The following is a 125,006-nucleotide window of genomic DNA, read 5'->3' on the forward strand; positions in this document are numbered from 1 at the left end:
GACTCGGATAATACCGCTGCTCTTATCAGTGGGCCAAGGGCTCCAAGGGGTATATCTGAGAATCAAGGGCAGGTTCAGCAGAAGTGGGGAGGGAGCACAGAGGCAAGGTGAGCGCAGCTCAGCTGAAGCTTTTAGTCTGGAAGGAAAGAATCTCTGAGGGTGGGTCTAAGGCTTAGGGGATGGGTGTGGGCGGAGTCACAGGAAGGGGCAAGCTAGGTCCACTTACCCTTTGAGGAGCAGAGGAACCTGATCCAAAGGGCTTTCTAAAGAAATCCTAAAAACCTCAGTTTGGGATGGATGAGAAAGACCCAAAATCTATGCCCCAGAGCAGAGGAGTCATGGCTGCCTTTGAGAACCTAAGAAAAGTTATGCCCTTGCCTAATGGGGAAACTGAGGCCCAGGCTTTTGGGGAGATGACTCACACCTAGCTTAAGACTTGGAAGGCTCTGGGGCGCCTGGGTGGCTCAGTTGGTTAAGCATCCAACTTCAGCTCAGGTCATGATCTTACAGCCTATGAATTCGGGCCCTGCATCTGGCTCTGGGCTGACAGCTCAGAGCCTGAAGCCTGCTTCAGATTCTGTGTCCTTCTCTCTCTCTGTCCCTCCCCAACTCATGCTCTGTCTCTCTCTGTCTCTCTCTAAAATAAACATTTAAAAAATTCTTATAAAGACTTGGAAAGCCCTGTTGGAGAGGGAGTGAGTCCCCTGTACAGCTGGGCGCAGTGACCCAGGAGGTTCAGTCCTAATGACCAGTTGCCAGGCTCTGAACCAGGCAGGGCAGCAGAGAAACAGGCCATGTGGCAGAGCAGGACTAGGCCTTCCAGACCCTGGGGCCTGGCTTTCTCAGGCCCCGGCAGAGCTGGGGCTCCAGGCAGGCACCACCTGGGTACTCAGCCAGTTCCCTGAATATCCAGGCCTTGGCTCAGGATTCCTGGGCTCTCTTCTTCTCTGGCTCAGGCTCAGAGGACTCCAATCTGGGAGCAGGCCTGCAACTCTCCTCACTGCTGGGCAGCCAGGGCTGAGCTGTGCCCTCTGAAACCACCCAGACAGGTGATGAACACATACACCACATACACCCCTGGGGTTGGGGGCTCAAAAGGCCTCATGCCCTCTTCCCCTTCCCAGGCACCCCTGGACTACAGGCTTCCCAGACAGATATGACTGCTTCACCTTTATTTGTAAATGCTGGCCCTAAGACTTTTAATTGTGGCCACCGAAGCCATTTGCAACAAGGCCAAAACTAGGCTGCCTTTCTGTATGCCAGTGAGTACCCTGCACCCCTCCCAGAACCCAAGGTTAACTCTGAGTTAAGCAGGGGTGAGAGCTGAGAAAAGGCTTGAACACCGAGAGCGCTTGGCATGGGGAGTCCATGAGACCAGGGCAAAGGGGGCAAGAAAGAGCTGTAGTCCTTGGGGTTGAGCAAGACTGTTCAGGGGCCCAGAGAGCCAGAGCCAGAGCCAGAGCCAAGGGTAAAGCTGGGGCTGGACAGGGAAGGGCCCAAAGCCGCCATGGACATTCCAGGGAGGAGGAAGAAGGAAGGGCAGCAGCGAGAGGCACTCAGCATATAGAGAACTGAAGTTACGTCCTGCATTGTGGGTCACCCACCTCTCCAGGCTGGGCTGGCACCCCCAAAGGATGAGCTCCTGCCACCCCCACAATACACATACAGGCACACAAACCTCCATGGGACCCTGAGGTGTTCACCTGGTCCTCTGCTGACATGCCTTCCTCTCACCTTCACCACATCCTGAGCTCGCCTGGCAACGAGGGTGGCAGGAAGCAGCGTGGTTAGTGCCCATCATCACCTCCTAATGTAGCAGTTCTGAACCTTCAGGGTGGCAGGAGCACATGGGGCACTTGACAAAAATTCAGATTCAGATTCCTGCCCTCCCTTCTCCTCAAGATTCTGAATCAGTGGTCTGAGGACCCAGGTAATTCTGAGAGGGTGGTCCTTGGAGAAATGCTGGGTGGTCTGCTAGGTGTTCGGTGGAGAAAACAACCATAAATATAACTGCTGCATTCATCGTGTGCCTACTGTGCGCCTGACGTTTGGCATGAACCACCTTATTCTGTCCTTTGACACCCTTCCGGGAAAGGTGCCACCATTTCTATTCCCAAGGTCACACACTGCCCACTAGAGAAACCGCAATTTGAGGTAGTTCCCTCTCTCCCCACCCCCTTCCCGTCCCCCAGGGGCCTGCAGACTCTCACAGGGTCTGGGACCCACCCCAGGGACAGGACCAGAACCAGCATGTGACTCCCCAACAGGAAGGAGTGACCAAGGTGACACCAGTTAGTAAGAAAGATGTAGAATTGTACTGTAATGGAGAATACCCCCACCCCTCCACTTCCCAGGGATGAGGCCGCAAAAGGGCCCACTCCCAGCCTGAGGGCCGCCAAGTCACCAGGGAGGCTCCAGAGTGGCAAGGCTGGACCTGGCTGGCTTGGCCAATTCCCAGGCGGCGGGCGCCCCCTGCAGCCAGACAGGGGAGTGGCAGGCAGAGGCCTGGACGTTCCCAGGGCTGACCTCCCTGGGACGGCTAGGTTTTCTCTGGCGGCTAGGTTTTCTCTGACATCGTCTCCGGGCCTCACTGTGGTCCTTATGGTTGCCCCATTTTAAGGATGAGAGAAGTGTTGAGTGTCTTGCCCAAAATCGCAGAGCCAGCCAATATGGGACCCTGGCTCCTCCCTCCCGGAGTCTTTGTCCCAGCCCCCCAGAGCCCCCCTCACCTCCAAGCTCCCTCGCCCATAGGACAGACAGGACCTTGTAGGAGGCAGGCAGTGGGTATTTAATAGGCTTTGGTGGAGGATCTTGACACTCCCACCAGGGAAGTGGGCAAGGGTGGGGCACAGACAGGCCTCCACACAGGGCTCAGGAGATGAGGTTCAGATGCAGGGGCTCCTGGCATCGCCGGGTGTGAAGGGGCGAGAGGTGGGCAGAGCCTCGTCTGGGGCACTCCTGCAGCAGGGGAAAAAACACTGGGCCTGCGTGGAGCTAAACACAGAGTGGAGGGATGGGGGCTCTCCCCAAGCCCCTGCCCCACAGCTCATGACCCTCCAGTCGGGGAGCAAGAAACTGTCCAAGCCACCAGCCCCACAGAGAGAGCAAAGGGAGTGGGCTGGTCCCACAGAATGTCACTGCAGGGGCCCTGGGGGAGGAGGAGGCTGTGGATTACACACCCCCACTTCATTCCTAATGGTCCACTTCCAGGCATTTCATATGTTGGGCTTCAGAGTAAAAGTTGCCTTTAAATAAAGGGCTCCAATCTCAGAATTATGAACCACTGGCCTAGTCTCAGTCACTAATAGCTGAGGAAACAGACACCCAGAAAGGGTAAGTGGCCTCAGGCCAACCAGCAAGTGGTCTTTTCTCTTTATGTCTCCAGGGACCCCTGCTGTATTCTGAGGACTGTGACTTTACTTCCAGCACTCCTCAGGTCTATGATCCCCCTCCCTCAAGCTCTGAGTGCTCCAGTCTCAGGGTCAGCCAAACATGGGGTGAGGGGGTTCCCCCCGACACTTGTAATATCCACAGAATCCCTCTCCCAACACACACAAGTTCTCTCTCTCTCTCTCTCTCTCTCTCTCTCTCTCTCTCTCTCTCTTCTTACCTCCTGGAAAACTAGAGCCTCTCCCTGAGGGACCCTTCCCTGGTTTGTGGAGACTCAGAGGTTGGGGCTGGGGGCCAGAGCCAGGGTCTGAGAGGGCTGGGGGACTGAGCACCGAGGGGCACACTGGGAAGTGCAGGTTCTGGATGGGCACCCAGTCAGACCCCGCCACTCTCTGCAGCCAGACAGCTTCAGCCATGTACCTGGGGAGCAATAAGCCAGATGGAAGGGGTCATGGCCCTCCTGCCCTGCTCCCCCTCAGCTTGGGGAGCACACAGCCCAAGGCTTGGCCCTGCAGAGAGCTGCGGCCAGTCTCATTCAGGCTCTAGTGCCCCTCTACCACATTCTTAGGGTAAGAATCCACAAAGGCAAGGAAGTGAGGGTTCCAGAGGCTCTCACAATGCCCTGAAGGAAACCCCGAAAGAAGAACAGTGAGTATAAAGGCCTGGGAGCTGGGGCTAAGAGGTCAGGGGCGCCGACCCGGCTTTATCCCAACTCCCCCTCCCCCCCACCACACCCCATCACTGGGTCCTCTGATCTGCAAACTCACTTGGGTCCCAGCGGTGCACAAATTGTTAAATACCAGTTGCTGGCACAGCCGTGGTCGAAGGGGTTGTATCCCTGCAGGTATCGGCACTGGAGGGAGGTGAGGGCCAAAAGAGGAACTCAGGTTCAGCATGACCGGGCAGCCTACCCTCTGATGGTCCTCCCTGAACCATCAGCTCAACACAGGCCCATGGCAAGACTCCAAGGGCAGAGAAGCAGGGCCAGTGAGCCAAGGCCTCCCCTGACTCACCTCTGAGTAGCTCTCTCCAGGCAACCCCTGGCCCTGCCCCCACCTCTCCTGCCTTCTCAGGGATCCTCCCCCATCACCCGTACTCTCTTTTGCAGCATCCTCTCCTTCTCTGTTTCTTTTGGCCACACCACATCCTCCTGCTACCTCCTTCTAGATACACTTTCAGATCTTTTTGTGGCTAAACTGGTCCAAATACAGTTCCATACCCCTCCCCCAATTTCCCTACCTTCCCAGTTCTCATTTTTTCCAAACTTGTGCTTTCACTGAATTTCACTATCTAGAAGGCCAATTGCATGGGGCCCAACCATATTTCCCTAGCAAAATATCTTGGCCCTGGAAATCTGGACTGAAGTTCCTGAACACCCATGCAGTGAAGGTCAAGCCCAAAGGTGAAGTCCTCCCGTGAATACTCTTAACCAAGTTCTTCCCCTCCCCTCCCTCCCATCAGCCCCGCCCTCCTCCCCTTCCCCAGCACGAGCAGATTCTCACCCTGACGTCAAGAGCCTTAGCTACAAAATGTCTGTAATGATCAAAAGTGGCCCAAGGGCACCTCTGCCCACCACGGGGAGCTCCCCTGTGTCCCATGCCCCTGTCACAAAGATTTTGACCTTCAACACTATTCTCCATCACAAGGTCTCAGGACTCCATGCAGGGCAGCTGACACCTAGGGGAGAAAAAGTCAAGACGGCTCCACAATGTCCCATTGTTGACAAAAAGTGACATCGACCATCAAGACACTTTGAGTTCTAACGTTTAAAGCATTAAGGGAAACTGCCATTCTATTTGAAATTTTAATTAAATGGTTAGAAGAGTTTGATTATATTTACAATTAGAATTTTAAATTTAGAGAAATAAATTTTGATTGATTAGATGTATATGAAGTATACAAAAACAACTGTCCAACACTTAAAGGCATGATAATTGTCTGATGAACTCATTAGAACTCACTAGTAAACGACAGCACCTTCCTCTCCCCACGTGAGAGCTTCTCGGATGTGAATGGAATCCAACAGCTCCAATTCCGTGTCTCAAATGCTCCCACACTCCACAGGACAAAAATCAAAGCGGGCATCTTCTCTTCCCAACTCCTCCTTCCCAGGCTCTCTGCTGCCTCTGCTCTCTGCCCTTTTCCCCCAGGGATCAGGGCATCAGGCATTTTTCTCTCTCTTTCTCTCCCTCCTTCTCTCCCCAGGCATTATCAATTCCTTTGTGTAAAGACTCACTCATTCGCTCGGAAATATCTGGGGGCCTCAACAATGTCCTAGGCACAGCACTGGGGGCTGAGGACACAACCACCACCACCAAAGCCTGCCTTAACTTTCAGGCAGCTGGGGAGTGGGCAGGGCAGTGCACAGAAGAGCAGGCAGCCAGGGCCAAGACTCCAAGGTGCAGCAGCCCTGGAAAGCAGACAGTGGGGCCCTGAGTGGCCACGGCAGGGGCATTCAGCTTCCCTGATACTGTGTGCAGCCTGGAAAGATTAAGTCTTAGTGCTGCCTACTGGCCCCTTGGAGAGCACAGCGCCAATGTGACAGTGAGGAGAGGCCGGGCTGGAAGCTGGCTGAGGAAGGCAAAGAATGATACCGGCGAGCATAGCCAGCTCGTTCAAGAAATATGGCCCTGCTGGAGGGGAGAAGGCAACAGGTGGAGAAGAGGCTTGTGTTGTTAGGAGTGTTCTCTTTGTTCCTAAGATGGGAGAGACGCGAACACGTGTAAATGATGATGGGAAGGAACGGTAATAAGAGCAACAACAATATATAGGGCTTCTGCTCATACTGGCTGCTGCTCTCCATGTCTTCCACATATTAAGCCGTGCGGCCCCGTTTCACAGATGGGGAAACCAAAGCACCAGGTAGCTAAGTAACAAATCCAGTATCTCCCTGCTGATATGAAGCTGCGGTTGGAATTTATGTAGACTGGCTCCAGTGCCCTTGGTATCAACCACTGGGGTAAGTGGCCCCAAAAGACGTGGTTCGGGGATGGAGGTAGGAAGGGAATGAAGTTGAAGTGTGTAAAGAATGACTGAAATGGGGGGCGTCTGGGTGGCTCAGTTGGTTAAGTGTCCAACTTCGGCTCAGGTCATGATCTCATGGTTTGTGGGTTCCAGACCCACATCGGGCTCTGTGCTGACAGCTCGGAGCCTGGAGCCTGCCCTGGATTCTGTGTCTCCCTCTATCTCTGACCCTCCCCCACTCACGCTCTGTCTCCATCTCTAACAAATAAACATTAAAAAAGAAAAAAAAAGAATGCCTGAAACAGGTTCTGCTGGTGAGGGGACAGAGCCCTGAAAGAATGAGTCACACTCATCACAGAGTGCAGCAAATCACAGAGTGCAAACCCCATTTAGATTTCTGAAGACTGGAGATCACAGACTGGGAGAGCCCCATTCTGAGCAGTGGAGCAAGGGCAGGCCAAGGGCCTGACGTGGGGCTAGAAGAACCATGGGATGTGGGAAGGGGAATGCTACCCAAGGGAGGCTGAAATGATGGACTGAGGCTGGAGACAGAAGACACGCAGACCACAGAAGGTAATGAGTAAGGGATAATGGGTACTGAGCAAGAGGAGCTACCGGTGGGCTCGAGTGGTTGAGTAGTGACTGTAAGGACAGCAAGTGGTGGGCAAATAGGGTTCCTCTGTCCTGTCAGTTGTCTCAGCATCTCCAGCTCTCCCTCATCAATGTAGGCAACTACAATCTTCCTAAAACAACCTTCAGTTGGGGTGCCTGGCTGGCTCAGTCTGGGTAGAGCATGTGGCTTTTGATTTCAGCAGCTCCTAATCTCAGGGTATTGAGTGCAAGCCCCACATTGGTCATAGAGCTGACTTAAAAATAATAATAACAACAATCTTTAGCCAAGTCATCGTCCTGCTAAAGGAATCCCACGGCAAGGATGTTCACTTTAATCACTTCTACTCAACATTGCACTGGAGATCCAAGACGGTCAGTACAGTAAGAAAAGAAAAAGAAATAAAGCCATACATGTTAGGAAGGAAGAAATGAAACTGTCCTTATTCCCAGATGACATGATTTTCTATGTAGAATCAACAAAAAAAACTATTAGAATAAGTGAGTCTAGCAAAATTGCAAGATTCAAGACCGATAAGCAAAAAATCCATTGTATTTCCTTATAATAATAATCGAACAGAAATGAAATTTAAAAACACATTTATGGGGAGTCTGGGTGGCTGAGTCACTTGAACATCTGACTCTTGATTTCAGCTCAGGTTATGATCCCAGGTGTAAGGGTTAAATTGTAGTGTAGGGCTAATGCTCAGCTTGAAAAATAACAGCTTTGTGTTGACATTGTAGGTTAAGAGATAACAGCCTTGCTTTACTCTTATGAATTACGCCTCATACTCTTGTAAATTAGGCTTCACCAATTAAGGAAGCAAAAGTTCAAAGAAAAGAGCATCAGAGGCAGGGTCAAGGAGATCCACTGGTTGCAACTTAGAGGCAGAAAGTCTAAAGTAAACACCTCATTAGGCAACTGTTTCTAACTCATCTGGAAATTGTTTCTTTGTTCTGTTCCCAGGTGATGATAAAACGATGTGATCGGTTATAAAAACTCTGTACCCCGGCTGTTCGGGGCCGCACTCTTATCAAGAGTGTTGGTCCCGATCGGTCGGCCTTGCCTCTCATTGTAATAAACTTTGTTGTGACTGTCACTGGTGCCCGTAGCATTCTGTTTCAGGAGTCGTGTGGATGCAACACAGGGTTGTGGGATTGAGCCCTGCATCAGGATCCATGCTGAGCAGGGAGCCTCCTTAAGACTCTGTCTGTCTGTCTGTCTCACTCTCTCTCTTTCTCTCCCCCTCTGCCACTCTCTCCCTCTTTAAAAATAAAAAAAATAAAGGAAGCAAAAATAAAATAAAAACAGGAGGGGGACAAAACACAAGAGACTCTTAAATATAGAGAACAAACAGAGGGCTACTGGAGGGGTTGTGGGAGGGGGATGGGCTAAATGGGTAAGGGGCATTAAGGAATCTGCTCCTGAAATTATTGTTGCACTATATGCCAACTAACTTGGACGTAAATTCAAAAATAAACTATTTAATTAATTTAAAAAATATTTAAAAATTAAAAAATAAAATAAATAAAAGTAGCACATTTATAATAACACGAAAAGCAAAATACTTAGAAAAGATCAGGGAGCCTGGGTGGCTCAGTCAGTTAAGTGGCTGACTTCAGCTCAGGTCATGATCTCACAATCATGAGTTCAAGCCCCGTGTCGGGCTCTGTGCTGACAGCTCAGAGCCTGGAGACTGCTTCGGATTCTATGTCTCCCTCTCTCTCTGTCCCTCCCTGCTTGCCCTCTGTCTCTCTCTCAAAAATAAATAGACATTAAAAAAAAAATACTTAGAAAAGATTTAACACAATGTAGGCAAGATCTATATACTGAAAACTACAAAACACTAATGAAAGAAATTGAAGAAGTACATGGAAAGAGGTTTGTGGCTTCAAAAGCTCAATATTGGTAAAACGTCAATTTTCCAAATTGACCTATAGGTTCAATGTAATCCACATAAAAATCTCAGCAAACGTTTTTGTGGAAATTAAGCTGATTCTAAAAGTTATGTGGAAAATCAAAGGAACTAGGATAACCAAAAAAACTCCCCAAAAGAACAAAGTTGGAGAACTTACATTGTGCAATTTCAAGACGTAATGTAAACCTACTAATCCAGACAGTGTGGTATTGGCAAAAGAACAGAGTCCAGAAATACACCCACAACTACATAGTTAACTGATTCTTGACACATGTGCAAAGGTAACTCAATGCAAGAGGACAGTCTTTTCAACAAATGGTGCTGGAACAGCCCATTTGCAAAAATAATACATCTTGACCCTACCTTGCATCATATACAAAATTTAATGCAAAATGAGTCATAGTCCTAAATATAAAATCCAAAACTTATAAAACTTCCAGAAGAAAATATAAGAAAATCTTTGTGACCTTGAGTTAGGCAAAATTTTCTTAATTACAACACCAAAAACACGGTCTATAAAAGGGAAAAACCAATAGTGTACCTCAGCAGAATTTAAAACTTCTGATCTTTGGAAGGCGCTGTTAAAAAAAAAATTGAGATGACATACAGACTGGGAGAAAATATTTACAAAACACATATCTGAATCCAGAGTACATAAAGAAGTCTTAGGACTCAATAACTTCACAAAGAAAAAAATGGGGAGGGGGGGGCGGCGCCTGGGTGGCTCAGTCGGTTAAGCATCGGACTTCAACTCAGGTCATGATCTCACTGTTCGTGGGTTCAAGCCCTGCATCGGGCTCTGTGCTGACAGCTCAGAGCCTGCAGCCTGTTTCAGATCCTGTGTCTCCTTTGCTCTCTGCCCCTCCCCCACTTGCACTCTGTGTCTCTCTCTCTCTCTGTCTCAAAAATAAATAAACATTAAAAAATATTAAAAACGAAAAAACTGACAATACCAAATGTTAGTGAAGATGTAGAGCAACTGAAATTCTCACACATTGACTGTGGAAATGCACAGTGGGAATGCAGCCATTTGGGGAAACAATTTGACGGACTCATAAAGTTAAATGTACAGTTACCATATGACCCAGCAATACCACGCCTAAGCATTTACCCAAAAAGAAATGAAAATGTATGTTCACGTGCCTGTACACCAATGTTTATAATCGCCGAAAACCGGAAACAACCCGGATACGCTTCCATCAGCGAATGGATAAACAAGTGGTGGTATATCCACAAGTTGCAATACTGCGTGGCAATAAAAAGGAAGAAACTACTGATATGGGCAGCAACACAGATGCATTTCAAATGCAGTATGCTAAGTGGAAGAAGCCAGACTCAAAAGGCTATGATTCCATTTATATGAGCCACTGGAAGAGGGAAAACTATAGGGATAGAAAGCAGAACAGTGGCTGCGAGAGGCTGTGGACAGGGAAACTGGCTACAGAAGGCCGTGAGGGAGTTTTCTGTGGGGTGATGGAGCTGTTGTAACTCTTGATTATGGTGGTGGTTACAGGACAGGACTGCACGTCAAAACTCATATAACTGTGCACCGAAACAAGGTGAAGTCTAACGTTAAAAAAAAAAAAAAAAATCCTATCGTGGCTGCCAGGTTTCCACTGGACCAAGACCAAATTCTCTACCTGACTTTCTGAGCCCTTTCATTCCGGCCAATCCCGAGCAGTCCACTTGATTTCCCATGCCATCTTCTGCTCCAATTACCACCGTTTCCTCACCATCCTACCCACATTCCACAGACTGGCAGGTTTCCCTGCCTTTCTGCAGGCTGCGCCCCTCACATTTGCTCTCTCCGTTTTCTGATGGTCCCAAACCACTAAGCGGCACGCCCCACGCCACACAGCGGTCCTCCCAGAACTCAAGTTCCTCTCTGAGTCTGCGCTACTCAAAGTGGGAGAGGCCCTTTCTCGTAGCGTTCACCGGCGTCCGGCGGGTGTTATTCTGATTTCAGTTACCCTATCAACACAAGCGCAGGATGAAGCCTTACTCATCTCTCCGCCCAACGCTCAAAATTAAGCACACATGGCCTAGCACACAGTAGGCCCTCGATGCAGTGCACCCAGGAAGGAGAGTGACCACCGAACTCTAGGAGCAGGTGGATTTGAGGTGCGTCTAGGTCCAGAAGGGCTAATGAGGCGCCTTCGAGGCGGATCAGGCCGTCAGGCACCAGGGCGGTGCACAAAGCGAAAAGGGCAGAGGTCCCGGAGGCGCAAGGTGACCACCCACAGCCCGGTATCCCCGCGTCCCGCTCGGCCTCGCGTACCTTACCCTCGCAGGAGCGCTGGGCCGCGCTCACAGACATGGCCTGGATCAGCAGCAGCAGGAAGAGTGGCACCAGGAAGCCGGCGGCGGGTACGCTCACCAGGATGCTGCGCACCAGCTAAGGAGCAGAGCCTCGGGACCTTCCTCCCTGGCCCCGCCCCTCGTCCGACTCCGCCCCAACAGCCCCGCCCCCAACCGGGACCTTCCATCCGCTCCCCGCGCTCCGCCCGGTACACCTCACCCCACTACCGTCCCCAGGCCCCGTGCCACCTTTAGCATTCCCCATCATGACCCTGGTAGATTCTCAACTCTTCCCCGTCCCTTCTAGCCCCGCCCATCTCCCTGGTCCTGCCCACCCCCACCTAGTCCCTGGGGGTTCTCCCCGTACACCATTGGGGGGCGGAAGGAGGACGACCCCGCCTCCCCCCCCACCCCACCCCCGCTAATCCTGCCCCTCATCCCCACCCCGCGCTCTCCCCAGTGCTCCCTACGTGGGTCCCACGGCGGATACGCCATGGCCTTGTCCATGGAGAAGGGCAGGTGGGTTGTGCGCACCAGGAAGATCAGGCAGGTCACCAGCAGGGCACCCGAGTAGAGGCACAAGGACAGGACGAGCAGCATGAAGAAGCGGAAGTTGCGGTGACCGATGCAGTTATTAACCCATTTGCAGTGGTGGTCAAAGTCCTGGGCAAGAGGGAGGGGGCAGGCTTGGAGCACCCCTAATCAGAGGTTTTACCCCCTTTCCCAAAGGCCGCCTACCCTTGGCCCCTCAAACTGGCTCCCATCCCTAGGGAGAAACCCAGCCACAAAGTCCTTAATGCTGGCATTTCTATGGCTAGAGCACTGTTAAGTCTCCATGGCTCACAAGGTCATATATCAAGAGGCCTTTAGAGACAAGGCCTTCCTGGTCTTCTGTGGGACACATCCTGGTTTAACTTTGGGCAGGACACAGAATATTTCTGGGACTCTGTTTTCTCATCCATTGAATAAGGATAATAATACCCTTACTCAGGCGGCCTCCCGAGATTGTAAGGACCAGATAAGACAGCACATTTGTAAACCTGTGTAGCCTGTGCACATGAGACAGCTCAGCACTTGGACCCCAGGAGACCCTCTGACCTGGACATGCGAAGAAGACAGGCGAAGCTTCCCTGGCCAGGCCTACAGCCAGCCTGAGGGCCTTGGGCACCTAGTGTCAGCAAGCCTGGGGGAAGACACGAGTGTCTTTCTCCCCCTGGCCTGACCAGGTCCAGCATAGGTGTGGATGCCTCTGCGTGTCAGCACCTGCACAGGCAAGGGCCAACCTCCCAGGACAGGTGACAGGTAGTGACCTGCATGAGTGACCAAGAGTGGCTGGGAGTTACTGCCACCCTTGGCCTTTAGCGATCCCGGAAGTGGTTTCACACCTGCTACAGGAGCTGGTGTGGGTGGGCCTCCTGGGCAGGGGCAGGGTGGGGGCAGGTGGGCAGTCAAGAAGGGCACTCACTTCCACACAGATGTTGCACCAGGGACAGTGGTAGGTCCGGGGTGGGCGGTGGAAGCAGCACTTTTGGCACCATTGCAGACGGAAGGCCCTCTGGTTCACCCACACCACATGCACCATCATGGGGCCCTGTTCATTGGAGCCTGTCACAGGAAGAGGATTGGGCAGCAGTAAGAGGCAGTAAGAGGGCCTTCCATCAGTCTGCTGCTCTGGGGGTAGGGAGGCCAGCTCCCTATCATTACTGGGCTCCAGGAAGTGTGGGGAAGAGTTGGGCAGGGGCATCCCTAGTCCCCACTGAGCAATCTGCCCAAGCACAGAGAGACTGGCATTCAAAGGGAAGGTAAGTTTCCAGCCAGAAGTGTTCTGTGAGGACTCAGCCCTTTGAAACTGTGACTGATGCTTTAAGGAGTTTGTGCAGTGGGAAGGATGAAGGGAGAACTGAGTGGTTTCAAAGGACTGGCTTCTCCCCCCACCCAAAGCAACTGGAAAACTCCAGAAATCTGGTTTTCCACATCTCCATGGCTTAGATGATGAAGTGCCAGAGGCAGGGCCTAGGAAAATGAGGATGTGCATTGAAAGGGTCCTGAGGCCCGAGGAGGGGAGATGGAAGGAGCCCTTCAGGAGAGGTTACATCCTTCTCCCAGGGACCAATGCCTCACCTTGATGCAAGATGCCCGGGTCTGAAAAATTGAGTGAAACGAGACTGAAGAAGGTGAGGACACAGAGGAGGCCTGTGACAAGAGGAAAAGCCCACTCCCCATTCTGGGCCAGCCACCTGCAACTGAGACCAGAGCAGGGCTCAGCCCTGATCTGGGGTAGGGGTGGGGAGGTGAAGTTCTCCCTGAACCTGGTCCACTTGGTCAGAACCCACATACCTTGAAGTCTGCTCTAAATATCCAGGCTGGTGACAGATCCATAGAGACTCCACCAAATGTCACCCAGTGTTACGGGCCACCTGCAGCTCCCAGAGGCACCAAGCACTATATACCCGTGCCTTTGCACATTCGATTCCCTCTGCCTAGAGTACCCTCCCTTCTCTTGCCCCTCTTCCACACTTCCCCTTCCTCTGCACTGTCATTGTCTGTCTTCCTTTCTGTCTCTGTAGGAAACCTGTAGCTTGTGTGGGAGGGAGACTCACGGGAACGCAAAGAAAAGGCCACTGAAAACTACCAGCAGCACCACATTGAAGGCAGCAAACAGGCTTGGGAGGATCCAGGGAAGCGGGGCCTGAGGCAGGGGATGGGGCTCCTTCATGAGGGGCATGGCGTCCTTCAAGACTGGCATGGCTGGACCTCCTGCACCCCCAGGGGAGATCAGAGTCACCAGGCTCCCTCGCTCCAGCTGGCTCCAGGAGCCCCATGGCCACAGCAGCCTCGGAAGCCACAGCCCAGGGTGGAAGGAAAGAAGCTCCAATGTGACATCATAGAGGTTGAGGAGAATGGAGGCTAGGGGCTCTTCAGCAGAACTGTCTGCAGCCAGTGACCAGAACTTCCAACAGCAACCCCCTCCCCATCCCCCCCCCCACACTTGTGCCAGGGACTGAGCGGTCCTGCCCTATGAGGTTGGTTTTGAGACTACATGAGATTAGAGAGACACATGGGGAGAAGGTGGGCAATTCTAGTCATCTTTTCAGGCTCAGTGCTAATCGAAGCAAACAGTGCTTGTTGTTCACTCTATTTTTTTCCCCTCTTTTATTATTACAAAATTCCACTTTGGGGAGTGGAGGGGCAGCTAGATAATTTTCTAACTTCCCTCATTTCCAGGGCTGGCTTCATGACACAAGTCTGGTCAATGAGACAAAGGGGATGTCTGCTGAGGATTCTCAGAAAAGATTTGCCTTGTCCTCTTCTTCTGGTCTTGAACCTAGATGTGCTGGCTGAAGGTACCACCTTGGACCCATTAGGCAGTATGTCAACAGGCTACAAAGAATGACATTGTTGAGTCACTGCCCCAGACTTAAACTGCCTCCCTCTAAGCTGCTTATTATATGAGAAGATAGCTGGATTTTCTGTTACATGTGGCTGACATTGGTCATTTGTTTTGGCCATTAAGCATCTGAACCCCTCTGTTTTTGGAGGATTCCCTGCACTGTACCTTATCACGAAGGGCAAAGACTGGTCCCCATACCAGTTGGAGCTAAAACTGCCAGATAATCGCATTCAAAGCCTCTCCTGCAGCTAGCGCATAGCCCTGTGACCCAGCCACCACCAATTAGCTTCAGAACTGCTACCACCAACCGAGTGTGGGAGTCTTCTGAGATACAGGAGCTGCACATATTTTCAGAGCTCCCGCATGTAGAAGTGTGATAGCCATTTTGAATGTCATCTTAATTTCAACAGTGATTGTGCTGTTCTTCAACATGGATAAAATATGTAATTCTAAGAGTCCTACTTTGTTTTGTTTTGTTTTTTTTCTTAATGTTTATTTTGAGAGAGAGAAAGAGCGAGCGCACTGGTGTGCTAGACAGAGAGAGTGGGGGAGGGGCAGAGAGCGAGAGAATCCCAAGCAGGCTGCATGCTCAGCATGGACGCTTAACCATTTAACCAGCTGAGCCACTCAGGTGCCGCTTGATGTTGCTATTTGCTGAAGCTGGGGCCCAAATTCAGAAGAATAAAATTGACTTTGTGTCTTTTTGACTGGTAGGTGACACCAAAGACCTGCTCTGCCCCCTCATGACCTGTGACATGGCACTACCACGCGTAGAAGAACGTTAACGCACAGATATAATTAACATGCTCCGTATTTTCTTATGTGCTCAACAATATTGTAAGAGCTGCCCTATTTATTGGGCCCACATTGTGGGGTAAGCTGATAAATAAAAAAGAGGATTAAATCTAATACCCGTATAGGTACAAGGTTATCAATATGAATAAATTTTTCAGTACTTTGGATACTCTTGCAGAGTGGGTAAAAATACATTTGAATTCCAGGGCAAAGCCCAATACATACTGTCAACAAATTGGCTTCTAAGAATATTTAATTCCTTAGTTTAAAACACATATGTCAATTGGCAGCAATTTTGGCACACACTTTAGGTAACAGATTCGTCAGTGTTTTTCCACTGTCCATTAATTCATTTTTCCTCCTCAGGTTAATTACCAGTCAAGTCTTCATGGAATAATTATGGGGACCCATCACTTATATACCTCACCCCAGTAGAGATTCCATTCTCCTCCATTCTGATAACGTTAGCTCCTGGAACAAGTTAATGTGCCTTGTCATCAACATATGGTTTCTCTGCTCCTTTCCGTTTTGTGTGAAGCTGCAGACCAGAGATGGGGTCTTCTGGAAGAAACATCGAAGGACATAAAGGGATACAGGGAATAGACACACGATTACAGACTTCCGTAGAATAAGCTGATGTGACCACGGAGCAGACACCTCACTGTCGGTCAATCCCTGGATTCCATCCTCCAAAAACCTCCTTCTCCCCCAGTGCTGTTCATCCCAGTCATCAGGACCATCATTCACCCTGTTGTTCAGATCAAACCCGTGGAGTCGCCTGACTCCTGTCCTTATCTCATCCAATCCACCAGCTCTGCCATCAAAATAGAATCTCTCAAGTCCAAGCCATCACCCTCTCTTGCCTGGATATTCCGATAACCTTGTAACTGCCCCGTGCCTCTTCTGTCCTTGGCCTTTAATGGACTCTGTTCCAAATAGCAGCCAGTGCTCCTTTTAGAACTTAGCTCATGGCCTCTGGTTGGAACCTTCCAACTGCTTCATAGGTCACTCAGAGGAAAATCCAAAGTCCTTACCGTGGCCTTCAAGGCCCTCCCTGACCTGGCTCCTCTAACTTTCTGTCCTCATTTCCTAACACTCAGCCCCTTGCTCACTCCACATCAGCCAGGCACACTAGCCTCCTTGCTGTTCCTCAAACACACCCGGCATTCTCCAGTCCTGGGTCCTTTGCACTTGCTCTCCCGTTTCCCTGGAATTCTTTGCCACAAACGTGATAAGTGAAGATCTCGCTTCCTCTGTTCTTTTGCTCAAGTGGTGACTCTGCCTGCATCTCCGGCTGTTTCCTCAGTGTACACCCCTCACAGGTGCACTTTGGGTCAACAAATATGAATATTTAAAACACCTTTGGCATAATTTGCAAGATACTTGCCAGAAGGTTTGTGCATGTTCACACTGCTGTTATGAGCATAAGCATATGATAATACTAACACTATAATCAAATATCAACATAAAATAATTTCTCAAATTTTATAGATGACAAATGTTACCTTGATCATTTCATTTATATCTCCTTAAGCTGCTTATGAAGTTAAGTATTCTTATACACCCAGAGGTCATCTTATTGTAGTCGTCTTGTGAATTGCCCTTTTCCATCTTTTGCTTTATCTCAGTGTAGAAATGTTGGGCTATTTTTCTCTTTTTTCATGGGTGATAAATGTACATAACATAAAATTGATCATTTTAACCACTTTCTAGTATCCAGTTAAGTATATTCACAATGTTGTACAGCCTTCACCATCACCCATTTCAGTCCTCTTCCATCATCCCGAACAGAAACTCCGTACCCACTACGCAGTGACTCCTCAATCGCCCCTGCCCCATCCGGTAACCACTGCTCTGCTTTCTGTCTCTGTATTTGACTATTGTTGGTCCCTCATATAAGTGGAATCACACAATACCTGTCCTCTTATGTCTTGCTTTTTCCACTCAGCATCGTGTCCTCAAGGTTCATCATTGGCCTTTAGCCGTCCTGAAAGTTGGTATGTTGCAGCAGGTGTCAGAATTCCCTTCCTTTTCCAGGCTGAATAATATCTCATTGTATGTATTTGCCACATTTGGTTTGTCTTGTTCACCTGTTGATGGCATTTAGGTTGTTTCCACCTCTGAGCTGTTGTGAATAATGCTGCTATGAACGTGGGGGTGCAAATATCTACTCAAGTCCCTGTTTCCCATCCTTTTGAGTACATATCCAGAAGCAGAATTTCTGGATCATATGTAGTCGTATGTTTCATATTGTGAGGGGCTGCCAGAGGATTTTCCACAGCAGCTGTACCATTTTACATTCTCACCAACAATGCACAAGGTTCCAATTTCTCCACGTCCTTGCTAACATTTTTTTGTTTTTTGTTTTTTTTAAATAATATCCATCCTAACAGGTGTTCATTTTGTCTTTGGTGGAAGCATTGGCTTTTTCTTCCTGATTTACAGGAGCTCTTCCACATAAAAAAAAATTTGACTGTATTTATTGCAAATATATTCCCAGTTTGTTGTTTGCCTTTTAATTGTGTGTGTAATTTTTCACATAAAGTTTTTGTGGTTTCTCTCTCTCTCTTTTTTTTTAGGTAGGCTTCATGCCTAGCGTGGAGCCCAATGCAGGGCTTGAACTCACGACCCTGAGATCAAGACCTGAGCTGAGATCAAGAGTCTGACTGAGCCACCCACGTACCCCCTTGTGTTGTTTTTATGTAATCAAATCTATTTATCATTTCCTTAGCATTATTTTACCTTACTTTTCCCCTCTCCTGTCTGATGAATATTTAGCTGTATTTCTTGTGTTCTCTTCCATTTAATTCTTTAATCTGAAACTAATGTAAGGATAAAATAGAAGGTAAAGGCCTGAAGTGTATTTTTCTCATATCATTATAATCGATTATTCCAGCAGTAGTTTTGAGTAAGCTTTCTTTTCTCTCTTACATCAGATTCTAAATTTTTCATATATACTATGATCTGTGGGCAGCACTGGGAGGTGCCTTCCAGACACCCTCAGGAATGAAGAACTTATCCCCCAGCTGCTAGAAGACAGACTCAGCTTTGGGGAGTGCCTCCCCTAGAGAAAGTGACCTCACCCAAGGTTCCGCCTCCTTCCATAGCAGTTTGCATCCAAGGAGTGAGCAATATACAGTATAAAGGCCCACACACTTTTCTCAGTGCACAACTACTCTCCGTGCACAACCATTCTGAAGGGCCATCCAGCCCCTGTGTGACCTATACCTTGGCTAAGGATATTGTTGGGCTCTTAACACAGGCTGACTTCTCCTCTGCTCAGTCCTGTTTCCTTTCCTTTGTTTTTACAGGCATTGATCCTAAAATTATTCCCTAATGAACATCGTGCATGCTAATCTCTAAAGTCCATTTGCAAATTTTTTGTTTTATCTATTTATTGAATTTAGCACCATATATTTTGATGTTTGTAGTTTTAGAATCCAGGGTTTGGGGGGGTTTTTTTGCATTTTTTAAAAATTTATTTATTTTGAGAGAGAGAGTTCGAACAGGGAGGGACAGAGAAGGAGGGAGAGAGAGAATCCCAAGCAGGTGCCCAGCATGGAGCCTGACGCAGGGCTCAAGCTCAGGAACCCTGAGATCATGACCTGAGCTGAAACCAAGAGTCAGTCGCTTAACCAACTGAGTCACCCAGGTGCCCCTGCTTCTTGCATACTTAGTTGTCATTATCTGAATCCCTAAATTTATGATGCTATGTAGTAAACAACAAATAAATGCAAAAGTATTAAATGATGAATAAGAAATGAGGCCTCCCTCAAACATCACCTTTCATTAAAACTAGCATCTTCTGGGGTGCCTGCGTGGCTCAGTTGGTTAAGCGTCCAGCTCTTGACTTCAGCTCAGGTTGTGATCTCACAGTTCATGGATTCTAACCCCATGTCGGGCTCTATACTGGCAGTGCAGAGCCTGCTTGGGATTCTCTCTCTCCCTTTCTCTCTGCCCCTTCCTTTGCTTTGTCTCTCTCTCAAAATAAATAAACTTAAAAAACTAGCATCTTCCTTTTCCGTTTCAACTGTAATGCAAAACAATGCAAGTACAATGACAATTTACTACCAAGTAACACTTAAAATCTTGCAAAAAAAAAAAGCAGAGTTTTATACTGATATAAGTGATATTGGAACATCATTTAAATCACCCAAAAGGTCATCAATCAATAAGGAGCTAGTCTAAAATAGCTAAAAGTTCAGAAAGGGAAAATCAACAAGGTTGACAGCCTAGTAGGCTCTTCAAAAAAAAGAATGGCTGATAGCTTCACTAGTAAATTCTATATGACATTAAAAAATGAACACCAATCCTCCTCAAACTCTTCCAAGAAACAGAAGAGAAAGGAACACCTTCCTACCTCATTCTGTGATGTCAATATTACCATGACACCAAAGCCAGCTGAAGACATCACAAAAAATCCCCTACAGACTAATATCCTTTATCAATATGGATGCAAAAATATTTGGTGAAATACTAGCAAACTGAATCCAGAAGCATATTAAAAGATTATACACCATGACCAAGTGGGATTTATTCCAGGAACCCAAGAGCGGTCCAACACACATAAATCAGCGTACTACACCACATTAACAGAATGAAGGAAAAAATATATATGGTCATCTTAATGAAGAAAAGGCATTTGGCAAAATCCAATACCATTCCATGATTAAAACACTCCACAGCCTAGGAATAGAAAGGATGTTTCTCAAATAAAGGGCATTTATGAAAAACCCACAGCTAACATTACACTTAATGATGAAAGACTGAAAGCTTTCCTTATAAGATCAGGAACAAGACAGGGATGCTTGTTTTTGCCACTTTTATTTAACATTGTACTGGAATTTGTAGTTAGAGCAACTAGGGAGGGAAGGAAGGAAGGAAGGAAGGAAGGAAGGAAGAGAGGGAGAGAGGGAGGGAAAGAAAGAAAGAAAGAAAGGGCATCTACACTGCAAATCTCCAAAATCTCTATTTGCAAACACAATTTTGTATATAGGAAACCTTAAAGAACACACACACACACACACACATGCACGCACACACATACACAATATCAGAGCTAATAAATGAGTTCAGGAAAGTAGCAGCATTATTCATAGCCAAAAAATGGAAATAACCCAAATGCCCATTCACTGATGAATGGGTAAACTAAATAAGGTATGTCCACCCAATGGAATATTATTCAACCATAAGAAGGAGCAGAGAACTGGTACCTGCTGCAACATGGATGAACCTTGAAAACATGTCCCATGAAAAAAGTCAGGCATAAAACGCCAAATTGTATGATTATATCTTTTATTTTTAGAGAGACAGAGCATGAGTGGGAGAAAGGGGCAGAGAGAAGAGAGAGAGAGAGAGAGAGAGAGAGAGAGAGTCTCAAGCAGGCTCCATGCTCAGTGTCCAACATGGGGTTCGATCCCACAACCCTGGAATTGACTCAAGCCAAAATCAAGAGTCAGACGCTCAACCAACTGAGCCACCCAGGAGCCCCCATATGATTCTATTTAGTAGAATCATTTGCCAGAATTGCCTATTTGCCAGAATAGGCAAATCCATAGAGAGAGGAAGTAGATTAGTGGTTGCCAGGGGATGGGAAGAAGGAAGAATTGGGAAGTAGGAGGTTTCTTTTTGGGCTGATGGAAATTTTCTGCAATTAGAGTAATGGTGATAGTTGCACAACATTATAAATACACTAAAAAACCACTGAATTAGGGGCACCTGGGTGGGTCAGTTGGTTAAGCATCTGACTTCAGCTCAGGTCATGATCTCGTGTTCATGAGTTCAAGCCTCAAGTCAGGCTCTGTGCTGAACACTTGCTCAGAGCCTGGAGCCTGCTTCAGATTCTGTGTTTCCGTCTCTCTGCCCCTCCCCTGCTCACACTCTGTCTCTCAAAAATATATAAATGTTAAAAATTCTTTTAAAAAACACTGAATTTTATACTTTATAATGACTAAACTGGTGAATTTTATGTTATGTGAATTTTACCTCAAGAAATTTTTTTTTAAAAAGAGACAATGGCCTTTAAATATCAAATGATTGAGGACCCCTGAGGAAAACTGATGAAATTTATGGGGTTTTTATACTATGATTTTTCAAAAATGATCCTTACACCAAGAGAACCAACATTGAAGTGATAGGTGTGTCCCATCATATAATCATGCAATTTTGTGAGACTATTTAAGCAAAAAAAAAAAAAAAAAAAAAAAAAAAAAAAAAAGAAGAAGAAGAAGAAGAGTGAGTCATTCTTCTTGGGTCTAAAATTCAGGGTGTGACAGCCAGCAGTCCGAAATTAGCAAGGGAAGAACGTGACTGGCAGGTCCAGCTCTCCTCTTGCCATATCTTAGCTAGGGGTGGGCTGGCCTTGAGTCAGGACGTCATTGCCCTGGACTATCCGTGGGTCACACTGCATAGACAGCCACCTAGGGATTCTGGGTGGGGCAGAAGTACCCACTCAGAGTGAAAGCCCTCCCTCTCACCAACACCCTGCCATTCCTCCCTCCCTCGTCATCGGACCTAAGAATTAACCAGTCTCCCCTGAGCCTCCCAGTCCCTGCTGCTTAGCTGCATAAACGCGGTGTCAGTCTTGGCTGCCATCCCTTCCTGACCCCCTCTGGTTCTTCGTCCCCCTCCCCCTGCCTCCTCCTTCCACCATTCTGTCCTGAAGGAATTTCAGAGAACATCTTCAACACCCTGCTATCTGCTCTAAGGAAGTCTAAAGTTCAGGGCTTTGGGCAATTAAGCTCAAGGCCTCTCACCAGGCTAGAGAGGAATGACCCAGGGAGCATTCCTGTGGCAACTGCTGAGGAAGCTGAGTCAGCCCTGTCTCTTGGCTTTGTCAGGGTGGAACCAAGGCAAGTGACCCTCTCCAGGTCAATGCCTTTGTTTTCCTTGCTGTGCCCTTGCCTCCACCTCAGAAGGCAACCGAGTCCCTGAGACTACACTGTCCTGTCCCAAGAGTTGTACTTTAGGAGGAGAGCGAAAGAGGGAGAGAACTGCGCTTGACCCTTGGGGGATATTTTTAGGTGTGTGGGGACAGGAGTGGGTGTCCTCTTCACACCACATCACTGACTGCTTCCTCTGATTGTATCTCCTCCCCATCCCGGAATCAACTCTCTTGACCCTCTCATGGGCCCTTTTCTTACCTGAACCTCAATGGAGCTCCTAGTCTAGGTCCCTTCTGCCTCTCTCTACACTCCCATGGCTCTCCATCCAACCTGATGTCATAACTTCTCTGAGCCTCCGTTTCTTCACCTGTAAAATGTGAATAAAGACAGTACTTACTTTACACGACTGGTTGCAAAGTTGCAGTGAGATAAGGAACATACTGCATTTTCTACAGCACCTGGTGCACCCCAAATTCTCAGTAAACGTTTGCTGCTGCTGTTGTTGTGCTTTTATTATTTCATCAGTCATGTAAGCGGTTCTTTTTTTTTTTAATGTTTATTTATTTTTGAGGGACAGCAAGCAGGGGAGGGGCAGAGAGAGAGACACACACACAGGCTCCAGGCTCAGAGCTGTCAGCACAGAGCCCGACGCGGGGCTCGAACTCACAAACCATGAGATCATGACCTGAGCTGAAGTCAGACGCTTAACCACTGAGCCACCCAGGCTCCCCAGTCATGTAAGCAGCTCTAAAGAGCACTTAGGATGTATTAGACCCTATTCCGGGAACCTAAGGGTACTATGCTTGGATTCAAATACTTTTAAATCTACTTGGAGAGGGAAGAGAACATAGTTCTCTAATCAACACAATAGTTCAGAAAACATATCATTTGGCACAGCTTTTCAGAATCTATAAAATTTCTCAGAAATCTAACTCAGCAACTCTGCCTCTGTACCTTTGCTGCATCTTGGGCTGCTGTTTGGCCGAATACACCCATCATCAACATGAGCTGGGCTGAGCTTTGGGAAACCCACATGGGCCTCGCCTGGCTTTTCCAGCTCGTCCTTCCTTCTGCCTGCCAGGCCAACAGTGCCAGCACAGCACAGTCCCGGAATTGGCCCTGACTCTCCCATCTCTAGGGGACCAGAGACTGAGTTCCAGACAGGTCCTGGGAGAAAGGGGGCTGTTGACCAGTAGTATTGCAGGGAGGATACAGAACTTTACTCCTATCATCACCCTAGAAGACTCCTTAGAGGAGGTGTAGGATGAGGGTTGGTAGCAGCAAAGGGTGGCTAAAGGGATCTGTGGGAGGGAGGAAGGAAGGACCACACCTAGAGAGAGGGAGGAGTCAGCAAGGGGGGGGGCGGGGGAATTAGCCAGTCAAAAGGATCAAATTCCTCCAGGGTGAACTCTGAGATAGGTTCTAGGGATTTGCGGCACAGAAAGCCCGAGAAAAGGGAGTCAGAGACGAAGACTCTGTCACTCCACCTACACGTGGCCCAGGTCCTCTGAGAGAGTCCAGCAGGCAGCAGAACCAGCGGGAGCCGCCTCCTTCAGGGCCCCCACCTTCCTGCCCCTTCTTGCCCCTCAGTGCCTGCTGGAAAGCCAGACAGGGGGAGAAGACGATGGAGCCAGACAGGACTCAGATAAAACTTGACCCCAGGTGAGTGAGGGTAGCAGGCCCAGAGCCAGGAGCCAGTTGCTAAGCCGTGGAGGCCCCTATCTCATTGGACTGTCCCTCCCTCCCTCTTAGGTCCTTTGGCTCCCAGGACACAGAATGAGGCAGACTAATAATGGTTTGGCTGTCCCCAAGGTCCTGTGGGTTTGGGCCAGTGTGTGATCTTTCAGAGCCTTGGTTTTGTCCCTCAACTGGGAAGAGAAAAGTCTCAGAGGTAGGGGCTGTGAAGGGCATGCACAGAGCCCCATCCAGCTGTGGACTCACCCCTGGTGCTAAGGGTCCACTCTTTCTGTGAGGCTCTGCTCTTTCTCTATTGTCAGCCACTGGACTGCTGCCCCAGTGGAAGTGGAGAGAGTGAACTGTGGGCCCTTTGAGCACCTAGGCCAATCCTGCCCCCGGCCTAGGCGGCACCTGCCTTACACACTAGCCTGGGCCAATTTCCTTTAAGAATCAGGCGCCAAGGGAAATGTACAAGCAGCCCAAACTCAGGAGTGTTTGCGGGAGTGTCAAATAACTGATGTTCCTTCTGGTCCCTCCCCGCCTCCCCAATCCTCATATTCTGAATGTAGGTTGGTGTCTCTACAGGTACACGGCAGATCTTCTGGAGGTGCTGAAAACTAATTTCAGCATCCCCTCTGCCTGCTTCTCTCTCGCTCCCACTGCTGCCCAACTTCTGAGAGGTAAGTCAAGGCCCCTCCCCAGAGAGAACCAAAAGGAGGACATGAGCACCCCGGCAGGAAGCTGGGACAGCTGAGGGAAGCTGAAGACAGGTGGTCCTGAGCTGGCCAGCCTGGAGAGTATCTACATATCATGGTTAAGGCCTTGGGGAAGAACAACCCCTTAAGGAGCCAATAGGCCAAAAGAAGGGCATGACCACCTAGCCAGGGAGACACAGCTGCATGTTGGGCCTCCCACAAACCCCAACCTCAAAGCTCATTCAAGTTGGGGACGCTGGCTTGGAGCATTTTTCAAATCCCAGAGCCATCCAGGGAATCGCGATGGTGCCGAAATGATGCAAGACCCAACAAATCCCCTAGGGGACTGTTTAAGAGCCGCTTTGGGAAAGGGTCTGCATCATTCTAGAGGGGTGGTTATTATGAATAATGTTCTTAACACTTAGGGGAAACTGTACAAATACTCTGACAGTGTTGGACAACTAGATCTTATACTGAATCGCTTTTGAACGTGAAAAGCCATTTATTTCCTGGCCACCTAAAATATGACAACCAGATGACCCCAGCACCGTTATAGCAAATGTGGCTCCCTTCCATATTTTATTTTGTCTTCCTACGGCATGATTAACCACCTCTCAGACTTTCATGAATAGGAGTCTGTGTCTCTATGGAATCCTTACTGTTTTTTCCCCAGCCTCCTTCTTGATGTCGTCAGCTCAGTGCACAGACTTTCCGAACAACAGGATGTGGTCAGTGTGGATTAGAAGGCAGACACGGGCATGTGCTTGGACAAAGCTCAGCCTTGTTTCAGAGCAAATGACAACTGCCGGGGTGTCCAGAGAGGCTTTGCAGCTGCTGTGGGGTTTGTGCCAGTACGTAGCTGCCGCGTCCGTCTCCAGGAACCTCTTGCTCAGAGTGCGGCTCTTCCCTTAGATGAGCAGTTGTCAACCAGAGGCAATTTTGTCCCCCAGGGAACTTCTGGCAATGTCTAGAGACAGTTCATTTGCCACAGCTAGAGGGTGCTATTGGCACCTGGTGGGGAGAGGCCAAGGATGCTGCCCCGAATACAAAGGAAAGCCCCTCACAGCAAGGAGTTGTCTTGGCCAAAGTGTCAATAGCGCTGAGGTTGAGAAACCCTGCCTCACACAGTAAAAATCGATCTCACATGGCTTTGCCGCGGAATGTGCGAATGGGAGCACCAAGGATGTTCAAAGTAGGGAGACCATACTGGGTCCGGTAGTCTTGCGAGCTGCCTGTTTGCGGGGGGAGGGCGTGGAATGTTGGAACGGGTAAGCAAACTGGAGAGTGGAGAGCAGGCAGTGGGCACTGCGGAGGTGGTGGTGGAGGCAGAATGAGCAGGCAGATTCTCCACACACTGAGGAGCTTGATCTGGCAGGATTCCAGGTCGCTGGTGAGGAGGCAGAGGACAACTGAGAGGGCTGGACAGGTGAGGTGGGGCCTGATGAGCGGCAGGCAGAGAAGTTGTACTTTATCCTGTGGAGAGAAGGAGCCAGCGAGGGCTCTAGACTGGGAGGGGCTAGAGAGTGCTTCAAGGTAATTAATCAGTAATCAGGATGGACTTCAGGGAAGAAGAGCCTTGAGAAGCAGGGGCGTAAATTGGAGGTTATTGCCCCAGCCCAGCATGAGGAATGAGAGTCTGAGCCAGAACGGTGTCAGGGAAAGGAAGGGAAGTTTGGAAGACAAAGGTTATCTAAAGAAAGAGCAGGCAATCTGGTCAATACCGATACAAGGTGAGCGAAGGAAAAAAGAGACCGTGACGGAAGCGAAGGAAAAAAAGACCTGGGGAGCTGGGCAGGGTGATGACATGACACTAAGAGTCAGGAAGCCAGGAAGAGGCACCCACTGAGGATGTGGCAAGAACCCTTCCTCCTCTGTTAGTAAACCGTTGCTCCTTAAATTCGATGCCATTTAAGAGAAAGCTATTTTGGAAGAACTGTGGAACCTTTCAGTAATCTGGTTTTTTTTAATGTTTATTCATTTATTTTTGAGAGAGAGAGAGAGAGAGAACACAAGCAGGTGAGGAGGCAGGGGACCCGGAATCTGAAGCAGGCTCCAGGCTCCCAGCTGTCAGCACAGAGCCTGATGGGGGGCACAAACTCATGAGCTGTAAGATCATGACCTGAGACAAAGTTGGACGCTTAACCCAATGAGCCACCCAGGTGCCCCCAATAATCTGTTTTTGAAATGCCTGTGATATGATTGCAATTGTAATCCCTACAGGATTTTTTTTTTTAATGGGCTGATCCAAACATTTATGTGAAAGAGTGAAGGGCCAAGAAAAGCAAGACAATTTTGAAAAAATGCAAGGAGCGTACCTGCCCTCCCAGGGATTAAGGCTTACAAGAAGACTAAGCCATGAGGCAGTAAGTGCAAGGGTCCAAACAAGTGGAAAATGGAACCGAACAGAATGCCCAGAAAGAGAGCCCACTGGGGAATGTGCTCTATGACAGGACATTACACACCTCAGCGGACAGAATGGACTCTTCAAGAAGTCACCTGGACTATGTATCTGTCCCTATTGCAATATAGCTCCAAAGTATCTTCAATCCACACAGCTTAAATACCTAAATGTAAAATGCAAACTTTTTTACAAAAGAAAATACAGAAAGGTATCTTTATGATTGGAAGTAGAGAATTTCTTAAATAAAACACAAAAAAGCACAAATGATCATGGAGATTGGCTACATAAACAAACAAACAAACTTCTATATAACTATAAACACTATAAACAATGCTAAAAGCCAAACCATAGACTGGGAGAAGATATTTTCAAGCCCTAACCAACAAGGGATAAGTAGTCAGTATAAGAAAAATTACCCAATAAAAGTTGTGTAAAATATGTGAACGGATAGCTCATAGCAGAAGAAACACTAATGACCAATAAATATACAAAAAGATATTCTATTTTGTTAGGATTTAAGGAGCCCTGAATTAAACAATAGCACGTCATTTGACTACAATGAATTTGAGGTAACAGTGAGCACTTGTGGGCTGCTGGTGGGAGTATAATGGGGACAACCACTGTGGAGACTGATTAGCTCTCTACAGCACTGAAGATGCTCATCTTCTCCAGCCCAGAAATTCTGATTTTAGGTGTATGCATAAAGGAACTGTCCTAGGGGCACCTGCATAGCTCAGTCTGTTGAGCATTCCACTCTTGATTTCAGCTCAGGTCATGATCCCAGGGTCTTGGGATCAAGCCCTGCATTGGGCTCTGCCTTGAGTATGGAGCCTGTTTGGAATTCTATCTCCCTTTGCCCCTCTCCCTGGCTCACTCTCTCTCTCTCTCTCTCAAAATGAATAAATAAATAAATAAATAAATAAATAAATAAATAAAATAAGGGAACTCTCCTATATGTGCTAAGGAGACATGTCCAAGAGTACATATTGAAGCATTTGTTTATCATATGAGAATAATATCATGAAAATAATGTTGTGTGGAAAAAAGCATTTTGCAGGATGATGCCATTTATATAGATTTTTTATTAATTAATTAATTTATTTATTTATTTATTAAGTGGGTTTCACACCCAGTGTGGAGCCCAACACAGAGCTTGAACTCACAACTCTGAGATCAAGACCTGAGCTGAGATCAAGAGTGGGAAGCTTAACCAACTGAACCACGCAGGCACCGCCATACAGATTTTTTTAAATACAAAGCAATATAGTATGTTGAATGTGCACATACGTTGTGAAAAACTAAAACGTAAATGAAAAAGATATACACTAATTTCAGAACAGTAGTTAGCTCTGAGAGGTGAGGTGCAGAAGGGAAAATGATCCAGGGGGTGTGTACAGGGGCCTTCAGATACATCTGTAATGTTTTTTTTTTTTTTCTAAAAATAACTTTTGAGGCAAAATTGGCAATATTGTAACACTCTTTAAAATGGGTTATGGGTATATTCATGTTTGCTCTATTCTCTTTATTTTTGAAATTTTTGTAATTTAATAAATTATTTTAATTTATAAAAAATCATTTTTGACAGGCTGTGATGAGATGTTCGTTTTAAAAGTATAAAACTTTATTATACTATAAAATTATACTATTGTAGTAATATAATATGTATGCACTTTAACCAGGGTGTTTTTTAAAGCTACTTTTTATTGAACAAATACTACATGCCAGGTGCTGTGCTAAGAGGTTAATGAGAGAATGAATAACCTGTCCAAGGTCAAGAGCAAGTAGTAAGTGGAATTTTTCTCTGGACTCTGATTCCAGAGACTGTGTTCTTAACTTCCATGAAAACAAAATGCAAAAATGAAAATAACTTTTGGTTAGGAACTAGCTGGAATTATGGATCATACTCTTCCAAAATTTTAATGTCCTTATATTGTTTTCATTATTAAAAAAAAAAAAAAGTAATCTTCACTATTTCAGAGACAGTGGGACATTTGCTAGTTGCTAAAGGTATAATTGTATTCAAAATGGCCAGTTAGACAAGCATTTCCCACAGTGTGTCCCTTGGAGTACTAATCTCAAGTAGTGCTTCATGAACACAGAATCTACAAAAATAAGTTTTGTAAAATCTGTATTCTATAACCTCCAGTAGGAAATTAACAGTGTAAATCAGATTAAAAAGTTGAGTATGGGAAGAAACAGGTTTAATTTTGTTTAAGGCATTTCCACAAATCCTTTGGCCATAGAACACTTTTGTCCCATAATATCTGTTAAGATGCGAAAAAATAAGATCGGGGACGATCTTCAAAGAAGATATATGAGTTTCATGGAGAGCAGGAGCTCTCTTTCTTAGCTTTTGTGCTGCGGCAGTGGATACAAGAGCCTGCAGATGGCACAAGTATGAGAAAGAATATAAAGTGCCGAAGCCAGCAGTTAGAAGAGATTGCAAAAGCATTTGGGTACTGAACAGTCAGAATATGCCCCCAACCCACCTTCATAAACTGAAACAACTTTTTAGGGTTGCATTGGATCATTTATAGCACTCCACATTCCTTTCCATAGTCATGTGAACACACACCAAGAGTCAATGTGGGCCTAGCCAGAAACCCCTGGATTGAAATCCCAGCCCCATAACTTCCAGGTTGTGTGACCATGGCCAAGGTGCTTGACTCTCTAAGCCTGGTTTCCTGGAAAAGGCTATAAAAAGGGGATGATCCATAGGAATTCTCACGGGGTTATTTCTTTCATTCAACAAATAACCACAGTTGCTTTTCCAGGCACTTAGAGATGAAACAGAGAACAAACAAGCTTGACAAAGTCCCTGCCTTCTTGGAGTTTACACAGTTGGGGGAGGGGCGCAGGAGAAGGCAGCAGAAAATAGGCAAGTAAATAAATATGTAAATAACTTCACCGTGAGAGGCAAATGGGGACAATAGCACACTCAGAGAGAAGGGGCATTTGAGCGGAGAGCTCATGGAGGAGAAGCCAGCCACTGGCAATACAGGGAGAAAAGCTGAATGGGCAGAAACCAAGTGCTACCAAGTTCTGGAGGTGGGCACAGCTTCTATGGCTATTGGGAGGCTGAAGGAGGGGTAGGGAAATCCCAAACCTCAATAAACAGAGAAGAGTTGAGCTGATGTTTGAGATTGGAAAACACAGGGTGTGGGAGAGGATGAGGGATCAGTGCCCGAGACCTAGGGACAGAGGTCAGGAAGGGGACCGTGGTTCTGGGCGTCAAGGTGGGGCAGATTTTCAAGGAGGAGGGAGCAGTCAAGACAGTTAAGACTGGGAAAATTAAAAAAAAAAAAAGTGGTGGGGGGGCGGGCGGTGCATCAGGGTGGCTCAAGTGGTTAAGGGCTGACTTCGGCTCAGGTCATGGTCTCATTTATGACCATGGTTCGTGACCAGATTCCTGAGTTTGAGCTCTGCTTCAGGGTCTGTGCTGACAGTTCAGAGCCTGGAGCCTGCTTTGGAATTTGTGTCTCCCCTTCTCTATGCACCTCCCTAGTTTATTATCTGTCTCTGTCTCTGTCTGTCTCTCAAAAATAAATAAACAAAAAAAAAAAAAGAAGAAGAAGAAGAAGAAGAAGAAGAAGAAGAAGACAGTGAAGACTGGGAAGGGCTTTGGCCTTGAATGGCTTTTGAAAGGGCTCTCCCTGAGCTGGTGAGGACAAGGTCAAGGAGGGGTGGGGAAGTCAGGCCCTGAGCGACCTCCAGAAGTGACTTACCTTTCCAACAACGGACCTGAGTTTTTAGAAATCTACTGAATTAATTTTGGTATCTGCCTATCTGGACTTTATCTTTTGTGAGTATTTTTTTTTTTAACATAAATATTTCCGTTGTAAAAAATAATTCAGATTCAGTAAATCTGAAAATCCAGAAAAGTAGAAGGAGGAAGAGCCATCTATACTCCCGCCACTCAAGAGACAGGCACTGCAAATACCTTGGTGTTAGTTCCCCCCCCCCTTTTTTTTTTAATGTTTTATTTATTTTTGTGAAAGAGATAGAGAGAGAGATCACAAGCGGGGGAAGGAAAGAGAGAGAGGGAGACACAGAATCCAAAGCAGGCTCCAGGCTCTGTTGGAGCTGTCAGCACGGAGCCCCACATGGGGCTGGAGGAACAGTGAGGTCATGACCTGAGCCAAGGTTGGCCGCTTAACCAGCTGCACCACCCAGGCCCCCCCAGTGTTAGTTCCTTTTTCCATGCTTTTATTTAGCATTAGTTGAAATCATGCCATACCTCCAATCTTATGTCCTGTTTTTAGAAGCATGACATCATATGAGTTTTTTCACATTATTATATATTTGACAAAATGTGCCGTTTTAAAAAAACATAGTTTTGTTATAAAATACAGATTTGTTATTGAATAATTGAAAACGATAGAAAAGAAGGGAAAATTCACCTATTCTTGTCACCCAAAGACAGCATATTTAATATTTTCTTTTAATATTTCTAGGCATTTTTCTGTGAAATGATTTTTTAATATTTTTATTTTATCAATGTAGTATGTGAACATGGTTAAAATTTCTAATAATACACAAGCGCTACTAATGCAAATCAATCAGTCCTCTGCTCTATCCATTCTCATTTCTAGTCTTCCTCCTTTTTCAGCTAACGGTTCTTCTGATAGTTACCTTCCGATCACCCATATGTGCACACCATTGTTTCCCGGAGGATCAATTTTGGGCATCAACTGTGGCTGCCTCTACGATACATAAGGCTTTAGCACACACAGCACGGACCTTCTCCCGTTCTCTCCATACAATTATCTTAATATTTTTGGTTGGTTATCTTTCTAGATTTACTATCCATTTAGTTTATTTCTTATTCTGCCAACCAGGGCAGTATTTCTTGATTTTCCATTTTGTGAGATAAAGATATAGTGCCCCACTCTTTCTTCCAACTCTTTTCTACCTTTCTCTCCCCAAACATGGTTATAATTTTACTGGGCTAATTTTGCAATCTTCTTTGCTGACATAAGATTTTTTTAGGTATAAGTTACATATAGTAAAGGATAATGATCTCAAGTATGTAATATGATGCATTTTTACTTATGTGTAAATCTGTGAAACCAGCATCTTGGTCAAGAAAATGGAACCTTCCAGCATCCAGTAGGGTCTTTCGTGCTCCCTCCTTAGTTCATATGCCTTCTAATACCACTATTCTTTTTTTTTTTTTTTAATTTTTTAAAAATGTTTTTATCTTTGAGAGAGAGAGACAGAGCACTAGTTGGGGAGGGGCAGAGAGAGAGGGAGACACAGAATCCAAAGTAGGCTCAGGGTCTGAGCTGTCAGCACAGAGCCCAATGCAGGGTTAGAACTCAGGAACGGCGAGATCATGACCTGAGCTGAAGTTGGACACAACCGACTGAGCCACCCAGGCGCCCGCCTGAGACCACTATTCTAAACTCTACCTCCTCTATGGATCATTTTTCCCTATTCCTCAATTTATATAAACAGACAGTTTACCAAACAGTATGTACTCTTGTGTCTGGCTTCCTTCCCTCACCATTATGTTTTTAAGATTGATCCATTCTGGGGGCGCCTGGGTGGCTCAGTCGTTTGGGCGGCAGACTTCGTCTCAGGTCATGATCTCACGGTCCGTGAGTTCGAGCCCCCCGTCGGGCTCTGTGCTGACAGCTCGGAGCCTGGAGCCTGGAACCTGTTTCGGATTCTGTGTCTCCCTCTCTCTGACCCTCCCCCATTCATGCTCTGTCTCTCTCTGTCTCAAAACTAAATAAACGTTAAAAAAAAAAAATAAGATTGATCCATTCTGTTGCCTGTATCAGTTTATTCTTTTTAATTGCTGTGTGATATTCTATTATGGGAATGTATCACAATTTGCAATTGACCTTTGAACAACATGAGTTTGAACTGCATGGGTGCACTTAACACAAGGATTTTTTTTTTCAGTTTATTTATTTTGAGAGAGAGAGAGAGAGAGAGAGAGAGAGAGAGCCAGGGAGGGGTAAAGAGGGAGGGAGGGAGAGAGAGAAAGAGAGAGAGAGAATCCCAAGCAGGCCCTGCACTGTCAGCACAGAGCCCGATGTGGGGCTCAAACTTAAGAACCATGAGATCATGACCTGAGCCGAAACCAAGAGTAGGATGCTTAACCAACTGAGCCACCCGGGCGCCCTTATGAGGATTTTTTTCAATAAATATATGTATAGTAGTGCATATATATTTTTTCTTCCTTATGATTTTCTTCATAACATTTTCTTTTCTCTAGGTTACTTTATTGTAAGAATACAGAATATAATACACATAACATACAAAATAAGTGTTAATTAACTATGTTATCAGTAAGGCTTCTGGTCAACTGTAGGCTATTAGTAGTTAAGTTTTGGGGAAGACAAAAATTATACGCAGATTTTCAACTGTGCATTGTTCAAGGATCAACTGTATTTATTTGTATTCTTGTTGAATCAATATGAGCTATTTCCAGTTTGGGCCATTATGAATAATGCTGCTCTGAGCATTCTTCTGGTGATTTTAAGCACTCATTTCTATTGAATAGGTGTCCAGAAGTGGAATTTCTGTGTCATAGGGTAGGTTTAGCTTAAAGGCATACTACCAACTGCTTTCCAAAGTCATTGTGCCACTCCCAGCTGAAATATATGAGAGTTCCATTTTTTCCTTATCCTCATCAGCACTTGGAATCATGAGTCCTTTTAATTTTAGCCCTGTTGGTGGGTATATAATGGCATCTCGCATTTGTATTACCCTGATGACTGTTGACATTTAGCGCCTTTTATGCTTCTCAAACGTTGAGGTACTTTTTTTTCGTGAAGTAACTGTTTAGGTCTTTTTTCTTTTCTTCATTTAAAAACATTGTGTTGTCTTGTTCTTACTGATAGGAATTCTTTATATATTATAGATACAAGTCTTTTGTTGGATATCTGTATTGCAAGTACCTTCTCTCAGTCTGAGATTGTCTTTTCATTCTCTTAATGGTTTCTTTAGACAAATGAAAATTTTTAATTTTAAGAAAGTCCAATTTATCAATTTTTAAACTTATGGGTAGTGCTTTTGTGTCCTATTTTAAAAGATCTTTGCCTAGCTCAAAGTCATGAAGATATACGTCTCTGTTTTCCTCTAAAAAATTTATTGTTTTAACTATCACATTTAGGTGTTTTTGTATGATATGAGGGAGCAGCCAATGTTCTTTTTTATCCCCCAAAGGATATCCAGATAACCCAGAACTCTTTCTCAAAAAAAAAACCACTCTTTTCCCCATGAATTGTAGTGGAAATTTTGTCGTAAATCAGATAACCATATATGTGGGGTCTGTTAATGCATTTTTTTTTGTTTTTTTGAGTGTTAGTAAGTTATTACTCTTCTCAAGAATTATTACATATTCTTTACAAAGATTTTTTTTTATGGCACAAATTTTTCAGATCTCGATAATTAATATTCATTTAGGTACTTTATTTAATAATTCCAATATTGTTGGGCACTTGAGTTGTTTATAACTTGGGGCTATTAGTCAATATATTATAAACATTATCTTTTAATGGAACAAAAATAATATGTCACAGTTATTTTGCTCTTATCTGACGACTAAGCAGATTGACTATTTTCCCACATGCCCTGAACTGTGTTGATATCTTTTTCCATTTATTTGCAAGTGTCCTGTTTTTGTTATCAGTTCTCTTTATCTAATAAAGATCTTAAACTTGAGTACACATTTATTAAAAAGCTTTTTCCCTCAGTCCGTTTGCTGTCTATTTCTTTTAAACACTTAGAAGTTTACACACTTTATATTAAATTTGACCATCATTCTCTTTGTGATTTCTCAGATTACTCCTAAGCTTAAGAAGGTTTTTCCTCTCCAAAATCTTCATGAAAATACAATTCTCTCTCTTTTTTTCTCTCAATTTTTCCAGTTTGATTTTTTTTCTTTCTTTCTTTTTTTTTTTAACTTACATTCAAATTAGTTAGCATATAGTGCAACAATGATTTCAGGAGTAGATTCCTTAGTGCCCCTTACCCATTTAGCCCATCTCCCCTCCCACTACCCCTCCAGTAACCCTCAGTTTATTCTCCATATTTAAGAGTCTCTTATGTTTTGTCCCCTTCCCTGTTTTTATACTATTTTTGTTTCCCTTCCCTTATGTTCATCTGTTTTGTCTCTTAAAGTCCTTATATGAGTGAAGTTATATGATTTTTGTCTTTCTCTGACTCATTTCACTTAGCATAATACCCTTCAGTTCCACTCACGTTGTTGCAAATGGCAAGATTTCATTCTTTTTGATTGCCGAGTAATACTCCATTGTATGTATATATAGCACATCTTCTTTATCCATTCATCCATCGATGGACACTTGGGCTCTTTCCATACTTTGACTATTGTTGATAGTGTTGCTATAAATATGGGGGTGCATGTGTCCCTTCGAAACAGCACACCTGTATCCCGTGGATAAATGCCTAGTAGTGCAATTGCTGGGTCATAGGGTATTTCCATTTTTAGTTTTTTGAGGAACCTCCATACTGTTTTCCAGAGTGGTTGCACCAGCTTGCATTCCCAATCCTGTTTGATTTTTAAAGACATCCCTTTAATCTATCTAGAATTATCATGATATATGACAGACTTAATGGGTATCTCCATGAGTGTTTGAAGTACTCGTTTTTGTTGTAAAGGGTAAAATCATATTTAAAAATCCTCTGATGTTTATATTTTACAAGTTTTGAAGAGGAGAAGGTAAAGTCTTTTTAGTAAAGGACTGCAACGAGTTTTTTAATGTCCAAACCTTGCAGGGCCTTCTGGAACAGTATCCAGAGAGATAACTGAGGAAGAGGCAGCAGAGCTAAACAGTAACAGCAAAGTCAAGCCAGTAGTTGAGTCACTTAGTATCCTGACTAAGCGGAGGTGGGTGGAGGAAGGGCTGGGTAGGAGGACAGAAAAATAGCAAAACCCTGTCTTTTATGGCCTGTGATAGAAAAAGTTTACTACTGACTTTACAAGTCCAGCTTGGGAGCTAGAGTCTAAGGGCCACCTCCCCCATGCAGGTCCTCTGGATTGGTCATTCGACCTAACTGTGGTCAGAGGTGAAGGGCCTCTTCTGGATAAAGCAACAGAGAGAAAAATGTGTGCCCTAAAATAAGAGCAACCAGGATCGGCGTGGTATTTTTTGACAGATTCATCCTTGTCCTCGTTGCTCCTTGTGGTGGCACCAGGCATGGCTGATCCAGATGACGACTCAAGCTTTTACTGTGGTGTGGCCTCCTTCCTCCCTGCTTTGGTTTCATCTCTCTGAGCTGACCTCAGTCATCAAAACGTAGGGTGGACCAGCCAATGTCTTCCTCCTACTTTACTCCCAATGCACTGGGACAACAGACTGGGCTCTGGCAGTCTTCTTTTCCCCCTTCTTCCTCTCATCAAGACAGGTGGTGGGAAAGAGGGTCAACCAACTAGGGAAGAGACTTAAGATAAATGAGGGTCAAGGCTTAGTCACCAAAACACAGAACCCTTTTTTTAAAACTAATTGTTGCACAGATGAATCACGTAGTCAGAAGCACGTATCGTGCTGATAATGGTTTTTCCTGTTAGCAAAAGTGAAGCCGGAGGAGTTTCACCAGTGTTTGTCAAAATGTTTGTTATCCTCTGACCATTACCAGGTGAGCTTGTTGAAAATGCAGATTTCTGGGTCCATCCCAGATCTATTAAAGCAGCATCTCTGAGGGTGGGACCCAGACATCTAATTTTTAACAACGCCTCAAATGACTGCAAGAAACATTAAAGAGAGCTACTGGACCACATTGAAGACTAATTATGAGGCCAACACGAGCCAAATGTCCTTGGAGTCTTTACTTGTATCCGTTTCTCTTTTGTTAAATTCCCATCCTAACGTCCCAGTTTCGTGACATAATTTTGAAGTCAAATTTAAACGGCTCTAAAGTATATACCATTCATTACACTCTGCTTTAATTATAATGTTAATTGGTCCATGTTTGCTAACATGACACCGTTTACTGGAAGTAGTAAAGTTGAATAGGCCCTGCCAACCTCCTAATTCAAAATTTTTGCTCGTTATGTAAAAACTCGTTTGGTGTCTATATCCTGGTTGAGGTAAGCCTTACCATACCTAGAATCATCTGGTCTGGTCTCCCATCCATTCAGAAGAATGACTACTTTTTAGCTACATGCTCAGGTCTAAGAAAATGCCATTCTTCTGCATGGGCGGAAGCCTAGACTAGATAATTCCAGATATGGTAAAGCAATTTAGATCCAAGTGAGAAAGCCCACACCTTCTGCCCCTCATCCCTGGTCTTTAGTTAACAAGAGTCTGCCTTCTCTTTCTACTTTAGCCTTGGGCCCTGCAGAAATTGCCCTCACAGTCATTATGACTCTGCTTGCCCTGGGCTCGGTCACCATCTTCGTGGAGGATGCTGTCTACCTGTACAAGAACACCCGTTGCCCCATCAAGAGGAGGACTTTGCTCTGGAGCAGCTCTGCACCCACGGTGAGGGCCTTGTAGCTGCCCTTTGGGAGGGACTAAACAAGAGACAGGAACCGTTCTGGGAATTCCTCTAAACTCAGCATTTCAAGCCAGCAAAGAGTTGCCTGCCTCTACCCACTTAGGATGGGGGTTTGTAATGCGATCTCCATTTGCAGTCAGGACACCCCGCCTGGGTCAACAGGCAGTGGGACACAGCTTGAATTCTTGAGTTCTTTGAATTCTCAGAGACAGCTAGAGAAACTGCTCACCCCACCAGCAGCCCCACTCACTACCTCCCCACCACAGTATCATTGTTAAAAGCAAGCTTCCTTCCTACACAGGCAAGCAGTGGTTCCTCAGACGGGAGGGAGGCAAAGAATTTTCTTTCCCATGGGGACAACTCAACTCTATCCTTGCATTATAGACCTTTATAACCCACTCTGATAGCCATTGTGTAGGTCTCTGACTTGTTCCTAGGCCATAAGATTAGACTTCCGTTTCCTTGTGGTAAGGTCTGTGTGTGTGTCTGGAGCGGAGAATGGAGCCCTTGAGGTCCTTTTCTAGCAGATGACACCTGCCTGGGCCATCTCAAGTCATCAGAGATGCTCTAGTAACATGTGGCATTGAACAGGAAGGGCTGGATCTTGATCCAGTTCCTCCCAAGGATGAACTCGCCTACTCCTACTCCGGGGATATGGGATGAGATAGTCTTCAAAATGACATTTTGACTTACAGTGACCAGCTGTTTCTAACCCTAGATACAGAAGGAACTGACTACTAAATTAAAAAGAAAAATTAGTTGATTTGATTGTTCTTCCAGATGGCCACTTTTAAGTAATGCTGCCTCATGTGTTCGGGTTTTGCTTCCTTGAGCTTTTGCCACAAAAATTTGAGAGGGTGAGCACAAAGACTCCCTTCTTGCCCCAACCAGCTTCTTGCTTGTCTTCAAGCAGGTCGTGTCTGTGTTCTGCTGTTTTGGTCTCTGGATCCCTCGTTCCCTCATGCTTGTAGAAATGGCCATAACTTCGTGAGTGTCCTGCCCCACCCCCAGCTCTGAGGTGGGTACCCTTTTGCTCCCCACTCACCCAGGACTCCAGAGTCTGCATCTTCTTTTATCCCCTATCCCTTCCATAAATCCCTGCAAATCAATTGATCATGAGTCTAGCCTCTTTCAACTTGTGCTAATCCGGGTCTCTTGAACTTCTGGTTCTCTTCATCTTCAGTCACCATTTTGTTCACATAGGCTCAAATTCCCCTCTTCCTCAGCCCCTGGACCCTGTCCTCTTCCTCTTGCTGGCTCACACATTCCAAATGCCTGGTCCCTACTGGAGCCCCTCAGTGAGCCCCACCTCTCCTTCACCCTTTGCAGTCTATATGTCTTTGGCAACAAAGGGGTATCCCCTTACCTGGCCACCTCCCCCTCTGTGAAGCTCACCTCTACTCCCACTCCAGGTTTTACTCAGTATGCTTTTACCTGCTGATGCTGGTCATGGTGGAAGGCTTTGGTGGGAAGGAGGCAGTAATAAGGACATTGAAGGACACTCCGATGATGGTCCACACTGGCCCCTGCTGCTGCTGCTGCCCCTGCTGCCCCCCACTCATGCTCACCAGGTAAGGTGGGAGGGAGAGGCAGAACTGAGGAACAGGTTAGCCTCTCTCTTCACTCTCACAAGAGTCTCTGTGCTCCCTCAGCCCTGCTTCAAGCCTCTTGGAATCAGGTTTGTATGGGACAGAGCCAGTGGCGAAAGGGCGGGCATCCCGCAGCCAGCACCCACACATTAGGCACCCACCCAGGGGTGAGGGAAGCAGAGGAAGGAGAACTCCAATTTCCATCACTTAGGCTCACTGCTGCCCACACACTTTACCACACTGGACTTTGGGCTACTTACTTGTCTCTTATGCCCATTTTGGTTAAAGAGGTTGGGGTCAACTTTCTGATAGTCCTTGCTCAAAGGGCAGCATTCTGGTCAGATGAGTGGGAGGCAAGAAGGTTCCCAATGCTCTCGACATTCTGGCTTCTTCCTACGTCCCCATCCATTTAGCCATTTTGGTGTCTATTATGACAGACAAGCTTCAGCCCAGGATCCCAGTGAGGGAGCTGGAAGGTCTTCTTGAGGTGGACACTTTATGGGTTCATGTTCCCAACCCTCTTCTTCCTTTAGGAAGAAGCTTCAGCTGCTGATGTTGGGCCCATTCCAGTATGCCTTCTTCAAGATATCACTGAGCCTGGCGGGCCTGTTTCTCATCCCTGATGGCATCTATGACCCAGCAGATGTAAGCCAGGAGTAAGGGGCAGCAAACTCTAAGACTCAGTTCCTCTGAGCTCTAAAAGGAATAGTTGGAGCCAACATCCCCTGATCCAGGGCTCCACAGACAGGGTAGTCCCGGCAACAGTGTGGCCACAGAAAAGGTAGAGGCTTGGACTCTGGTGGGGAGAGGAGAGTGGAATAGGCCAAGGCTTTGGGGCTTTTTATTTATTTTTTATTACCTTTCCCACCATGGAAGAGGAGAAATAGAAGGAGAAAAGGACTTGCCTTCCTCACTGACTACTTTCTGATCTGCCACCAGATTTCTGAGGAGAGCATAGCTCTGTGGATCAACACTCTCCTCGGTGTGTCCACCCTGCTGGCCCTCTGGTCCCTGGCCATCCTTTTCCGTCAAGCCAAGCTGCACTTGGGCGAGCAGAATATAGGAGGCAAATTTGTTCTGTTCCAGGTAACTAGAATTGGGGTTAGGAGGTGAGACTAATAAAGGCAAAGAGCGGGTCCGGGAATCTTGTTAAGCCTAGGTTTCCGGTGAGACCTGGAAAAGGATCCCTGCCCCTTCGCAGTTTTTGCTTTTCCTGTGCTGTAATAGTTTCCTAGCGCTGCCCTAACAAAATATCACAAACTGAGTGGCTTAAAACAACAGAAATGTATTGTCTCATAGTTCTGGATGCTAGAAGTCCAAAATCAAGGTGTCAGCCAGGCCACGTTCCCTCTGAAATCTACAAGGGAGAATTCTTCCTTGACGCCTCCTAACTTCTGGTGCTTTGCCAGCAATCCCCGGCTTGCAGCTGCATCACTGATTTTGCCTCTGTTATGACATGGCATGTGTCAGGGTCTTGTGTCTCTTTTCCTCTTCTTCGAAAGACAACAGTATATTGGAATAAGGACCCACCCTACTCCAGCACGTCCTCATCTTAACTGATTACATCTAACTACACCAGAACAATGATGCTCTTTCCAAATAAGATCATATTCTGAGGCCCTGGGGGTTAGGACTTCAACATATCATTTTAGGGGACCCATTTCAACTTGTAACAGATGTATTACCAACCTTGAATTCTTCTTTTTTTTTCTTTTCTTTTCTACCCAATACTTCCTAAAACTCTGTATCCCACCACCACCACTAGCTTCAGCATTATCATAGTTATGAACTACCTACACCACATGCTAGGCACTTTTCATACGTTACATTTGAATTTGCACAACAATCTTTGGAGTCATTATTATTTCTATTTTACAAAGGAGGAAACTGCGACCCAGAGATATTATTGGGCTTCCTCCAAGGCACATATGTATGGGGCTAAAATTTAAACTTAGATCTGACTCCCAAATCTACCCTCCTTCTCATTACATTGTCTCTTCACCTTCACACCTCTTCTGAAAATTCTCTGCAAAGCACATTTGTTCACTTTTTACACTTTCCATTCTCTTAAGCCCAGATAACTTCCACCAAATACAATGACTTTAAATTTTTTTAATGTTTTTTTTTTTTTTTTTTTTTGAGAGAGACAGAGTACAAGCGGGGGAGGGGGCAGAGAGAGAAGGAAACACAGAATCTGTAGCAGGCTCAGGCTCTGAGCTGTCAGGATAGAGCCAGACGAGGGGCTCAAACTCACAAACTGTGAGATCATGACCTGAGCCAAAGTCGGACACTTAACTGACTGAGCCACCCAGGCGCCCATAAATACAATGACTTTTAATTCAATCTTGTTTTCCTTCTCTCCCCATTCTTTCTGTCTCCTTGCTAGGCCCTTCTTCTACTCCCAAGGCATAGTGACTGCTTTGTAGTCAACAGAGTGATTTCACATAAATTCTCATTTGATCTAAGCAGATGCCTCCAAAATGTGAATTTCCAGGCACATAAGAGGTAGAATTGAAGGACAGGCCAGAAGAGCCTGAAATGGAGTCAGGGACTGAAAGGGCAGAAAGGATCTGGGCCCCAGAAGCACTTAGGGTCATGCCACAGGGTCAAGGCCCTATGATTGCCGAGCCTGCCTGTGATTATTGTGGGACATGCTGAGTCTGTCTTTAAAAGGATGATGTTTCATAAAAGTGCAGTCATGGAGGGCAAGTACTAAGGCAAATGGTGTTGCTGGAGCCTCTGGACAGAGATTTTCTTTTTCTTTTTCCTCTTATTGTATTAAAATATACATAACATACAATTTGGCATTTTAACCATTTTTAAGTGTACAGTTCAGTGGCATTAATTATGTTCACATTGTGGTGCAATCATTATTAGCACCATCCATTTCCAGAACTTTTTCATCTTCCACACAGCAACTCTGTACCCACTAAACATTAATTCCCCATTTTCCGTGCTACCCAGCCCCAGGCATGGCAGAGATTTTTCAAAGGGCACCTTCATGGCTAATTGTCCATCATTCTAGGAGCAGGGATCTCAGATACTTGAGCCAGATGGAAACAGTCTCCTCTAACCATCCATCCTTTTCATCCATCCAGTGCTTGTTAGTATCCGTGGCTGAAATGGGGAAATAAACACGAACCCCCAATCAGTTCTTGTTTCTTGTCTCAAACGTTCATAAAATATTGGATAGAAGACAAGATTGTAATTTGCCTAAAGATCAAAACGCCACAAAATTTTACTCGGGTGAGTTTCAACCCTCTGCAACTGCACAGATCTAAAGGTCAGCCGAGCGTGCAGTGGAAGAGCAAGCACAGCGGTGGGCCAGCTGGCAGCAGTGCCACCGCCGCCGGGCCCAGCCTGCCCTTGTCTCTCCTCTGGTCCACAGGTGCTCCTCATCCTGACCGCCCTGCAGCCATCCATCTTCTCAGTCTTGGCCAACAGCGGGCAGATTGCTTGTTCACCTCCCTTTTCCTCTAAAGTCAGGTCTCAAGGTGAGCACACAGGGATTCCTCTCCCATTCCGGGATGGGCGAGAAGGGAGGGCCAGGGAAGAGCGGACCTTAGAACAGAGGTTGGGCCATCCTGGTTTCTATGCAGAATACTCAGAAATGGATCTCCCAGAAATCCTAGTGAGGCTTTCAGGAGAGAGTGACTTCTCTGACCACACAGAGGAGAGCTATAATCCCAAAGCTTGAGGCCAGCCCTGGTGGCCGACCCAGGAAGCCATGCGCTCAATTGTTAGCTCCTGGGAGAGGAATGGCTGTGGTTTGGAAGCAGAAGGTCATACTGATAAAACACACACAAAAAAGGGTTTAATGTTAGCCTCAGACTGCAGAAGGTAGAGAGCCAAGTTCTGGTTCTGGCTCTACCATTCATCTGGTACCTTATTTACGACAACTTAATATCTCCAGGCTGGGTTTGAGGATAAACTGGAGAAAGTGTTGCTGAACTCATATGCCAGGGCTGCTAGTGGGATACCACCTGTACCATTTAGCACAACCTACATTATATTTCACTCTACACTGCAGTGATGAATTGCCACCTTCTCATACTGGAGACTTTTGTAATGACTGTGCTGACACGCATGTACTACCGAAGGAAAGATAACAAGGTTGGATATGAGCCTTTCCCTTCCCCAGACCTGGATTTGACTTCAAAGCCTGAGGTGGACGGTTTGGACAATGAGCCTGTACATATTAAACGGGCACAAGATTTCCTCACTATCCCTCAACCTTGACCAAATGGGGATGGATTCCATCATCAGCACAAGCTGGCAGATTACATTTGACTATAGGAATGAAGGAGAATTATGGACTAGGATGCAATTATTTTGGATCTTGCCTGGAGAAGGTATTTTAGGTTTTATAATAAACAGGATAGAGTTTAAAACTCTGTAACTGGGTACATTGCCTCTGTGGGTGACACTATTAGCTCTTGAAGCTTGTATATTGAAAGGTCACTCTAAGTTTTCCTAAAGCCAGTGAAAAGGAGGAAAGTATATGGTAGTTTGCCTAGTATAAGAACAGGAGTAGAACTGAACCAGGCACCCCTATGTTTATTGCAGCATTATTTACAATAGCCAAGACTTGGAAGCAACGTAAATGTCTATCAATAGATGAACAGATAAGGAAAGTATGGTGTGTGCATGTGTGTGTGTGTGTGTGTGTGTGTGTGTATAAGTATATATATATGTGTATATATACTTATACACACACACACACACACACATATACACACACATATATACACACACATATATATACACACACACATATATATATGTGGACTATTACATGGCCATAAAAAAGGATGAGATCATGCCATTTGAGACAACATGGATGGGTCTACAGGGTATTATGCTAAGTGAAATAAATCAGACTGAAAAAGATAAATACCATACAATTCCACTCATAAATGGAATAAAATAAATAAATAAACGAAAAGCAGAATTGGAACTATAAATACAAACAACAAATTGATGGTTGTCAGAGCAGAGGGGGTGGGAGGTTGGACAAAATGGGTAAAGGGGACTGGGAGATACAGGCCTCCAGTTGTGGAATGAGTAAGTCACAGGAATAAAAAGCAGAGCATAAGGAATATATAGTTAATGATATTGTGAACACAGTATAATGTATAAACTTGTCAAATCACTAAGTTGTACGCCTAAAGTTAATGTAACATTGTGTGTCAACTAAAAAGAAAAAAAAGAACTCAACCAGGCAAAATAGTACAAACCCAGTGTCCAATAAACCAGGCTTCTGAAGAAGAGATGGAAGCCTGATGGATTCTGAATGACAGATGTGTCATTAGGGCACTGAGGACATTAGACCTCATAGATCTGGACCAGCCTCCCTTTGTGGGACAATAGCTTCTGTGCAAAGCTGAAAAAGGATTTTCCTAATAATATGGTCATGGGACAACTTTGAGGAGACAAATCAGGATGCAAAGGCAAAGAAATTGAGAGCATAGGCAAAAGCCCCAAATATATAACACATGTTACACACATGTATACCAGGTCAAAAACACAGGAAATGGAATATTAGGTAAAACCACTTTGCCTTTATTTGGCTAAATGACAAAGGCCAAAATAACTCTGAACAAATTAGTAACACTCACATAGGAAAACAATATACTGAACACCAATTGAGGAAACGTCCTGTGGGTTGCTGGCACTGGGGATGAGGCTAACATTCATGCCAAGGCCAGCATTTCTTCCCAACATGCCTTTTTCTTTTCAGCATCCTCAATACAGGACAACCCAACTGATCGAGTCTCTGTGTTTAAAACAGTCGGTGCCCCTTAAGAAGGGTGGAAAAACCCTCTTTAAACCTAAAGGGACACAACCTGAGTCATCCCAGTGTTAAACCTAGCACTTTTGTTCTCTACCCCAATCTGAGTATTAACATAAAACTTTGGCAGACAGAAAATCTTTCATTCTTTTAAAGAAAAATTAACATTTAATAATATAATCCCAAGGACATGTTCTACTTATTTGGAAAAATAGAAGCTAGGGACCACTCTTTATCTCATGACAATCTATTCTATGAGAGAAAACAAGAACAATCATTGTATGACTTTGCAAAATACAACCTTTAAAAATACTTATATTGGTAAGCTTAAAAAAAATACCATTAGTTAAAAACATTATTAAGGGAGTATTTTTTCCTACCTGTATTAGTTCAACTTCTGGTGAAAGTGTGTGATGACAGAAAAGGTAGAAGCTATGGCTTTTAGGGAATTAAAGAGAAGCAGCAAAATATAATTGATTTGGAAAGATTTTTGACATGAGATCTAGAACAGAGTCAAAAAGGCAATCGGCTCCAGAAAAACAGAAGCTACCCACAAACCAAGATGCTCTGGCGAAGCAAAAGCACTGTGAAGAACCACTGTAGAGGGACCATCCAGAAGGTGCTTGACCAGCTGTGTGGTCACAAGTAAAAGAAGAATCTAACTCAGGTGCCGGGTTATCGGCAATCACAAAAAGTCAAAAGTTCTCTTGACCTCCTTCATGTTTTTTCTCATTTAGGATCTTCAGCCTCCTCATATCCCCACCCGTCTTACCTAACTGAGCCTCAGCAAAATAATGGTCTTTGGCTCTAGCTATCAGAAACAGCCACAGTAGTACGAACGATCCATTTCTGTTCCTCGAAAGTTTCAATCTCTGTTCCTCAGTGCTCCTGAGTCTAGTGTAGGAAAAGAGCAAACTTTCTGCCCAGCCATCTCAAGATAACTGCTGCAAGCACCTCCTCGGCACCAACTCCTGAGCATCTGTCTCCATTCTTCGGTCTTACGCACTGCGCTCTGAAGCCAACCAACTTTTAAGGCTCTCCCATCTCTGCTACATTTGGCCTATTGCTTTGTGTGTGGGATTCAGGGAAACAGCTAATTAGAAACTAATATTACCAGTTAATATTAAAATTAATATTCAAAGATTTACAGATCACAGGCATGGTCATGGTAGGCAAAGAACTAACTTCATTGAATTAGGCACAATCAAATAATGCATCATCCCAACAGCTTCCTCCCTCCACCCATCCTTGTCCAGCACTTAGGATCACATTTATCCCAAAGAAGCAAATATGCCACACCATAAAAGATTTTGCTTAAAGTCACAATTATTTGAAGATGCACTGGTGTTAGGAGACTGAGACTGTAGTCTTGTCAAAAGGGGCGAGAGGGCTTTCCAAGAACACGTGCATATGCTGGCCCTGGTAGTCTCACAGAGCTTCCCAGCACAGCTGTTATATTCCAAGAGCAGGGAATGTGAAAAAGAGCGCACTGATAGAGCAGAGGAAGAGGTCCCAGGCAGTATGCTTGAGAGGACTGACTGCAGGGAGGAAAACCACATTCTGAGCATCTTCCTTGCCAAATACATTTGGCTAACGTGTACTTTGAGGGAACACATAGGTGAGCCTCAGTAATGACTTCGTCACGTTTCTATACCAGGGAGAATAGTAGGCAAAATTCCCAAAGAAGGAAGACTGAAGCAGAAAAGTTAAAATATGTGATCCTATGAAGCTGGCTAATGCAGGAAAACAGTAACTTGAACTGTTTCAAAAGAAGGATTCTAAGCCAAAGCTCAAGTAAACCAGATTTGATAGCACAAATAGCACTTCATGAGAAGAGTCAGAAATGCAGTTTTCATAGGCCGTCACGACAACAAGAGATTTCCCTCTCTTTGTGTCTCTACTCTGCCTCTCTGCATGATCAGAATTTTAGGAACCAAGGTAGTCCTGCTGTGCAGGCAGGCAGTGATTCTAGCCTCTGATCCTCAGGCAGAAGAGCAGGTTTTATCACAAAGTATTTAGAGAGGAGACTATGAGATGCTCACAGCCCTAGCACAGGGGCAAGGGAAGATAAAATGTGGTTTTCTAACACTGAAAACATCAAAATTCCACCCCCACAAGGGGTATTTATGAGTGACAGGGTGGGGCCTGGACATAAGCAGTTTTCCCCTGAACCCAGCTACAGGACTACTGAAGATGACAGTCTGCTAGGTCATGTAGCTGTAGAATGCTAGAGGTTTCAAATGAGCTCACACTCAACTGCAAGTGTTAAGCTTCAGCATCTCTGATGGGAAATATAAGTGGTGAATCCCCGTGGGCAACCTAACAGGGGAAATGGCACCATAACCAGCAGGCACACGTGGAGAAGAGAGAGAACCTACCATACTCTTGTAATGTGAACCCATGCTTTGTGGCCTGCTGGAGGGGCAGGGGAGGGAAGTCCCCACCAGCTGCAACTCTCAGAGGAAAAGGAACACTACCTGGAGCACTAGTTCCAGTCAAGAACTTTAAGAAAAAAACAAACAAACAAACAAACAAACAAAAAAAAACCCCACAACTTTCTTAAGAGGGGCAGGGTTCAAGATAAGGCTTCAGAAAGGGGGGTGTTTCCTTACGTTTCTGTGTTTAAATTCTGTGCAAAATTTCTCCAAATATTCAGTATGGCTTTGAGCAACATGGATTAACAGATCATGTTCAAACTGCAGACATTTACAAAGTACCCTTTGCAAAAAGCTAGGTAATAAGCATTGAAATAGGAGTATCAGGGCCAGGGACTTACTCCTGTCTGGGAAAATTAACCTGAATTGACCCCGTATAGGATTGAGTAGTGCCCCACTCCCCTCCTCAATCACAATAAACCTGAAAGCGTTCCTTCCTTCAAAGGTAGACTGCAGGAATGAGATTGATAAGAGCTCCCAAATAACTGGGCAACAGAATCTTCTGGGAAGATGAACACAGCAGGAAAACCGCAGACGATGCCATGTGGTCTGGTTCCATCCCCATCAGTGTCTTCCGTGGACCCCATTGGGTCCAATACGAAACTCCTCAGGGAGTAAGAAAAGTTAGGCTCAGATCTCCTTCTTCTCAAGCCACATTGACACATGTGCCAGCAGTACATTTAGGTGATTTGTGGCTGAGCTTACTCAGCTTTTAGCTTTTTTTTTGAGGACGCCAAAATTATGCTATTTGCCCCTCCCCATGAAATCACTCATAAGCAGGTCATTGCTTGAAGGACTTGGCAAGCCACTTTGCCTCAGAACAGAAGGCAACACTATAGTGTATCAGGAAGAAAAGGCCTCTGGGTAATACACCACTTCCTTGTGCCCACTCCTCAGGGGCAAAAAATCAGTTTTACTTATAACATTTGAAAGACTGATTTTTAAAAAATTACTAAAAATGACAATTTCCTGTCAAGATCACATGAGCATAAACAGTAAAGCAAAGTCTGTAAAGAGGGAATATGGATGCAGAACAGGCTTCTAAGGTGTACTCAGCCTCCTTCTTGGTGTGAATGGGTGACGCCTCTTGGAGGATGGGCTGATCCCATCCTAGGTCCTCCTGCCCCAACTTTCTTTCTTTTGTAGCTGTCCTTAGGTTTAGTGTTGGGATCACAATGTGGAATTCAACCGAGAGCTTCCGAAGGTTATGGGACAGAGGGAAGGGAGAGGAAAGGAGGGATGAAAACTTAGTCTTCTTCGTCCTCACTGATGTCATAAGTTGCAGCCTTGTGCCTGGAGAGGTTTGCTGGGGAGGACGGCGGGGAAGTCTTGCCAGAGAAGGGCCATCGGAAAGACGGGGAGGGGGAGCGTTCCCGAGTGGGGCTGCTGCTGGGACTCTGCTTTGGACTGATGGCCTGCAGCATCCGGCCTTTCCCCTCTTTCAGCATATGTTTCTGGGGAGACCAAAAGGTAAAATTAGAAGAAACCTATGGATCCTACTAAATCACCACTGGAGGATCTGCGACTTCAAATTATCACAAGTGCCCTGTGCAATATCATAAGTAATTGAATAAGCTAGGGGAGGGACACAGCTATAAGTTTAAGTAATTTTCTCCCTAAAGTAGTCCATGCTATGCAACTTATCTAAGGGTTCCCACATGCTATCACTCAATCCTTGACTTCTATGTCAAAGGAATTCTTAAATGGCTACTTGGTCTGCATTCCAGGCTCCAGGCAAAAACAAAGGAACTAACTCAGACAAAAGCGTACCTATTCTAGTTGTAGAGCTCTCTGAAAAGGAAATTCTATATTCTCCCTGAATAATCTATTCTGGTATCAAACAGTCTCACAGTTAGATCCTTCCTGATATCCGAGGGCTTACTTGCTAAACTGCTACACTTCACCTTCTATTTGGCTTGAAAAGACCTTGCTACTCCTCAAGGGCAGAATTCTCACCTCACCCAGCAATTCTGCAGCGGCTGTTTGTAGGGGAGGCAGCTTTCTTTTTACTATTCTTTGTTCTTTCCTTTCCTTTTATTGAAAACTATAGTGTAGAAGTAAGTTGGGCAAGGTTACTTACTTATCACCAGATTTGGACAAAGAGTTGGCAAAATTATTTAGGAGAATATATAACTTCTTTCTATGAACATTTTAAAGAACTTTTTGGGGATAGTCAAAAGATAGTTCTGCCCAATACAAGGGACAAATTAGGTAACTACTTAATGTTGATATCTCTTTCTATAATTCTGTAATTCTTTCCACAGCATGAGAATTCCCTATATTTTCCTAAAATTCCCTAAACTGTCCATCAGGAAAGAACATACCAGTGCTCCTTCTGGACCAAACATTTCCAGGAAACTTCCAATGAATTCTCGGGATTTCTCCTCCCATTTCTGAATGAGGTCAATGCTTTTTTCTTCAACCTTCTGAACAAATTCTTTTGACTTCTCCTCCACATCTTTCACTTTCTTCTTTACTTTGTCAACCCGCTCCTGTAAGTGGTATTTCTTCTCCTAAGTAAAGAAATAATTGTTTTGAGAAATAATACTCACTCTGACCTCCATTCCAAAGGGAAAGAAGAAAATGGTCTGGCACTCTACTGACACTATTTCCAGCCATGAGAACTTCACTTCGCTCTAATGTATCCCATAGTTCTCTATCATAGTAACATAAAATATACTCTGGATGGTCATCTTATACAAAAATGTGATAACTCAAACATTGTGGAAGCCTAGACTAAACTAAATATATAGAGTGGGCTCAGTAACAGACAGACACATAGCCAAATGCATCCGATTTTTTAGGACAAAACATAAACTTGGAACATAAACATGCCCAACATAACCCAAACCCCATTCTAGATGAAGATGTAAAGGGAGCCACAAGATTCTGCACAATACCACCAAGAATTATTGGTTGCAGTAGTGCATCTTTTACTTAGTTTACTGTGCTAGATGTTTTCCCCTCTATCATTGGCTTATTCTATGATTTTAGAAGAGCTATTTATTTTAGTTTTTGGTATCTGGAGGTCTGTTTACTCAGTTGCAAAAGGAAGAGGATACTCTTTGGTCCTACAAGCTTCCCTAAAGAGAAGGGAAAATGGTATGAACCCTCTAGGGATGGGGGGGTATGTTTTGCCAAATGAAAAGTATTTTCATAATTTCCAGATCACGAAGGGGAAAGGGAATATATTTAGGATTTTTAAACAACTGAACATAGAGATTCTGAAGTAGGTGGTTAGCAACAGCTAGGGCTTATCCGCATAGATAAATCATATTTAGATGAAACCATTTCACCTATTGATAATTCACAGAATTAGAAACAGGTAAGAGAGCACAGTAAGCTACTTGTGTCGAAGATAGAGTTAGCAGCTTCCTTCTTTTAAAACCAACTTTATTAAGATATAATTTCCAAATAAAATGTATAGCCATTTGTTTCTTAAAGGCAATATTAAGCTAAGATAAACTTTGCTTTCATAAATCAAATTTTAAAACCTAGGTCCACATGTCCTGAGAAACTGCATGCAAAATGTTGTGTGTCACTATCCACAGAGGGAATAGCTTTCATTAGATTTTCCAAAGACCAACCAAAATAGTAATAATAATAATAACAATAATAATAATAATAATAAAAATAAATAAAAGGTTAAGAACTACTGTTTTAAATATAATTGATATAGAGGGTATCAGGGTGGCTCAGTTGGTTAAGCATCCAACTTTTGGTTTCAGCTCAGGACATGATCTCACAGTTCCATGGGGTCAAGCCCTCCATTGGGCTCTTCACCAATGGTGCCGAGCCTGTTTGGGATTCTCCCTCTCTCTCTGCCCCTCCCCCATTTGCACGCTCTCTCTCTCTCTCTCTCTCTCAAAATAAAACTTTAAAAAAATAAAATGTAAATAAACATAATTGATATAAATACTGTACTAGGTAAGTTACATATTTTTATTTATTTATTTAGCTGTACATCTTTATATCAATGTGTTGATAGTAAGCTATAAAGGCAGAAAATGCCTCTGTTTTATTCTCTTTGTAAATAGCTTAGCATAGTGGTATCAGCAAAGAGGCAATCACTGAATTTTGGAGGTGATAATTATAACAGACTGAAAAGAAGCAACTTCAGCTTAGATGAAGTGGGAGGCAAATGTGTGTCCTATCAGGCCATGGAATTCTGGGATGAGGTTGGAACTCACATTGATAAAGCTGACATTGAGCTCCTTTGCCGTGTAGCCCCTCTGTAGGTTCCGTCTGGCATACACATCATAGTCCCGGACAATTCGGGTGATGATGTCTGATGTTGAGATACCTTCTGTCCTCTGTGTTGGAGCAAACATGCCTAATCCAAGAACACATACAAACACTGTGACATTCTGGTTAACTTAGACAGTAGGACTAGATGAAAACTGGGAGCAACACCGTTTTCCTCAAAAAGCAGAATCTGCTATTATTAAGTGAAATCTGGAGATACTGACAGATAGGAGGACTGAATTAAAGGCTAGGGGCAAGGAAAGCAGGAGCTATATGGTCCTAATATTAAGAAAAATATGGGGTGGGCACCTGGGTGGCTCAGTCAGTTAAGCATCTGACTTCAGCTCAGGTCATGATCTCACACAGTTCATGAGTTTGCATGAGCCCCACTTCAAGTGAGCTCGAGTCCCACTTTGGGTGAGTACAAGTCCTGCTTCGGGTGAGCCCCACTTCTCTCTCTTTGCCCCTTGTTCACTTGTGTCCTCTCTCTTTCTCTCTCTCTCAACAACAACAACAAATGTATATGTGTGTGTGTGTGCGCGCGCGTGTGTGTGTGTGTGTGTATACACACACACACATATAGCTGAAATTAAAAGAGATATCAAAAGTAGATGTTTAGACTGAGAATTGATGGATGTCAGAACTATGCTCACCTTAACCTTTTATCTGAAATGAAGTGTGACCAGAAAGTAGATGTTGAATTTCTAAGTATATACATTTTCCTCTGTAAAGTAGATGTTGTTGAATCTCTGTCACTGCCCCTGAAACTCCATAAAGTGAGGATATACATCAGCTTACTCACCTGCTTCCTTAATGTGCTTATAAACATCATCACTCCCAGCAGAAGAATAAGGAATGTCATCATGGGCTACGAAATCAATCTGAAATAAGGAAACTTCATTTAAAACCCAGGATAACTGCCATCAGAAAGAACCAGTAAATACTCTTTCAATAAATACTCTCCCAGACCCAGATAAAGGACAAGGAGAGGCCAGGCCTCGAATGGACTTTTTTTTTCTTTATCTCTCTTTGCTTTGCTTCATACATTCCGTGATTCATTCATAAGCCACCCAAACTAATTATTTATCAATCATAAACATGAAGTTGGCCAGTTTCTATTTTTAACTATTTCTCCTGATATACTGGAAGTGCTACCCTCACACTGCATACCAGTCATCATACTATAGTAAATAGGACTGGAGAATTTGCTGGTGTGTTAGCTAGTGAGTGGAGCCAAGGAAAGAAGAAAGGAAATCTCCCCATCCTCCCAGGTCTATAAGGGTTGGTCAAATAAGGGTTTCTAAAAATATGCAAAAGAGGTTACTTCGTTGTTAGCTGGTTTCTCTCTCAGTCCATGAGATGAGTGGGAATATAAAAATAGCAGGCAAGAGCCCTTTTACTAGAACAGATACATCTATACTCCTGAGAAATGTAAAACTCAAAGCCATAAAAGACCTTTTGGTCTTAGGCTCTATCACTTTACTACTGTCAATACCTCTTGCAACAATGAGAAGAGAACAATGCCACTGGGATCAATAATCTTTCAGACAGACATGCTAACCTTACTTAGTCATTCCTGAGCAGGCCAAATGGCATTTACTAATATAACTGCTAACACAACCATACCCAGTTCCAGAAGCCACTGTAGTATGAACCATGCCCAGGACTGTGTCAGAGACTCTCGGCTAACATCTTGGTTACTTACGGACAATTTATCAGGGGTCAATAGGCAGCAAAGTGAAAATAAGAATAGTGGGCAGGGGCGCCTGGGTGGCGCAGTCGGTTAAGCGTCCGACTTCAGCCAGGTCACGATCTCGCGGTCCGTGAGTTCGAGCCCCGCGTCAGGCTCTGGGCTGATGGCTCGGAGCCTGGAGCCTGTTTCCGATTCTGTGTCTCCCTCTCTCTCTGCCCCTCCCCCGTTCATGCTCTGTCTCTCTCTGTCCCAAAAATAAATAAAAAATGTTGAAAAAAAAATTAAAAAAAGAAAAAAAAGAATAGTGGGCAAGTAAGACGGCTGGTTGAGGATACACTGCTAACAAGGAGAAAAGAGAAGTTAGAAGTTCCTCTACCCTCTTCTGCCTGGGCCTGCCTGGCTGTGTTGCTGAGAATAATCTTGTTCATCACCTTTGGTACATCAGCTGCCAAGTATAGATATAGAAAAGCTAGAGAATTATAAAAGGTCTGTCACAATCCTAGTTTTAACAAACATCACTCTTGCTGAGAACTGACAATATTCCTCAAGCTTGAGGGCCTCCGACCTGATCTGATAGACCCTTCTCATCTTTTATACTCACCTTTTATAGGAAACCTGTTTCTCTAATGTGTGAGAATTAAAAGAAGGTAAGGGGTTTTATAATACTAACTCAATGAGTAAAAGTGAGAAACCCCCCTGGTTTCTGATCTCACACAACATCTAGCCCAAAATCAAAGCCCTGAAACTAGATTAAGTCAATACAAAAGAAGTCTATGTTTATCTGTCTTATTTCCTGGAACTCCTGAGAACATGGCTGAAGCTCTGTATATTCTAAAGGACTGGTATATTAGGAGGACGGACACATCCATAGTGAGGGGGGATAAATAGCACTTAACTGAAGAGTTCAGTTTCTAGCCCTGCTACTGTGTATCCTAGACCAGGTTATTTGGTCTTTCTGGCTCTGTTCTCAGATATAAAGTAGAAACCATAGGGGCACCTGGGTGGCTCAGTTGGTTAAGTATCCAACTTTGGCCAGGTCATGATCTCATGGTTCATGAGTTCGAGCCCCACTTCATGCTCTGTGCTGACAGCTCAGAGCCTGGAGCCTGCTTCTGATTCTGTGTCTCCCTCTCTTTCTGCCCCTCCCCCACTCACATTTTCTCTCTGTCTCTCTGTCTCTCTCTCACTCAAAAAATGAATAAACATTAAAAAAATTTAAAGTAGAAACCATAACTACCCAGTAAGACTGTGGGGAACAAATGAAATATAATGGATGTAAAAGTGCTTTTAAGCCACCAAACCCCATATAAATGTTAGGGATGACTAGTAGTAAAATCACTGTCATCTCCTCCATGTGAAATTTACACAGAACGTATAAGTAAAATAAGGCTAGTGGAAAACTAGCCTGAGTCTTGGAAGTCTTGAGAGTCGAGGGAATTCCAGGAGGGGAATGGGGACATGTACTCAGTCTCTTACCCGGTGTTCCGCGAGGAACTCTGGCGTGAGGGTCCAGGGGGCATTCCTCACCACCTCATCCACATAGCGGCAGTGCTGCACGGCATCATAGCGCTCATTTTCATTCATCACTGTGAAGCCTTTGAAGTTGTGTGTGAGCTCATCACTGCAAACTGAGTTCACCACATCATAAAGTTGTAAGTCAAAGTCCCCTTTGCTTAACCATTCCTCAGCCACCCACCTCTCCCATGGACTAGGAGTAACCGATCTAGGTTACTAGGACTGTAACCAATCTCCCCACATGGAGAAGTATTTTCTGGATATAGCTCATTCTGGGTAGCAATGCTTTTCCTAATCCAAGATATACCTTCAGGAGCAATACACACTAAACAGTATGTTCACACTTTGGAGAAGACTTCGAAATTAACCTGCTGTGAATTTCTACAGCAATTAAGTTTTTAAAAATTTTTTCTTAGGACACCTGGGTAACTCAGTCAGTTAAGTGTCTGACTTCAGCTCACGTCATGATCGGGTCTGTGGGTTCAAGCCCTATGTCGGGCTCTGTGCTGACAGCTTAGAGCCTGGAGCCTGCTTCGGATTCTGTGTCTCCCTCTCTCTTTGTCCCTTCCCTGCTTGCACTCTGACTCTCTCTCTCAAAAGTGAATACACATTAAAACAAATTTTAAAAATGTTTCCTTATTACATTTCTGTAAGACTGTACTGGATCACATAACATTTGCTTAACAGACTTTCATACTTCAGTTGATTCAAAATGACAAACTGGAATCTAGTAAATACTGTTCTTAAGTAGGCAATAGGGGTCACTGTTGCTCCCCAAACTGTAGAAACTCAAATGAAAACAGTGAGATAAAAACTAGACATCTCTGGGATACCTGGCTGGCCCAATTGGAAGACCATGTGACTCTTCATCTCAGGGTCGTGAATTTGAGCCCCATGTTGGGTACAGAGATTACTTAATAAAACTTTAAAAAAAAAAAAAAAAAAAACTGGACATCTCAGGTCAAAGAGCTTGTAGTTTCTTTCACCAGGTCTGTATACTTCATGTACTTCATATACTTCATGTTTTAGAGAGGCTGCTCTACATCCCTCATTTTAAAACCAAAATAAGAGCCAGGGCTCAGGTTATGAAAGGAGAAAAATGCTACTATAATTTTTTTCTGGAAATCACCTAAAGTTATCAGATATTTTCTTACCTCCTACAATAAGGTATGTATTAGGGAAAAGGTTCTTTGCTTGCATAAGAGCCCGGGCATGACCACAGTGAAATAAGTCAAATATTCCATCTGCATAAACTCTCACAGGCCGGTCACCTAAATCCAAAGGAAAGAATTTATCAAAAAAACACATCGATTCAATATCTCATATTTGACAAGTGGAAATGGCACTGTGTTTCCACCCTTGCATGCCCCTCTCTTGTTTTCTGAATATTCACCCTAATTTAGGGGTAGACTGGGGTTGTGAGGAATAACATCAGACTTCCTTGGCTACAAAGACGCTTTTGACATCACATCCATTGACTCTGTTACCCTGATTTCACCAAACTGCTCATGTAACTGGATATCATGATTGCTTTTTCTTAAAGTTATTTTAGAAGTAAATGGGAAGAGTTACATAACATATGTGTCCTAAATTTTAAAATCCTCACCTTCAGCTTATTTTTAAATTTCAGTCATGTTTAGAGTATAGCTAAGGTATACTCTGGCTGCTTGCTCTCTCATTTTCAGGCTGCCTTGATTACTAATAACTAAGCTTTGCTATGAAAATAAACTTCCCTCTGATTGCCCAGTGAGTAAGGAGTGATCCAAAGAGGTGAGACTGAGAAAAAGGGAAGGTTAAGTACCAGTTATCGACTTACTGCTTCTCAATCCCAAATTCACCTTCAGCACCTGCTCTGTGATAACAGATAGGATTCCTTCAAGTATTTCTCCTTGGCAGTGAGCATGTTATACTTTCTCAGTAGAGGGTGATATACTAAGTATTTGAAAGTCAAATATAAATATTATAGGACTTTATATTAGAGCTTTTCCTCTTCTTTCCATTGGTGAAAATGATAGAGAACAGATTGCCAATTTATTTTCAGTGGTGGTGGACTATGAAAGAAAAGCCAGGAAATGATCTCTTTGAGTACAAGACTAATTCCAAAGCCTAACAAACACACTGAGAATGGAATTGACATAATGGTTCATCATACTTCAAATAATAAATCTAGTAAGTCCTAGTAATATATTCCTATATGTAAATAAAAGAAGAGTTATTTCACTGCAGCAGCAGCAAATAACAGTAGGAGCAGCTACATCGTCTGGGAAAGAAGGGCCAAAGTCTCATCAGATATACCATACTGAAGGTAGGCGTAAGATACAACACCCTTGTCTTGAGAACAACAAATCAAGGGGGAGAAAATTGGTTCCCAGGAGGTTTATGGACTTTTCTTTCCAGATAGGTTTATCCATAAAAAAGTAGCCTTTTTAAAAAGATCATTTATTTATTTTGAGAGAGAGAGAATGCACACAATCAGGGGAGGGTCAGAAGGAGAAGGGAAGAGAGAATCCCACATAGGCTCAACACTCAGTGCAGAGTCTGACACAGGGTTCAACCTCATGACCATGAGATCATGACCTGAGCCAAAATTAAGAGCTGGCTGCTTAACTGACTAAGCCACCCAGGTGGCTTTAAACTTTAAACAAGTAGCTTTTAAACTAAGAAATAATAGAGAGTGCCTGGGTGGCTCAGTCAGTTAAGCATCAGACTTCAGCTCAGGTCATGATCTCACAGTTTGTGTATTTGAGTCCTACTTTGGGCTCTGCGTGGACAGCTTGGAGCCTGGAGCCTGCTTTGGATTCTGTGTTTCCCTCTCTCTCCCTGCCCTTCCCCCCTCCTCAAAAATAAATAAACATTTAAACTGAGAAATTATATACTGGTGTTAGAAATATAAACTGGTACAGCTTTTAAGAAGGGTAATTAGATAATATCTGTCAAAAGACACAGAAATGCTTATACCCTTTACCCCAGCTATTCCAATTCTAGTAATTTATTTCATACATATATTTGTAAATATGCATGGTATTCATTGCAGCATAGTTTGTAATAGTAAAAGTTTGGAAACAACTTAAATTTCAACGGAAGACTGAACATACTATGATACACCTACTAAGGGTGGAAGGGAGAGATACTGGGTGGCTGTGAGATACTAATAGGAAGACTTTTCACTCTATACCCTTAATGTATTTTGTAAATGTTAGGCTATGGAAATGTATTGGTTTTGTAATACAGGAAATAAAATTTTTAAATAAAATAGATACACCAATACAATGAAAAACAACATAATGGATTTAAGAGTCAAAAAGCTTATAGCTCAAACTTAACGACCAGCCTCCTTCCTCTATAATCTTAACCTCTTTAACACTCAGTTTCCTCATCTATAAAACGAAGCAAAACACAACAAAACCTGAGGAGCATAATCTTTCTTCTACATCTTAGAAATCCATCTTTCCTAAACAAGTCCAGAGTGGCTATGATCTCATTTTTTTTGATCCTAAAAGACAAAGGATAGAACACAAAGATTAAGAATACTTTGTTATTGTTTCTTTGACATTAGCATACAACAAGGGCAAAGTGAGATGAGGGGGATTTAGCGCCATAAACACATTTCCAGGATGGTGGAAGTAGTACCAAATACTGTTGATCAACGGGCTGTTTGTCAGGGTTAATCATCCCATATAAGGCCAAGTCACCACCAAACCCCTTCTCAGACCAACTCCAGATGTGCTCCTTGCTCTCTTCAGTGTTTTCTCAGCCACCCAGCCTCTCAATTCCCTATGACTTACCCCCAAGTCTTTGGCAAACCTGGGCGGGTATAGTAAGCAAATGGCCAGAAAGATCACTGTTAATGAGAAAATCTGAGGACTAAGTACAAGTTACCCATTCTTTTCCCAAGTGGCTACTGGCCAGGATAACCAAACCATCTAATTTACATCTGTTGTTTCAGCATATTAATAAGAGCGACTCCCTTTCACTTTCAAAATGGTCCTGGTTTTTAATATAAATTATAGTCTTTGCACTAAATAAATATATGTTCTCCTTACGTAGAACAAACGTGGCTTTCAATTTATTGTGTCTTTTAATATATTCTCTCAAATACCTATCCCCAAAACATTTTGTTTCTAACAGATTCTGTTGCCCTTCCAACTTTGACTTCTTTTCCTTTCTCCTAGAAAACACATTGCTGATTTTTTTCTTTCATCTTCCTAAAGGAATAATCTTCTCTCAAGCTATATTTGTTTTTTTCTCTGGGTAGTGAGTTTTCTCCTAGATTATTACCAACTCCTTTCTTAAGGGAGTCCTTAACCTCCCTAAAGAAAACATGGTGGAGGGAAGGATGCCCCCCTGGCTTACTCCTTGTCCAATACTGGCATGAACAGTCCCTTGGTTATTTAACATAAAACTGAACAGGCAGAATCAGATATAGGAGAAATACTGGAGATCAAACTAGACCAGCAAACTTTATAAGCAAATGTGTGACTATCTGTTCCACCTAAAATGCAGTCAGTTTGCCGATGGCCTTCTATTATTTATAACTAATGTCTACAAAGAGCAGCACCACTCCAGGGTAAAAAGAACATGAAGATGGAAAAACTTAGGTTTTAGTTTCAATTCTATCACTAATTATTGGTTTTACTACAGGGGACCTTTCACTTCTTAGTTTCTATGGACTTTAATTTCTTCATGTATATAATGAGATGATAAAGTAGATGATCTCAAAAATGACTTATAAAATTCTATGAATTAATTCTAAAATTGTTAAAAATTAGTGCATGTGAATTATAAGCTTCAAATACACATACATTTTATTGACCACAAATGATTTGTGGGGAGACTAACAACAAGCTGGGTAATGTGAGGTACTACATTCTGAATGTGTGTTATTAGAGAGCACATGAAAAGTTCTTGCCTTCAACATGCTCTACTATCACATCTGAACATGATCCTTGAACTGTCTGATGGCATTTCGAACTCTGATCTGACACCACTATGCCTTGTTACACATACCCTGTTTTTCCTTGTTGTCATTTTACCCTGCCCCATCAACCTGCTTGTTACTCAAGGGGAACCAAGCCTAAAATGCTACATCATGAGTCAGAAGGGCTGTGATCAACATGAGACATATACAAACACTTTTGAAAAAAAAAAAAGCATTATCTGGAATTCTGAGGACTCAAAAACTATGTTTCATATAGCCATGATTTAGCTAAGGAGTACTGGGCTCCCTGGCCTGAAACTGTCCAGCATCTATATCTATTCATATTTTGCTACTCCTCCATTACAACAGAGAACAAATATACTAACACTATTAAGAAGTAACCACAAATATCTTCTACATATTGGAAATGTATACATTTGTGGCTGTAACTGCCTCTTATTCCTTAGTGTTTACCTGGGTTTGAGTCTAGGCCCACATTTACAGAGTAGACAGAACACTTACCATAGTAATGGAAAGAACCAAAAAAGGATTGAAAAAAAGAATTGGAGAATTTACAGATAAGTAAGGACAGCTGCCTATATTTGTATTTCTAACAAATACCCAAGGAAGCTTCTCTTTAAAATAATCCCTAAAACTGGGCCACCTGAGTGGCTCAGCTGGTTAAGCATCTGACTTCAGCTCAGGTCATGATCTCACAGTTCCTGAGTTTGAGTCCCACAGTGGGTGAGATCAAGCCCCACCTCAGGTGAGCACGAGCCCCACTTGGGGTAAGCATGAGCCCCGTTTCAAGTGAGCCCCGCTTCTCACTCTCTCTCTCGCTCTCTCTGCCCCTTGTGGGATTCTCTCTCTCTCCCTCTATTGCCCCTTGCTCACTTGCACCCTCTCTCTCTCAAAAATAAACAAACAAATAAATGAAATAACTCAAATTAAAAACAAAAATCTCTAAAACCACTTGTCCAAAACAGGAAGAGTATCTAGAACACATATTAATAGCTTATGTAGTCAAAAATTGCTACTTAATGATGTAAACTAAGCATACAAATAAAGAGTATAGGGTTTAAAAATAATACAGTGAGTTTTTAAAAAAACCTAAAAGATTGTATCAGTAAAGATAAAGTTAAGTGATAAGCATCTCCCCACTTAGGATATTTTATCCTCTAACATTCCGCGGTGTCTAGCAAGGGTATTAACTTATAGAAAGGGAGATCTGGGGGACAATTCTGAAGGCTATTAAAAATGTGACAGCCTGACATAGTATTCAGACCTCTGTAAAAACAGACAAGGTTATAATCCAGCTCAGGCTAATATCCTATTGTCTCTGTTCTACTATACCTCATAGTTGTGACAACAGCCCAGGAAGCAAGTATGTACCACTATATCTCACAGCTGTAACAACATCCTAGGAAACAAGCTTAAAATGATAAGAAAAAATGAAATCTTATGGAATGCAGTTATACTCCCAAATAAAACAGCTGGGAGATAGGAGGAAACCCTCTCCCAACTACCCTTTTTATACCCAGTTTATAGGTAAATTGAGGAAAGAATATAGAAAGTAGGTGCATATTTGATAAATACAACTGAATGCTAAAAACAGAGTAAAACAACAAAATAATTAAGCATTTACTTACAAGGAGTTCCTCTGCTGGCTTCTTCCATAGTTACCCTGACATAGGGCTTACTAAAGTCTACTTCAATTTCATCAGAAAAAGGAGCTGGCTGCTGTAAGCCCTTAAGATAAGGAAAGTGAAGGAAAAGAAAGTTAAATTCAATGGTATAGACTGAAATACTCAAAAAATGGCAGCTTTAAAGAACAATCAGTTATTCAATATGCTGGTGATTAAATTCCTCCTAAAACCTCATAACATACAAAAGAAAAAAAGGCATTCCAAAATGACAGGTGAAAGTTGCAACCTTTTACCAAAGAGGTAAATTGCTAAATCATGATATGAAAGATAAATATCTTGGGGCGCTTGGGTGGCTCAGTTGGTTAGTGTCCAACTTTGGCTCAGGTCACGATCTCACTGCTCGAGAGTTCAAGCCCCTCATGGGGCATTAGCTTGGAGCCTAGAGCCTGCTTCAGATTCTGTCTCCATCTCTCTGCCCCTCCCCTGCTCTCTCTCTCTCTCTCTTAAATATAAAAAATAAAACATAAAAAAAAATTTAAAAAAAAAGAAAGATAAATATCTTGCTGGTGATTTCAGGATAATATTGAGCGAGGTGGTTGGGAACCTAAGCATAGTCCCAACTAACTGGGTCCAGAATGATGACTCCTCCATCACATGGCAGAACACCCAACTCTATTCTATGTGATGAAATTGCCAAGCTTCTATTGTGTATTTTTCTATCACTTCAACTAAGGGACTGCGAAGGCAAACAGCTCCTGAATGCTTTATTAAGTATGATTATCTCTGTATAATGCTTTACATTGTAAATATTTTTTTAAATTTTTTTAATGTTAATTTTTGAGAGAGAGAGAGAGAGTGCGTGAGCAGGGGTGGGGCAGAGAGAGAGGGAGACACAGAATCTGAAGCAGGCTCCAAGCTCTGAGTTGTCAACACAGAGCCCGATGTGGGGCTCAAACCCACAGACCGCAAGATCATGACCTGAGCTGAAGTTGGATGCTTAATCGACTGAGCCACCCAGGCTCCCCAACTTTAAATATGTTCTAATGCTCATAACAGCCCTGTGAGGCAAGTAGTACAACAGTCAGTATCCTCAATTTACAGATGAGGAAAACAAGGTTCAAATAAGTTATATCAGTTATATGCAATTACTCAGAGGCAAAGCTAAAATAAGAATGCAGGAATTCTCTTTCCTCTACAGAGTTAACTTAACTCTACTACTTGAAAGTTTTTGTTAAATTGTTTCATAAGTATTTTATTCTATTTGATGCTATTATGAAGGGAATTGTTTTTCTTCACTGTATTTTTGGATTGTTCCTTACTGGTATATAAAAATGCAAGTTGATTTATATGTGCAAATGTGTGTCTGTGTGTGTAATTTCAGATGATTTTTGTATATTGATCTAATGTCTTGTGAATTTGCTAAACTCAATTATTAGTTCTAGCACTTTGGTAGATTCCTTAGGATTTTCTACATTTGAGATCATGTAATCTATGACTCAAGACAGTTTTACTTACTCCTTTCCAATTTGGATGCCTTTAATTTCCTTTTATTATCCCTTGTTGCCTTAGTTAGAATCTCTAGCACAATGCTGAATAGAAGTAACAAGGACAAAGGGTGAAGTATCCAATCTTTCACCATTAAATATTATGTTAACCCTAGATGTTTTGTAGATGCCTTTATCAGCTGAGGAACCGCCCTTATTTTTGCAATTTGTTTAGAGCTTTTATAATAGGTGTTGAGTTTTGTCATATGCTTTTTCTGTATTACTGAAACATGCATATTCTGTTTTTGTCTTTTGTTACTTATAGTGTATTAGATTAATTGATTTTAGGATGCTAGACCAATCTTGCATTCCTGAGTGAAATCCCTCTTGGTCATGTTATATAAATCTTTTTAAATATTCCTGGATTTAATTTGTTAATATATTGTTACAGATTTTTGCTTCTAAGCTTGTGAGAAATTTTGAACGATAGTTATCTTTTCTTGTGCTTTTTTTGCCTGGCTTTGATGTTTGGCTTCACAAAAGGGGATAGAAAGTATTTTCTTTTCCTCTATTTTCTGAAACCATTTATTCAGAATAGAAAGCTATTACTTCCTTAAATGTTTGAAAGAATTCACCAATGAAGCATCTGGGTCTGGACTTATCATTGTGGGAAGATTTTTAAAGACTACTTTTTTTATTTTTATTTTTTAACTTGGGATACGTCATTCAGATTCTCTATTTAATTTTGGGTCAGTTTTGGCAATTTGTCTCTTTCTAGCAATGTCTGTTTCATTTAAATTGTCAACTTTTTTTGGCATTTAATTTTTCATTACATTCCCTTATAATTCTTTTAATTTCTGTGGGTTATAGTGATGTTCACTTAGAATTTTAAATTCTAAACAAATTGCATCATGATTGGTCTGAATCCAGGGACTGGGAAAACATCACTTTGATTTGTTTTCAGATAAGGACAGATTTTTAAGATTAGATTTTAAAATTAAAACATACTTCTTTTTAAAAATCCCTTATATGGGGCACCAGGGTGGTTCAGTCAGTTAAGTGTCCAACTTAGGCTCAGGTCATAATCTCACAGTTTGTGAGTTCAAGACCCATGCCGGGCTCTATGCTGACAGCTCAGAGCCTGGAGCCTGCTTCAGATTCTGTGTCTCCCTCTCTCTCTGTCCCTCCCCTGCTCATACTCTGTCTCTGTCTCTCTCTCTCTTTCAAAAATAAACATTAAAAATTTTAATATAAAAAAATAAAATCACTTATATAAGCTTAGTTAAGATATGCTAAAGCTATAATAAAGATAAGTGAAAACACCCATTTTTAGGAGACGTGTGCATATGAATGTTATCCTTAAGAACTTTTTTTTTTTTTTTTTAGCTTAGTGTTTTATTTTGAGAGAGACAGAGAGAGCAGGGAAGGGTCAGAGAGAGAGAAGGAGAGATTGAGAATCCCAAACAGGCTCATGCTGAGCCACGCAGATGCCCCTTTAAGAACATTTTATAAAAGAGATAAGAATAGACCAAAGACACAAATATACAGTTTTCTGTAGTTAAGAGAGATTTCTCTACAGATTAGATAAGACAATTTATCTTCTAAAAGTCAGTATTCAAATGAGTTGCTTAACAGTAGTGTGTTTCTAAAAGCATATGCTATTCACAAAATAATATACTCTATGATTCCATCTATATAAAGGTAAAAAAAAAAAACAGGCAAAGCTAAATCTATGATGAATAGAAGCCAGAGGAAAAAGAGGAAATTGGGGAAAGTGGATACTGATGAGCAGGGACATGAGAGTCTTCTGGGAAGACAGGTATACATATGTAAAAATTTATTGAGCTGTACACTTAAGATTTGTGCACTCTATTGTATGTAAGTTATATCTCTAGAAACAAATGATATTTGGCCATAAAAAGGAATGCAGTACTGATACATGCTACAATATGGATCTTGAAATCTTGAAAACATAATGCTATATGAAAGAAGGCAGTCACAAAAGACCACTTATTGTATGATTCCATTTATATGTAATATCTAGAATAGGAAAACTTATACACAGAAAGTAAATTAGTGGTTATACTGGGCTTGGAGGGTTAGGGAGAAATGGAGAGTGACTGATAATGGGTACCAGGTTTCTCTCTGGGGTGATGAAAATGTTCTAAAATAGATATGATAATGGATGCACAACTCTGAATAGTCTAAAAACCACTGGATTGCACATTTTAAATGGGCATGTGAATTATAATGGTATGTGAATTACATCTCAATAAAGTTTATGTATATATTTATACATAAAAACAGGCAAAAATACATCAAACAAATAGAAAAAATTATGTTTATTAACAATAGTACATGTAGATAAAAGATGAGCTTTATTGTGTCTCTGAAAGTTATTATCAATGGTGTACAGAAGCTGGTTGTTAAAAATTCAGGAATTATGTGGGCCATTTATTAAATCATTGGTAGTCTGAACTTATTAGCCACAGAAATCAGCAAGTGCTACATATCAGAGGGTTTTTTCCCCAGTAAGCCAGTTTACTAGAACACCACTGGTTATTTGCATACTTAGAAAGAGATCAGTTCTGAGGTTATTACAGGGAGAAGAAAATGGACTTACAGATTTTCCCATAAATGTTGCAGTGGGAGTAGAAAGGGTGGCAGATTTTGTGAAGGAAGAATAGGTAGGACATGGTAAAAAGAAAAAATACTGTCACTTGAGAAAAACAGGCATTTTAGAGTTGTAGAACTGAAGAAAATTAGATTGTACTACTAGTGGCAGGAATGGAGAAGTTTTTAAAAAAGGAGTTGAGATCAAAGAAAATGAGAAGTGAGAGAAGTCTTTGAGCATGGTGATTCAAATGATCATTAGAGACCTTTTAGAATATTAATGAAAGTGAGGACACCAGTGCCTTTAAGAAAATTAGAAGAAGGGGCACCTGGGTGGCTCAGTTGGTTGTCAGACTTCCGCTCAGGTCATGATCTCACAGCTTGTGAGTTGGGGCCCCACATCGGGCTCTGTGTTGACAGCTCAGAGCCTGGAGCCTGTTCCAAGTTCTGTGTCTCCCTCTCTCTCTGCCCCTCCCCTGCTCGTACTCTGTCTCTCTCTCTCAAAAATAAATAACAAATATTTTTAAAATTTTTAATAAAATTAACATTAAAAAATGAAAAAAAAGAAAATTAGAAGAAAAGGAAATAGATTAGTAATAATTTCTCACTAGATATGTGTACCCATAAACGGAAATGAGAAAAACTGCAAGGTATCTAAAGGAGACAGAAAGATAGGTGGCAGGTTTGGGGAGGGGGGGGGGGTTGTTGTTGTTTTTATTTGTTTGTTTTTAAGTTAAGGAGATCTGGGCATGTCCAAGACAGAGGAAAAGGATTCAAAGAGATGGAAAATACTGGAGAAGGAATAAAATAGATAATAGGAAGAAAGAGTCTAGAGAAATGGCAGGGAATGGTTTCAAAGGACAGGACGGGGGAAGGTATTAGCCCTAGAAATAAGAATGATCACACTTTTCTAAAAGCAGAAGAAAGGGAAGGTGATAAAAGGCCAATGTTAGATGTAAAGGAGGAAAGATGTACAAATTTATAACCGATGCCCTCAATTTTCTCAGTATAGTAAGAAGGACATGAAATTACCATTAAAAACAGAGAGGTATGGGGGCGCCTGGATGGCTCAGTCGGTTAAGCGGCCGACTTCGGCTCAGGTCATGATCTCGCGGTCCGTGAGTTCGAGCCCCGCGTCGGGCTCTGTGCTGACAGCTCAGAGCCTGGAGCCTGTTTCAGATTCTGTGTCTCCCTCGCTCTGACCCTCCCCCGTTCATGCTCTGTCTCTCTCTGTCTCAAAAATAAATAAACGTTAAAAAAAAACAAAAAAACAGAGAGGTTGGAATGAGACTGAAAGCTTGAGGAAAGCAGAAAATATGTGGACTAGCTGCTGTGGGAAATATACCAGAGCATCAGCAAATACTGGGCACTACATTAAGTCCAGATCAAGCTAGCAACATTAATCTATAGAAGGCCAAGTTAACAGTCCAGGAAGAGAAACAAAGAATTATCAGAAACTGAAAGATCTAGGGTTAGGCCATGATGAATTGCAGGGAGGCAGAAGGGGGCAGTCAAGAGTTAAGGAGGCAAAGGGATCTAGACATTTCTCCAAAGAAGGTATAGTAATTGCCAAAAAAAAAAAAAAAAACACATGGAAAGATGCTCAACAACATTAGTCATCATGGAAATGCAAATCAAAACCACAATGATACTACTTCACACCCATCAGGATGGCTATGAGCAAAAAAGACAGGCGGTAACAGTGATGGCAAGAATGTGGAGAAACGAACCTACATACACTGCTGCTGTGAATGTAAATTGGTGCTCAACTTTGGAAAACCGTTCTTTAAAATGTTAAACATATAATACCATATGATCCAGAAATTATACCCATGGGTATGTAACCAAGAGAATGAAAACACAGATTTTTAAAATTTATTATTATTTTTTAAGTAGGCTTTACACCCAACGTGGGACTTGAACTCACAACCTCAAGATCGAGCATCTCATGCGCTACTGACTAAGCCAGCCAGGTGCCCCTGGAGACACATTTTTTTTTTTTTAAACCTGTACACAAATAATATTAATAACAGCATTATTCACAATAGCCAAAAAGTGTAAACAATCCAAATGTCCATCAATTCATGAATGGATAAACAAAACAGTATGTCCACATGCAATATTATTCACCTATAAAAAGGAATGCAGTATTAATACATGTTACCACCTGGCTGGACCTTGAAAATAGTATGTTAAATATAAGAAGCCAGCTACAAAAGGCTATTGGGAGGATTCCATTTATATGAAACGTCCAAAATATACAAACACCTGGAGATAGAAAGTAGGGTTGCTAGGGGTAGGTTGGGGGGATGGGGAGTGATTGTAATAGATACGGGGTTTCTTTTTGTGGTGATGAAAACGTTCTGGAATTAGATAGTGGTGATGGTTGCATAACACTGTGAATATACTAAAAACCCCCGAATTGTACACTTTAAAATGGTTTAAATGCTGGGGTGCCTGGGTGGTTCAGTTGGTTAAGCATCCAACTTTGGCTCAGGTCATGATCTCGCGGTTCATGAGTTTGAGCCCCGCGTGGGGCCCTGTGCTGACAGCTCAGAGCCTGGAGCCCGGATTCTGTGTCTCCCTCTCTCTCTCTGTCCCTACCCTGCTCGTGCTCTGTCTCTCTCTGTCTCAAAAATAAATAAACATTAAAAAAAAAATTTAAATGCTTTAAATGATAAATTTTATGTTATATGAATTTTATCTTAATTTAAAAAGATACATTAAAGTATTCTATCTTTTACAACTATTTCTTCAATCTTTTCTGATTACTGTGTACATTCCAAGGCAAAAGGCAAATACAGCTATCCCTCCTGGCTAGGGTTTCAATTCCTCCTAAGTATAGAAAGTGAAACCAAAGGTTCTTTGACTACAAGAGATCAGCAAAATCTTTATCTCTCTAGATGTCTCCAGCTAGAATGAATAGTATTTTTAAAAACATCTTTCTAAAAAAGCATCTAGAAGATGCTTTATAAAAGTAGGACTAAGTATTTCTACCTATATTCTCCTAAAACATACCTCCTTCATTTTAACCTCAAGGGAATGCTACAGAATAGTATTATTTTCAAGTCGTTTGACTATCTGGTTGTGAAGCATAAATGAAAAAGCATGGATTTAGAACTTAAAAAAACTTAGATCTAAATCCCAGCTCTATCACTTAATAGCTGTGATAGCACAGCTTTCATCTTCCATAAAATAGAAGATAATACTGGCCCCACAAGGTTACTTGAGAGTTAAATAAAATAGCATACGCAAAGTGACTAGCACAACTTTTTACATATAGTGGCACTCAACAAATTAGGTCATCATCAACAACATGAGTTCATTTTCTTTTTTTTAATTTTTTTTTTTAACGTTTATTTATTTTTGAGACAGAGAGAGACAGAGCATGAACAGGGGAGGGTCAGAGAGAGGGAGACACAGAATCTGAAACAGGCTCCAGGCTCTGAGCTGTCGGCACAGAGCCCGACGCGGGGCTCGAACTCACGGACCGCGAGATCATGACCTGAGCCGAAGTCAGCCGCTTAATCGACTGAGCCACCCAGGCGCCCCCATGAGTTCATTTTCAATTCCATTTTATGGAACACAGGATTTCATTACATCAACAAAATTAACTAAATTGTATTAATCTAAGAGGTTAGCTTCTAGATGCTATATGAAGTTTCTAATTCTATACAAATTATAACTAATACTATTATAACTAAATATTCTGACTATTAATGATCATCTCCCAAATTATGAATGGTCTTCTAAATGCAATATTGCTTTCATGAAAACTTTTCCTGATTATGTTCACATATATTAACACACTATTCCTCAAAATTCCAGTCAAAGAGATGACATTCTGGTGTCCTTAAAATAGGGAAATGGAGGGGAGCCTGGGTGGCTCTGCTGGTTGGGCGTCCAACTCCTGATTTTGGCTGAGGTCACGATCTCACAATTCGTGGGTTCGAGCCCTGCATCGGGCTCTGCGCTGACAATGTGGAGCCTGCTTGGGATTCTCTCTCTCCCTCTCTCTGTCCCTCCCACACTCATGCTTGCCCTCTCTCTCTTTCTCTCTCTCTCAAAACAAACAAATAAACTTAAAAATTAAAAAAAAAAAATAGGGAAATGGAGATAACTCAGATTAAGACCATAATTTGATACTGGCTTCCCAGGATTCTACTTCTAAGGACTCTTAAATATTTTTCAGCAAAAGCTTTCAGAATGACACAGAGAAACATTTCCCTTTTACTCAAACATGCGGCACAAATGATAACAAGTGTTCCTGAGATCCAAATTATTTCCACAATACTAGACGAAAGGCTATGGAGTCAAGAGGAATACCACATGGTGTGATAAAGAAGGGATAAAGAACAGAGCTGAGAGATTCCACTCCCTGGGGATAGGAAAGGAAGGAAGGAAGGAAGGAAGGAAGGAAGGAAGGAAGGAAGGAAGGAAGGAGGAAGGAAAGAAGGAAAGGAAAAGGAGGAAAAGAAGAAAGGAAGGGAGAAGGAGATAAGGGGAGAGGGAGAGGGAGAGAGGGAGGGAGAGAAGAAGGAAAGGAGGAAGTGAAAAAGAAAAGTAACAATTTTCTCAGACTCTTATTGCCATTTCAATGAATGGAAACAATGAGCTCATCTATCTAACTACTATTTGGATGTTTCCTAGACCTTTTAAATTGAACTTGTATTAAATTAAACTTATCATCTTTCTGCTAAACCAGATCTTCTTTCTGTATTTATTTAAGAAGCATCCCATATACACAATCTACCTAAGACTCAAACTAGAAGTCATCTTTAACACCTCTCATCCTTTACATCCTGATTTCCAAGAATTATCTATTTTACCTCTTAAAAGCTTAAAATTTTAGTTTAAGTCCTCATTATCTTCAACCTGGATCATTACAACAATCTCGCAACTAGTTCTCTGGTTTCTATCACTGTTTCAGCTCATCTTTTCCAAAGCAATCAGGATGATCTAAATTACAAATCTGATCACATTGCCCACAGGGTAAAGTTCAACTCTTTAGCACAGCACACAAGATCCTTCATTAATCAGGTTGTCGCTTGCCTTATCTATTGCAGATTATTTTCTGAACTTTAAACTCTAATATTACTCATGGTTTGCTAAACGTACTATTATATCACACTTGAACTTGTATTCTATCTCTTGTCCATTTCTTGAATTCCTATTTATTCTTCAAAGTTCAGCTCAGAAATAATCTCCTCAGTGAAGCTTTTCCAAAACCACTGTCCCCACCTCTAGGTCAAAGTTAATCTGTTGTTCATCTAGGCAGCCATTGTATTTCTAACTTCCTTCTATTTGGCCCTTTTCATTCTATATCTTAATAACGTATCTATTTCCCCTATTTGTCTGTGAGCTTCTTAAGAGCAAGGTCATCTTTTCATCTTTGCATCTCCAGTGTATAGTAACTGGCACACAGGTGTTCTCAATATATGAGGTTGTGATATCTATCTCCATTAGCAGAACTGTTGCCAATTTGTGACTTAACCATACATGTGCTAAATACAGATATAGGCTAAATGTCTTATTCTTCATAAATATTTTTGTGATTCTTTTTGATTGTATCTTTAGAAACATCTGTATCAGTAAATTCTTTTTTTTTTTTTTTAATTTAAATTCAAGTTAGTTAACATACAGTGTAGTATTGGTATCAGGAGTAGAACCCAGTGATTCATCACTTACATATAACATCCAGTGCGCATCCTAACAAGTGCCCTCCTTAATGCCCATCACTCATTTAACTGCCCCCCCAACCCACCTCCCTTCCAGCAACCCTCAGTTTGTTCTCTGTATTTAAGAGTCAGTAAATTCTTTATACTTACAAACAAACTAGCCATAAAGTTATCACTTCATTTTTCCCCAATTCTTTTCTCTCTTCTTTCTAATTCATCCTGACCCACCAATGTAGCTACCTAATACTAAATGATCCTTCCAATTTCTCTCCACCCTTGCAAGGAAAAAAATTCTTCTGAGCTCTGAGCTATAGAGTTCCCCATTAGGCTCACATCTCTCAAAGGGAAGATCCTATTTACTTTTATACTCTTAGCACCTAGTGGCTATGCTGGACATTGTGTGTGATAAAATCTTGTTTGCTCAACCCAAATGTCAACTAATGTGTGGACACATAAAATGTGGTATCCACATTTTAGATACATAAAATATTCTAAAATTAGTTGTGGTGATGGTTGCACAATTCTAAATATACCCAAAATCATTGAATTGTGCAGTTTAAACGCGTGGGTTATATGATCTCAATAGAGATTCCTGTTATAAAAACAGGAAAAAAATATTGTTTGCTTTCACTACAAAGTTGAAAAGGGATCAGAGATAGAAAGTACAAGTGTACAATGACAGACAAGTTTATTTAGCGGACACTCCTCACTAGGGCTGGTACAGCCTGTTGAGTGAATGAATCTTTGACCATTAGCCCATGCTAAAGAGCCAGTGTGTTAACTAGAGAGGAATGTGGAGTAAGTAGCAAGTCACTCAATTGATCTGTGACATGAATATACAAAGCAAAGCAATTTAAAGCACTGAAATTCCTCAATTCTAAGGACCGAGAAATTTAAGTCTTCTCAGAGCCCATTCCACCATTCCACTTGCCTTCTTTGCTCTATTCTTAGCTCTTGTGACTGGTGAAGAGTATCAACTACATGGTTATAACTTGTCCCTCCTCCAAGACTGATTGCTGAATTGGTGCTTACCATCATCCTCTTAACCTGAATTCTCTAAGAAACATTCAGAAATTAACAATATTCTCCTGTTTTGTTGACTGCTGAGTCATTTTCTGAGTATACCTGGTATGGTGTACAGAATAATGGCTTCCTAAAGCCGTGTCTACATGTTATTCTCTGGAACCTGTGACTATGTTACCCTACATGGCAAAAAGGGCTTTGCAGATATGATTAAGTTAAAGGATTTTGAGAAAGGGTGATTATCCTGGATTATCCAAATATGTTCAATGTAATTACAAGGGCCTTTTAAAAAATTTTTTTATGTTTATTTAATTTGGAGAGAGAGACAGAAGGAGGGGCAAAGAGAGAGGAAAACAGAAAATCTGAGACATTCTCTACACTGACAGACGAGAACCCAATGTGGGGCTCAAACTCACAAACCACGAGATCATGACCTGAGCCACAGTCAGACACTCAACTGACTGAGCCACCCAGGTACCCTATCATAAGTGTCTTTATAAGTGAAAAAGCAGGTAGGAGAGTCAGAATCAAAAGACATGTGATGAGGGGCACCGGTTGGCTCAGTTAAGTGTCTGACTCTTGATTTCAGATCAGGTCATGATCTCATGGTTCGTGAGATCAAGCCCCATCAAGGCCTTGTTGGGCTCAGCACTGATAGCACAGAGCCTGTTTGGCATTCTCTTTTTCCCTCTCTCTCTCTGCCCCTCCCTGGCTTGTGCTCGGGCTCGCTAGGTCTCTCTCTCTCTCTCAAAATAAATAAATAAAACTTAAAAAAAAAAGAAGAAGAAGAAATGTGATGACAGAAGCAGCAGAGTGATGTGACTGCTGGCTGGCACCATGAGCAAAGCAATGGGGGCAGCCCCTCAAAGCTGGAAAAGACAAGAAAACAGATTCTCCCCTACAACCTCCAGTCCTATCAACACTTTGATATTAGTCCTCCAAAATCCATTTAAGACTTCTAACCTCCGGAACTGTAAGACAATATATCTGTATTGTTTTAGGCCGCTAAATATGTGGCAATTCGTTAAGCAGCAATAGGAAAGGAATATACTTGCCCCTACCAATATCATCAATATCAGGCCTAAATCATAAGCCTCCTATTGGTGGAGTCCAGCTGGTTTTACTGATCAAGATAGAGTACTGGTTTAGAACAAATGTTATTTGTGTCAGAGTAAAAATGCTTTTCCCTTTGCACTACATGAAGTTCCAGAACTAACCAGTGGAAATTGCAGTTTGATCAATGGCTAACAGTCAATATAGGTAAAGAAAACACAGAAATATATAATCCTTTCACTGGAATTTTAAAACATGGATTTCATAATAATATTACATACCAATAATAACTTCAATTGTACATGTGTTCATTGACATGTTTTTTAGGGGAAGCTTTAAGAAGGGTACCAAACTGAGACAGGATGAGCAGTTTGGAATGGGGTGTTTCATTGACAGCTTGGCAGTGGTTAGGAAATACAAGATAATGTCCCAGGGATAAAGGAATATAAGGTAGGCAGTAACAGAAAAAGGCTCTCATCTAAGATATAGCCAGTAATAGAGTGAAGGCATGATATGGCAGAAAAAAAGTAAGACACAGAAAACTAAACACTAAGAGATGATACTAAGATCAGATGACTGCCTAGAGCTCAAATTTCTCTATTTCATTCACTTTAATTTAATCTTTAGCTTAATAAACTAACTTAACAACTTCCAAATTTTCCTAACATTCTTTTTCCAGTTCCAATGTAAAGCTTTTGCAAGTTAGCTGTGAACTTCAATTTGATAAGAAAGTAGAACATTTCCAACAACTGTGAAAATACTATTCACACTTACTATTCATTCTTTCCATCATTTAAGAAGATTTGTCATACTGATATCACTAATTTTATATCAGTGTTTACCATCCCCCTGCCAGGTTAAGTGTTCAAAAAAGATATCTCTTCCTTACAATTGCACAGCGTGGCATTTTTGAAGAAATTCCATCTTCTTCTGTTGCCCCATTGGGTCCAGGTACCTCTTTCCTCCTCTTTCTTGTGTTGACTTTGGCTGAACTCTGAGCATCCATCTTCTTTTAACTGGTCATAGAAAGTGAAAAAGAATTTTTTTCTCATTGAAGTGGAGAAAAAGTCTGTCACAAGTATTTCAGAGATGTTAACACAGATACACTGAGCAAAAGATCAATTCCATAGCACAGATCTCACAAGATGAGCCAATTGCATCTGGCAAAAAAACAACAAAGCTTCACAAAACACATGCTCTAGTAGAAACACTGAAATGCCTCTCTGTGAAACAATGGCACCTGACCTTGGAAATTATTACCCTGACCAATGCAGCCTGTATACCAACTGCTAATTTCATATCCTGTCTAAATGTAAAAGATTGAAATAACTTTGTTGAGAAAGTCAGTTACATAGAATTTACCACCCTCCCCTAATAACATCCCTGATACACCTGGAGATATGACAGACACAAGGAAAAGTGAAAGGTATGTCTTTGGTGCAGATGGAAAAAAAAAGAGCCTTTTTTTAAAAGAGACAGCCATCACCAATTCCTGGTTTAACAAAACATGTATTTCTTAACTCCTAATGCTCTGTAGATTTCAGAGACCACTCCATCAGGGTTATCTATGAAAATTGTAAAGTAAGTATATTGTATCTTTTAAATGTCCTTCCTTTTCCTGGTCTAATACCCATTTCCCCTTCCTCTTTCAGAGTTAGCACCTTAAGCTATTCAAAGCGCCAACTATTAAAACCTCACCCTGTCTTCTCCCTCCCCCAGTGAAAACTTATAAATTACTCTCTCACTTAGCAGAAAGCTTCTAGCAACTAGCTACCACAGAACAGCTCTGAATATTTGATGTTTATGTTTAGATGTTGGCTTGTGCTACCTCTCCAACACCCTGCAAGGATATCTGCATTTTTCTTGGGTAACATAATTTGCACAAATTAATTGATAATGATAATTTCTGGCATCAGCCAGAAATTGGGGATAGAGGAACTTTAATGGTTAACTGTCATTTCTGCCCAAGATATGTACAGTGAAAGGTGGAAAAAATATCCTCAGAGCAGAGATAAAAAACAAAACAAAAAAAATGCCAGGGGCACTGGGTGGCTCAGTTAGTTGAGCGTCCAACTTGGGCTCAGGTCATGATCTCGCAGTTCATGAGTTCGAGCCCTGTATTAGGCTCGCTGCTGTCAGCCTGTCAGTGCAGAGCCTGCTTTGGATCCTCTGTCCTCCTCTCTCTACCCCTCTCCCACTTGCACTCTCCCCAAAATAAAATACTATTTTAAAAAAATGCCAGACAGAATGAGGACATTCTACTCCACCTTTCTGTCTCTAATTAGCCCTCCTGAATAAGATGTTCATCTAAACAACTGCAGTTGAGCCTTATTTTCTTTCCTCCAGCTAAATTCCAAGTGGCAATATGACAAGATCTAAGAGAAATCTGACCTAATTCTTAAAGAGTGAAGGTGACACCCATGAGTCATGGCTAAGTATTAGGCTGACATGAAAAATGTCAGAGTCCAAAGTGAAAGATGAACACCACCCAGAAACTTCCTTTCATCACGAATGCAAATTAAAATGGAATAAAGGTGCTATACATTTAACAAGTTTTCCGGTGATGATCAGAGCTTTTCTTCATTATTGTTATCATATGTTTGAAACTATCCAGAGATTGTATTACTACTCCTATCTCACTGGTCTGAGGCCTACTAAAAACACCTAATCAGTGCAATTAGTGACCATTTCTAATTTACACACAACAGGACTTTTGCTTAAGTATCTGTTAACTTCTTCTCAGGGTAAGTAGACAAAATCCATCATGAAAAATGTAATGAGCAATCTGGTGTCAGGCAGCTGAAGGTCAGGCAGTCACTAATAGTGGGAACTTACTGTGTACAAGATACATACTTTTTGAAGTAAACTATTTTCTCAAGAAGACTTTAATTCAGATGAAGAAACCACATGTTCATGATATAAAAGTGCTCTTTAGGATTCTAAAACCACTGGGGGAAATTTGCTAAAGAACAGGATATTTAGACAGTTTCAAAGTATCTCCATGTATTTTGAAGCAATTCTCATAAATTACTTATTAATTACAAAGGGAAAAGAGTTAACTTTATAACGAAAAAATTTCTTAGCCAAGTGATCCAAGTTAACTAACATCACCAATAATGTCTCCATCACCTGCCCCAAATGCGTAGCCTGTATGGATTTATAAGGAACGAGCAAACAAACCTCAATTAAAAGACATTGTAGGGGTGCCTGGGTGGCTCAATTGGGTTAAGTGCCAGACTTTGGCTCAGACCAGATCTCACAGTTTGAGCCCGCATCGGGCTCCCGGCAGTCAGCACACAGCCTGCTTCAGATCCTCTGTCCCCTTTCTCTCTGCCCCTCCCCAGCACGTGCTTTCGCACACATTCTCTCTCTCTCAAAAAAAAAAAAAAAAAAAAAAAAAAAAAACAAGATTCTACAGGGTGCCTGGGTGGCTTAGTTGGTTGAACATAGACTCTTGATTTTGGCTCAGGCCATGAGCCCCCCATTGGGCTCCACGCTGAGCATGGATATAGATAAATAAATAAATAAATAAATAAATAAATAAAGCCTGCTACTCTTCAAAAAATGTAAACCATGAAAAACAATGAAGGGCGCCTGGGTGGCTCAGTCGGTTAAGCATACAACTCTTGATTTTCGCTCAGGTCATGATCTCATGGTTCATGACTTCAAGTGCTACGTTGGTCCACACTGATGATGTGGAGCCTGCTTGTGATTCTTTCTCTCTCTGCCCCTCCCCAGTTCAAGCACGCTCTCTCTCTTTCAAAATAAATAATAAATTCACACACACACACACACACACACACACACACACACACACACACACACACTGAAAGGCTGAGGGATTGTTCCAAAGAAATGACAACGAAATTTCATTTCTAGGCTGCAGGAGAAATTGTTATAAAGGATAGTCATTAGGACAATCAGTAAAATCTGAATATGGACTGTGTACCAAATCATAATACACATCAACGTTAAAATAAACTTCCTGGGGCGCCTGGGTAGCTCAGTCGGCTAAGTGTCCAACTTCAGCTCAGGTCATGATCTCAGAGTTCGTGAGTTTAGGCCCCACATTGGGCTCTCTGCTGTCAGCATAGAACTCACTTCATCTCCTGTCTCTCTCTCTGTCCCTCTCCAGCTCACACACTCTCTCTCTCTGTCTCAAAAATAAATAAACATTGAAAAAAATAAACTTCCTGATAACTACACTATGTTATGTAAAAGACTATCCTTGTTTTAAGGAGATAAATGCTGAAGTACCTTGAGGTAAAAGGGTCATGATCTCTGCAACTTACCCTCAGCAGCAGCAATAGCGGTATAGAAAGGAGGTGAAAGAAGGGAGGGAGGGAGGAGGGAACAAAGGAAGGGGATGGAGGAGAAGAAAGGGAAGGAGTGGGGGAGGAGAAAGAAGAAAATTGTGTACACTATGTTATATATAAAAAAAGGTAAAGCAAATATGGCAAAATGTTATCAATGTATGCAACTAGATGGGGTATAAAGGAGTTAATTTTAATATTCTTGCAACTTTTCTATAGGCTTTACACTTTTCAAATAAAAAGTTTAATTTTTAAAATGTTCTGTAGCAATTTTCCACATAGATAGGCTCTCATATAAGATTGTCTTTCAGATTCTCTAGAAACATATTCCTTCTCCTTCCTAATTCTTTGATTTAGTATACATGATACAAATATTCCAAGAAGTATATGTTCTCGTAATCTAAACATCTTGCAAGGAAGTAAGATCATAACAGCAACAATCATAATAATGACTATCTTTTTTTGAATATTTACTATGTGCCAAGCACTGTGCTAGGCACTTAATACACATTATTCTCATTTAACCCATACAACCTGAGATGCAGGTATTATTAGCCCCAACTTACAAATGAGAAAACTAAAGATCAGGGAAGTTAAGCAACATAACCAACAGATCACACAGCTGGCCAATGGGAGAGCCAGGATTTAAATCCAGGCTTGCCTAATTCCCAAGTCTTCACCACTATATTGGGCTATCTCCTAGAATCCAAGGTTTTTACTTACTTACTTACTTACTTACTTACTTACTCATTTATTTATTATGTTTGTTTTTGGGAGAGAGAGAGTGAGCAGGGGAGGGGCAGAGAGAGAGGAAGACAGAGAATCCAAAGCAGGCTCTGCACTGAGAGCAGACATCGGATGCCGGACTCAAACTCATGTCAGATCATGATCTGAGCTGAAGTCCAATGCTTAACCAACTGAGCCACCCAGGTGCCCCAGAAATCCAAGACTTTTAAAAAGAAGCTGTCTCATCATCAATACTGTTGCTTCCTTCTATCAAGAACATTCTCCTTACGGCATGGGTCCCTTAAGTTCTTACTGATGTAAATCAGTCTTAACTGCACAGAATAAAAGGTCACAGTTACTTCAAAGGTAAACAAGGCCCCATGACCAATCAAACATAACTGACATGGCTATTGGCCTGATTCAGAGGCAGTCCAATTTGTCAGCTGTACAGATATATAGATCTTCCCTATTAGATAGTTTTGCTATGATTTTTCTAAGCTTTCAACTTAAGCAATAAAGAATTCTTGGGGCACCTGGGTGGCTCAGTTGGTTAAGCTCCCTCCCCACTTTTGATTTCGGCTGGGGTCAATGTTCCAGAGTCATGAGATCGAGCTCCACGTCCAACACCAAGCTGAGCATAGAGCCTGCTTAAGATTCTCATTCCCTCTCTCTCTCTCCTCCACACTCGAGTTCAGTCTCTCAAAAATAAAAAAATAAAAAAAATTCTTTAATCTCTGTTCTTCCCTCTTCTGACATTACAAATAGGTGGCACTTTCCATTCGTGATATAAAAGAATTTTAAGGGTGCCATAATAAATCAAGGGAATAAATGTCATGTCATATTTTCAACAATTATTTTCCATAACTTACAGTTAAAATTCTTTAGTGTTTAACAGAAAAATACTTAACAGGTCCAAAAACATGTTTATAGGAATTTCTCAGAAGTCTGCTCTGTGTGTGGGGGTGGGGTGGGGAGTAAGAGGAAGCGGGGGGTAATGTGTGCTACAATATTTTTACAGCTTTATTGAAGTATAATTGACACACAACAAACTGTATTTAAAGTATATAATTTAATGAGTTTTAACATATCTATACATCTGTGAATCATCAAAATTAAGATAAGCAACATAACTATCACTCTCAGGTTTCTTCATGCCACTCACTTTATAATCTATCCCTCCCTCCCCGACTTCAACTTTGCTTTGCTTTTTTGTTTGTTTTACATTGTGGCAAAATACACATAACATAAAATTTGCTTTGCTTTTGAACTGCTTACTTCTTAAAATACTGAATCATCCTGTCATATGATTCAACTTAACTAGACAAATCATGGTGGATATTATTATACTAGAAAGAAGCAAAGGCTCTCCTTCCAAGAGTTAAAATATTGTCAGTGTGGTTTTAAAGACATTCTAAAGCCAAATTAGTATCTGGGGTGGTTGGACCTTGTGACACTGGATCTATTTCACTAGATTAAAAAACCACAGGGGTGCCTAGGTGGCTCAGTCAGTTAAGCATTGACTCTTGATTTTGGCTCAGGTTATAATCTCATGGTTCGTGGATTCAAGCCCCATATGGGGCTCTGCACTGACAGCATGGAGCCTGCTTGGGATTCTCTCTCTCTCTCTCTCTCTCTCTCTCTCTCTCTGTCCCTCCTCTCCTCTCTCTCTCTCAAAATAAATAAATAAACTTTTTTAAAAAAATCATACAAAAAATATAAAATATCATAATGAGGACTCAAGGCAAGAGAAAGGATTTGTATGATTAGCTAATTAAAAAGCCAAAGTAAACTTCACAAACATAAAAAGAATCAAGGCAACCATTGTTATTAATATGTTACAAAGCCCTTTGGTAAATAATAGTAATACTAATATATTTTACCTGTATTTCATTTGAATACATACAACAAAATCTCTCCATCTGCCTTATATAAACACCTTTAATCAAATGTGTAAGGCAGTGTTTCTCAATATTATTTATCCATGCTCCATTTTAAGAAATACAGAAATCTTAACCTCGCTTCGTCAGCATAGTGTAGTGATTAAAAGAGTTCAGGACCTAAAGTCAGATTACCTAAATATGAATCCTATCTCTACCACTTATTAGCCATGAGAACTTGGAACAAATTCCTTAATCGTCAGAGTTGCATCACCTAACAAACGAGGTTCAAATGGAGTAATCCATGTAAAGCCTTAATCGGTGCTTGGCACACAGTAGTGCTTGTACACATTTTACATTTTAATGTAAAAATATGGTAAAATATTAAATATGCTATATCTCCTGCTATATATCTCCCACTCCTACCCCATTTAAGAACTACTGTTGTAGCAAGAACTCTTCTAGAGTCTGATCTTTTTTTTTCTCTAAGGTTATTTATTTGAGAGAGAGAGAGAGTGTGTGTGTGTGCATGTGAGCAAGGGGCAGAGAGAGAGGGGGACAGAGAGACTCCCAAGCAGGCTCCATGCTGCCAGCACAGAGCCCAACTTGGGGCTCTATCCCACAAACTGCGAGATCATGACCTGAGCCACAAACAAGAGTCAGACATTTAACTGACTAAGCCACCCAGGCGCTCCTTCTAGAGAGTCTGATCTTAAGCTGTGATGAAGAAAGAAATGTTACCACCACTACGCTAACAGTGAGCACTTATATAACACCTGTATACCTAAATACTTAAAAATATTTAAAACTCCCTTAATTTCACAATCCTTCGACATAGTTATATTGTTTTTTAACACTATTTTTACAGATGAGAAAACTGAGGCACAGTTAAGGTCACATAGCTAGTAAGCTGAGAAGCTAGGAATCAGATTCAGTCAGCCTGGCTGCAGACTACACACCCCTAACTACTATAGTATACAATATGATACAATACTATACTATATAAGAAGGTACCTGATAACTATCTCTAAATATCTGAATGCTTGTCATGTTGGATAGAGTAAACAGTTGTTCTGTGAGAGTCGACCAAAAAATGCATCATTGGTTGGAAGATGCAGAGTTATAAATTTTAACTAAACATAATAATAACCTTTTTAGGAACAAAAGAGTTATCTGAAATGGGACTGGGTTACCTCAGGAGGCATTTCCTTTTGGCACACCAGGACATTCGAGCTGAGGTTGTGTAGAAACACATTTATTCCTTTTGTTGGTCATTATCCTGTTAAAGTCCATTTTGGTTGATCTTTTTGCTTATTCCAGTCTGTTAAAATAATTTCAAATTTTGACTGCCATCTATAATATTAGCTATTTATCATAATTTTATGTAGTCTGTAAACTTGAAAATGTTTTTATGTCTCCATCGAAGTCACTGATGAAAATATTGATCAGGATTGATATATGTCATCATATGAGAACGTGACATACCACTAGATCCTTTCCCCCTTGTGATGACCCACTCTTTTTTAATGTTTACTTATTTATTTTGAGAGGGAACACAAATGTGCAAAGGGAGGAGGGGCAGAGAGACAGAGGTGGGGAGAGAATCCCAAGCAGGCTTCCAGCCAGTAGCACAGAGCCTGACACACAGCCCAATGTGAGACCTAATTCCATGAACTGCATGATCATGACCTGAGCCAAAATAAGATCCACTCCTAATACTCTAGTTTAATACAATATAAAACATGGCAGAGTTTATCTTTAGAAAACAGAATATAGAATATATTTAAAATTCTTAATGATTAGGGTATTCAATCAGATGTAAATCTGTTTCACTGCATTATCACACAATCCATATTTCTCTGTCATAATACCAAAGATTATGATGATAATAGTGATGATAATAATTATAGCTAACACTTACAGAATACTTTCTATGGCCAAGAACTTTCAACTTCTGCATATATTAAGTAATTTAACCCTCACAACAATCCTATAAGGTAGGTAATACTATTATCTCTATTTTGCAGATGAGGAAATTAAGGCACAGCTACGTTAAATGACGGACATCACACACCTAGGACAGGGCAAAAACAGGATTTGAACCTAAGCATTCTGGCTCTAGGGTCTGTGCACTTAACAACACTATGCTACCTAGTATATAAAATGGTCATATATGAATTTAATCAAAACCACTTATTATATTCTGTCAGACAGGAATTTACTTTCATCTTTCATAAACAGTGGGCTCCCTTCTCACTGGGCATATTGATGGCAGACTACTCAAGAACTCTAGGGACTTGTTTTGGTTTGGGCCAAAACAGAAGAGTAGCGAGGGTGCTAGACTAGGAATCATATCATATAAACTGGGATTTAATTCTAGTTCCTTCTAGTACCTTAACTCGAGGTTAAGGTAAGTCCCTTGATTCTAAGAGTTTCTTCATGTGATTAAGGAAGGCTCTATTAAAATGTACTTAATTTCTAAGTCATGCTAAGGGTTAAATGAGAAATTAGACTATAAACTCCCTGATGTAGTGGAGATCTGTTGTTTGTCTTCCCACTGTTCAACCCTCCTGCTCCAAAAAGAGCCCATTTTCATTTGGAAACTCGCTTTCATTTGGTCTGTGTAAGCTTCAATCTCAAACCCTAGCATCAGATAACATGTGCCCTAAACCAATCAGCACATCACTCTCCCCTGGCCAGAGATTGGGGGAGGAAGGGAGGAGGGATAGGCAGTAATAGGTGACCTAAGCCAGTCCAATCAGAGTAAATTTAGAACTCACCAGATGGGAATGCTTGGACAAAGATGATCACTTCTTTCTCTGTGGATGTGAACCTAAAGACACGGCTTTGGGAACCATCCTGTGACAATCCAGTGCCCCATCCTATCACCAGGAGGAGAGCCTCTTTTGAAATTGTCAACACAGACACAGAGAAAGCAAGCTAGTGATGGAGAGAATTCAGATCCTCAACTGTCTAATTGTGCCAACCAATACACTCTCCTTTTTGCTTAAGTTAGTTAAACTGGGTTTCTTATCACTTGAAACCACAAAAATCACAATTGATGCATCCAATACCTATCAATGAGCTCTGGCACAGAGTAGGCACTCAATAACTATTTAAATAAATATACTAAGTATAGAAAACCACTCTGAAATTTTGAAAAGCACTTTCTTTATACATTACTGTTCTGTTTTGATGGAAAGGGGTCAAGTTCTTGTCAGTTTATAAGTGTATCAAAGATGACACAACGCAAGTCCCATCCTGTTAAAAATATTTTTCCTTACCTGCCCACATTATTCCTTTTTGCATACAGTTCTTCTGTTTTCTAAAGATGATTTTTGTGTCTTACATTGTATTTTACATTATACTTTAAACTGAACATTACACATTAGACTTAAACTCAGGTCTTAAGATCCTATGGATTTGGAACAAACACACCTAATACTTTTGGTGTTTCACATAAAACACTTCTGTATCTTATCTCCTTAGGAGATGGAGAACACGAAGGTCACAGACATTCCATAACAATAACTCTAAACGAATTTAGAAATCATAGAGATTAAGCCTCATGCTTTTCCTCTAGAACTACTACTACTTTTTAAATTCTGACTTTATAGATTTCTGAAGAAACCATTTTTCACTGGCTCTCTCAGACCATCCCCATCCTCCCTCACATCCACTAACCTATACACCACAGAAGCATATAGAATAATTTTATAATTAGTGCCTTATTAGGGAAAAAAAAAGAGTTCTTTTAGTTATCAATGCCTTATTGGAAAAAATTACCAGTTCCCCAAAAGTTACAACAGATGCCTGCCAGGACACATCAAGTTTGCTATTGAGAAAAGGCATGTGGGAGGATGAGGACATACTGAGGATAGTAAATACATGTTGGCTTTTAGTTATTAAACTGAAACTTTGCTGCATCTAAAGCCACATCACCTATACCACATTCACAATCGCCCAGTAATTGAATACCTACAACAGTGAGGAACAATACTTCCCAAACTCTTCATTTATGATAACTGCACCTCTGTAATCAACCAACACCATTAAGTAAAGGTGCACATTCTTTCTGGAAAAGGTGGCTTTAAAACATCTACATTCCAGAAGGAGAAAAAAATACATACACAGGCTGCCTTAACATAACAGGTTGTCCAGAAGGCAATAAGGCAGGGAAAAGAACCAATATGGTATAAGATCAAAATGGGGATGGGGAGTGGGAAATTACCTAATATTTTGCAGGTGGATTCTGGCTTCCAACCATAGCATCCACATTAAGCTGGGATGAGTGAGAATGAAAGTAGCTGAAGATAGAATACATAGCAGCCTCCCTTACGAATTCATTGGTGTGTGCCAACACTTCCTGTTTCTTTAGCGGTTTATCCTACAAAAAATTTCTTTGTCAAAGGAAGCTGACAGTGAGAGTGCAGCATTTGTAAGGCCTCATTTTTCCAATATTGCTACCTTTTCAGTCCCGAGATTAGTCACCTTATCTTAGTCAAATTCTCCATTCATGCACAAATTCTAAATATAGACAACTGCCACCACCACCAGACCACCACCAAGCCTATTAAATGAATTAGTGTCTCAAATTGCTTTCAAGATACAGAACGTAGTATTTTGCCTGCAATTTTTACTCAGATTCACAAAATCTGGCTCCATTTCTGCTGACTCACCTCCCAGTACACACTGCTTGTCTTGTTCTTCAATGTTCCAATAAATGCCTGCTTGGATGCATCAAATTTGCTACTAAGAAAGTACAGAGAAGTGGAAATGTGTGTGAGGTGGGAAGGGTAGCAAGGAGAAGATTCTGAAGATAACTCTAGTAAAGCATTTTTTCCAATATGTACCCTAAGGCAGACAAAATCTGGGTACTGGCATGCATATGCTTGTGTTTTAAAGATGAAAGGCTCCTAAAGTGCAGCTTTAAGGACTCCCACTCAATCCCTTCTATTCTACTTCCTTATTGTTAACAGATCTAGTAAGCACTCCAACGTGAAAGAGGAGGTAGATTCTGTTTCCTAACCTATGCAACAACCTAAGTAATAGCAAGTTGCGATCACATACATTCTTCAAGTTTCAAAAACTGAATTCAAATTTGCCAGAGTACTGCAGAGAACTATCTGCAAAAAGAGGAAACATGAATTTTTCCTTTGTATTCTATTCCTGCTTCTCCCATCTCTGGGAGATTTCCCAGAGATTTCCTCAGTAAAACCATATGCCCAGTAATGGTTTACTTTTTACATTATGTTCAGTTACAAAGCTGAGTAAGCAAGCATACTTTATATTTGGGATCTTTACCTGCTTCTACCATTGTGGAGCTTAATAAAGTGGTGCTCTTTTATTTTTTTTAATGTTTATTTATTTTTGAGAGAGAGAGACAAAGCACGAGTGGGGGAGGGGCAGAGAGAGAGGGAGACACAGAAACCGAACCCGGCTCCAGGCTCTGAGCTATTAGCACAGAGCCCAACATGGGGCTCAAACCCATGAACCATGAGATCATGACCTGAGCTGAAGTTGGACGCTTAACCGACTGAGCCACCAAGGAGCCCTGATAAAGTGGTGCTCTTAAGAGGCAAACTCTGAACTCCTAGGTCAAAGTGCATCTAATACTCTTGGCATTAATCACTTCATCTGCTGTACATTCAGGCCTTTCCGAAGAATGCAGTCATGTCATCGCTTATATAAAGGCCTTTGAAGTTAGAGAGAGGGTATGTCTAACCCATAGTGGGGAGGAGGAATTGGATTCAAGAACCAGCAGACCTCCTAGATCAGGAATTAACAAAAAACAGCCCACAGGCCAGAAATGGCCCACTGCCTGCTTTTGTAACTAAAGTTTTATTGGAACACAACCACACCCATTCACTGATGTACTGTCTATGCTGCTTTTGTGCTACAACTGCAGAGATGAGTAGTTGCAACAGACACTGTATGACCTATAAAGCCTAATATTTACTATCTGGTCCTTTACCCCCAAAAAAAAAAAAAATCCAACTCTTATCCTAAATGAAGACGGAGCCAGTTTTATCAGTAATTTGGAAGAAAATCCTACCTAGATTATCCAAACAGCTGTAAAGTAGAAGTTAGTGCTAGGAATATGATTATTTCAAGAAATTGTACTATAACTTTCTGATACAGGATTACTGCAGTTTATATCACTGACCTGTATGTACTACTACACTATATAGAATAAGTCTTAAGTATGCCTGATGTAGGAAATGCCAAATGAAAAAGTAAATGTCACAACATAACCTACACTGACAGATTGGTTTTAAACCAGAGCTCAATGCTATGCCTCAATATCTGAAGCTTGTAAATTGCCACATCTAATATCTTATCTTTGAACTTGATCTCTTCTCTTTAATTTCTTCAGAGAAACCTTTTTTTCAACAGACATTGAGTGGGTACTTACTCTGTGCCAGACCCTGGGTTCTCCATGGAACAAAATAAAGCTTATATTTGCACGTGGCCGTATAATAGAACTTTTTTGGAAAGAGATTATACTAAAAACCACAAGGAACACTTGTAATAATTCTTACGGTTGAACGATTTTGCTCCACCACTTTTCCACTACAAGATTCAGTAAGTAAACACTGTATTTAGATTCTGCTCTTCCTAGAGTGAGTTACAGAATTTATATCTCTAAGGCAGGGTCTACAATAGATTCAGGGAGTCTGGGTTGGACCAAAAAAAAAAAAAAAAATCATATCTTCACTTTTACTAACCTCTGGCAAATTCACCACTTCCTTCAGTTATGAACATAAGCCACAACATAACAGTAGACTTTGTTACCAATTGAAATCTTAGATATATTTAGACATTATACTTATTACAAATATCTTCAAATATTGTTTAAACATATGATCATTTTAAAGTAATTATGGTTAGGGCCACCTGGGTGGTTCAATTCGTTAAGCGTCTTAGGCTCAGATCATGATCTTATGGGTTTGTGAGTTTGAGTCCCGCATCTGGCTCGGTGCTGACCACGCAGAGTCTACTTGGGATTCTCTGTCTCTCCTTCTCTCTGTCCTTCCCCCACTCATGTTTTCTCTCTCTCAAAATATATAAACTTAAAAAAAATAAAGTTATTATGGTTATAAGATCCATTGATAGTAAACATTTACTATGTTAATAAAAAGCATATATAGCATTGTATCACACATATTAAAAACATTTTGATAACTATATTTCAACAGTTTCCTTTATAATTATATTTTGTTTTTTGCACATAAAAATATTATTCCAAAAGGGAATACACAAAGCTTCACCATACTGCCAAAGGCGTCCATGGCACAAAATGATTTAAGATTTCTACTCTAAAAAAAAAAAAAAAGACTTCTACTTTAGGGCCAGAAAATAAACAAGGATAATCACATCTAAGGTAATTCCCTTTAGATAAGAAAAACCACCTAAAAAAAAACCCAAAAACTACCTGCTTTCTGTTAAGTGCTACACATACCATTTGTTCTCTAGCATACAGCAAAGACCATATGTCACTATTTTTTTTTTTTTACCAGCCTTCACTTCACAGCTGGTTTGCAAATAGTTGTGAATGTGATCTAACAGCCAGGGGTTCCCCTAGCTCATTGGCAATCACTCTAGTACAAATATAGAAAGCTTCAAACCAATCTAACTTTTAACAAGAGAGTTATCCAAAAAAGGGATAAAAAGACAAAACAAAAACCAAAAAAAGCCAGCTATATAGCTATCTACTAATCTTGTTTGCAAATAGTAAAATACAAGCAATGCAATTATTTATGTTAATGAGATGATGCATGTAAACAAACCTAACCCAATGCCAAATATTTGTTAGAGACTCACAGTTCTTTTTTTTTCCCCCCTGCTGGAGTGGAGCTTTGGCACATACTGCAAAATAGAGTTGTAAAAATGTATAGTCCCTGAATTTACTGACTCAATTGTAGAAGAGGGAGTTCTCTATTAGTAGAAGCGCCAAAAAATCTGACTTCAGATCAGAGTTATGCAAATACGTGAAAAGCATAAAATTACAATTATTACTAGATATTTTTGTCATTACTCGTCATTAACAATAGCAAATTATTATTCTTGCTTTCTCTATATTTTATAAATTAATTCTTATCAGCATTTATAACACAGAAAAATTATTCAGCTCCCTAGGGTAATGATGTCTAACCTGGAGATTAGACAGTTCTATAGGGGAATCATGAATGGGGTCAGGTGGTTTACAAATGCCATGAGATTGTATACAAGATTTGTTAAGTGTGCGTATGTTTCAGATTATTAAAGGATTGTTTAAGCAGACGAATAGCAACCTCTGCCATAGTTAGAAAAGCTGAAACAAGAAAAAGCAAACAATTCTTCCCATACTCACAGAGTGAGTCAGTGTTAACATCAGATAAAGTAACCTGGGATTTCTGAATCCAAGGCTCTGACTAGATTATTTTCCCTAAGGGATCACATATCCAACGAGAAGGTCCCCGAGAAAAATAAAACCTCAACTGTTTATTGGAAGAGAAACCATAGGCTAAGAAAAGAATAAAGTTCATTCCTTATCAATCAGGACATAATACTGGTTTTTGAAGGGAATTTGCAAAACAGGCCGGTCAAAAAGAATCCTTTCATTCAACAAACACAAAGGACCCCAGAGGCAGTAGTGCAGTCCCCAGGCCTAAATGTCTTCTCTTCTAAGTCAGTTACCTTGAAGCATATAAAACTGACCCTTGAACAACACAGAGATGAGGGGCACCGCCCCCCAACACACACATGTTGAGAATCTATATATAACTTCTGACTTCTCCAAAACTTGACTACTAATAGCCTACTGTTGACTGGAAGCCTTACCAATAACATAAACAGTTGATTAACACATTTTGTATGTTATATGTATTATATACTGTATTCTTACAATAAACTAGAGAAAACAAAATTTTATTAAGAAAATCATAAGGAAGGAAAAATACATTGACAGCATTGCATTAATCGAAAAAATATCCACGTGTACATGGACCCACGCAGCTCAAACCTGTGCTGCTCAGCCAACCATATTTGGTTACAGAAAGAAATTCTTGAGTAGTTCCTTTTAGTTATGTAGAATGTAAGCCAAATAAACATCTAATGTTTTAGAAAAAGGTGTAACTAGCCATTTTTTAGCTAAACAAAGGCATTATTCACAACTCACTACCACTCAAGAATCTTTCTGAACTCCCTTCCTGTATCACAAAGTGTACATGTATAGGAAGTGGGGGTGACTATTAGGTTATCAGATAAATGCAGTGTCAGATAAAGTAAAATTACCTCAAGTTTCTTCTATTAGATTTCTTAAAAAACCACCAGGTGGTACAATCAGTAGCACCTTCTACAAAGGTTTGTAGAGAGGGGGTAGTGAAATTCACTTTAGTTCATTTCATCTGCATCACCAGCCACCCTCACAAATGGGATCAGCAGGAATAAAAACAGCAGCTAAAACGTTACCCACAGCATGGTATCATTTCCAGTATGCCAGTCTTGGCCTCCAGTGCACAAATCACTGAGCTGGACAGCTAAATATATCAAAGCCTCTCTGGTATGGTATTCCAGTCACCACCGTTGACTTTCTAAGCATCATCCTTTCTTCCCCATCATGGTCACCATCTGTTTACCATTGATTACTGGACCAATACCATTCTCAACTAATATCTTTTTACCAGCAATTCTCGGTACTTACAGAATCACTAAATGTCAAGATTGAAAAGGGCCCTGAAGGCCATATCTCCCTACTCCCATTTTATTCTTGGCAGAATGTTTTCTGTCTCTGTCTTCAATTCCCTTCCTAAACCTTGTTCCTACCCTCCTCAAAGCTTCCTCTTTCTCAATGTCTATTTCTAGCAGTTTTTCCTATCACAAACCCCTGTATCCTCACTGTCTCTGTAAATACCACTGTCTCTATTGCAAAATGTGAGTTCTAGTTCTCCCAACTGAGATTGTGAGTTTCAGTCCTCCATCATAACCGGTCATCTCACTTATATTTGGGAAGCCTTTGCCCGTTAAGTCAATCTGATGGAGCCTATGCCCCAGCCAGAGCCAGTCTTTGCACATCCAAACAGTCTCCTAAACATAGAATCATGGCATTTTAGGCCTGAAAGAAAAGTCAGAAATAACCTGGTCCAACATTTTTACTACATTTCATACATTTTAAGATATATGAAATCCATTTGACATCATAATCTCATACACGGATAACTGAAACAAGTTTCATGAAACAATACTTACCCTCACTATGTGAACACACTGAAAATTTCTATTGTATTCCATTTTGTTTTAAATTCAGGTGCTATCCACTAAATGGACTTCACAACCCAATAATAGGATGGAATCCACAGTCCGGGAAATATTAATCTAGTCCAAACTTCCCATTCACTGATGAAGAAACTGTAGCTCAGTCCTGAGGTTACGTTTCCCAGCCACAAGATGGTTGTCCATAAAATTAAACTCGGGCCTGATAAGTCCCAGACCAGTGTTCTTTACACTAAACACCTTCTCTGCCCAGTCATGACCACCCAACCACACCCAGTGCCCAGACATAACCCTACAGTACCATGTCCAGTCACTGAGCCCACACTGCTGTCCAAGCCAGCCCCTCAAAGTAACTGCTGGTCGATCCCCCTGCAGCCGTTCCTTCAGTTCCCTTAGATCAGAGTCCCCTCACAGTCACTATCCATCGACCAGAGTCTCCTCCAAGTCATTGCCTCATACTTTCTCATTCGTAGTCCCTTCGCAGCTTCTGCCTCGCGCTCTCCGAGGTCAGAGTCCCTTCGCATTCACTGCCTCTGGGTCGCACGCTCCTCGCAAGCAGCTACATCTCGGTCACAGTCCCCTCGCTGTCACTGCCCCTCTGGGTCACAGTAGCCTCCACAGCCCCTCCTTACACTCCCTTCGCTGTCACTGACCCACTCCTCTTTCAGTCAGTCTCCTCGCGGTCCTAGCCGCACAGTCTGTTCTCTCAAAGACAGCCGCAAGGATATGCACACACCGGGTCCTCACCTGCAGTGGTGAGGTCACGCTCCCCGCGGCCCCCGTCCCGTCGGATTTCTCCCAGGCGCCGCGTCACGGACAAGGGAAGTTGAGGAGGTTGCGGGGAGACGCCCGGGAAAGGCAGCTGACGGAACAGCGGGCCGGAAGTCCCGCCTACTGCCCGCCCTCTTGTCAATCCGACCGCGACACTTCCCTGAAAACCACGACCCCTGACACAGTAGTTCCGCCTCCACGGAGGCCCTTGGGGTGGAGTGGCTGAGCCGGAAACTCCAGACGCTAGAGACGAAGTGACTAAGGGTCAGGTTCCATGCGGAACTGCAGTTTGCGGTAAAGACGCCTCCTCGCGAGGAGATACGACTGTGAACTGTCGCGCCTGCTTCTTGGCAGTCAGTCAAGATGCGTTAAGCCGACGGCTTCCCTTTCGCCCCGCTCCGGGCCAGGTTCCTCCGGGGAGGACCTGTCTGCTCTGTCTCCAGCGTCTGGTGCAGGGCAGATGGCCGTGACGCCTTCCACCGGAGACCCCTGGGCGACTGCTACAACACGGCACCACCTTTGCCCTACTCGGTCTTGTAGGGAGAATTCGTGTCCGGCAATCAAGTCCTGTAGTAACCTGTAGCTGGTCCCAAAGCTGGTTTTCCTCCTGTTATTTCTGACCCAGGTTGGCTCACGGAAAAATGATCAGTAGGAATCACCCGAGGGCTAGTTGAGCAGGAGCGGATTCAAGGGAGGCCAGCTGGTAGGAAATCACATGTAGGAGGGTATCTGGTGAAGAAAAACGTTTTCCTTTGCTAGAATGAACCTTTGGAGGGGTCCCTTTTGATTCCACAGATGTAAGGCAAGCATATACCCAATGTCATGAGAGAAGAATGTAAAAGAACTTTTTGATGTATTTATTATTTTTTGTCTACATGCTTGACTTGAAAGTGGCTGAGAAGTGGGTAGATACTTATGCCTCTGCTGAGGAGCCTCCAGGGAGAAAGAGGATTAACTGTAACCCTTTCCCTTTTGAATTTCAATTAGTTATTTGAACATGGCCTACAGACTAAGGTGCTCCAAATAAGGACTGACTGCTAGCTGGAAAAGACATCAGGAACTACAAGGATGGGGGCGCCTGGGTGGTTTAGTCCGTTGAGCGTCCAACCATCAGGTCTTGATCCCCCAGCTCCTGAGTTGAGTCTGGGATGGGGCTGTAAACTGTCAGCACGGAGCCGCTTTGGATTCTCTGTCTCACTGCACTCACACTCTCTCTCAAAAGTAACATTAAAAAGAAAAAAGTAGGGGCGCCTGGGTGGCTCAGTCGGTTAAGCGTCCAACTTCAGCTCAGGTCATGATCTCACAGTTCGTGGGTTTGAGCCCCATGTGAGGCTCTGCGCTGACAGCTCAGAGCCTGGAGCCTGCTTCAGATTCTGTGTCTCCCTCTCTCTCCCTCTACCCCTCCCCCACTCACACTCTGTCTCTCAAAAATAAATAAACTTAAAAAAAATTTTTTTTAAGTAATTACAAGCGGAACATCACCACAAAGACAGTGGGAGTGTGGGTAGTAACAATAATCTCAGAGTCTTAAAGAAGGGCTAATTTCATACAGAACTTGGACAATGTCGCTGACACTGTGGGCAAACCCTGGAAAAAAATCAATGTGTGTTTAACCTAATAAGCTGTGTAAGGTGTAGAGTCGCAATAGCTAAGCAAAAATACTGGATGAGAGATAAAGACAATAATTCAAAATGTATGAAAAAAACTTGATGCACAAATAAATTCATTTCAATGTTATTTATAATAGTAAAAAATTATAATCAGTCCCTTACAAAGGAAATGGCAAAAATAACCAATGTATAACCTAACAGACTAAGTGCAGCTATTAAATTATGCTCATCAAAATCACAACAATGCAAATAAAATGACATGAACCCTGCACATGACACTAGAAGTGAAAAATCAGGGTGCAAAATTGAATATATGATTTTTTTAATCCTGCAAATATAAAAAACACTGGTAGAAAATATACCCAAATATTTACAATTTGGTACAATGTTTGAACAACTGAAATATGGATTCTCCCCACTTTGCAAATACAGTGAGAACATATTACAACAAAAATCAAAACATGAAAATATAAAGCCTAAAACTCAGACTCAGTTGCCAAACTGCCAAATTATCTTTATTTTGTTGATATATTTAACAGTATAAAAAAGTTCATATTTCTTCATGGTCATTATCTTTATCCAACTTTTCAAAGATTCAATAGTAGAAACAGCCGAATGCCGCTACAACACAGAATAAACTGTCCTAAAAAGCAAGCAAAACAGAAAACACACAAATCCAGAACATTAGTACTAATGAAGGGCTAAGGTAGCATAGGCAACTGAAATTAACATCATCTCAGATCTTTGCCAATTTTCAATCATGAAGGTTTTTTCTTCTTCAATAGACAAAGGGTTTCCAGATTAGAGCCATAAACTTGCTTGCCTCAGGGTAACTACAAAATTGCTTGCTCAAAGGGTAGGATGGGTAAAGAATTAGATTTTTTGAAGGTAGAAGTAAAATGCAGACTAATAAACTTTATGTAATTTGTATTTATAAGTATTCCCATTTTCCCTGATTTATCACAGAAATAAACAATGTATGAAATACCTTGAGTTTCTTGGAGTAAATGCATAACTATATTATAACATCACAGATAAAAATAACAGCACCTTGTCATAAATTCTGGATAAGGGCAAATGGTTTCTGGGTGTCTATTCTTAACTGATAAAATTCATTTATCCATCTTTAACTTGGAATCACAAAATGTTTTCCAAATCCCAGTTAAACTTGTTAAAACAGCTTTTAGGTAATGATTACAGGAGATCCACCTGCCTCAGCAACTCCTGACCAACAAATCTCTCCTCCAGCCTAGTACTACTGGCAGAAAAACAATCTAAACTCAAGTATCTGATTACTAACCAAAGCAAAATTCTTTGGTTAGCTCAGTTCTTGCCTCCTTGGGTAGAATAACTATGAACTGTGTTCTACAACAGTGCTATCTGTGGTGAGAAATTTGTTTTTGCTTTAATTTTTCGGGCCCTTATGGACTGATGCTTCTGTAAAATACAATAAAAATTAATAAGCACGAAAATGAAATGAAAAAAGAAACATACAAAATACAGCCTAAACATTTTATTATTAGATTTAATCAATACAAATTGCTTTGTCAAATTTCTGTAAGACTTTCTAAACTCTTACACTCTATTTATGTACTTGTTTCATGAAGGACCTGGAAACAGGACAAGGACTAGCACTGGTCTGCGGATCCCACTTTGGCCACTGTTCTACAGTGCCGCCCAGAGTTCTCCTGAGACCCAGTCCAGTTATCCACAGCAATTATAGGTGCAATAACATGTACTTTTCTCTCTCCTGTCTCATGTCCTCATCCTCTATCAGTGCTTCCTGGGATCTCCCCCCAAATAAACAAAATAAGCTCTGAAAATGAGACCTAAATATACACTTGACTCAACAAACCGGACTAAAGATATAGCAGACTAAGTCAGCACCGTAAACCAGGCTCCGAAAAATTATTTTTATTTATTTTTAAAAATGATTCGTAGACATCTATCCCACCAATCTTGCACTCTAAAAGCAGATCCTGGTCATCTTTATTAAGTAATAACTGAAAACTAAAGTTTTAAATTAATTATTTGTTAATGTGAGTATTGTCTGACCTCCCACTGGTTTATAAGCTCTCTACAAGCAGAAACCATGCCTGTCTTATTCATCATTTTATCCCTAGCACTTCTTCTTTGTAGTTAGCCAAGTGCTATATGTCTGTTAGCACTGAATAAATAATCTGATATTCTCAAAATCACACTTATGAAGAGTTATGTCATCAGCACAGCTACAAATCTCCTGGCCTATTAGCAGCACATTAGGTTTCTCCTGCTTTAGTAACATAGTAAAGGAACAGTAAAATCATCTCATCCAGTAGTTTAAGACAAACATCTAAAACTGACGTGTCCTCATATCTTAATAATATTAATTGGATTTGGAATATCCACATGTCCTTGGAAAGGACAGAAAGGCTTCCAAATGGACTTACATTCATGAAAACATCATGAATATAGTTGTCAGTGTCAGCATCCCAGAAACAGCGAGCAGCCATGCTGAAAAGTCAGAGAATGAAGAATTATAAACAAGGATCTGACTTGCATATATTTGCCATGAGCAAAAGTTTTCCTTGATACATTCTTGTAGATCAGTGTTTCCAAACCCTTTCACAGGTTGGCACGCAGAAAATCCTATTTGTATACAGCAGAACATACTGGATAAACCAAGAGGGACAGGAATCATAGATGTCACTGGAGGTGACAGCCCATGGGCTCTCACAGCCTCAGACTCTGGCTGCCTGAAAGCTTAAGGGGTCAATACTTTTAAGTCCTTGGTGTTCTGGGTGGGAAGCTCTGTTATAGATTACTTCAGCCAAGATATTTTTGTGGAACTTTAAGAGGAAATTAATACCTAAGAATTATGACTGAAATGAGCTCAATCCTGCAAAATAATATTAAAAAGTAGGTCTAGAAAGGACCAATAGATTATTTAATCCAACCTGATCATTTTGTAGAGTTCCAGAAAAGGACAAACTCTGAACTAGAACTCAATCTTCTAACTACTTCTACACCCAGTATTGTCTGTATTGTCTCTACAGAATTGCTATGCTACCTCTGAATTCTCAAATTGGCCATTCTCCTCTACCCAAATCTTGAGTAAGAAAGAATGTTAGGCAAAATAAAAGCCAATTAAAAAAATGGAAACAGGGGTGCCTGGGTAGCTCAGTAGTTAAGCATCCAACTCTTGATTTCAGCTCAGGTCATGATCTCACAGTTCATGAAATCAAGCCCCACGTCAGGCTCTGTGCTGAGCATGGAATCTGATTGGGATTCTCTCTCCTTCTGCTCCTCTCCCGTGCTCATGCACTCTCTCTCTCTCTCAAAATAAACATTTTTTAAAAAATGGAAACAACTATGGGCTGCCTGGCTGACTCATTCAGTAGAGCATATGACTATTGCTGTTGGGGTTGGGGGTTCGAGCCCCATGTTACATGTAGAGATTAGTTAAAAAATAAATAAAATTTTGAAAAATAAATAAATAATGCAAACAACTTAAATGCACAGTAGTAAGTGGTCGATGAAATTATGGTATTTCATGGTATTTCTGGGTTTGTGGTAATTTTTTTCAGTTTGTGTATTTATTGATTTATTTATTTATTTTAGTAATTTCTACACCCAACATGGGGCTCGAACTCACAACCCCGAGATCAAGAGTCGCACACTCTTCCAAGTCAGTCAACCAGGCACCTGTGATAATATTTTACAGCAGCAATAGGAAGCTAGTACACTAAGGCAAAAACTTTTGAAGTAAAGAATAGTTTTATGCTGAGGAGACAAGTAAAGAAGTCAGTACCTGATGGGGGTGGGGTCCCATCTGGACGGCTTCTTCAAGAAAGAAGGGTGAACTAAAGGCAGAGGGAGCCTCATCAAAAATGCAACCCAACCTCAACTCTGGTTAGTACCTGGCTGGATTAAGGTAAGCAGTCCATAGTCTATCTGAATGAAAAAGGAAAAGAGTAAACCCTCTCTGGAAGAAAATAATATTATCTGGAGGTTCTATAATTTTTTGACACAATGTCCAGGATTTAAACTAGGCATGCTAACACAGCCACATGAAGGATTACCAAGAAAAAAAAAATCAACGGAAACAGAATCACACATGATCCAGATACTGGAGTAAGCAGACAGTGACTTTAAAATAACTGCTATGACCAAAATGTAAAAAGGGAGGAGAAAGGAAGGATGAAGAACTGGATAAAAAAAAAATAATTTCATTGGCCTCACTGACCACTACCAGAGAGGTGCTGGAATGCATGGTGCTACTGGCTGGCAGTCAGAGCTGTGACCAGGGCATTTGTGAAATGCACTGAACTGCAAAGAGGAACATGAGTACACTCGAGATGAATCAAATTGCAGCTGCCTCCCAGGAATGCAGCTTAAAGTACCAGCATTCATTGTCAATTTAATTCAGTGCCAGGTGTAGTTCACCAGGAAAGCACTTGCAGATCTAGTTACCTATGAACAAAAGACTTTTTTTTAACGTTTATTTATTTAGTTTTGAAGGTGGGGGGAGGCAGAGAGAAAGGGAGACACTGACTCTTAAGCAGGCTCCACACCCAGCACGGAGCCCAATGCAGAGCTTGATCTCATGACGGGGAGATCATGACCTGAGCCAAAAGCAAGAGTTGGACAGTTGAGGCGCTCAGTTGGTTAAGTATCTGACTCTTGATTTTGACTCAGGTCAGGATCTCACAGTTCATGGGGTCAAGCCCCATGTCAAGCCCTGTGTCAGGCTCTGCGCTGACAGTGTGGTGACAGGAAGGATTTGCTGCTGCCTTGAGTGACGGGAAGGAGCCTGAAGGCATATTTTCCAGAGTGGTGCAGTATCACGGAGGGGGGTTCCAACACTGCCTGCCCTTCACAGCTGAGTGTCTTAGGAAAAGGTTTCTTCCCCGCTGATGATCACAATAACTAAAATAGGGGCTAGAAATTATTTGCCAATAGTGTGTAAGTTTGATCAGCAATTATATTAATTTACATTTTAGTAACAGGAGTGAGAGCAAGGCCCCTTCTGCCCTTGTGACAGATTCAGAAATCTCTTTCACAGAATGTGCAAATAATGCTCGTGTAGTATTAAAAAATAATAATAATTTCACTAGAGAATTGGAATCTATAAAAAAGAATTAAAATGGATATTCTAGACCTAAAAAATATAATAACTGACATTAAGAATTCAGTCAGGGGCAAGGCACCTGGATGGCTCAGTCGGTTAAGCGTCCAACCTCGGCTCAGGTCATGATCTTTCTGTTTGTGAGTTCGAGCCCCGCTTTGGGCTCTGTGCTGATATATCAGAGCCTGGAGCTTGCTTTGGATTCTGTGTCTCCCTCTCTCTCTGCCCCTCCCCCAATCATGCCCTGTCTCTCTCTGTCTCAAAAATAAACATTAAAAAAAAAAAAAAAGAATTCAGTCAGGGGCACTTGGGTGGCTCAGTCAGTTAACTGTTCAAGGTCAGCTCAAGTCATGACATCACGGTTCGTGGGTTCAAGCCCCACATCAGGCTCTGTGCTGACAGCTCAGAGCCTGGAGCCTACTTCAGATTCTGTGTCTCCCTCTCTCTCTCTGCCCCTCCCCTGCTTGCACTCTGTCTCTCTCTCAAAAATAATTAAACACTGAGAAAAAAAAAAAAAAGGAATTCAGTCAGTGAGTTGAATATCAGATTAGATACAACAGAAAAGAGAACACATTAACTGAAAGACAGGTCAACAGAAAAATATCCAAAAGCAGGGCACCTGGGTGCCTCAGTCAGTTAAACATCTGACTCTTGATTTTGGTTCAGGTCATGATCTTACAGTTGTGAGATCTAGCCCCTCATCCGACAGTGGAGAGCCTGCTTGGGATTCTCTCTCTCTGCCCTTCCCCCACATACTCATGCATGCACCTACGCACACACGTTTTCTCTCTCTCCCTCTCTCTCTCTCCCTCCCAAAAAAGAAAAAAGAAAAAAATATCCAAAAGTAAGTACAGAGAGAAAACACAAAAACTCAGAGAAGAGCATAAAAGACATGTGAAATACAGTAAAAAGAGGATCTCCCTCTATACACAGGTAATTGGAGTCCAAAAGGGACAAGAGAAAGCAAACAGAGCAGAAGCAATACTTAAAAAGTTAATGGCCACACTTAGCACCCAGATGTTAGTTTCTAATGCTATTCTCCATAAAATGAACCAGAGCTCCTTGGACAAATGGCTAATTCTAGGGCTGGTGCAGGGAATGAATAAGATGAAGCCGCTTACAGTGCCAGTAAGTAAAGAAGTGCTCAAGAAACCCCATAATAATAGTAGGGTGTATCAAAGGGACACAGGAGTCAACCGAAAGAGCTGCCAATGGCCCGAGCTAGAACACTGAGTAATAAATAAGGTACAATTAGTAAATGCCAGAAAGTAAGTAACTCTCCAGGGAAAAACAAACCAATTTCTTTAACAATTAAATGGCAATATAAAAAAAAAAATGAGAAAATGAGATAAAAGAGGGAGTAACCTCCTAGTAATTCGCCAAAATGACCAACACAAAAGGAAGGAGGAGGGGTACTCGCTATATGTTCTCTAGGCCTTTCAGAAAACATGGAGTTGTTCCTTTGGCAACATACATGCCAATCTACAAGAAAGGTGATATTGTGGACATCAAGGGAATGGGAACTTTTCAAAAAGGAATGTGGCACAAATGTTACTGTGGCAAAACTGGAAGAGTCTACAATGTTACCCACCATGCTGTTGGCATTGTTGTAAACAAACAAGGGCAAGATTCTTGCTAAGAGAATTCATGTACATATTGAGCGCATTAAGCACTCAAAGAGTCAAGACAGCTTCCTGAACTGTGTGAAGGAAAATGATCAGGAAAAGAAAGAAGCCAAGGAGAAAAGCACTTGGGTTCAACTGAAGTGCCAGCCTGCCCCACCCAGAGATGCACATTTTGTGAGAACCAATGGATCGGAGCCTGAGCTCCTGGAGCCCATTCGCTATGAATTCATGGCATGATAAATATATTAAAAAAAAAAAGACCTCAAGACTAAAAATGTTACTCTTAATTGAGTAGAAGTGTGGTGTCCTCTCCCCCAAAGAAATATTCAAAGCAAACTTTGTGTCCAAATTCATTGGATGATGTCTTTATTCAAATTTGGTGGGTTTTGGGGCACCTGAGTGGCTCAGTTGGTTAAGCTTCTGACTTTGGCTTAGGTCATGATCTTGCAGTCCATGAGTTCGAAACCTGAGTCAGGCTTTGTGCTGACAGCTCAGAGCCCCGAGCCTGCTTTGGATTCTGTGTCTCTCCCCCCCACCCCCGCCCCTGCCCTCCCCTGCTCATGCTCACTCTCTCTCTCTCTCTCAAAAATAAACATTAAAAAAAAAAAGAGATGTATCAACTAAATGCAATGTGTGAACTTTATCTGAATCCTGATCTGAACAAATTGTAAAAAAAAAAAATACACATACATAAATACATACACTTAAATACATATTCATATATGTATACAGTGACCCTTGAACAACCTGGGCTGAAATGCACAGGTCCACTTATGTGCAGATGTTTTTTCAATAAATACAGTACAGTACAGTACTGTAAATGTATTTTCTCTCTCTTATAATTTTGTTAGTAACATTTTATTTTCTCTAGCTTACTTTATTATAAGAATACAGTATATAATACCTATATAAAACATGTGTTAATCGACTGTTTACGTTATCATTAAGGCTTCCAATCAATAATAGGCTATTAGTTAAGTATTGGGGGAGTCAAAGTTATATGCATATACAAAAAGTTATTTTTGATTGTGCAGGGGTTGGCACTACTAACCTCCACATGGTGCACAAGAGTCAACTATATATGAGACAACTGGGGATATTTGAACACTAACTGAATATTTTGTAATATTCAGGACTGGCAATATTTTAGATGTGATATTTTATTATGTTAAAAATGGTCTTTAGGGCATCTGGGTGGCTCAGTGGGTTAAGCATCCTACTCTTGATTTTGGCTCAAGTCATAATCTCATGCTTCGTGGGTTCGAGCCCCGCACTGGGCTCTGTGCTGACAGTGCAGAGACTGCTTGAGATTCTCTCTCTCCCCCTCTCTCTGCCCCTCACGCTCTCTCTCTCTCTCTCAAAATAAATAAACATTTTAAAAAAATAAATAAAATAAAAAGGGTCTTTAAATTTTAGAGATATCATATATTGTTGTATTTACAAATGAAAGGTATGATGACTGGAATTTGCTTCAAAATAATCTGATGGGACAGGGAGAGTAGGCAGAGGGATAAATAAAACAGTATCTGTATGGGCTTATAAACGTTGAAGCTAAATGACAGAAAAATGGGAGTTCCTTAGTCCCTGTACTTCTGCATATGTTTGAAATTTTAGATGATAAAGGTTTTAAAAAAGGAGGGAGGGAGGCCTTGAATGCTACGCTTTAGAATTTGGCCTTATCACATTTAACAAAGTCAGTCACAACCAGTTCAAGGAGTTTATACCTGACAGGGTTTAAAATAAACTCTAAAGAGTTCATGGAAAGAAAATGAGGTGTACTCCTGAAAGACTGCTCTAGCTGCAAAATGAAATGCAGAGGAGAGAGATCAGAGTCTGGAAATGCTGATAAGGGGTTGCCAAGTAACCCTGGCATCCAGATTACAGTGCATACAGTAGGAGAGACTAACGGCTAAACAAGACAAAAGAGGACTCCGAGGTTTTAAGCCGGAGTCAACAGAACCTTGGTAATACTGTGAAAGAGAAATTAAAATGTCAGGTTGACTAAAGGAGAAGAAGGGAGAAGAAATTTACACCTGTACAACAAGTTGAAACTGGCGAGATAAACTAGTAAAGTATTTCTTTATGTCTTGGAGGTGAGAAATTCTCCTGAAGCCTTTTGACCAAATGGTAGAGGACACCACAGTGAAGAGTACTGCACCATGAGCCAGAAAGCTAGGCTCTGTTAGTTAATCTGACACCAGCCAGATAAATAATTTTGGGCAAAATATAGTGATCCTCATAAATGTCATCTATAAATTCAGGAGAGTGGACAGTAGAAAATATCCATAGTCCCTTCCAAATCCAACATTCCATAGTAAAAATTCTCACTCATAATATATACAAGGGTTTTTTTTTAATCCCTTTAACAAATATTTTAATTTTTTTTAATAAAATACTATACTAAGCACTGTTTACCAAGGGAAATGTGAGATTAACACTTGGGCACAGGAAAAGAGAGGAAATACAGATTTTGAACTCACTAATACATGAACGACAGTTTGAGGTCATGACAATGAATGAGTTCATTGAAAAAGCATTGAGAAGAGCCCAAGAACAAGAAGTGAGCCTTGAAGAAAGCTCACAGCTGGCGATGTAGGGGAGAAAGGAACCAGGGAAGGAAAGACAATAATCAGTTAGAAAAATAGAAGAGAAACAAGTTAGCTAAGTGACATCAGGGCCAAAAAAAAGAAAAAAAAAAAGAAAAAGAGTGAATTTTAAGAAATAAAAGCTCAGGGGCGCCTGGGTGGCTCAGTAGGTTGAGCATCCAACTTCGGCTCAGGTCATGATCTCACGGTCTGTGAGTTCGAGCCCCGCATCGGGCTCTGTGCTGACAGCTCAGAGCCTGGAGCCTGCTTTGGATTCTGTGTCTCCCTCTCTCTCTGCCCCTCCCCTGCTCATGCTCGCTCTCTCTCTCTCTCTCTCTCTCTCTTTCAAAAATAAATAAACATTAAAAAAAAAAAGAAAGAAAGAAATAGAAGCCCAGGCCAAGAATAAGAGGTAAGAAAGGGTTACCAGATATGCTAATAAAGAGGTCTCAGACAATGTTAAAGAAATTAATTTAGGAGAATGATAGGAAAAAAAACAGGCAAAAAGCAATTTAGGAAGAAACATGTATACATGTTCCCATACTCTCTTTAGGAGCATATAAACATAAACCCTATAGATACGACACAAAGTGTTACCTCACGGAGCTCACCCAGACTTGTCAACCCCACTGTTCAATACCCGGATCTTTTTGGTTCACAGCTGCATTTTGTAATGCTGCCTTTTCCTCTCACTCTCACAAAGACACAATCTTTCTGAATTGTTAGGAGGAGGAATACCTAATAAACATTTAAGAATAAAAACAAGAAGGAAAAACCAACTACTCACAATACTCCTTCACCTCTTTGTTCTCCAATCACTACTTGCACCACCATTTTATATCGGTCAAATCCCATTTCTAGAAAGAAAAATAAGAAGGTTATCTATAAGTAAAAGTGATAAAGTAAAAGTGATAAAGGCATAAATAAAAGTGATAAAAGTGATAAATATGATGGTATATTTGCCTAGAAATGGATATAGGCATTCAGTCTATAAGCACTGACTGAGTGGGTTGATAAGTTGGGAGTCAGAGAGACTAGAGGGCAAATTTTACTTGGTGAGTAAGTCAGCTTACCAAGTGTGTAACCTTAGACAAGTTATTTACCTTCTTGGCTTAAGTCTTCCTCATCTGTTAAATGAAAAATATTATTACCTACCCTGGGGGTACACTGTGAGGTGAGATGAGATAAGATATAGTACACTGACCTTAAAAACAAAACTGTCAGTTATTTTACCAGCAAAAAAATGAGTCTATTCGTGAAGGGCATAGAATTACAATTCAGGACATGAAAGCTACAGCAAAACCATTTGCAAGTCCAGAGAACAAAAAAGTCAGTTCTTTTGTAGAGGAAAGGAGGTCATTGGGAGAGCTGTTATAAACAAAAAGTTCATTGGAGTAAATGGGAGTTGAAAGTATAGTGGCTTTTCATTGCCTGAATTTTAATGGTCTCTCATTGGCTGGTCTGTTGCTAGGCAAGCAGAAAATCTTTCTTTCTGCTGCTAGGGTAGTAAAGTATAGGCTGATAAGGAACGGTATGGTATTAGAGCTCCCCCTCCTGGCCTCCCAACTCCAACATTTTAGTGAGGTTTTGCTTTAGTAATTTTCACAATATGTAAAGCATCTACAACAGTATTGATACATACTAGTTTCTCAATAGATCGCAGCTCCCTTTGTTTCTCTCCTACTCTAAGACAGGTGCTGGTAGGTCCTCAAAACAGGAATGGCATGTCTTTTAGGAACACAGGGCTGGCAGCTCCTTCCTTTGTTTGGACAGTGGGGAAGGGATGACCAGAAAAGGCTTCTTGGAGGATGAGATACACAAGCTGAGTGTTGAAAGACGAATGGGAATTTACCAGACAGACAATGTCTCTCCATTTTATGGAGAGGGAATATCATGTGCAAAGGCATAAGCTATGGGATATTTATTTTATTTTAATGTTTATTTCTTTTTGAGAGAGAGAGAGAGACAAAGTGTGAGCGGTGAAGAGGCAGAGAGAGAGGGAGACACAGAATCCAAAGCAGACTCCAGGCTCTGAGCTGTCAGCACAGAGCCCGACTCAGTGCTTGAACTCACAAACTGAGAGATCATGACCTGAGCCAAAGTTGGACGCTTAACTGACTGAGCCACGCAGGCACCCCTAGAGTATGGGATATTTAGAAAACTGTAAGCTGTTCAGTAAGGGAGAAAAGAAAATAACAGTATAAGATTCTGAAGTATAATGGTGTGGCCTAGCACAACTCTGCTGCTTCCCCAAAAACTATACTGCTAAAGCAGCAAAATCCTGAAAATTCTCCCTAACACCAATGGAAAGAAGAAAACTGAATGGGCATCTTTATCTCCCTGCTCTTTTCTAACCAAAGACTAGTGGAAACAGTTGGGGGAAAAAAAAGGAAAAGAAATGGGCAAAGTTGAAACAGAGCCAACTCTGATGAAAGTCTCCAGGATTATATAGTAAATTAGGCAAACAATCTGAAGACCACAGGTCTCCTCCCATGTGAAACATGAACCCTAATTCAGGATACTTAACAAAATCTAGGAGACAGAGCCCAAAACACTGCAGACAGTTCCATGGAACTTCCTCTTTTCTCTACTCATTTCTCTTCCTCCTTTTCTGATACCCACGCAGCTAGAATATTATATATACAGCCCTTAAATCATAGTTCTGAGGGAAAAATAAAATAATCTCAGATATAGTGGGAGAGTACAAAAAAAAATCACCTATATTATGTCAAAGCAATTATGAAAAGAGCAAATGAAAAGATCTGAAAACCACACCACATCAGAGTAAAATGGAAAGAAGCCAACTGGCAATATGCAATGATGCAGCAGCAAAAACAAACAAAAGAATAACAAGAAAGAAACACACTGTTTAAAAGACAAAAAAGGGGGCACCTGGGTGGCTCATTCAGTCGGTTAGATGTCCAACTTCAGCTCAGGTCATGACCTCGCAGTCCGTGGGTTCAAGCCCTGCGTCGGGCTCTCTGCTGACAGCACAGAGCCTGGAGCCTGCTCCCAATTCTGTGTCTCTCTCTGCTGAGGGGCAGGGGAGGCCCTGCTCATGTTCTTCACAAATGATTCACAGTATAGAACAAAATTAGCTCATAAATTCAACAAAATATGAACTTAATCAGATTATAAACAGCAGAAAAATGGAAAGGAAGATCACAGCCTGAAGAAACAAACTGAATCCTCACACAGTATCAGTGCAGGCCTAATAAATTAAAAGTGGCAAAGGACAGAACAGACACAAATGAAAATTGAATAACTGGCTTAAGATAATCACAAGTAAATATCAAAGGAAAGGCAAGAAAGTATGGCACAGAAAAGCTAATAGATATGGAAGATAAAGAAGATTCAACATATCAGTATTTATTTTCCTAAAGAAGAGAATCTAATAAATGCAACAGGAAATGTTTTCAGAGATAGAAGAAAATTTTCCTGACATGGAAAAAATAAAATCTGCAGATTTAAAGCTATAAAATTTTCACTACCAAGCCATATTCTAAAAAAGCTATTGAGCATCAAGGTTAAGGATGGGATTCTTTAAGCAGAGGACATCAGGTGGCCTTAGATTTCTCTTCGGTAATATCCAATGCCAGAAGATAATGAAAAACAAGTCTACAAGATTCTCAGAAAATAAGTTATTACCTCAAAATATTATATTCATCCAAAACTATTCTGGTTTAAAGGCAAAAGGCAGATATTGTCAGACATGAAAAAACCCAGAGAATGTAGCATTTCTGAGCCCTTCCCGAAAAAATTTACAACAAAATCTCATCAGGTAAGAATTGAACCAAAATAAAGAACTCAGCAATGGAAATGGCATGATAAAAGGACTAAATAGTGAGCAATCATTTCATTTAAATATAGAACAAATGCAAAAAGAGAGAGAGAGAGCGAAAATGAATACTATACCACTATGTGAAATAAGTCTAAGGTATCCTACTGTTGTTAAAGTATTTATTTATCTGTATATATACATAGAAAAGAGTGTGATATGTTCACCTGATATTAATGATTATCATTAAATATTGATATTTAATGTGGTGGTGGCATTTGGGATGATTTTCTAATTTTATGTATTTTTCTATACATTTAACTTTATTTATAATGGACATGTATCTTTTTTTATAATAATTTTAACAGTCAATTTTTATTAAAAAGTGAAAATAAAGGGGCACCTGGCTGGCTTAGTTGGTACAGCATGCAACTCTTGATTTTGAGGTCATGAGTTCAAGCTCCATGTTGGGAACAGAGATTACTTAAATGAATAAATAAATAACTTTTTTAAAAAGTGAAGGGGTGTCTGGGTGGTTCAGTCAGTTAAGAATCTGACTCTTGATTTTGGCTCAGGTCATGATCTTATGGTCGTGTGTCTAAGCCCTGAATCGAGCTCTGTGTTATTAGCGCAGAGCCTGCTTGGGATTCTCTGTTTCCCTCTCTCTCTCTGCCCCTCTCCCACCCATGCACACATGCTCACTCTCCCTCTCTCTCTCAAAAATAAATAAATAAAACTTTTTTTAAAAAGTGAAATAAAAATGCTAATATACAAACAGCAGTGATAGAAATCCACAGAATTTCTATTTTCTTCTTTGTACTTTTATATATTTTTTAATTTCTAAAAACTGAAAAAAATTAAGAAAAAGAAGAAAATACACCAAAATACTAAATAGTAGCTACCTTTGGGTAATGGAATTTTATATAATTTAAAAAAAAATTCATATGTGTATTTTTCTAGACTGTCTAGGTTAGTACAATGAAATATAACTGTTACATAGACATTTCCTTCCCTCCACAAAATGTTATATTTTTAAAAAGGTAGACAGAAAGGACTTTTCAGATGGTATAACATTATTAACAAAAAAAGACAGAGACAGAGACCAAGGGAACAGGGAGAAAAAGCACAAGGTGTGCTCTGTATACGTAGAGCTTAGCAGGAATGGAGAGTTGAGTAGGGCAACTAGTTAATGATTGAGCTGGAGAGATGGGCTGAGGTCAGACAGTGAGGGTATGAACGCCTGCCTAAGAGGCCTGCCTAAGGAACTGATATGTTGGTGAGAAAAACAATCAAAAATGATGGAAGAAAGGAGCCCTTGTAACTTCTGGTCTTTCCCATACTGGAATTTCTCAGACAGTGCTTGCCTACAATGTTTTATTTTACATCTTTACGCTCTCCCATTATCTGCAAAAACCCACATGCATAAAAGTTACCAAATAACTGAGAAGACTAGACACTGAAGAGAAATTTGTGTTTAAAAGAATGCACAGTGTATGACCCTTGTTTAAAGATGGGGAAGGAAACAAATAGGTAAAATTGAATGTTTGAAGGGAACATATCATTTCCAATTACCATCACAATTACCTTTTAATTTATCTTTAACGGTTTCTGATAAACGTTTTGTGAGTTGAGGCATTTCTTCCGGAGAGTATTCAGCATTTGCCAGTTCCTCCTTAAGCACGGCATGGATACAGTCTTTAACCACAGAGGGTCTGAACCTAAATGAAACAGTTTGAACAACTAATTGGTAACTCCAAAACTCCAATTTACCTTCACAGTCCAACTGCCCCCAGCTCTTTGCCACTAAAACAATGTAATCTTCCATTTTCATATTTTTTATTAAAAAAGTGATACAAGCAAATTAAGAAAACAAGTCATATTCCTGATTTATACTTCCAGCCCAGACCTTTCCCCTGAACTTCAGACCACACATTCCAACACATATTCCATCTGGATGTCTAACAGACAACTCAAATTTAATATATCCAACATTAAGCGTTTTTTTTTTTTATTTGTTTAATGTTTATTTCTGAGAGAGAGAGAGAGAGCATGAGCGGGGAAGGAGCAGAGAGAGAGAGAGAGAAGGGGAGACAGAATCGGAAGCAGGTTCCAGGCTCTGAGCTGTCAGCACAGAGCCCAATGTGGGGCTTGAACTCATAAACTGTGAAATCATGACCTGAGCGGAAGGAGGACACTCAACTGACTGAGCCACCCAGATGCCCCCGACATCAAGCTTCTGACCATCTCCCCTCCCCAGAATCGTATCAGTCAATGGTAACTCCATTCTTCCATTTGTTCAGGCCAAAAACCTTGATGTCAGTCTTGCCGTCTTTCTCTCTCACAAAACACATCCTGGTTCATAAGCAAATCTTGCTTAAATCATAAGCAAATCTGAAGCAGTTCTACATTCAGAATAATCTGAAATTCAATCACTCTCACCATCCACTGCCACCAGCTTGGTACCTTTACCTCCTGCCTGGATTACAATGGCTCCTAACAAGTCTCTCTGTCTCTGCGTTTGCTCCCAGATCCTGTTCTCAACATAGCAACTAGATCGGTCCTGTTAAAATATATGTCAGATCATGGCACTTCTCTATTCAAAGATACCCCAGATATTTCCCACCTCACTCGGAGTAAAAGCAGCATCCTAACTATGACTTGTACAGTCCCATATGTCTACCCTACCAAACTCTGACCTTGTTTTTTACTACCTTTCCCACTAGTTCTCTCCACTCTGGCCACACTGGCCTTCCCTATGTTCTTTGATCACACCAGGCATGCCAACCTCAGTGCTTCTGCACTTGCTGTGAACCTCTGCCTGAAGTGCAAGTCTCATTCTATATGCATAGCTACCTCCTCACTTCTTTCAAGTCTTTTTTTCAAAAGTCACCTTCTCTAAAACTTCAAATTGCCCTCCTATCACATCACTTCATAGCTCACTTCCCAGTACTGATTACTATCTCATACACTGTACAGTTCACTTCTGTGTTTATTTTGTTTGTTGTCCTTCTACCCAGCTAGAACGTAAACTCCATGCGAGCAGAAATTTCTATCTGCTTTGTTCACTGTTATATCCCCATTTTTCAGAACGGCACCCAGCACATAGAAAATAAATACTTTTTGGAGTAATGGATTACTGAATAAATGAAGACAGAAAAAAAAATCTCCCCTAATTTCACCACCATAACAATACCATTAACATTTTTATTGTATTGATCATAGATTACAGCAGTAGGTTCATTTTCTGGGCTATATATTCTATCAGTTGATTTATCTATTACGTCCAAGTGACCAGAATGTTTTAGGTTTTGAGCTTATAATGTGGAATAATATTTGGTAGTATTGGTGGCCCCTTATTACTTCTTAACATTATTTTCTTTGCTCTCTTGCTGGTTATTCTCACAGATGAACTTTAGAATCACTGACAAACTTTCCAGGACTTGATCCGTTCAAAAAGGGGTCTCCCTGTTATTAATAAACATACCATATCTGGTTCTTTTCCTGAAGCCTTTTTCATTCTCAGTGAAATGTTAAAAGTTTTGTTGAAACAAGTCACAAATAATCTCATAGGATTATTCCCACACAATATATATTTGTTAATCTTGTTCTGCTTTTGTTCCGTTTTACAACAGAAATGCAGGCAAATGGCAATCGATGCATTTAGATACTTCTACCAAGATAACTTAACATACAGTTTTATATGTCCATTCGACCCACCATAAAAATGCTGCATGAAATTTTTTATCACATTATAACCAAAGTTCCTGGCTTTCAGTATTTGCCAAGCATTTGATCAGCAACCTGGGCTTTTTTTTTAACGTATATATATTTTCTCATCTTGTGAAAATGAAGCGAGTGATAGAGTCTACAGCCCTAGCAGACTCTCCCCTGCACTAGACTGTGTACTTCAACTCTGGGAAAGTATCGCGGTGGTGGGCCTAGAACATCCGGATACTATCTGGGTAAGGCTTTATATACATACAGGTCCCGTACCCTGCAAAGGAGTAAGCGTATTCTGGCACACGTTTGCACACAGGAAGCGTGTGGCTGAATGGTATTCTATGCAAGGCTCTTTACTGCTCTTCTCTCTATTCCATCCATCTCCTTTCCTCTGCTCACGTCCCAGGTCTCCTAGAGCCAACCATTCCCACTGCGCTAGCCTCAGGCGCTTCCGACGCCCTAACACTGCAACCGGAGACCGGGTCTTCAGCTGCCAGTAGCCGCTGAAAGCTCAAGAAAAATAGCTTCCCGCCCTTCCTCCCCGCCCACTCCCCGGCTTGCCCGTGCGGCTCCAGACCCAGCCCCTCCCTCCTCTGTCGACTCATCTCTGTACTCCAACCTAACACCTTCTAAGTCCCAGCTCCGCCTCGCCCTCTCCAGCCCCGCCTCTCCTTCTCCAGCCCCGCCCCTCCCTCTCCAGCCCCGCCTCTCTGCCCCAGCCTGCCCCCCCCCAGCCCCGCCCACTTTGCCGCTCCCCGCGCCCTTTACCGACGCTGAGGCTTCCAGGCGGGCTCTGCCTGCCTGACCTAGCAGTCTCGCAGGTCGCCCCCACCACAACCCGTCCGTTACCCGCCTTTGCTGGAAAACGGGCCGCAAAATATAGGTATTCTCGGACTCCCCTGCGTTCTTCTCGGTCTCAAACAACCCATCGGCCATGCCTATAGACAAGGACGCCGCGGTCTTCGAGGTCATGGCTAGGGCTTCTTGGCCCAGTGTGTCGAGATGAAGGCCTGGCTGGTGGCGGCGCGGGGCTGCAAAACCGTCGCCAGGGCGACAGCACCGCCCTTGGCCCTGACGTAACGCTGCTGCGTGCTCCCAGCGGAGAGGCCCTCCCTTCTCTGCGGGTCCGGCGGCCCTCCCCAGCGCCTGCGCACCACCTGCTGGGCGGAAACTGGCTGAGCTAAGGCGACCCTCGCTTTGGCGCAGGGCTGTTGGAGCCTGTGGGGATCGCAAAGCGCTTCGAAGTTTGTCAGCGTTTATTCACCGCGCTACAATTTTAGGGAATTGACGCGGAACCTGAGGTTCATAGAGATCCAAGGATATAAGGCTATTGGGCGGCAGGGCTCTAAAAAAAGGGCATTCTCACTGTGGCCTGTGGGCAAGGCCAGCCTTCATTTCATTATGCAAGTCTTGTGAACGGGTTTTATATTTTTAAATGATCGAAAAAAAAATCAAAAAAATGTTTCGTGACGCGTGAAAACTACACGTGAATTTAACATTTCAGTATCTGTAAAGTTCTGTTGTAACGTAGCTATGCTCGCTTGCACATGTGTGGCCGCTTTTGCACTGTATTGATCGAATTGAGCAGTTGCAACAGAAACCATATGGCCCTTTACAGAAAAAGTTTGCAGTGCCCTGCTCTACTCCATAACTGCCAACTCACAGTTCCCCTAGCCTCACCCACACCATACTCTCCGTGCAAAATTCAGAAAGGAGTAGACATTAAGGTGTATTCCCCACTTACGAGCACCAGTTTCTGGTCCTGTTGTAGAAGACTGTAGTATCTTGGCCTCTACCAGCTTCAAAAACTAAGAAAAGAATTTCCCCCAGTATCCATTCAGGCTTCCTATTGGTTGGATTAACAGATTCCAGAACTTCCTTCTATAAGATGCAAAGGGAGTATTTCTATAAAAGTATACCTTTGCAAGCTCCAGTAGAGACTAATTTTACTATTCCAAGTTTTGGTTTACAATGTGTTTTCTTGATAGTATAGCCTAGATTGGTCTCCCCGAGTCTGGTAAACTCCTCTGAACTTCACCTTCCCACTCCACCCTTCACAGTGCCCCCAGAATGGCTTTCCTTTGTCACTGCTCTGCTTGAAATCTTTCAGTGGTTCCTTAGGACCATCTCCCCAGCATTTGCTGCAAATAAGACCTTTCATGATTTGGCAGGGTTGCTGAACCTTCCTCCTGGCACTGACCAGCAGACTGGGGTCTGTGCAAGGGCCACAAGGCAGCTCAGTGCTGCCTCAACCATGCCCTCTTTAACTGCCCCTTGATTCAGCAGCGCTAGCCCCATCTTTGGCTGGGGTCATGCATCCACAGACTAGCCTTGCACAGAAATTCAATGTCTCCTAAGGGGCAGAGAGTGTTTTTCTCCTTACTATTTCACCAGCCTTAAGAAATCATACCCCTAGGAGCACCTGAGTGGCTTAGTAAGTTAAGCGTCTGACTTTGGCTTGGGTCATGATCTCACGGTTAGTGGGTTTGAGCCCTGCATCGGGCTCTGTGCTGACACTCAGAGCCTGAAGCCTGCTTCAGATTCTGTGTCTCCCTCTCTCTGCCCCTCCCCGGCTTGGGCTCCGTCTCAATCTCTCTCTCCCAAAATAATAAATAAACATTAATTTTTAAAGACATTTTTTAATGTGTTATTTATTTTTGAGACAGACAGAGACAGAGCATGAGCCGGGGAGGGGCAGAGAGAGAGGGAGACACAGAATCCAAAGCAGGCTCCAGGCTCTGAGCTGTCAGCACAGAGCCTGACGCGGGGCTCGAACTCACGGACCGTGAGATCATGTCCTGAGCTGGAGTCGGACGCTTAACCGACTGAGCCAGCCAGGTGCCCCAACATTATTTTTTTTTTAAAAAGAAAGAAATCATACTCCTAGTACACCGACTTTTCCTCCCTTTTTATGATTTCTTCGCTATATTTCTCTCACCCTACCTACTCCAGTCCAACTAAAAACACAGAAGATTAGGTGTGTAATTTAATTCAATAAACATTTTATTATTCCATCTGTGCTAGGGGCTGGAGATACAAAGGTGAATAAAACCCAGGCCTTGCCCTAAAGGGTGAACAGGAAAGCAATGGGCTAAACTTGTTACTTGTTACTACCTAGAGTGCCAGTTGCTACAACAGAAAGCTGAAGGCCAGCCAACTTATTCCCAAGATGGGCCCACTTTTCTCTGAGCAGGATCGTAAACAAGGCAACATCCTCTTCTTTCCAGGATGATATTCAAGAAGGCATTCACAAAGCAAGGGACCGACAACTTTTCTTCTTAACAAAATGTTAGCACTGTCCTGATGAACAGATTAACATAGGCCCTCCTGCCTAAAACCTGGTTGGAAGCCAAGCCAAGAGCCAGATGTAGCTTTCATTTGAGGAGAAAAACCCAGGGTGAAAGCCCATTCTGAGGGTGAGGTAGTCCTGGGATGGAGGGAGAAGGAAGGGGATGCAGGTGTCCTGTGGAATCCCACAGAGGGCAGCCAACAACCAGGTGTGGAGGGCTATGGAGCCCATGGTAGAATGAATGCAGAACTCCCTCTTCTCCCTTTCCCCTCCCCTCCCCTGTTTTCCTCTCCTTTCCCCTTCCCTCTCCTCCCTGGTGACAGAAGAATTCCTGTATCCTGGAGGCATCTGGTGCTTCAGTGGCTCCTCCCTGACGGGACAGAGCTGGGGCCCAGGGGACTGTGGAGGGGATACAGCAGCCCCTGGACCCACATACTCCCTTCCTGGCTTTGTCCACTCTGTGGCTCCAGAGCCTGGGGTTCTCAAACTCATTCCCTGGACCTGTCCACTTACCTCTTCTCTTGCCAGTACCCATCTTCTTCCCAGAATGCTTCTGCCTGCTTCATCTTGTTCCCTACCCATCAGGCTTTCCCATCCAGATCTCCTTTATCCCACTCCTGACTCTGCTCACCATCTGACACCACCTCCTGACCAAGATCCTGAGGTGGGAGGGAGGGGAGTCCTCTGCTTTCCTCGTTCCGCATGAGAAACAGCCATGGCTCTGCAGTTCTCCACACGCTCTATCCTGTGTCTCCCCCCCCATGCCTTGGAGTGTGCTGTTTCCTCTGCTAGGGAATCCCTTTCTCCTGTCTTGCCGGGCTATTTCAAGAATCAGCTCAGACACAATGGAAGCCTTCCTTGATCTCTCACAGACCCTCTGCTTGGCGGTTTGCTGTTCCTCTGAGCTCTTTTCGTGTCCTGTTGACCTCTAACATGGCCCTTACCATATGACATTTAAATTGCTGGGAGATGTGTTTGTTCCCTTAACCTGACCATGAGCTCTTCAAGGACAAGGCAGGGTCCAAGGTCAAGGGCCGTGTCTCGGTCATCTTTGGATCCACTGCGTGCACAGCAGAGCCAGCCACACAGTGGACCCTCAGTGTATACCACTTATTGAACTGCACTGAACACGAATGAAAAGAACACTGGTGGATTAATCAGCTCAGGCTGCCATAACAAAACACTAAAGACTGAGTGGTTCAAACAACAGACATTTATTTTCTGGAGGCTGGAAGTCCAATATTAAGGTACCAACAAGGTTGGTTTCTATTGAGGCCTCTCTCATTGGCTTGCAGACGGCCACCTTCTGGCTGTGTCCTCACATGGCCTTTTCTTCTGTGCTTGTGTGGAGAGAGAGATTTGGAATCTCATCCTCCTCTTATAAAAAGATGCCAGTCCTGGGCGCCTCGGTGGCTCAGTCGGTTGAGCATATGACTTCGACTCAGGTCATGATCTCACGGTTCGTCGGTTTGAGCCCCACATCAGGCTCTGTGCTGACCGCTCAGAGCCTGGACCCTGTTTCGGATTCTGTGTCTTCCTCTCTCTGTCCCTCCCCCACTTGCGCTCTGTCTCTCTCCCTCTTTCAAAAATAAATAAGCATTTAGAAAAAAAAAGATGCTAGTCCTACTGGATTAGGGTCCTACCTTTATGGCCTCATTTAACTTTAATAAGCTTCTTAAAGGTTCTATCTACAAATATAGTCACATGTGGGGGTGAGGGCTTCAACCTATGAATTTTGGGGACACACAGTGCAGTGCATAACAACTGGTGAACTTGAATTTAGAAGATAAGAGCTCAAGTACTAACTTTACCTGAACCCAGGTGAGAGCTTTTAGGCATCAAGTCCGTTATGTTCTAGGAACTTCAACTGCTATATCTGTGACCTGTGACCAATTTTACAGGGTTGTTGAGAGGCTGAAATGAGGCCATGGCTGGAAGACATTTTATGAACCATAAGTTCCTACACAATAATAATGACTTGCAGTTTACAATGTGATTCAAAATTCACCAATATCATTCAGCCTATGCTCAAGGAATCATTGTTACAGGCACACCTAAAAAGGAAGTTTGTTTACAATCCATACCCACTTCTTACAGAAGGGATTCAAGACAGTTTCTGAGGAAAACTCTCTCGCATGAAAGGGCATTTACCTATCACTTCTCACAGAGGCTGCAGAAAAGTCCCAAGAAGCTGTTGATGAAATGAATGACCACCAGGAGAATCTGGAGGAGGCTGATGCACAGAAGGGTGGAGAAGAAGGACACGTGCCAGATGACGGCTTTAGAAGGCTCCAGGCAGACAGAGTTCCAGAGTGAACGGTCATACAAATAATTCCTATCCCCAAAAATAAGGAGACCAGGGTTTGAGGAAAAAGAAATAAAAGCCAAATAAGCAACCTCGATAGAAACCTGGTGCCTCCCCCAGCCAAGGTCATAGGACTAGACTTTTGAGGGTAACTATTGTTGCTGCATCTGCAAAATTCTGAGCATCTTCCCAGAGAAAGGAAATGCTAGAATGTGTGACCAAAAGGAGTTTGTGTGTCTTTCTGTCATCTTTCTCTGCCTCTGTGAAAAGACTCCATCCATTTACCTGTTATGCAAGTCTTTGAATGGGTAACCATATTTCCAAGCTTGCATCTGATTGAAGGATGAGGCATCGAACATGCATAAAGGGCCATCTTTCAGGGCTACACCAGAAGTGATAAAGCAAATCAAGGCTCCTAGAAAAGCCAGGCTACTGGACAGCAGAGCAGTGAGCATCTGTAGAGGGAGAGAAGAAGCCATAAGGTGAGATGGGGTCGTGACCAAGTGGTGGGGTGATGGGGACAAGTCTAACTTCTCTGGTGCTCAGGCTTCCCCCCATCATATCACATGGGGATAATTCTGCCCCTGGCACCTCCTTTAAAGGATAACCAAGGCAAAGGTGACTGATGTGGGGTCAGTGGTAGAGCCAGGAAGTGTGGGGGGTAGGGAGGGAGAGAAAGCACTGAGAAGGGGGAAGCAGTAGCACATGGACCTGGGTCTCCCTGACCCAGCAGGCTCTCCAGAGCTTCTCAGCAGGTTGGCATTAAAAGCTTTTATACTCAGACTGCAACCATTCAGCCTCTGGGTTGAACGGTTTGATTGTCATTTTTCATATGCCCACTTCTGACTCTTCTAAGGGAAAGCTGTGTTCTCAAAGGTTCCATACTCCCATCCCTGATTCCTCACTTTCTCAAATCAAGCAAGAAAGGAAGCAGGGGAGGAAAGAGGGAAGGAGGGGAGGAAAGAAAGGAGGGAGGGAGACAGAGACAGAGAAAAATGACAGTCAACTCTGAAGTGACTCCAGTGCTGTCACTGCACTTTTCTAGTCTTTGTACCACTCACTTCCCTCCCAAAAGATAACAATGAGTTGGCAGGATTCTAGCTTACTTTTATTTTTTTTTTTTTAATGTTTATTTTTGAGACAGAGAGAGACAGAGCATGAACGGGGGAAGGGCAGAGAGAGGGAGACACAGAATCGGAAACAGGCTCCAGGCCGTCAGCCCAGAGCCCGACGCGGGGCTCGAACTCACAGACCACGAGATCGTGACCTGAGCTGAAGTCAGACGCTTAACCAACTGAGCCACCCAGGCACCCCTCTAGCTTACTTTTAAATTGGCTTCTTTCTCAGGATACTAGGTCATTTTCTCCCTTGCAAAGAATACATATTTTAAAATTTTAAATTAAAAAAAAAATATGTGTATATATATACACATGTATATACATATATATAGCTTTTATACAGAATCACGGAGTCATTTTATGTCAAGCCAGTTTGGAGCTTGGGAGGGGCCAGGGAAAGGCGCATGGTCAGTTTTGACTCTAAGTTAAAGATTCGAGGTGAACTAGTCTGATGGAAGCCTAGGACAGTGGTTCTCAAAATGTGATCCCTGTCCTGGCAGCATCACATCACCTGAAAACTTGTTAGAAATGCACAATTTCCCGCTTCACCCCACCTCTGAATCAGAAAATATGGGGGTGAGGCCCAACAATCTTTTTTTTTTAATTTTTTTAATGTTTACTTATTTTTGAGACAGAGAGAGACAGAGCATGAACGGGGGAGAGCAAGAGAGAGGGAGACACAGAATCTGAAGCAGGCTCCAGGCTCTGAGCTATGAGCACGGAGCCCAACATGGGGCTCGAACTCACAAACCGTGAGATTATGACCTGAGCTGAAGTTGGATGCTTAACCAAGGCACCCAGGTGCCCCCCTGGTTTTGGTTTTAACAAACCCTTCAGGGATTCTGATGCAGGCTTAAGTCTGAGAACTACCCACTCGCCTAGGGGAAAACCAGGAGAGACTGAGAACAGATTGTGAATGAAATGCGTGGGTGTTGATATTTAATTCTTTAGCATATAATTCTGAATCAGAGGAATTCCCAGTACATGGGCTGCAGATAGCAAAGCAGGCTGTAGAGTTACTGCAAGGAGGCCACAAGTTCATGTGTCTGAGACTGAATAAGCAATATATCTTATACTATGTATGTACTGAGATTTTTCAGAAATGCCACTGTAATTAATAAGTGCAGATTTATTCTGGGCCTCAGTTTCATTATCTGTAAAATGGAGGGGTTAGACTAGAATCTAGTCATTAGATGATTTCTGGAAATTTTTCCAACTCTAAGAAAAGTTACACAAAATAGCCAGGAAATTTTCTATCAAAGACACATGATTGCAGTGCACTTAAATCATGTCCATATTGTTCAGTAGGCTAAAAATAATAGTAACAGTTCCTACATGTTTATAGACATTTCTGGCTCATTAAACACCTACTCTGTTGACTTGATCCTGTTCACTCCCATTTTACAGAGGAGGACCTGAGGCTCAGAAAGGTTAAGGAAGTTGCCCGATAGCTTAGGATTATTAAGGGATACAGTAAGCACCTGACTTCAAGCCCCAAGACTGACATTGTCTCTTTACCATTCTGCCTGTAGAGTGACAGAATGTAGGGATATTCTAGGTGTTAGAAGAGTAGAATCTGGTGCTTACACTTTGACAGGGCCCACTTTCACTGAAGCAGCCATATCTCCAGCCCGTCAAGGAGATGAGGGTAGCTGCAATGAGTACCTGGGAGAGGAGAGAAGAAAGGTAAAAAGAGATTGGGTAATTGACATTTCTAGCTGCCACCTGTGGCTGTTGAAATAGATTGGCTGGGCACCTCACATGGACTTGATTATCCTATCTTTCCCAGAGGGTTTGGCTTTGACTATCAGGACCCAGTTGGGTGACTAGCCTGATCTGCCTCTCTGGCCGGCAACGTTTACCCCTGGCCTGCTAGTCCCGAGCCAAAGTTCAGCCACAAGACTTGACAAGTCTTCCTAGAGTCTCCTATTCCTCGGAACTGATATACAACTGAGACCAGCTTGCTAGGTCAAGCATTCTTTTGTTTTTTCTTTAAGATTTTATTTTTGAGTAAATCACCCAACATGGGTCTCGAACTCACCCTGAGATCAAGATGGCACATGCTGTACCCGTTGAGACAGCCAGGCGCCCCCAAGATCAAGCATTCTTGCAAGGAACCAAAACATGACTCCCCTACCACCTCCCTGTTCCACCCCGAGGGGTGTCTGGCAAAGTCACACCTGGGGAACTCAGAACACTTACCATGAGGCCTCCTCCCCAGAGCCCAGAGCCCAGCATGGCTTGCCTGCCAATGAGGCCTCTCAGCAGGTAGCTCACATCCCAGTTGGGAAAGAGGAGCACTGTATTGGCTCCAGCAGCAAACAGGGCAGTGGTCCCGAGGCTCAGCCCCAGGATGCGGGAGCAGGTCCGTGAGCATGCCATCACACCAGGAGAGGACAGCATCCTGGAACCAATGGACGGAGGGTCATGGTGGCTCTGCTGCTGGGAGCATCAGGAAGGAGAACACTCATAGCAAGGGTGGGGTGGGGGAGACAGACTACAGATACTATGACCTCCCGGGGCACAGATCAAGAAGAGCCAAGGAACCTGCTTTGAAACGCTGCCTTTTATAAATATGCCCCAATGGGTAGGATTTAATTGCTCCATTTTCTGCCAACCCCCACTCACATGCACACACTCCTCATCCCCTCATGTTTTCCTGTACCTCTGTTACAGCTAGTGATTATTTCTATTTGGTACAGGAAAAAATGTTTAAAGGTGTCACCCTCTCTCTTTAAAAAATGCCATTTTAAAGATGTCTACTCTTACCACTTCCATTCATTATTGTGCAGGAAGTGCTATCCAGTGCAATAAGAAAATAAAAAGAAGCAAAAGCCATACGGATAGGAAAGAAAAAAGTAAGGTAACATGATTATCTATGTAGAAAATCCAAAAGAATCGGGGAGCCTGGGTGGCTCAGTCAGTTGGGCATCCGACTTCGGCTCGGGTCATGATCTCATCGTCTGTGGGTTCGAGCCCTGCATCTCCGCATCAGGCTCTGTGCTGACAGCTCGGAGCCTGGAGCCTGCTTCGGATTCTGTGTCTCCTCTCTCTCTCTCTGCCCCTCCCCCGTTCAAGCTCTGTCTCTGTCTCTCTCAAAAATAAATAAATATTTAAAAAAATTAAAAAAAAAAAAAGAAAATCCAAAAGAATCTATCAAAAAGTTACTAGAACTAGTAAGTGAGTTTAGCAAGTCACAGGATAAGAACTTAATACACAGGGGTGCCTGGGTGGCTCAGTCTGTTAACCATCTGACTTTGGCTCAGGTCATGATCTCATGGTTTGTGAGTTCGAGCCCCCATCAGGCTCTCTGCTGTCACCAAAGAGCCTGCTATGGAACCTCTGTCCCACTCTCTTCTGCCCCTCTCCCACTTGCACGGGCTGTCTCAAAAATAAACAAACATTAAAAAAATTTTTTTAATTGAAAAAATGAATATACAAAGATTTTGTTGTATTTCTATACACAAGCATTGACAAATTGAAAAAATTATACAGTATCATTTAAATAGCATAAAATAGGGGCGCCTGGGTGGCTCAGTCGGTTAAGCATCCAACTTCAGCTCAGGTCATGATCTCACGGTCCGTGAGTTCGAGCCCCGCGTCGGGCTCTGGGCTGATGGCTCAGAGCCTGGAGCCTGCTTCCGATTCTGTGTCTCCCTCTCTCTCTGCCCCTCCCCCGTTCATGCTCTGTCTCTCTCTGTCACAAAAATAAATAAACGTTAAAAAAAAATTAAAAAAAAATAAATAAATAGCATAAAATAGGGGCACCTGGGGGCTCAGTCAGTTAAGCATCCAACTCGTGATTTTGGCTCAAGTCATGATCTCACGGTTTGTGAGTTCAAGCTCCACATCAGGCTCCATGCTGATAGTGCAGAGCCTGCTTGGGATTCTCTCTCTCCCTCTCTCTCTCTGCCCCTCCCTCCCTCACTCTCTCTGTCTCCTGTCTCTCTCTCAAAAATAAATAAATAACTTTAAAAGATTAAAAATAAATAATGGCATAACATAGAAAATACTTATGGATAAATTCAACAAAAGATGTGCAAGACCTGTGCACTAAAAAGAACAAAAGATTCCTGAGGAAAAATTAAAGACCTAAATAAATGGAGAGATATACAACATCCATGGGTCAAAAGACTTACTCTCATTAACACGTCAATTATCTCTAAATTGATGTTTAGTAGAGGCATTTGGGTGGCTCAATCTGTTAAGCATTTGACTTCAGCTCATAATCTCGCAGTTCTTGGGGCTCTGTGCTGACAGCTCAGAGCCCGGAGCCTGCCTTGGATTCTGTGTCTCCGTCTCTCTCTGCTCCTCCCCTGCTCTCTCTCTCTCTCTCTCTTTCTCTCTCTCTGTCTTTCAAAAATAATGGATTTTTTAAATAAACATTAAAAAATTAAAAAAAATTGATGTGTATATTCAATGCAATCTCAGCTAAAATTCTAGCAACATTTTGTTGTAGAAATTAACGAACTGAATCTAAATGTAGATAGAAATGCCAAGGTCCTAGATTAGCCAAAATAATTTTGAAAAAGAACAAAGTTGGAGGACTTACACCATGTGATTTCAAGACATTATAAAGTTACAGTAAAGGTACAGAAAGTAAAGTGCTGGTGCATAAAGACATACAGACCACGAGAACAGACTAGAGAATTCAGAAATAGACATACACAGATATGAGCAAATGATTTTTGAAAACGATATTATTTCAGTGGGAAAACGATAGTCTCAAACAGTGCTGTGACAATCTATGTGCAAAACAATATACATATTATATTATATCATATATATATGATATACATATATATATATATACCATGACTATTACTGCAAACCATATTTAATAATTAGTTAGAAATGAACCATAGGCTTAAACTTACAAAAATTTTAGAAGAAAACAAAGGAGAAAACATTGGGACTTGAGTTAGAAAAAGATTTATTAGATAAAACACAAAAAGTACAACCCATAAAAATGAGAAGTTAAACTACTGCAAAATTAATTTGTTCTACAAAAGACACCATGAAGAAAATAAAGAAGCAAACCACGGACTGGCAGAAAATATTCACAACATAAATTTTGTAAATGTGTATGTGAATACGAGTGCATACACATCTGATAACACACTGTAACTAGATTATATGAAGAACTCTTACATCTCTATAATAATAAGACAGGTTGATTTAGAAAATGGTGAAAGGATTTAAACAGATATTTCATTCCATCTCACAGAAGAAGATATATGGATGATAGCTAAGAACAAGAAAAGATGCTGAACATCATTAACATAAGGAAACACAAATTAAAACTAAAATAAGATCCTATTGCAGACCCAGCAGAATTGTTTCAGTTAAAAGGTTGGACTACACCAAGTATTGGGGGGGATGTGGAGCAACCAGAACATTCATATGTAGCTGGTGAGAATGCAAATGGTACAAACCACTTTGTATTTTATTTTGTTTGTTTTTAAGCCTACTTATTTATATGAGAGAGAGAGAGAGAGAGAAAGAGAGAGAGAGAGAAAACACACAAGTGGGGGAGGGGCAGAGATAGAGGGAGACAGAGTACCACACAGGTTCCACACTGTCAGCATAGAGCCCGATGCAGGGCTCAAACTCAGAACCAAGAGATCATGACCTGAGCCAAAATCAAGAGTCAGTCACTTAACTGACTCAGCCACCCAGCGCCTTCCCCCACCCCCCGCACCCCCCCCCACCAGACCACTTTGTAAATTAGCTTGGCAGTTTCTTATAAAGTTAAACATTTAACTTACCAAATGATCAAGTAATTCCACTTCTACATGTTTATCCAAGAGAAATGAAAGTACACATTCACACAAAGATTAGGACTTGAATGTCCATAGCAGCTTTATTCATAACAACTACAAGTTAGAAAAATAGGAACAACTTAAGTGTCCACCAACAGATGAATGGATAAACAAAATGTGGCATGTGCATACAATGGAATATTATACAGCCATGAAAAGGAAAGAAGTTCTGACGCATGCTACAACATGGATGAAACTTGAAAACATTATGCTAAATGAAATAAGCCAGACACTGAAGGATAAATATTGTATTATTTCACTTACATGAAATATCCAGAGTAGGCAAATTCAGAGAGACAGAAGTAGATTAGCAGCTACCAGAGACTGAGGGTGGAGGAATGTGGAGTTATTGTTTAATGGTTACAGAGTTTCTGTTTGGGGTGATGAAAGAATTTTAGAAATAGATAGAGGTAATGGTTACACAATATTTTGAATGCAATAGATGCCACTGCATTGTGCACTTTAAAATGTTTAAAGTAATAAATGTTATGATATACACATGTTACCATAATAAAAAAATTAACTGAAAATGAGAAATAACTCAAATGTTCATCAATAGGTGAATAAATAAATTGTGGTATATCCATGCAACTGAGTACCTCTACCAGGCAATAAAATACAAGGTTATTGTTTTTTAATTATGTAACAATGAACTTGAATATTACATGTCTCAACTAGATCAGGTGAAAAATGCCACCTCGGCACCTTTACTTACAGCCATTTCTCCTTTTTACATTTTCACTGATACATGCGCTTCTTGTTGTTTTTCTAAATGTGAATTAGAATAAGGCTGGTGAGATTTGGTAGACTCCTGTCAATACGGATCTGAAAAATATCAGTGCTTTGACATTCCGAAGAAGTTGCCTGTTGCTGCTTTGCAATTTAGCTGAGTCCATCTCACCGTGAGGCTCTTGACACTCCCCTCCTAACACATTACTTTGCACATAATCAGAAAATATGTGTGAATCAGAGACCCGCTTCTCTCTTTTACACACATACATACACATACATACATAATAAAATATCTCAGAGTTAAAAACATTAAACACAATGTATATACTTATAAGTTCTATGGAAAAACTAAGCAACATCCATATAAATACAACCAGCTTACAAAACAGGTCGCTACCACTAATATTATTGAAACCCTATGTGTGCCTATCGATCCTACACTTTTTCTAGATTCCTTCCTAGGAAAGACTATCCTACATTTTTTATCATACCTTTTTTAAAAAAAAATTTTTTTTAAGTTTATTTTGAAAGAGAGAGAGCACGCACGCAGGGTAGGGGCAGAGAGAGAGGGGAGAGAGAATCCCAAGCAGGCTCTGCACTGTCAGCACAGAGCCCAGTGTAGGGCTTGAACTCACAAACCATGAGATCGTGACCTGAGCCAAAACCAAGAGTCAGGCACTTAACCGACTGAGCGACCCAGGCACCCCTATCGTACCTTTTCAAAAACAGCTTTGTGAAGTGCCTGGGTCACTCAGTCGGTTAAGCATTTGGACTTTGGCTCAGGTCATGATCTCACGGTTCGTGGGTTCAAGCCCAGCTTTGCACTGACAGCCTGGAGCCTGCTTTGGATTCTGTGTCTCCCTCTCTCTCCGCCCCTCTCCCACTTGTACTCTGTCTCTCTCTCAAAAATAAACATTAAAAGAAAAAAGCAGTTTTACAACTTACAAAGTCAGTTCTTAAAAACAAAAACTTGATTGGCCCAGCATTTTGTATTTGTCCGGCTGCAGCTCATGGTAAAGAGTTTGGTGCCAGACACAACGCTGAGCAGGACTTTGCGTTGGGGGTTATGTTCCTGTGCCCTTCCCATCATTCCCCAACCCCTGCAGCCCCTAGGGACCTTTGCTTCCCCTAATCTCGGAGCCCAAGCTTGCCTCCTGCAACTCTTCCCAAGGGAGAACTTCCAGCTGCAGGGGCTAGTGTTTAGGGTGGAGAGTTGTCTCATTGTGTGCCCTTGCCCCAGGGTATTTGCTCCTGAAGCCATTTTTCTCACAGTGGATAAAAGAACTTGCCCCTGGATGAAAGTAAGTTCAGGCCTCCAGGGAGAGGGAGTTGGAGGTAGGATATAGGGGAACAGTGACCCTTAGCCCAGGGATGGGAGGAAGCTGGAGGGAAGGGTGGGGACCAGGGATCAGGAGGGATGCTGTGGTTTCTTCCCACTGCCCTCTCCCAGCGGGCCCACTGCAGGAGGCCTTTAGGGTGATGAGCTGGCCCTGCTGTCGGGAGACAGGGCACCTGTAGGAAAACAGTTCTCCCCACAGTCTGCCCACCAACCTTCAGGATGTAAGTGCGTGTCTGGGCAGCCTCCCTCCCAGACTGTTCGGTCATTGAGTGCAGGGCTCTCAGTGCATCTCCGTGTCGTCTCGAATTAACTCCTCAGGGGTGTTAGCAAGTAACTTTAACCCGCACGCCCTCCCAGAGGACTGACATCTTGTCAAGGGCCCAAGTAAGGACCAGTGTGTGGTTGGACTTTCAAGCATGCGCTGTAGACCACGGGCTGGGAGGAGCTTTTGTTCAGGAATTCGTTGGGCCACCTTTGAATCCACCTGTGACTAAGGCCTGTCTAGACTTAGATAACCACCCCACTCCCACCCGGACGATCCCTTCTGTGGAAATATTTCTATCAGGAAAGAGGTTTATAAAGGAAACTAAAAAAATATAAACACGCAGAGGGAAAATTAAGAAGTTGAGCACAGCCTTTGGGATGAGTGGAATTCAGAGAATCCTGGCCGTCCACTAATCTAAAAAAGCATTTGCTGGGCTGCCTCAACTAATTCAGATTAGTTTGAATTTCACTCCTTCTCCCTGACTCTGTTCCCCAAGAAATCACAACATTCTGAGAAACATTTCCACAACTCTGAGCCAGAAATTAGCAAAGAGTTTGGCCAATTTGATCTCTGAAGAGAGAAGCAGGT

General features: G+C 42.2%; 5 protein-coding genes, 1 long non-coding RNA gene and 1 pseudogene across 19 annotated transcripts; 3 read left to right on the plus strand and 4 right to left on the minus strand.

Moving 5' to 3' along the window:
- Positions 1 to 704: 704 nt before the first annotated feature.
- Positions 705 to 14,086, minus strand: ZDHHC19 (zinc finger DHHC-type palmitoyltransferase 19). 6 transcript variants are annotated; one of them, XM_042956888.1, is made up of 8 exons: positions 13,781 to 14,018; positions 13,302 to 13,423; positions 12,646 to 12,785; positions 11,671 to 11,843; positions 11,161 to 11,266; positions 4,158 to 4,243; positions 3,611 to 3,810; positions 705 to 1,827 (listed from the first exon to the last, which is right to left on the minus strand). In XM_042956888.1, exons 1-8 carry the CDS (start codon positions 13,924 to 13,926, stop codon positions 1,808 to 1,810), a joined length of 993 nt encoding a protein of 330 aa, XP_042812822.1. In that variant the 5' UTR covers positions 13,927 to 14,018; the 3' UTR covers positions 705 to 1,807. The 6 variants fall into 6 exon arrangements, with proteins under 6 accessions (XP_042812822.1, XP_042812818.1, XP_042812817.1 ...); XM_042956884.1 differs by lacking the exon at positions 705 to 1,827 and adding an exon at positions 2,768 to 2,994 and having other exon boundaries at positions 13,302 to 13,373; positions 13,813 to 14,086; XM_042956883.1 differs by lacking the exon at positions 705 to 1,827 and adding an exon at positions 2,768 to 2,994 and having other exon boundaries at positions 13,302 to 13,417.
- A 14-nt stretch (positions 14,087 to 14,100) lies between these two features.
- Positions 14,101 to 16,653, plus strand: LOC122230690. Of its 3 annotated transcripts, XR_006207735.1 has the most exons (4): positions 14,101 to 14,203; positions 14,406 to 14,524; positions 15,286 to 15,445; positions 15,733 to 16,653. It is a non-coding gene; the product is annotated as an uncharacterized LOC122230690 (long non-coding RNA). The 3 variants fall into 3 exon arrangements; XR_006207734.1 differs by lacking the exon at positions 15,733 to 16,653 and having other exon boundaries at positions 14,104 to 14,203; positions 15,286 to 15,531; XR_006207736.1 differs by lacking the exon at positions 15,733 to 16,653 and having other exon boundaries at positions 14,142 to 14,249; positions 15,286 to 15,531.
- A 7,221-nt stretch (positions 16,654 to 23,874) lies between these two features.
- Positions 23,875 to 43,327, plus strand: SLC51A (solute carrier family 51 subunit alpha). Its single transcript, XM_042998338.1, has 10 exons — positions 23,875 to 23,912; positions 24,513 to 24,607; positions 36,571 to 36,638; positions 37,247 to 37,483; positions 38,413 to 38,486; positions 38,912 to 39,070; positions 39,622 to 39,733; positions 40,028 to 40,174; positions 42,477 to 42,582; positions 43,119 to 43,327. Exons 1-10 carry the CDS (start codon positions 23,875 to 23,877, stop codon positions 43,325 to 43,327), a joined length of 1,245 nt encoding a protein of 414 aa, XP_042854272.1.
- A 672-nt stretch (positions 43,328 to 43,999) lies between these two features.
- On the minus strand, positions 44,000 to 91,251 carry PCYT1A (phosphate cytidylyltransferase 1A, choline). 5 transcript variants are annotated; one of them, XM_007090947.3, is made up of 9 exons: positions 91,100 to 91,251; positions 74,072 to 74,198; positions 61,335 to 61,434; positions 55,922 to 56,038; positions 54,729 to 54,880; positions 52,362 to 52,440; positions 51,505 to 51,647; positions 49,639 to 49,827; positions 44,000 to 48,768 (listed from the first exon to the last, which is right to left on the minus strand). In XM_007090947.3, exons 2-9 carry the CDS (start codon positions 74,186 to 74,188, stop codon positions 48,562 to 48,564), a joined length of 1,104 nt encoding a protein of 367 aa, XP_007091009.1. In that variant the 5' UTR covers positions 74,189 to 74,198; positions 91,100 to 91,251; the 3' UTR covers positions 44,000 to 48,561. The 5 variants fall into 5 exon arrangements, with proteins under 5 accessions (XP_007091009.1, XP_042854555.1, XP_042854557.1 ...); XM_042998621.1 differs by lacking the exon at positions 91,100 to 91,251 and adding an exon at positions 90,812 to 90,995; XM_042998623.1 differs by lacking the exon at positions 91,100 to 91,251 and adding an exon at positions 90,654 to 90,805.
- A 1,975-nt stretch (positions 91,252 to 93,226) lies between these two features.
- DYNLT2B (dynein light chain Tctex-type 2B) lies at positions 93,227 to 110,662 on the minus strand. The gene is made up of 5 exons (XM_007090950.3): positions 110,402 to 110,662; positions 107,413 to 107,546; positions 102,838 to 102,907; positions 95,163 to 95,226; positions 93,227 to 93,376 (listed from the first exon to the last, which is right to left on the minus strand). Exons 1-5 carry the CDS (start codon positions 110,518 to 110,520, stop codon positions 93,329 to 93,331), a joined length of 435 nt encoding a protein of 144 aa, XP_007091012.1. The 5' UTR covers positions 110,521 to 110,662; the 3' UTR covers positions 93,227 to 93,328.
- Positions 99,222 to 99,702, plus strand: LOC107180453 (annotated as a pseudogene).
- A 4,322-nt stretch (positions 110,663 to 114,984) lies between the features above and the next one.
- TM4SF19 (transmembrane 4 L six family member 19) lies at positions 114,985 to 118,757 on the minus strand. Of its 3 annotated transcripts, none has more exons than XM_042956770.1 (4): positions 118,463 to 118,757; positions 117,848 to 117,925; positions 115,432 to 115,597; positions 114,985 to 115,172 (listed from the first exon to the last, which is right to left on the minus strand). In XM_042956770.1, the coding sequence occupies exons 1-4, from the start codon at positions 118,661 to 118,663 to the stop codon at positions 114,985 to 114,987; spliced, it is 633 nt and encodes a 210-aa protein (XP_042812704.1). In that variant the 5' UTR covers positions 118,664 to 118,757. The 3 variants fall into 3 exon arrangements, with proteins under 3 accessions (XP_042812704.1, XP_007091013.1, XP_042812705.1); XM_007090951.3 differs by having other exon boundaries at positions 114,992 to 115,172; positions 115,428 to 115,597; XM_042956771.1 differs by lacking the exon at positions 117,848 to 117,925 and having other exon boundaries at positions 114,992 to 115,172; positions 115,428 to 115,597.
- Between the last annotated feature and the right edge of the window lie 6,249 nt (positions 118,758 to 125,006).

Source organism: Panthera tigris, chromosome C2 (assembly GCF_018350195.1).
Source record: "Panthera tigris isolate Pti1 chromosome C2, P.tigris_Pti1_mat1.1, whole genome shotgun sequence".
Taxonomy (NCBI): domain Eukaryota; kingdom Metazoa; phylum Chordata; class Mammalia; order Carnivora; family Felidae; genus Panthera; species Panthera tigris.

Excerpts from the sequence above, each read along its gene's own strand:
- ZDHHC19 (XM_042956882.1), bottom strand. The coding sequence starts at position 13,926 with ATGCCAGTCTTGAAGGACGCCATGCCCCTCATGAAGGAGCCCCATCCC. Across the intron at positions 12,786-13,301 it reads CCCGGGCATCTTGCATCAAG|GCTCCAATGAACAGGGCCCC; the intron begins GTGAGGCATTGG and ends TTCCTGTGACAG. Across the intron at positions 3,811-4,157 it reads TGTGCACCGCTGGGACCCAA|GTACATGGCTGAAGCTGTCT; the intron begins GTGAGTTTGCAG and ends ATTGCTCCCCAG.
- SLC51A (XM_042998338.1), top strand. The coding sequence starts at position 23,875 with ATGGAGCCAGACAGGACTCAGATAAAACTTGACCCCAG. Across the intron at positions 24,608-36,570 it reads TGCTGCCCAACTTCTGAGAG|CAAAAGTGAAGCCGGAGGAG; the intron begins GTAAGTCAAGGC and ends TTTTCCTGTTAG. Across the intron at positions 40,175-42,476 it reads GCAAATTTGTTCTGTTCCAG|GTGCTCCTCATCCTGACCGC; the intron begins GTAACTAGAATT and ends TCTGGTCCACAG.
- PCYT1A (XM_007090947.3), bottom strand. The coding sequence starts at position 74,188 with ATGGATGCTCAGAGTTCAGCCAAAGTCAACACAAGAAAGAGGAGGAAA. Across the intron at positions 49,828-51,504 it reads TCAATGTCAGCTTTATCAAT|GAGAAGAAATACCACTTACA; the intron begins GTGAGTTCCAAC and ends TTCTTTACTTAG. Across the intron at positions 48,769-49,638 it reads TTGGTCCAGAAGGAGCACTG|AAACATATGCTGAAAGAGGG; the intron begins GTATGTTCTTTC and ends TGGTCTCCCCAG.
- DYNLT2B (XM_007090950.3), bottom strand. The coding sequence starts at position 110,520 with ATGACCTCGAAGACCGCGGCGTCCTTGTCTATAGGCATGGCCGATGGG. Across the intron at positions 107,547-110,401 it reads CGGCCCGTTTTCCAGCAAAG|GTTCAGACCCTCTGTGGTTA; the intron begins GCGGGTAACGGA and ends TGTTTCATTTAG. Across the intron at positions 95,227-102,837 it reads CAAAGAGGTGAAGGAGTATT|CATGGCTGCTCGCTGTTTCT; the intron begins GTGAGTAGTTGG and ends CTGACTTTTCAG.
- TM4SF19 (XM_042956770.1), bottom strand. The coding sequence starts at position 118,663 with ATGCTGTCCTCTCCTGGTGTGATGGCATGCTCACGGACCTGCTCCCGC. Across the intron at positions 115,598-117,847 it reads AAAGTGGGCCCTGTCAAAGT|ATGCTCACTGCTCTGCTGTC; the intron begins GTAAGCACCAGA and ends CTCCCTCTACAG. Across the intron at positions 115,173-115,431 it reads CCCATTCAAAGACTTGCATA|GAATTATTTGTATGACCGTT; the intron begins ACAGGTAAATGG and ends TTTTGGGGATAG.